The 128,105-nt window shown below is 32.4% G+C and overlaps 6 protein-coding genes and 2 pseudogenes across 19 annotated transcripts; 2 read left to right on the forward strand and 6 right to left on the reverse strand.

Annotated features, from left to right (window-relative positions):
• Positions 1-5,252: 5,252 nt before the first annotated feature.
• LOC110644163 (pumilio homolog 12) lies at positions 5,253-12,581 on the reverse strand. 8 transcript variants are annotated; one of them, XM_021796821.2, is made up of 7 exons: positions 12,130-12,581; positions 9,615-11,334; positions 9,270-9,432; positions 8,092-8,255; positions 6,567-6,825; positions 5,870-5,984; positions 5,253-5,682 (listed from the first exon to the last, which is right to left on the reverse strand). In XM_021796821.2, the coding sequence occupies exons 2-6, from the start codon at positions 11,204-11,206 to the stop codon at positions 5,877-5,879; spliced, it is 2,286 nt and encodes a 761-aa protein (XP_021652513.2). In that variant the 5' UTR covers positions 11,207-11,334; positions 12,130-12,581; the 3' UTR covers positions 5,253-5,682; positions 5,870-5,876. The 8 variants fall into 8 exon arrangements, with proteins under 8 accessions (XP_021652513.2, XP_021652514.2, XP_021652509.2 ...); XM_021796822.2 differs by having other exon boundaries at positions 5,253-5,687; XM_021796817.2 differs by having other exon boundaries at positions 5,253-5,735.
• A 7,656-nt stretch (positions 12,582-20,237) lies between these two features.
• On the reverse strand, positions 20,238-23,472 carry LOC110632888 (putative RNA methyltransferase At5g10620). 3 transcript variants are annotated; one of them, XM_021781260.2, is made up of 7 exons: positions 23,266-23,472; positions 23,132-23,163; positions 22,907-23,049; positions 22,744-22,810; positions 22,287-22,364; positions 22,008-22,153; positions 20,238-20,618 (listed from the first exon to the last, which is right to left on the reverse strand). In XM_021781260.2, exons 1-7 carry the CDS (start codon positions 23,330-23,332, stop codon positions 20,579-20,581), a joined length of 573 nt encoding a protein of 190 aa, XP_021636952.2. In that variant the 5' UTR covers positions 23,333-23,472; the 3' UTR covers positions 20,238-20,578. The 3 variants fall into 3 exon arrangements, with proteins under 3 accessions (XP_021636952.2, XP_021636951.2, XP_021636950.2); XM_021781259.2 differs by having other exon boundaries at positions 20,365-20,662; positions 23,135-23,163; XM_021781258.2 differs by having other exon boundaries at positions 20,365-20,662.
• Positions 23,473-25,769: 2,297 nt separating this feature from the next.
• Positions 25,770-39,363, forward strand: LOC110632890 (protein PHOTOPERIOD-INDEPENDENT EARLY FLOWERING 1-like; annotated as a pseudogene).
• A 308-nt stretch (positions 39,364-39,671) lies between these two features.
• Positions 39,672-110,974, reverse strand: LOC110632898 (chaperonin 60 subunit beta 2, chloroplastic). The gene is made up of 16 exons (XM_058145643.1): positions 110,964-110,974; positions 43,957-44,014; positions 43,004-43,257; positions 42,781-42,906; positions 42,366-42,503; positions 42,163-42,258; positions 41,824-42,066; positions 41,512-41,746; positions 41,176-41,345; positions 40,993-41,070; positions 40,833-40,904; positions 40,649-40,753; positions 40,448-40,540; positions 40,272-40,364; positions 39,999-40,122; positions 39,672-39,896 (listed from the first exon to the last, which is right to left on the reverse strand). The coding sequence occupies exons 3-16, from the start codon at positions 43,241-43,243 to the stop codon at positions 39,883-39,885; spliced, it is 1,827 nt and encodes a 608-aa protein (XP_058001626.1). The 5' UTR covers positions 43,244-43,257; positions 43,957-44,014; positions 110,964-110,974; the 3' UTR covers positions 39,672-39,882.
• LOC110632887 (probable serine/threonine-protein kinase PBL16) lies at positions 70,743-75,298 on the reverse strand. Of its 2 annotated transcripts, none has more exons than XM_058145645.1 (6): positions 74,648-75,298; positions 73,238-73,545; positions 72,969-73,104; positions 72,023-72,159; positions 71,396-71,534; positions 70,743-71,206 (listed from the first exon to the last, which is right to left on the reverse strand). In XM_058145645.1, exons 1-6 carry the CDS (start codon positions 74,709-74,711, stop codon positions 70,818-70,820), a joined length of 1,173 nt encoding a protein of 390 aa, XP_058001628.1. In that variant the 5' UTR covers positions 74,712-75,298; the 3' UTR covers positions 70,743-70,817. The 2 variants fall into 2 exon arrangements, with proteins under 2 accessions (XP_058001628.1, XP_058001629.1); XM_058145646.1 differs by having other exon boundaries at positions 71,411-71,534; positions 74,648-75,293.
• LOC110632892 (subtilisin-like protease SBT3.18) lies at positions 80,259-84,281 on the forward strand. 2 transcript variants are annotated; one of them, XM_058145647.1, is made up of 10 exons: positions 80,259-80,390; positions 80,501-80,592; positions 80,696-80,793; positions 80,909-81,067; positions 81,163-81,836; positions 82,260-82,327; positions 82,430-82,675; positions 82,771-82,885; positions 82,983-83,199; positions 83,608-84,281. In XM_058145647.1, exons 1-10 carry the CDS (start codon positions 80,286-80,288, stop codon positions 84,210-84,212), a joined length of 2,379 nt encoding a protein of 792 aa, XP_058001630.1. In that variant the 5' UTR covers positions 80,259-80,285; the 3' UTR covers positions 84,213-84,281. The 2 variants fall into 2 exon arrangements, with proteins under 2 accessions (XP_058001630.1, XP_058001631.1); XM_058145648.1 differs by having other exon boundaries at positions 80,320-80,390; positions 80,482-80,592.
• LOC110632901 (E3 ubiquitin-protein ligase SIRP1) lies at positions 105,657-108,231 on the reverse strand. Of its 3 annotated transcripts, XM_021781276.2 has the most exons (3): positions 108,076-108,186; positions 107,341-107,422; positions 105,657-107,075 (listed from the first exon to the last, which is right to left on the reverse strand). In XM_021781276.2, exon 3 carries the CDS (start codon positions 107,027-107,029, stop codon positions 105,848-105,850), a length of 1,182 nt encoding a protein of 393 aa, XP_021636968.2. In that variant the 5' UTR covers positions 107,030-107,075; positions 107,341-107,422; positions 108,076-108,186; the 3' UTR covers positions 105,657-105,847. The 3 variants fall into 3 exon arrangements, with proteins under 3 accessions (XP_021636968.2, XP_021636967.2, XP_058001627.1); XM_021781275.2 differs by lacking the exon at positions 107,341-107,422 and having other exon boundaries at positions 108,076-108,231; XM_058145644.1 differs by lacking the exons at positions 107,341-107,422; positions 108,076-108,186 and adding an exon at positions 107,725-108,014.
• Positions 110,975-118,116: 7,142 nt separating the features above from the next.
• Positions 118,117-121,007, reverse strand: LOC131179438 (casein kinase 1-like protein HD16; annotated as a pseudogene).
• Between the last annotated feature and the right edge of the window lie 7,098 nt (positions 121,008-128,105).

Genomic DNA, 128,105 nt, shown 5'->3' on the forward strand with positions numbered 1-128,105 from the left:
CCCACTTATACTTGAAAGGGCTGAGCAAAATGTGTAAAGGCCTGGGATACCTCCTTGGAAATGCACCAAAAAAAAAAAAAAAGAAAATGTTGGATTGAGTTGTCCCACACAGGTGGAGGTAGCTTAATTTCAAATACAAGCAAGTTGAGCCAGGTGGTGATTAGATGATTCACAGTCTTTGGACTTGTGAATTTCAACATATATAATTTTCTTTTATTTCCCTTTAATTATCATTATTGCCTAATTTTCATGATATTAATAATTATTTCCTATAATAATTTATTGCTCAAAATTGAAAATGCAATAATTATGTTATCATTAAAAAGTTTATTGTATTGCTCTTTGTGTGTCTAGAAAAAAAAAAATTATTCTAGGGCAATATAGGAAGGTATTAACGATAACTTTTCGTTAATTCGATAATTTTTTATTATTATTATTATTATTTAATTTGCCGTATTTTGGAGTGATGAGATTGAAATTCGTTCATTTTTATTATTAAATGGCTTTATAAGATGAGGAATAAAAATATATATTATATATTTAATTTATTTTTATGTAAAAAAATATAATAATGAAATTTAAAGAGTCACTTTAAATAAATATAAATATTAATTTTTTAAAATAAAAATAAAATTCAATTAATTTTTCACTATAAAAATGTGTGAAAAGTGAGCTCAATATTTAAATTTTGAGAGAAATAAAATCAATTTATTAAAATGAATTTGGCAATATATATATAAATTGACTGTGTTAATACGTGTGGTTACTAATAATTTCAATATGTAAATAATTTTAATTTATATATTTTTTTAATTTTAGTATATAAAAATAAAATAATATTTTAAATTTCTTATTAACTATTTAATATTTATTTTTATTATTTTTATATAGACCAAACTTTTTATCTCTTAAACATTTTAATGAAGATTTTATATTAAAAGTATGGAATCATTTGAAGTTATTATCAATCATATTAAATAAATATAATATATTCAAATATTATCTTTATTTACTAATGTTAATATTGTTCTTAAATATAATACTAATGATCTCAAAAAAATAAATAAATAAAATGTAAAAGAAAAAAAAAATATATATATATACACTATATAAAATTATAAGTATATAAAATAAATATATATTAATAAATTTTACCTTACCTTATGGTAGTGGCTACTCATTATAGTTTTAAAAAGGTAATTATTAAATAATTTGTAACTTATATATACATAATTGAGAATTTAATAACTTAATTATAATTTAAAGAAATTGAATAACTAATTAACAAAAATTGAGAAAATTTAATAAAATTAAATAAATTATATTTTATAAATAAATTACCATATACATGTGTGAACATAAATTAAAAAAAAAAGGTTTATTATTTTTATCTTTATTAAAAAAATGTAATACAATAATTTATAAACAACAAATTTAATCACAAACTTGAGTTTTGACAATTAATTGATTAAAATAATAATAATAATAGTTTAAAAAAAATAAAAGAAAATTAAATTTAGTATAAAAAAATAATAATTAAATAATGTATATTCTTTATGGGAAATGCCATGTAATAATATTATAGAGAAATGTCATGTAATAATACTATAAAATAAAAATTATCTACTTTACATGCATAATATAAATAAATCGTGGAATATTAAAATTAAAAGAAAGAAATAAAAATGTGTTGTTATTGAAAAATGAACTTGGTAAACTAAAGTGAGAATATAAAAATTAAAATGTGTAGCCAATTTTTAAAATCATAAAAAAATTTTAATATTAAAACGGTTTTTCTTAATGAGAATTTTATAAATCGATTATTAATATTTATTTTAATTCTTGAATTTCTAAAGTTTTTAAAATGTTTCTTAAATTTTGAGAATTTTATTTAATCATAAAAAGTCAAGCATGATGTATTTTAAAATTAGAAAACAAAAACTTTAAATAATATTATAGAAATTAAAATTATAAAAAAATTTATAAGCGTTATTACTATATATGAGTATGCATGTAGAAGGGTTATGATTTCAACATTCACATAGTTTATACATACGACGGGGAGTTTAGTACTTCAATTTATATTTTTCTTGTGAATTCCCATATTTGTAGTAAAAGAATTTAATTAATTTTAATTTAAAAAAATAAATATAATTATATAAAATTTTAATTAAATTATTTTTTTCAAATAATTTATTTCAAATAAAATTATAATGAATATTATGACCTCATAAAATCTTTTAGCCTCTTTTAACTGGTTAATACTTATTATTATAAAAAGAAATAAACTTTTTTTAGGAGAAAATTATTATTTAATCTCAGAAATTAACTATTTGATCATTATATTTTAAAAAATAAATTATTTAATTCTTATATTTTACTTTTATTAAATTATTTAGTTTCTCCGTCAATTTTTTTATTAGTTAATGCCAGTCAAACTACTGTTAGTCTCTCTATTTTAGTAAAATAAATTAGTTAGTCTTTATATTTTAAAAAAATAAATTAATTAATTTATGTAATTTAGTTTCATTAATTATTTAGTTTAATAATTTTTTTAACCTAAATTACCTTAATTTTCTATCTCATATTTCTCCACACAAAAAGGTTAATCAACTTCTCTACATTTCTAAGTAATAAAAAAATTATTTTCATATAAAAAAAATATAAAAAAGTACATATATCTAAGAAATTAAATAAAAATAATTAAAAAATTATTTTAAAAATATAAATTCAGATTTACTCTCTTACAGTAAAATTTGTAATTTTATTCTATGGTTGAGATGCTAGCCTTAGCGTAGAAGATCAATCATTAAGCCTTAGGCCACTACGGAGCAATAACAGAGGATCATAAACACTTGAATTCCCATTCCTTTTCGGTGCACTCGCGTCATATCTCCGACACACAAGGAAGGACACGATGAGAAGGAAGCAACCCTAGGCTTGTCTGGCCGATCATTTTGCTGGCATCTTGCATTCACGCCTCCGCACGCGAGCAAGAGAATAGAGACCGGTCTGTCTTGTCTTAGACTAGCCCTACTCCATCCATCTTGGCTATCTTGAGCTTATGAATACGTTTGGAATGACTTTTCATTTTTTGCTTACTATTACAGCTTCCAGCACTAATTCCTATGCTTAATCGAGTCTCATAGCTCCCGTGACCTTCACTTCATAGCCTGATTAATGTGCTTTAAAAGGGCTCTTCTATGGCCTTTGGTCGAGCATTTTATTTAAATTATGGTATTTGATTTGTTCGAGAATGTTATATTTCTAAAAAATATCCACTTTTAAATTTGTGTTTCACCTAATGTGTTTGATAAAGATTTAAAAAATTAAAAATTATAAGTTTTAGTCATTAAAAAGGATAATTATTAATTTAGACTCTCTCAGTTAATCTTAAGAAATGCATAAATATTAATAAAGTGAAAAGTTAATTTAATTTTTTTAAAACAAATGAAACTTTAATATCTAAATAATATTAATAATAATTAAAAATTATAAAAATAATAATTATTATTTATTAATCTCATACCAAACACCTTCTAAAAGTAAAGGTGAGTGAGAGAAATTATATATATATATATATATAATAAATGAGATGAATTATATATATAATATATGAACATTAATATCTTCATTTATAATAATATTTAAAAAAAAAATTATATTTTAGTCCCTTAGTTGATTAACAGTTTGATTCAATCATTTGAACTTTTTTATTTTAATTTTAGTTTTTAATTATATCTTCCAAATAAAATATATTATATTTTTAATTATTTTTTAATAATAATTATATGTGATGTTAGTGCGGCTACTATGATAAATTAACTTCATTACATAAAATATAGACTAAAAATATTGTAGTAATTTATTTCACTTTATTTTATTTTTTTATAATTTATTTAAATATAAGAATATTAAGGAAATTGATATTGTAATCATGATGATATTAAATTTCTAATATTACTTTATCAGTTTATTTAAAAAATTAAGTTTTTGCTCAAATTCAATTTAATTTTTTTAATTTGAAAACCTAATAGTGAAAAAATTAAAATTTTTAATTTAAAAAAATTATTTTAAATTGCATTTGGATTCATAAATTTGAAAGTATAAATTTAAATTTGGATCAAATACCTTCTTTTGGAGATTTAAAAAATATAAATTTGGATTTGATTTAAATCCAAGGTGAATAGTAAGGATTTGAAATAACAATATTAGTTAAGTTATTTAAAATTCAAAATCAACCTAAAAAATATATATATTTTTTATATTCACTTCCATTTTAAATTTTAAATTTAAAATTTTGTTGTTATCTAAATAAAGTAATTTTAAATTCAAAATTTCAAATCCAAATATACAAATCCTAATGCAACATTCGAAAAAAAAAAATTATGTCAAAAGTAATATGATTTATAAACTGACAGAGATGATAGGGAGTAATTGGAAGAATGTGGATAGGTAGGAACAAAGTTTGTTGCTTCTGAATTTTTGCAATGTGCATTTAAGGGATTTTGGGGGAGAGAATAGCTGAGTTGCAGAAAGAGCTTTTTAATTGTTAGGGTTTGGGATGATTTGGGGATTAAGGCAATTGATGTGGCTCTTCCATTAGTAATAAATGGCGGCACATTGTGATTGCATTATTATCAATGGTAGAGTAGAATTGTTAAAAATTTTTAGTTTGTGGCGCAATTGCATTTCAATTGAATTTTAGTTCTAAAGCAATAACCATTCCAAGAGATTGAATTGGCAAGATGATCCTATAACTGGAGATGTTGGGTCTATAGGAGGGCGAATTCAGTATGGTAAAAGACAAGGTGGTTGTGGTTAGAATTCATGAGCATATTTTCCGATATAACTGATTTATTTTGTACACATAACGTTCATTATCATTCCAGATTCCTGTGGAAATTGGGTTGGAAGCTTCTGTCAGAATATTTGAATAGCAAGATAGGTGAACTTTGGAGGCATCATGTCTAATTTTGTCAAAGAACATACCTACCTCCCAGAAGGATTGCCATTGGCATCAAGAAGCGCCCTGGATTCAGACTGGAAAATGAAAATGGGTGAACCTCTTACTTACCAATTCTGACAGCATCGAAAAAACAAGCCCTCTGGTCCCTGGACAGTATCAGCAGGGCAGTCACTGAAACTTTGTTGGTATGGTGCACCAGGAAGATTTGCAATTCCTACTGTGTGTGTGTGTGTGTGTATATATATAATTAAAAAGATAAAACTCACAAGGATGGAAAGCAAACTTAAGAGAGAACCATTAATATGCATACGATAAATAAAGATCCGAATCTTGGCAATCTATGAACATGAAATGTACAGAACAAAAGTGAATGCCAAATATGCAAAACCAGATAGCTCGTAAAAGCCTTACAACCTGCAGTTGCCCACCAAGCGTTGAGCCTGGATCAAAAAACCCGTAGTACAAATACCCCCATAAGCCTCAAGGAACTCTACATCTTCACATCTCTTTTATTTCTATGCAAAAGCGAGAAGAAACAAAAAATGTTGATCTACAATCATATGGATCCCCTGTTAAGCAGCATTTGCTCTTAAAATGCCTAAGAAGAGAGTTGAATAAAACAGAAGCAAAAAAATAACCTCCGAAATTTCCCCTTTCATCGCTTCAGATAAGCTGTTAAAAGGAGGCATCTTTTCGCCATATTCTTTCCAGGTCTAAGCTTCAAAAATACCAAAGCCATAAAGCCAAGTTCAGAGCTTTTCTTTCCCTGCTTATTACATAATTTAAAGAATTTCTTGAGGAACTTAAGGCAAAGCCTATATTGGTCCCTTAAGAAGGAAAATTATAAATGGTCAAACAGAATATATGAGATGTCAAGGAAAAAGAGTTGTGTGAGCATACCGACAGGTTACTTCTTCAAACTATTACTAGACAGGACTTTCTTCCCATATGGACTAGTTCGAAGCACAGGTACATGGGGTCTTATGGCCTCTACCAATGCAGCATGAAGAGCTCCCTGCTCAACATATTAACAAAAGATCAGAAGAAATGAAAATAAAAAAGGCTCTTTTTCCTCTTTTATATATATATCTTGTGTTTGTACAATTATAATGCACTTTCTAATTTAAATATAAAAAAAATGCTAAACAGAAAGAAAATGCCGAAAGAACAGTATAGATTTCTTTTCTTTTTGAATAATTTCAAAAGCAGCTCCACAAAAATCTTTATTAACTGTTAAATATGAATTCTACCAATGAATTTTAGCTTAGTGATAATGGATTCGTCTCCGGAGTAGTGAGATCTCAAGTTCGACTCCTAATCGGAGCCAAATGGACAAAAAAAAGAGCTAATTTTGCATTTTTTTTTTCAAATGTGAAGAGAAAATTATTACAGCAAAGAAGGCATTGTCAGCTGGGTATACGAAGACAAACAATAGGAAAATCATCTGATCCAAAAGCAGATTGTAATTCCAATTATTTCGAAATATTTATCTAACAGATCTCATATTATGGTTGCAAAGCTCAAGCATGTTCAGACAAAAAAAAATGTTCTTGGAAAAAGAATAAAGAAGTTGAATGATGAATTTCAAAATATTAACCTTTGATCGATGAAGTGCTGCTTGAATGACATAATTTCCATAAGGATCTTGCATGACTTGATCCAAGCGAGCATTATTTATCAGCTCTTGGATGATACGAGTGCGGCGATCCTCACTTGCAGATTTTAGGCATTTCTCTACCACATTGCTGCTATATTTCTGCATAGATAAGTCCCCATAGTTACCTTCCAGCTGATCAAGAATATCAGCTGTTGCCCAAGGAAGCCGAAGCTCAAAGACAAATTGGATAACATAGTTCCTGCAAGATTGAAATTAAGATTTCAAAGCTCAAATGTTATTGTTAAAAATAAATAGCAAACCAGAGATTTTCAGCGAGTCTATAAGAGATTCTCATATGGGAAAAGGAAGGCACAACACTGATTTGCATAAAATTGATTTCTTTCAGTAGTTTATTTACATTTCTGTCCTTAATTTATTTGGATTTCTGTCTTTTCCTCATTTAGTTTTTCCTAATTCAAGTAGTATTTAGTTTTCCCAACTATAGTAGTATTAGTTGCGCAGCAAATAAAACTTGTTTAAGTCATATACTCCTAATTAATGAGTATATTCCTGTCTAGAGTCCAGTTAGGAGTCAGAGTGTATTTAAGCACTTTATTTAGAAATAAAATTATTCAAGCCTAGTTTTGTTCAAGGTTGAATTCCTAAATGCTCAGAGATCAGAAGATTCTCTCTAACGAGCCGTTTCACATTCTCAATAGGTGGCAAAGGGAAAGGCCATGAAACTAACAAGAATTAGATTTTTCTGTGAATTGCCCCTGTACTCGATCTCAGACTCGGGACCATAACAGTTATGAGGAAATTACACTATTCAAACCATCTTCAATATAAAATGTAACAAATCCTGTTTGGTCTAGCATTTCCCAATTCACCATAACCATTTCAGAACATTTTACAAGCACAGCTGGTGAGCTGCTCAAACCTAATCTTCTTATCCAAAACGCTAATTCTCATAGCACAGTAACAACATTCCAAAAACATACAGGTGTGAAAACCAAATAAAAGTTGGAAATATCTCAGAAGGTTCTGAGCAATCTTATTGGTAGCAACGATCAAGAGAGATGGTACAGGAACCTTTTCTTTCCACCAATGAATGTTTACAGAATGGGTCCTTTTATCAACCAAGGATTTCTCAGTGATGTTCCATAATAGTTTGTCACATACAACGTGCTCGTCCTCAAAATTAACATGATGTGTAAGAAAAGGATAAACACAATTTTATCAAGATATCTCAGTATTTTTATTGTAAGCCATCTTTAACAAAAGTTTCCAGTCATTGGTATGGGGCTGGCAACATAACAATGTTTTTGTTCTTTTCATTTACAAGCTTTTATCTGTACTTCAAAATCACGTTTGACCATGTCATTGTGAACACCACATCTAAACATCTTCCAAAAATCATGCAGCTTTTCTTGTATTGGTGGGATCACAGGAAAGAACATTGTATAAATTAAAAAATTAAAAAAAAAAAAAAAAAAAAAAAAAGAAGGAAAGAGAGGTTTAATACCCAAATGGATCTTGGGAAAGAATTAGAGCATTTGATGTTATCTCACATATTAAACGGCGTCTTTGCTCACCCTCAGAATGGCTAAGGCATTTTTGAAGTACACAACAACCATGGCGATCAGTAGCCAGTTCAATAGAGTTAGCAGTTGCAGCTTCAAAAAGGAACTGCACAACAATTCATTAACAGTGTTTCATCAGGTGCCATATACTTTCTTTACACTACATGCAGTAAGATTTATTTCTAAAAGAAATATCATTGGCAAAACCTGCATGGGGAAGAGCTTAGTGATTAGCAGAGAAAGATTTTCGTCGGGCAATGACTCAAAGCTACTAAATCAGAAAATATTCCACTTTCTATTTCATGGCACTTGAGGGAGAAACAAGATAAATAAATAAGATTTCATCATGCTAAATTATATTTGGGCAGTTTGATTTTTTTTCTCCTTTCTTTAAAGGATCAAAATAGGGCTTCGCTATCAAAAGTGAATCATGACTTCTAGTGGATAAATGAGAGAATTCCCGGTGTAATATAAACATATGTAGTCTCATTCTGTTGGTAAATCATACTCTGATAGACTATAATATTATTTTCTGGTTTGGCATAATGCAGGATATAGAAGGGGCGATCAATCTTGACTCCTCTTTGATCTCTTCAAAATGGAAAAGATAATCAAATAAGAATTAGTCTGTGAAGTTCAAAGAAAGTATTTCAGTAGAATAGATGACATAATAGGCCTGTGTAATAGTTCAGCCATTCCTTTTTGTGAAATAAAGCAAGAAAAATAAGAAAACCTATGAGCATAAACCAAAAGCAAAAACAAAAAGTTCTGTTAGGGGCATAAAAAATTATGAGATGTAAATATGTAATCTAATGGAATGTTTCCCTTTCATTGAAGGAACATGAACCAGTGATACTTCTACTGCCTACAACCACCTCCCCACCCCCCACCCCCAAACCCCCGCCCACCCCCAAACCCCCGCCTGCCCCCTCCCCCAGCGGCGGGAACTTACCCACCCCCAATGTTAACCAAAATTCAAATGACCTAATCCAACCTTGCTCCTTTATTTCAATAGTTTTGAGGATTTAAGAGAAAATGATTGAGAATAAATTATCTGAGAAATATTAGAAAAGGATACAAATGCAAAAGTAATTGTAATGTGCAGATGAATATATCTTACCTCACTGTATTCTGGTGTTAAATACTGCAAGCAGCGCTGTGCAACATGGTTACCATTCATATTTTTTATCAAGGTCACTATACCAGGCTTCAACGAGGATACAACCATGCAAAACTGCTCTGGAGTCTTGAGGTTTTCAATTACCTTCTGAACAGCCCGAGTCCTGTGTTGAGAAGTGCAGTTCCTTAGATAATTAAGATAAGAACCTTAGAAATTTGAGTCTTAATGGCAAAAGAACATGCACATATATCCACAGACACACACACACACACACACACACACACACACACACACACACAGAGAAAGAGAGAGAGAGAGAGAGAGAGAGAGAGAGAGAGATCAAACCCATGCATGTCACATGAAATCCTAACAAGTTCCCCAGCTTTTCTAGTGATGGCACAAAGTATTTGCATTCGCTGATCCTCATTGCACACTTCAATCAACTTCTGGACAAGGTAATTCCCAAAGGGGTCTGTCATGAGCTCAACAATATGATCAATGACCTCAAGAAAAATCTTTTCAACATCTTGTGGAGTGCCCTCAGAAAACTTTCTTTGCAAGAAGCGGCAACCATGTTGGTCTTTGGCCATGAGATATACTCTCCCAGTGACTTCATCCACAGAGTTATATTTCTGAGGCTGGGGCCTAAGATTAGCACTTTTAAGATCAGCAATATCAGCAGACAAATTCCATGAGCTCAAATGATCTAACTGAAAGCATCCAGCACTTGGATTAGATAAGTTATAGCGGATGTGACCATTTGATAGAGCTTTCCCATTCTGATCTAGATTGGCAAGTGATTCATTTCCTCCCACTGAGCCAAATTTCACAGCTTTAAGTGTGTTCAGTCCTTGTGATCTTGTTAGAATCTTTTCAGGAGAACTCTGTTTTCCTAATTTATCCAAAACACTTGTACCATTGTGCGACTGATTCAGACCCCTGGTTACTGCATAATTGTTCCAAAATGGTTCTTGATTAGATTGTTGAAGTTGATGAGAGATTGGAACCTCAAAATATGGTTGTCTGACATTCCTATTCACCAGTTTTGTTGCAACATTTCCAATTCCTTGAACAGGATGCTGAGCTTCCAACCGTTGATTACGCAGTTGCTGCAGATACAGGTACTGTTGATGCATCCTATAAAATTGCTCCTCTTCAATATTCTTCCAACTGATGTGAGGCTGGTTCAACTGTTGTGAATGTATGCAAGGAAGCACAGATTGCATATCCGCAAAGTATTGTCTCTGTTCAGGCATTAAAGGAAACTCTACACCAGGCACAGCCACATTGGAAAGGAACTGATAACCTTGCACCCTATGAGCAAGTGGTAAGGCAGTGGAGAAATTTTCAATTGTTTGAGGCTGGCAATAACCAATTGGCATCTGTTTTGGTTCTTGAGAATTAAGTTTCAACAAATTTGAACTTTCTTGGACAATTTTTGTTACATTGAGCCCATCAAAATCACAAGGCATGGAATTTGGCAATTGGAAAGATGGAGCACCTGTCACTGATGAATTTATGCTAGGGACCAAATTCTTCATGCTACTTGTGAGTTTGCAATCTAATGAAACAGCATGATTTGGTGAGGATTTAAAATTTGCTGAGACACTACTGCTATTGAAGCTCAAATCTGCAAATGCAGATGTCAAGGATTGAACATCAGGCAGATTTGCTTCCTCCGATTGGACTCTCTTAATAGGAGATCCTTGAGTTTTATTAATTAACCGTGTTCTTTCATCAAAACCTGCATTGCTTTGGAGTTTTTCAGTCAAAGGCCCTTTATAGGAATTCACACAAATGGGTGCCAAGCAATCAATTAGAGACACACTTTTAGGTGCAGCTTCCTCAGAATGTGGATTCCCAGAAGTAGCATTTGGTATCTCTCCAAGAAGCTTCTCAAACTCATCAAAGTCTACCTCAGTTCTTCCAACTTCCATTTTCTAAATTGTTAAGTTATTGAGAAATCCTTTTCTACCAAACAAAGTGATGTCTACAAGGCAATGTAGATCCACAGACAAGCCCTTCAATGCAGAGAAATTTTAAATAACAAGAAACCATCCATAAGCTGCAGAGAAATTCTAGATCATAAGAAACCATCCATAAGCAATTAATATTAGGAAAAAACAAGGAATGGATTATATTTATTAAAACTGGCCTTCAAAAAATTTTCAACTTCAATTCCTAGCTAAGAGTACATGATTTCAACAAAAACAAAATCTCCCATTGTCATATTGTCAAAGTGCATCACACGTTAACCAAATCCATCACAATATGCAGCTAGTGCCCAACTTTCCGTAAATTCTGGCAACAATTTTTTTCTTCAGCCAAAGCAGTTATCACAACAAACTCCACCCCATAAATTTACATTTAAAAAACCAAAATATAATAAATGAAATAGAGGAAGAATATCCACCAAAGAATCAGTCCATAACAACAGATTCTAAACTAAAAAAATCAATCAATACCAAAACCCCAGTTCAGAAAAAGTGTTCACCGATCACTCTAAAGCCATGATCATCAATGTTAACATGATGATCAGACCATTTCAAACACCTTTCCTCGATTTCTACGTCCAAAGAAGAAAAACACAGAAATCCCATTGCCCCTAAACAATTGCACTAAAAGAAAGACCCCAAATTCAATCAAGTTCCTCCAAAGAGCCAAAACCAAGAAAATCAAAATCTTGATAATCAAAAACCAAAATTCGAAAAATCACACACAAAAATAAAATCTTCACAACACATACAAATCAAACAGACCAAAACAAGAGAAACCCAATTCAGTTAAAGGGATTAGAGAACAATGCAGGAGGAAGAAAAGACTGAACTAGTGATTAAAAAAGGAAAAAATACATACATACCAGCAACAGAGGAGTCAGCATTACAAAGGCAATGAAGCCACGGCTAAAGTGAAGAAAGACCCATAAAAGAAAAAAAAAATTCTTAAAAAGGATGATCGGGGTTTTTTCCCTTAGACATATAAATACATATTTTCTATTTCTGATAATTTAGAGAATGCAAAGAGAGTGTAAGTGCCGTTGGTAATAAGGTCAGGGAGAGAGGCGGCGTGAAGAAGAAGGAGAGCTCTCAAAATGACCCAGGAGAATTAAAAGAAAGAGAGAGTAAAGAGATGGAAATTGAGATAGAAAAAATTACAAAAGCACCAAACAAACACCACCAACTACACAAATACTACCATAACACCATCCCATGAATCATCCATGCATGGGCTCTGAATGTAAATATATGGAATGCAATGCTTATGCTTTTCTTTCCCTTCTTTTTTTTAGTGCTTTTCTTGTGTTTTGGTACGTTTTCGCTTTTGGTCATCACCTTTTTTCTAAATGCTTAAAATAATTACATTTCTTATACTATATTGTTTTTACTATCCCAGTATTATATATTAATTATGTTATTGTCTTTCCTATTCAATTACTTCTATTCTTTTATTTTATTTTATTTTATTTTATTTTTCCACCTTCCACTCAACTTCTTTTGCTGCTTCCAAGTAAACTGAACTAACTTGACTCTTGTTTGCCTCAGAAATGCCAGAGAAAATGTCTTTCATGGGTTTACTGTTTAATTTAACTAAACTAAACTGCAGTTTGTTTTTTTCTTTTTAATATTCTTGTATGTATACTGCATCACTCATTAATGTTTTATACATTTTATCTTTCTAACTAATATATATATATATATATATATATATATAACCTATTATCTATCTATAATACATGTAAAAATTCAAGCAAGGGAGGGGTTGATTCATCCAAATCTCACATAGACGTAGCATTTAGACTACAATGCACTATTTAGACTTAAATATATTATTACCTTTCAATTTAGTTGAATCAATAAAAAATAATTCTTTAGATTATTAAAATATTAACCCATTAAATTTTTTATTTAATTTGGTTAATAAAAAAATATCAACCGATAATAATCGTAACATTTAAGTAGCAACATTTAAAATAAGTATTTTGTATATTTCACTTATAATCTTGATTCTTTTAAAATTAGTCATTCACCCTGGCATTGTATAGTAATAATATTAAATTTTATTTTTAATTTTTATTTAACCTAAATAGAGTGAACTTCAATGGATTGAATTATTTATTTTTATTATATATTAATAAAAAAAAATTATATTGTATTAATTTTTATCCCAATATATATTAATTTAGTTGTATTTAATTTAAATTGAAATCACATATCAAAGTAAAATAGATGCATGAAAAATTTTGTAAAATATATTTTTAAGAGATGGAATTATAACATTTTATATTTTTAAATAAAATTATTAATTTTTTAATTCTACCAAATGTTAATTAATGGTGACTAGAAGTGTTAAATTTTGTTTGTTATCTAATATAATACAAATAATTAAATTTATAATTAAAAGATATAAATTAAAATAAAAATTTGAATGATAAAATTATTAAGTTAAGTATTATCTAATACCAATAATTAAATATTTAATTAATAAAGATAAATTAAAATCAAACTTCAAACTTACTAACATCTTACCTAATTAATTTTACTTTTAAAATGAAACTATAAATATTTTATATTTTTAAATAAAATTATTTTTTAATTATGTCATGTATTAATTAATAATATATATATATAATTGTTTTAAGTAAAAATTATTAGTTTTTTAATTATGTTAAGTATTAATTAATAGTGGATAAAAATTTTAAAATTTATTTAATAGTTTTTAAGCTTTTAGCATTAAATCTAAAATATTTCTGAGAGGTTATAAAGATTTTTTTTTCATTGATAATCATTTTTAAATGATATCAACCCAAAAAATTATAATCTGGATAAAATTATTAAATTTAACATTATCTAATATCAATAATTAAATTTATAATTAAAAAAATTTAAAAATAAAATTTTAAAACCAATTAAGATAATATTATTAAGTTAAGTATCATTTAATAGCAATAACTAAATTTTCAATTAAAAAATTTAAATTAAAATAAATTTCAAACTCAATTCACCTTATCTAAATTAATTTCACTTTTAAATTATTTGTTAAAATGAAATTTTAAATATTTTATATTTGTAAATTATAAATATTTTATATCTTATTAATAAAATTAATGTATTTTTTTATTATGTCAATTTTTTATTAATCATTTTTAATTTTCAGCTTTCATATATAAATACACAATTCTTGTTTTGTACGTATTTATACATATTAAAAAAATATCAAAATTTAAACTTTAGAAATATAAAATAAATATATTTTTTATATAATATAAATAAACATATAATTCTTAAATTTTAATTTATATATATATATATATATATTTAAAATAAACTGAAATTATATGTTTTAAAATAAATTATTCAGTTAAATATTATCTACAACTAATAATTAAATTTATAATTAGAAAAAGATAGATTAAAGTGAAATTTTTTAATAAAATTATTATTTTTAATTTTGCCAAGTGTTTAAATAATGAGAATGAGGAATCGAAATATATATATATATATATATATATATATATATATATATATATATATATATATATATTAGATTATTTAGTTAAAAATTATATAAAATATTAAAGGAAACAATTATTAATATAAATTTACACTAATATCTCAAATAATTAAATATTATATAAATAAAAAGCAAATAAAACATAAAAAATATACTTCCATTTAAAAAATTATAATCAATTCATTTTAAATATAATATTACCAATTAATACATTTTATTATTTTTTAATTTGTATATTTAGGTTGATTGTAAAATTTTGACAGCTTAATAAGCAATTAAATAATATTTTTTGAATGCAATAATATGAGATTAGTTAAATAATATTATGTAAATTATACATTAAGTATATGTAAATAGGTTTAGTGTAGGAGATATTTAAATAAATAATATTGTAATAATGATGTAAAATTGTCACTAAAAACGAAGGCAAATTTGAAATGGCAAAATGATATTAAGTTCATATTTATTATTTAATTAATATACAATAAATTACAGTAATTTATATTTTTGTCAAAAAGAAAAAAAATTTTCATTAATTAAAAATAAACTACAAAAGTGACGTGTAAAATAATACATAATGTTTTTGCATAAATGAAAAAACAATATAAAAAATTTTTAAATTATGTGGATAATTTAATTATTTTATATTTTTTAAAATTTGTATAATTATTTTTTAATTATTTATTATGTTTTATTTTTTAAACCCATTATGTTTACTTTTACAATAATAAATTGTTTTTCAAATTTTTTTTGTTGTGTGCATAATTATAGACTATATTTCAAAAAATAAATATTCTTATAAAAGATATAGATTTTAAAAATCAAATAATTAGAATAAAAATATTAACATTAACAGTATAATTATTATTATTATTATTATTATTATTATTATTATTATTATTATTATTATTATTATTATTATTTCTTGAATATTACCATAATATTTAAGATTCTTTTATAGCATATTTGTTATTATAGTTATTATAGATAAACTATTTTTGATAATATATGGTATTTTTTAAATGCAATTATACTCAAAAAATATTATATTGTTACATTTTTATAAAAGAATATTTAGAGAAAGATAATTGATAAGCATTTTAGAAATAAAAATTTAATTTAATTTTAATAGGATAAAATTATTCAAAATTGTAATAAAAATTTTAAATTTAATTAATATAACGAATTAATAATTTTATCTCGAGTAGTCATACATCTTCACCAAAACGAAATTTTAATTTAGCAACTCTTTTTAAAAGGTATGAATGTAAATAAAAAACATCTTTTAAATAAGTTTCATGATGAAGCGATCTTCATAATAGAAGAGATATTTTGTGATTATTAACAAAAATTTATAGTCTAGTTTGAAAAAATAAAAATTTATAGAAATAAATATTAAATTATATATTAAAATAAAAAATAAATAAATCACGAAATACAGAGATAAAAATATTAATTAAAATTATTGATTAATTAAATCAAACTGTTTAAATACATTTTTTTATTTAATTTTTTCAAATTTAATTCAATTTTTTAATATGATTTGATTGACTCATGATTGTGATGCCCCTGTTACTTCTTTCTACCAATTCTCAAATTCACAAGTTATTTATACAGTGTCACCTCACCATAGATTTTGTCTGAGTCCTTTCTTTGGTCTTCTCTATAATGTATTAATATATTTAATAAATTAAAAAAAAAAAAACACTCAACTCTACAATTAAGCAAATAAGTACTCCAAATTTTAATATCTTATTGCCTTTTGATATTTTGCAACTTTATTTTGTTAATTTTCTAAGTTTGTTAATGGGTATGATTTATATATTTTCCCTAATCAATTGGTATAGAGTTTTATTTTTTTAAAACTAAGAAAAAAATGGAGGTTATCAATTAAAACAATTAAATGGCTCATATTTTATATTCATTCATAAACATTCTATATATAATTAATATATTATTTTTACACCATTGGACATATAGTAATAAAAAAATAAATACATAAAAAACTCACACAATATTTGGTAATTTTTTAAATATCATTATTAAAATTTTTAAATTTTAAATATAATAGGAAATAATTTTAAAAAATAAATGCTTAAATTTTATAAATAATTTTTAGTGAATAAATTATTTTTTAACTGTATTTTTAATAACTTTAGAAAAAGAGTGAATTATTTTTTAATATATGTATATATTGTCACACATTACCCCTCTGTAAGGCATAACATGATCCCGTAGAATACTTAATGAACTACCGTACTTCACATGCCGATAACTCATTAAGCACCCTACAAGGGATTTTAAAACAAATTTCTTATTTTTGATAAGTGGTGAGCATTTCTAATAAGTATTTAAAACATGTAATTAAGTGGAAAGCTAGTTGGAAATTTTGGGCCATTTTATTTTTTAGCAAATTTTATAAAAATTTTGACAAAATTCTGTCTGTATTTTGAGAAACCAGTTCTTCAAATACCTGTAAAAAGCACTTCTAAAAATTTTTCTCAACAACTGCTTCAATTTCATACTCAATCTCAATCAATTTCTCAACACATTTATCAACTTTCAAATTTCAAATCCACTATCCAATGATCATCAAAATACTAGTAATCCATTTCATTCAAATTAAATAAAATAGTTCCATTCATATTTCATTAGAAACAAAATAATTTAGATACATCATTATAAAATTTACATTAAGAGAATTTCAAACTACAATATATATTACAACTTTATACGTTTAAGCTGATAGCTCATCACACCTCAAGAAATACCATCGCTTCCTCTAGTCTCTCAGATTCATAAAGAATAAGCTATCGTTGAGTACTAGGACTCAGTGGTGCACAACATACTAAAATAATTTTTATGCAAAACTTAAATCATCTAATGATATTTTTTTATTAAAGTGTATTGATTAATTTTTTTATTGAATACTATGTAAATTAAAGGTGAGCATTTGGTTAACCAAACTGAATCAAACCGAATTTGAGAAAAAACTGAAATTAACCGAAATTGAAAATATTTGATCGATTATTAATTATAATCAAACTAACAGAAAAAATATATATTTTATATTATTAATTATTTAATAAAATATTGATAAAAATATATTTATATTCTTTTTTATTTATAAAAAAATAATAAATATAATTTAATAGTAATAAGATAATAATTATAAATTAAATATTTTTATAAAATCATAAAAATATTAATTATAAATAATATAATATTAATAAAATTATAATTAATATATTATTAAAATTTGGTTGTTTTGATTGGTTCTGTTACTAAATCAAAGATAAGCGAACTAATAATAAAAAATCAAAATAACCAAATTTTTTCAATTTAATTCGATTATTCGATTATAAGTGAATAATGCACATCCCTAATACAAACCATTCATAAAAGAAATCATGCCAAGATTTATAATCTTATGAAAATATCTTTAATCATAATTGATTTTTCATTTTCTTTCATAAATAGAATGATACATCTCTCAATATTATCATAGGAGACGACTAATGTAGAAATCTATTTATATTTAAAATTTTAATTTAAATTCATAAATACATGTCTCAATATTTTTATAAGCTAGATGACAGTGACGCTTTGAGGCTGCAAAATTATTTGCAAGTCAACAAATTAAGCGTCTATTTGTTTAACTATTGAATATAGCAGATAAAGGTTAGGTGATAATTGTTACTGTTACCTGATAGTTGATAGTTAATTTATATTAAGTGTTTGATAAAATTATGTTTAGCTATTATTATTAATATGTAAAATGATTAATAAAGGTATATATCATATAATTTATTTTATTATTAAAATAAATATAAAATTATAAATTTATTATATTTTGTTATTTATTTTATTATTAAATTAAATATATAATTATTAAATTAATATATTATATCATTTATTATATTATTAAAATAAATATATAATTATTAATCTATTATATTATATTATTTTATTATTTAAATAAGAAAATAATTAAAAAAATTATTAAATAATAAAATAACTTTAAAAATATAGATAAAATAATAAAGTAATTATTATTGTTGATAAAAAAAACTTATAATTAATTTTAAGTTTTTAGATGTAAATAAATATTTTATATTTTATGTTATTAATAAAAAATATTTTAACAAAGTTGAAATGTGTTAATTAAGATGTTAAAATTATAAATGAAAAAGATAAAAGTATTAATAATATTAATTTTTAAGTTAAATAAAAAAAGATAATATAGTCAAAATAAAAAAATAAAATTACAACTAATGGTATCATATCAATTATCAGTTTTATTTTTTTAAACGTACTAAACACTCTAGTTTATTTATTTAGATATTTATCAGCTATCAGTTGCACCAAATAAGTGAACTAAACAATCTTTAAAGTCCCATTATATATATATATATATATATATATATATATATATATATATATATATATATATATATAAAGTGATAATGTGATGTCAAAAATTTAATATATATAATTAAAAAAATAATATCTTAAATAATAATTAATATATTTGATTTAGGTTGAGTTGAAAATAGGGCGGATGATCATATGTAATTTAAGATGAATTTTAATTGAATTTGAGATAAATTTAAAAAATTAAATTATTAAATGAATTTAAATAAAAGTATGATTTTTGTAAATATTTTATCTATTATAATTCTTAATAGACGTATACTAAATTCCGAACGAGGAACTAAATTCCAAATGAGGAATTAATACCATGTACATTTAAAAGTATGTTAACAATAAAATAGTAAAATCCAATTCTAATCATGGGACACAATGGCATTTACTTTGCTTAAATAAAAAAATATATAAAAAATTCAATTTTAAACACTTCATTATACAAAAATAGTAAATTTATATAGAAAAAAGAGAAAAGGCTTATATTATTGAAATTAGAAAATTATTAAGTACACTCAGAGTACTAAATTTTAGTGTTTTTTCCGTTCATTTTGTATTTGAATTCATGAATTTAGATTTTGATAAGATCTGTTGTTTGGGAGATTTTAGAAAATGTGAATTTGAATTTATATCAAATCTAAACAAATATAGAAATAAAAAAAAAGTAAGGATTTGAAATAACAAAATTAATTATGTTATTTGAAATTCACATTCAATCTAATAAAAAACTTTTTGTTTGATACTCACCTCTATTTTAAATTCAAAATTTGAAATTCTTTTTATTAGCAAAATATAATATTTTTTAATTAATGAATTTAAAATTCTAAATTACAATTTCCATTATTTAAAATCTAAATTTCAAATTTAAATTCATGAATCCAAACACAAAATTATTCAAAATACTCTATTTATTGAAAAGTATAATTCCCATATAGTACACTTGTAAAGAACTTATTTCCTGAAAAGTATGATATAAATGTGTTTGATATATAAATTAATTTTTTGAAAATAAAAGACAATAATATACATAAATTAATTTAAAATGTAACAAATTAAAGCAAAAATTAGTAAGCTCATTACATTTAACTGGGGAGTGCAACTTATCAAGTTCTACTTAGATAAGAACTTGATAAGCTGCTTCCCTTGATCGGAAAGTTGGTTTAGTAACAAACCCAACCAAACAAGGCCACGGGCTTTTCCATAAATAAAGTAGAATGGGTATTACAGAGAAGAAAACAACAAAATACTGCCCATGGCAAGAGCTTGAGAACCAGCTAACTAGTTTCTGCTCGCACCCTCTCTTTCTCTCTCTCCAAAATAGCATTAATTCCTGTCACCCTTCTGGCATGATTCAAAAGCAAAGTGCCCAGTAACTAATGATGATAATTTTTTCCTTTCAGAATAGTCCATGACCTGAGAAGCGAACAATAATGCACCCTATCACTCTGTTCATGTGACTGAAAGAACATGATAATAAATATCAAATGTTTAGCTTCTAAATTGTTGTAAAAAAATCCTGAGAGGAGAACTAGTTAACTTTCACACGTCCTAACAAGTGGAATGACCGCCATTAATAAACTATACTTTTTACACCACCACAAATCAACCACAGTTGACAATATCATAAACTGTTAGTCATCTAGCAATCTGCAGTGCGCACAGCAGCATACAAAATTGATTTCATTCTTTCTGGGGCAGACGTAAGGAAACAAGAAACTGAAACCTGATAGGGTCAAGAACACCTTAAGCAGGAAACTAGACCATTTAAGGAAGATAACATGAACAAGAAATACTACTCCTCTTGATTCACAATTAATAAGATCTGAAACTACTACACGCATGTGACAGATAACTAATTTGATAACTAAGCTCTAAAATTCTAATTTGATAACTAAGCTCTAAAATTCTTTTTTGAAATAAATTGCAAATTCAGACCTTGGATTTAACTTCAACAAACTTAAATGTTAGATATGGAAGATAAATCAAGTCAACACTGGATATGATGGAAATGGAACCTATTATGTTGAGACTTAAGACACAGCAAAATAATAAGCTTATTATTAATTCATCATATCACTTCAAAATTTATACTCCTAAGAAAAAAAGAAGGCAGAATTTCCACTTCTAAAATTTAAGTTGAATTATTTCTTCGTCTAGCCTATGATAACTCAGATCCAGTCTCCTTGAGGAGGAGGCATTCTGATGTATAACCAATAGAACAATCAAAGGGGAAATTAATAAAATTCTCAAAATTCTTATTAATTTTCAATCATCAATAATAATCATAATAAATTCTACTAAAATACCTAGATGACATAGGCGTTTATAGTATAATAACTAGTAGTACTAGGATTAGGAATCCCAAAATAATAAAATATTAAACCAACACTAACTGGGAATACTAAACCAACTCAAACTTCCTAAATAAAATTTCCAAAATAATAAAAACATAAACTTCCTAATTGCAATATAACATCTGAGTGAAAAGATCCTAATTTTACTATTAAAAATTAAATAAAAATAATTCCTACATCTAGTTTTCCTAAACTGCATCAACTTCAAATGGCCACAAACTGACTTTAAATGCTGACCACAAATACAAAAGATTGCTTCTTAGCGTCAAGTCAGCTTTCTCCAAGTAAGCATTTTGTTGATACAGACACATAATTGAAAAGCTTAAACTTTGACAAGGTATATTTATTTATCTTTTAGAAACATGAAGCTTCACCACCGGGAGGGACATAAGCAATCAGTAAAATGTGGTAGAGAATCGAATATGCTTGCGCATTAACAAATGCTTACCTATAAAGCTGCTCAACAAGCACAACCAATGCAATCTGATGATTCAAAACCATGGAGGATAATCTTATTGATATATTAGCACGTTTTCTCATTCGCTGTCCATGACCATAAGGTCCACCGATACAAAATGATAACCTTGAAGCTCCCTGCAGAAAAGCAAAAACTATAGTTTTTTCTTCTTAAAATAAACTATAAATTGTTGCTCAAATTAGACAAACGAACAAAATGGAGATCAAGATTATTCTTGAAGAGAATTAGCGAGACAAAGTAGGTGCATACAGTAGTTCCTGCATCTGCAACCACCTCAGCCATCTGCTCAGACCCAATATCTAGTCCACGCTCATCCAACATCACAACCTATGGGTAAATGATCATAGAAGATAGATAAACAAATAATAAGCAAACTATCAAGGGTGAGAAAAGCGATAGTTTCAATTATTTTTGGTGACAACATATCCCTAAATTAAACTTTTCTATTACCCCGTGACCAAAGTGTTTTCCAGGGTACCCAATTTTATCAATAACAAGAGGCAATTACTTCAATGAAAAAAGGGTTACAAAAATACAGCCCAAACATTAGCATTTTCTAAAAAACATAATCAATCATTGAGTCTCAAAGTTACTCTTTGAGACAATTTAACAAATACAGAATGCGTTTTTCCAACAAAATCTGAGAGTAAAAACATCTCAACTTCAACAAATAAATTGACATGGAAATGTTGTTAAGAGGCAATACCCAATCATCAGACCTTATAAGGTTCATGGTTGCCATGTCTTCATCATCAACCTGAACCCTCATGTCACTGAAATGCAAGATACAGAGATAACCAAATATACAAAACAACATTTAGAAATTATAATACCCATAAAAGCAAAAGCCAAAAAAGAAACAAAGGTACCGAGCATTTTTAGGATTGGAGCGAATTTGAATATCTTCGACAGAGCAATAGTGTCTGAGCTTGCTGATATATTCATCTACTAATAATTGTACCCCATGTGATCTCTTCTTTCCAACTGTAATTATCCTTGTGGGCAATGCTCTCTATCCAAAATGAAATGAAATGGATTGGATTAGAATTTAGAATTTGATTTTGAGACTGAGTGGAGGAATGGGTTTTGTTTACCACTGATTGAACAGAGAATTTACATTGTGTACCTGAAAATTTTCAAGTGAAGATGCATTAAATCAAAGTGAAATTATTCTGAATATAATGAAATGGATACTTAGCAAGCAATTTTGAAGAGCATATGTGGGAACCTGGAGATGGAGGAGCAGAAGGAAAGTAGTTGTTTATGTGAAAACTGGTCCAAACCGAGATTGCCATCTCTGAAAATTTTCAGGGTGAATCACAGAGAAGGAAAGCTTGAAGTATCCATGGATGATGGATACAATCAGAAAATGTTAACGCTATGTTTGGGTACCCATGTGAGGGAGGAAAGAAAATGGAAGAGAAAATAAGATAACAATCCTTAGGGGTGTGCAGTTTTCGGGTTAAACCGAAAAATCGAACCGAACCGATTAATTCGGTTCAATCGATTCGGTTTTAAAATTTAATCGGTTCGATTTGATTTATAATTTTGATAATTTCGGATTAATCGGTTCGGTTCGATTATTTTCATAAAAAAATCAAAAAAAGGAACCAAACCGAAATTATTAATATATATAGGAAATAAAAAAATCGAACCAAATTGAATCGAACAGAATCGAATCGAACCGAAATCAAAGAAAATCGAACCGAACCTTAAGATTTTTTGAGTTTTGATTTCTAATTTTTTTTTGTTTTTATGTTTTTATTATTTAGATTTAATATTAAAAATATGAAATTTTATAAATTTCGGTTTGATCGGTTTAAAACCGAACTAAACCGATATTTATCGATTCGATTCGGTTCGATTTTCTCTTATCAATTGGTTTGGTTCGATTTTTAAAATTTTTTATTTTCGAATTTTAGTTTTATCGATTCGGTTCGATTTGAAACTGAACCGACTGTTTGCACACCCCTAATAATCCTAATGTTATTTTCCCTTATCGGGGAGAAAAATAAAGAGAGGAGGATGTGAATAAAGTAAAATAATTTTTTTCTTTTGTCATTTAAAAAGAGAGGAAAAAAAACATATAATTTAACAATTTTACCTTTTATATGTTCAAAAGCATATTATAAGATGAATATTTGTTATCTTTCTTGCAATAATAAATTAAAATTATAATAACTAAATAATAAAAATTTTAATTGAATTTTTTTTTATCATTTTATTAATTTAATAAATTAATTCTATTTATTTTATGAAAAATATCACGTTAATATATATATATATATATATGTCTTCTAAATTAATAAAGATATTTAAAATTATTTTTTTTATTTTTATATATAAAAAATTTTATTATATTAAAAATTAAATTCTTTTATTTAAATATTTTCAAATTCTAACTATTAAAATCTTATTTCATAAAAAAATCTAAAATTCTTTTTTATAATTACAATATCTTTTAAAAATTTTAAAATTTTAAAATTTATAATTTCAACCATTAATTTATTATATTATATATATTTAAAATAATTATTTTTTAAATAAATTTTTTGTTAAATTAAAAAGCGGTGATTTAGTTTTTTTTTTTAAATTGTATTAATATATATTTAAATAATTATTCACTAAAACTTTATTTATAAAATTTAAAATATAAAATCTAATAATAGATAATTTTATATTTTTTTATTAATATAAAATTATATTAGATGCTATTAAAAATTTATTATTAAAATATAAAATAAAAATATAATTAATTAAAAATTTTATCATTAATAAAATTTTATAATAAAATTTTAAAAATATAAAATATAAAAAATAAATATAACATTATTTTATTAAAATAAAATTATAAATAATTTATGCAACACACTGATAATACGACTAGTTATTTTTTTAATTTAGAGTTCTCAAGACTTTTTTTTTGAGAATGAACTCTAAAAAATTAATTAAATAAAATTGTTGTAAGTCGAAAAACGAATTAAAGTTTTTTTTTAAAAAAAAAAAGAAAAAAAAAAGAAGTAAAGTTAAGCCCAGGCTTGGACCCAATTGAGTAAGCTAATTAATATGTCACAAGCCCAGGCCCATGTATTAAAATGACACAGAAAAAAAAAAATCACCCTTTCACAAACCCTAGCTCTTCCAGCAAATCAAACCTGAAACAATTATGGTTGTTGGTTTCAATTTAGTTTAAAATTTACCTTAAAATCAAAATCGAATTAAAATTTTAGTATGATTTTAATTTAATTTTTTATTATTTCAATTTTAATTTAATATTATTCTTAATTTTTTAATTTTCAATTTTATTTGATATGATTTTGATTCAATTATCAATTCTTAAAATAATTTTATATAATTATTTCTTTAAAATATTATGCTTAATTAATATTTAAAGTTTTAGTTAAATTATTAATATATAATATATTATATCATATATATTTTAATTATTTTTAAATTATATAATTTTTAATATATAATTTAAAATTAAATATATAATATATAATATAATAATATATTATATAATATATATTTTAATTATATAATATTTAGTTATAAAATATAAATATAATTCAAAAAATATATATATATAAAATAATATTTTTATAATTAAAAATCATAAAATAATTTAAAAAATAAAATATAATATTAAATTATATTTAATTATAATTATATTTACATATATAAATATATATAATTATATTAAAAGTGTATCATAAATTTGGGAAACCATATGTATAAATTTTTTCAGTCCAATTTTTTAGCGAAGAGTTAAAGCCAAAGTGTAACTCCAATTTTCTATGATCCTATTGATTTGGCAGGTTTTTTCAGTTCGATTTGATTTCCCAACAGCCGTGCGAAACAACCAAAACTTCACCACTCTTCTTTCATCTCCTTCATCAACACCATACGTCTATCGATTTCGCGGCATCAACCAAATCACCGATGCTCTCCGCCACATCTACAACGAAGGCTAAATATGACCCAGAAAGGTTCCATTTTTTTTTTTTAATTTTTTGATTTTGTATATTGATTTTATATACTTGCCTTCATTATTCTCCAACAAATAAATAATAATTTTAATTCAATTTCTTATTTGGGTTCCATTTTCGAAAACGCGCAGAGCAAATTCAGAGGAAGTTGCACAATTAACAGAAATGTGAGCACGGAATTATGCTTACAATTAATTATCTTTTTTTATTTTTTAAAAAAAAGAACTTTTTTTTGCATCTGAATTTCACTTTAGGTAGAGGTGATAATCTTTTTAGCAGGTGCAATATGCTTCATAATTTTTTTATTTAAATTTTAAAAACAGGATGGAATTCAGCTCCAAGGAAAGCATGCAGAGCAAAAGGAAAAGGGTAAGCCTAAATAACATAACTCTTTTTTTTTTTTTTTTGGTCATTCTGAATGTGCAATTTAATTTTTTTTTTTAAATTTTTATCATCATTACATCATTGGCTAAATTAGTGAATTCCCAAACCCAAATGCTGAATCTCTTCTTGAAATACATTAAACCTTAGCTACTCTAAAAGACATGATTATTGACAGACACACAATTGATATTATTAAAACAAACAAATCCTAGCTGCAATTAAAATCCCTTGCACGCAAGTTGTTTGTTAAATTACTTATATATACCTTGCACAGAAATTCCTCCATGAAATTGATTGTGCCCCCTAAAATTTAACCCCTCACTTATAAGTCTAGGCTAGCAGTTTTCTAACTCCACAATTTAAAAAGAAATAATATGTATACTGATGCAATGCTGATGTATTATTTATTTATTTAACTTTATGCTTTTGAAATAAATTCACCTTATTTTATCAGTAAATACGAACTTGATTTTAATTTATCAGTAGATTATTAATTAAAATCCAGTTAAAAAAGCTTCTGTAATCTATAACATTTCATGCCCTTGACATCATTGGACTTATGTTTTAGCTTAGCATCTCGTGCCTTTTTATTGTTTCTTGTCCAATTGGAAACTTTCTTGCTACATTCTTTCATGTGGTCTCCACAAAATTAAGAATTGGCTGCTAGTTTTGGCCAAAATTTGGTCACCATGCATAAGTTAGGCTGCAAGAAAATGCTGTATTTAGTTGTGATTGTTAATTATAGCAAATACCCTCATTTCATACTTTGTATTTTACACTATGCCATTTTAAGCATTATGATGATGATTGGTGATTCACATTTTAATCTTTGTCTTTTAAGCAAATCTGAGTTTATGTAGCTATTATTATTATTATTATTATTATTATTATTATTATTATTATTATTAACATAAACAATGTAAGGGTGGTTCTGAGTTTTAACTAAATGCGACAGGTGATAATTGGAACATGACAACATGTAATACAATTTTGGGAATTTTCATTGCCAGATTTTATTATTATTTTTTTTCATTAGCATTAACTATCAAAGGCTTCCAGTAATTTTAAATAAACAAAGCTTAAGTAACAACCCAATTCAATTAGTTCTGAAATATATAAGGCCTGTTCACTTGCGGAAAACTGGAGTAGTTTTCTAGAGGGTTTTTCTAAAAAAATTGGATAATAGAGTTTTGTGTTCACATGTGCCATTATTTCTAATGGAGAACTGGAAAGCTAGTTCTTTAGTTTTCTAAAATTTAATTAAGATTTAGAAAACAACTTTGTTTTTACTTATAAAAGAAGTTTTGTTTCCAACTTTTTTCGAAATGGAAAACAATAACTTTTCTTATAGCTAAAATTATGCTATAACTTTTCCATAACTAAAATTCAATAATTATTTAGAAAAAAATATTTATTTTCAATGATAAAAAATTAATCAAATTATTGTAAAATAAATGAAAAACACATATTAAAAAGTTTTATAAGTAAAATAAGTTTCTAAATATATTGTATAATATTTTTTTTAAATTATGAAAGATATGCTAATTTTTTTTAAGTTTTAAATTAGAAAACTATTTTCTATTATTGATAGGTGAATGCCTTTCCTGCGTTTTCTATGGAAAATGAAAACTGGAGTGTTTTTTCTTTTGAAAGGAAAAAACTGTAATTTTCTTAGAAAATAGTAAATGAAAAACAGAGTAACTGTTTTCCATAAGTAAAGATGCTCATAAGTTTTTGTTGTGTTTGAATCCAATTCATTGTGCAACTGTAGTTTTGGTGTTTGAATGTGTTGTGAGTTATTGACCTTTTTGTTGATATGTGTGTAGGCACTTGAAGCTTGTAGAGAGCCTCGCCTTCCTAAAACTCACTGGGATCATGTTTTGGAAGAGATGGTTTGGTTGTCAAAGGTATTCTACTGGTTGATTCTCAAAGATCTGATTATATTTCATTCTTTTGACTTCAAAGACAAAAAGAATGGGGTATGAGGTGCATGCGTTTCTGTAATTCTCCCACGCTAATTAATCTGGTTTTCTGCAGGACTTTGAGTCTGAGAGGAAATGGAAATTGGCTCAGGCAAAGAAGGTTGCTTTGAGAGCCAGCAAGAGGATGTTGGATCAGGCTACCCGGGAAGAAAAGAACTTCAAGGTTCTGCCTTTAAATTTTGTTAAGACGGACCTGTAAAATTTCTTTATTTTGTGAGGAATGGATTGTGTCATACACATGTTGAAGAAAGACAGTGTTACAAATTATTGTTAAAGTTTTCATTAGATCTCTGTTCTAGATTCTAATGTTAGTGTTTAATAATCATCAGGAAGAGGAACAGCGGTTGCGAAAAGTTGCACTCAATATTTCTAAGGATGTGAAGAAGTTCTGGATTAAAATAGAGAAGCTGGCAAGTTTATGTATATTGATTTAATCTTCATTTTCCATGAAATTCTGTAATTCCTTGTGTATGTTAACTTTACAAAATGTTTGTTACAGGTGCTTTACAAGCATCAGATGGAACTTAATGAAAAAAAGAAGAAGGCACTTGATAAACAACTTGAGTTTCTTCTAGGGCGAACAGAAAGGTGGATTTGTCATAGTTTAGTCCATTTTCTTGTCTTTAACTTGGAGCTTGGTTTGTATTTTTATGTTGGTGGATATGTAACTCACTGTTCGTGTGTTTTTAGGTACTCTACAATGTTAGCAGAAAATCTGGTGGATAAACCATTGCAGAAATATTCTGTACTAGATCAACAGAATATTCCACACGAGGAAAGGCAGCAAAATGATACCAAGGAACCAGGAAGTGCTGGTAAGCATAAGCTTTTAGTGCCATTATTAAATGGTTACTTGGAGTAATTGGTATGTGTTCTCATCACACTATATATAACATAATTGTTCCAGAGCCTCAGTCGGATACTGGATACGATGATGGTGACTATGATGTGCAATCAGATGAATCTGTGAGTTCCTTTTTTTCTTGGTGCTTATAATTTAATTAGATGTAATAATCTGGAAGCAGCCAAACTAAGGCGTGCATTTGCAATGCATTTTTTGTCATGTTAAGATTTTATTACTTCCAAAAATGTGGATTTTAGAATATGATTTGGTACCTGTTGAATCCTTGTCCTTTACTTTGACTTTTTTTTTTTTTAATTGAAAGAGGAATACACAGTTGTCAATGAAAATGGAAGAAAGATGGTTATGGTATTATATAATATTGTTTTTTTTCCCCCCAATTGTTAAAGATTAAAGGCATTTGGATCATCTTTTATCCCCCTTATGCAAATATTTCAGCTGAAATAATGGATAATTTTGATGCCATTGACTAGAGCTAAGGTGGAGAAAGTTCTGATGTTATTTAAATAAAATGATATATGAATAGATTCAAATGGGAACTGTGAGAAATGACATTTGGCGTACATGCTGTCTATTAGGTATGTCAACTAAACTGTAAGATTTTGTTAGCATGGGAATACCTATTCATTTATTATCATTCTTAAATTCTTTCTTGTGTCCTTAGGCTATATTGATGTTGGCCTTTTTATTCTAAAAGTTCACTTGTATTGTAGTAGTGATCTTTATTTGTGCTTTTTCAATCAGAGTGCAATTGCAAAGATTCTCATGTGATGATGTTTTTCTAGGAAGATGATGAGCATACTATTGAGGAAGATGAAGCTCTAATAACTGCAGAGGAAAGGCAAGAAGAATGGGCAGCTCTGCGCAATGAAATTGATATTCCAATTGAGGAGCTACTTAAACGTTATGCTTTGGAGAAAGGTAAATTGTTAGCACAATTATCTTTCATTTTAATATTTCAAGGTGCAATTTGCCTTTCACTTTCTGCACCATATGCTGAGTCATGTTTGTATTGTCTTGTGATAATCATGCAAACAATGCCATATGTTTGTTCATGTATCAATGACTTTTTTGTTAGGTTAAAGCTTCTTTCTTTATGCCTGTCCCTTTCTCTCACATTAAGCATGCTGGCATACATGTGCCCATCTTGGCTAGAGGGACTGGTTGGACTAAAAGTTTTCCCTGTTTTTGCTTTCATTATCATTCTATTGATAAATTTTGTCAATGTGTGCTTTTGCAGTTAGTGGAGAAAATACTCCAGAAAAGGGTGAAAATGGAGCTAACCTGACAGTTGAGGGGGGAAAACACGCAGAGAGTGAGAGATAGTTAATGAATCATGTTACCTGTTGCATGTTGACTGTGACTGATATGAGCATGGTTATATGTTTATAGGCAAAGGAAAAGATTACTTTGCTATCAGTGACACTGAAATGAGCAGCTTGCCTTTTAATGGTGGTCAACATTGTGTAAGTTGTATGTGTTTGTTGTTGTCATTGATGAATTACAAAGTCAGTTAATGGGCTCAACATAATATCCATTTTCTAAGTACAGGTGAAGTTAATGGTGCCTTGGTCATGCCAGAGAATCATTTATTAGAAATTGAGACTGGCGAAACCAGAAATCAATCAAATGTTACTGATAATCTGACCAAAGATCATATACTGTATGATTTTGATGAGGAACAGGTAAGAATATGCATACATGTATTTATATGTTAATTTTTGGATTATTGCCTTCATGGTCTACTTATGGGGAATTACTATAGGTTCTCTGACAACACCACATAAACATGCACATAATCACATTGGTAAATTTTCTTCTATTTTATTATGTTTAGTTCTTTAGAATTATGGTATTTATGTGGAGACAGTGTCCGGCCTACAGACCTTAGAGTACAAATATTCTTGACAGACCAGCATGAAGCTTCCTTCTTAGTCAACAAAAGCAATTTTTAAAATTTTATTTTAATTTTAGTAACATGCAACATTAAGTCCCTGTTGTGCTCTCTTGTTCTTTGATAAAGTGAATCAACATAATTGGAAAAATAGCTCTTTAGAATCGAACCAGAAGACACATGCTTGTGTGTGCAGACGCACACTCACATTATAAAACTGAAGTCAAGGAGCCATGGTATTGCGGTCATTGTTGTGTCTAAAGAAAATACTTCTATCTGTTTTGCTGTGCTGCTTGTAAACTCAATTGTTGAAGTTATTGCTTCTGTCTATTTCCTGAATGTGTTCTGCTGTGTAGTTTGCTTTTGTGTGTGTGTGCATGTTTTTTTTTTTTCTGGTGTAATGTAAATATAAATATGAATTTCAATTGCTACCACACATATTAGTGTTATGAAAAGTTATTTATTCTTATTTGGTGCTGTGCTTCATTGTGTCTCCTGTAATGTAGGAGGATGGCGATTTTGTTCTTGCTAATGGAGAAGAAAAGGTATGTAATATGGTAGCATGCTTTGTCATTTTTCATCTTTCCTATTCTATATTTTTAACAAGGTAGCTTATCTAGATTGCTAGTTTACATACAACAGTATTGATTTAATGATCAGATACATAAAACTGTGGCAAATTAGTTAATTTGAATTGCTGGTCAAGATAGCATTCATTTGTAAATTGGGATTTGTTATGGGAGGTTTTTTGGCTGAGGAAGTGAGAAGTTGTTTGAGAAATCTCATTGATGTTTATGGGAGGCTAAAACTATTGGAAACATTATTTATTTATTTATTTTTTAAATATACTTATGTATTTATATGGTCAACAATTTTTGTGTATGAATACAGATAGATGGACATTTTTCTTGAGTTGATGTGTCAAAGGGTTTTATTACTTTGGCTTCGACACACATTCACCACCCTGCATTGTTTCAATTATTTCTAGGTCTTCTTTCTGGTTGAGATGTTGGATGGTTCACCCATGTAGTCATCCATTTGGGTTGTAAGTTTGAGTAACTGTTCTTTAAATTCCAAGCAATTGAATGATACTCTCTGTGATTTTTGCTTCTGTAGTTCTATTATCACTTGACATGTTATTTTGAAGAGAAAGTCACTTGATTTAGATTTTGGCAGTAAAGAATGGCATGCTGCATGCCATTTGAACCACATCCCTTTTGCTTTATAATGGGGAATTTGTTGATATATTTTGGTGTTGTTTTTGAAAATATCTGTTGAATTTTAGTGATCAGTTATGTAAATTAATTGAAATAGTTGTTCAATCATGGTTTTGGGATGGCACATCTTTGTTTTAGCTATGGGACTTTTCTGGTCTTGAATGGTTGGATGTTACAGGGTATGTAATTCCTTTCTAGAGTGTTTCATTATGAAAATATATATTGTTTATTGTGATGAGATTTGTAACATGGTTTCAAGTTTTTCAATGATATCATTATGATCCCTAAGATACTGGCTTTTTTTTAGAGAATATTTTATTGAAAACAATGGGAAGGTGAAGAATTAAGCAGTGTTACAACAGTATTGGAACTGAGCTGTATCTGATATGTGTATCTTTAGCCCAGTCCTACACCACACAGTAACCCATGTGTTCATCAATTAGGGCTGTAACTTTTTGTAATTCTTTATCTTGCCTTATTTTGGAAAACCTAGCTCTCTTGTTGTCTAAGAGGAGTTAGTATAATCTTCTGGTTTTGCTCAGGATGATGAGACAACCTTGTCAGAGGAGGAAGGACTTGCAAAAGCTGATCCAAACAATCCCACAGATGAGGTACATACTACATAGAATGTTTAATATATCACGATTCTGTGCATATATTCACCTTGCATTTTGGTAAAGAGCATGGTTCTTGTTCAACAAATGTACTCCTGGATGTCTCACTGAGTCACTGGTCTGGTTGCTTACTTGGAGTTCAATATTTATGAATCTATATCCGCTGATTACAGATTCTATTGCTGCAAAAGGAGAGTGAAATTCCTTTGGAAGAATTGCTTGCAAGCTATAAAAAGGTAGGTGTAGGAATGCTTCTTCTTTTAGCTCAAATTGATAATGTTGTCAACTTGTCACTTTATTTTCGTTGTCATCCATGTAGACCTATTAGGAGTTCAACAATGATGAAGTTTTAGAGGATGAATCTGAATATACCTCTGCTTTGTTAGACAACTTGTTGGATTTGCCAGACCATAAAGATGTCGAATGAAGCAGCAAGATGTGTCCATGGAGGAAAATGTTGAACCTGATGAATTATTACCAGTTAAACATCATCTTGTAAATGAACAAGAAGTAGGAAATGAGAATATTGCTGAAGAAGGAAATGATAGTGAGAATAGGATTGCTGATGCTGCTGCTGATGCAAGATCTGCACAGCCAACAGGAAATACATTCTCAACAACTAAAATGCGCACGCAGTTCCCTTTTTCTCTTAAATACCCCTTTGTATCAGCATATTGGCCTACTATGTATGAGAAAAGGTTAAACGGGATTCTAGCTGATGAAATGGGACTTGGAAAGACAATAATGATTATTGCTTTACGTGCACACCTGGCATGTGAAAGGGCAATATGGGGTCCCCATCTAATTGTGCTTCCAACAAGTGTCATGTTTAATTGGGAAACTGAATTTCTTAAGTGGCGTCCTGCCTTTAAGATTTACTTACTTTGGCAGTGCAAAACAATGTAAATTGAAGAGACAAGGTTGGCTGAAACCAAACTCCTTCCATGTGTGCATTACAACTTACAGACTGGTTATACAGGATTCAAAAATCTTCAAAGGAAGAAGTGGAAGTACCTGATTTTGGATGAAGCTCATCTGATTAAAAATTGGAAGTCCTAGAGATGGCAAACTCTTCTAAACTACAATTCAAAACGACAAATATTATTAACTGGTACTCCCCTGCGGGATGATCTCATGGAACTCTGTTCTCTAATGCATTTCTTGGTGCCTCAAATTTTTCAGTCTTATCAAGAGTTCAAGGATTGGTTCAGTAATTCAATATCAGGGATGGTAGAGGGACAAGAAAGAGTAAACAAAGAAGTAGTTGATCGTCTGCATAATGTTCTTCGTCCATTTATACTTCGTCGACTGAAAAGGGATGTTGAGAAGCAGCTGCTAATGAAACATGATGATGTCATCTATTGTAGGCTTTCAAAGAGGCAGCGTAACTTGTATGAGGACTTCATTGCTAGTTCAGAGACACAAGCTACTCTTGCCATTGCTAACTTTTTTGGGATGATTAGCATTATAATGCTACTTCGAAAAGTTTGCAATCATCCAGACTTATTTGAGGGTCGTCCAATTGTTAGTTCTTTTGATATGGCTGGTGTAGACATCCAGTTGAGTTCTTCTGTATGTTCGATGCTTTCACCTGGCCCATTTTCAAGTGTGGACCTTTATGGTTTGGGGCTTTTATCTACTCATCTTGATTTTAACATGATTTCTTGGGAGTGTGATGAAGTAAATGCTATTGCTGCTCCTTCAAGATTAATCAAAGAGCATTCCAACTTAGATAACTTAAAAGAAATTGGGCCTCAATCTAAACATTGGAAGAAGTTATCTGGAATAAATGTTTTTGAACAGATCAGAAAGGCAGTGCTTGAGGAGAGACTAAGAGAAGTGAAGGAACGGGCAGCATCTATTGCATGGTGGAATTCCTTGAGGTGCCGGGAAAAACCTATATGCTCAACAACCTTACAAGAACTTGTCACCATTAAGAATCCAGTTGATGATATTCATCGCTAAAGGGGTGATTCACTTTCGTACTCTTCCAAGTTCGCTGATCTTATTCTTTCACCAGTTGAACACTTCCAGAAGATGATTGATCTTGTTGAGTCTTTTATGTTCGCCATACCTGCAGCACGTGCCCCAGTACCAATTTGTTGGTGCCGTAAAACAGGAACTTCTGTGTTTCTTGATCCAACTTATAAGGAGAAATGCTCTGAAATGTTGTTGCCTTTTCTTCACCTATTAGATGTGCAATTGTCGGGAGGCAAGTGTATTTTCCTGATAGGCGATTGATACAATTTGACTGTGGCAAGCTGCAGGAACTTCCAGTTTTGCTCTGGAAGTTGAAATCAGGTGGTCACCGAGCATTGATATTCACCCAGATGACCAAAATGCTTGATATATTGGAGGCTTTCATAAATTTGTATGGTTACACATGCATGCGTTTAGATGGATCCACTCAACCAGAGGAGAGGCAAACATTAATGCAGCGATTCAACACAAATCCCAAGATTTTTATCTTCATTTTGTCAATGCATAGTGGGGGCGTTGGCATCAATCTTTTTGGAACTGATACAGTTATCTTTTATGATAGTTACTGGAATCCTGCAATGGATCTACCAGCTCAAGATCGCTGCCGTTGAATTGGACAGACATGTGAAGTACATATCTACAGATTTATCAGTGAGAGCACTATTGAAGAAAACATCTTAAAGAAAGCCAATCTGAAGCAAGCTCTTGATGATCTAGTCATACAGAGTGGAGGCTACAACACTGAATTTTTCAAGAAGCTTGATCCTATGGAATTATTATCCAGTCATAATGCACTTCCAATGAATAATATACAAAAAGAGAAGAATCATGGCCATGCAAATGAGGCTTCTTTGCCTAATGCAGATGTGGAGGCTGCTTTAAAATATGCAGAAGATGAAGCAGATTATATGGCAATGAAGAAAGTTGAACAGGAAGAAGCTGTGGATAACCAGGAGTTTACAGAAGCCATTGGGAGATTGGAAGATGATGACCTTGTCAACGATGATGATATGAAGGCTGATGAGCCCACTGATCAGGGGATCACAACTCAATTTAAAGACAGTGGGGTGAATTTAAATATGAAAGAGCCCATTGAAGAAAGAGCCATAACTTTTGCAGGCAATGAAGACAACGTTGACAGGCTGATGTCAGACAGATGGCTGCAGCAGCAGCAGCAGCAGCTGCTGGGCAAGCTATCCCAACGTTAGAGAATCAGCTACGTTCTATTGACAGGTGTGCAATATGTTTTCTGGAACTGTCGGATCCAATTAAGGTCAAAGCAGCCATGGAATCTGAAGTTCGGTTTGAGGAGGCAGAATGGGAACTGGATCATATTGAGATATACAAAGAGGAAATGGAAGCTGAGATTGATGATGATGAGGAACCATTGTTATATAACATTAAGTAATTTTTATGTATCTTTTTTTCTTTATATTATTAAAAAATTGGGAATTTGTAATGTCATTACTTCTTTGTGAGAAATATCATCCAATCATGTGAAAGTGTTAGAATTTATTTATTATTCCTAATTGCAGAACATAGATGGTACATAAAAGATATTTTTTTTTTCCCTTGATTTATTCACCCTTAATAGTCCAAGTAGTCATCTTCTAATACCTGATAAGTTTGGTTTTCACCATCTTTGTGTATATGTTTTTATAATTAATGATATGTGATTCTACTGCAGTTATTTACATTATATAACAATAACACGCATAAATCATGTCCAAGGAACTGCTTGTTAAGGTGCAGTTTGTTTGCCTAGGTGTGATATATTTGAACTCATTGATGAGCAATTTTCTGTGTTATGCACAGTGCCCATCCTTGTCAATTGGTGTTGTGTTAGGCTGGAATGCTGATTTTGCAACTGAGGCATACCGACAGCAAGTTGAGGCCTTAGCGTGACATCAGGTTAGTGAATTTTATTATATGTTGGAAATTTATGTATTTTAGCAGTAAAAGTTGGAGCTAGCATTTTCCTTTATTGGATTTGAATAAGGACTCTCTGTTTGTCATTTGACCAAAATTTGTAACTTTTACTCTGTTTTCTGTAGCAGGAATGAAATGCCAAGCAATGCTAAACCTAAGTCCAAAAAGAAACCGAAGAAAGCCAAGTTCAAATCTCTGAAGAAAGGGTCTCTCACTACTGAACTGGAACACGTGAAAGAGGAACCGTCAATGGAAACAATGTTCGTGGATGATGATGTAGTACATCATGAGGAAGTTGCTTATTCAGACATGATGTCACAATATCCAGGTGTGCAGAAAAAACGTAAGAAAGTTGAAACACTTGATGTTGAATCTGAAAAGAGCTTGAAGAAGAAATTTAAGAAATTGAAGAAGACTCCTGAAGCATGCGCATCAGATCTAGATTCAAGCTTGTCTGGTAAGCAGCAAGATGATTCTGTGGAATTAAAACCATGTGAGAACATGGTTGCTGATCATGAGCAGAAGTCAGCTGTCAGAAGCAAAATGGGAGGAAGGATCTCCATCACTGCCATGCCAGTCAAGCGGGTCTTGATGATTAAGCCAGAGAAGTTAAAAAAGGGGAATATTTGGTCAAGAGACTCTATTCCATCCCCTGATTCTTGGTTGTCACAGGAAGATGCAATATTGTGTGCTGTTGTGCATGAATATGGTCCACATTGGAGCTTGGTCAGTGAAACATTATATGGGTGACTGCCGGTGGGTTTTATAAGGGAAGATATCGCCATCCAGTTCATTGTTGCAAGAGATTTAGGGAACTAATTCTAATTTATGTCTTGTCTTCAGCAGAAAATCCTACGAGTGAGAAGACAAGCAATGCAGGCTCTGGAAAGGCCCTTCTCAAATTAACTGAGGTAAATCTCTAAGCAGTTAAGGCTCTTTAAAGCCCTTCTCAAAGATTACATAATCTTTGTTCCTTTTCTAATGACCTTCTCTCTCTCTTTTTCCTTTGAGTGGTCAAGGTCTGCAGCTTGTTAAAGCTCCTAAATGCGTATGGATGAAAACTATGAATAATCAATGATCAATGTAGTAAGTGTATGGAATTTGATAATTCTGACAGGGAAACACTTTTTAATGCTTGATGATTTATTTTCCATTGTGGCAGGATAATATTCAGATGATGTTAAATGTTGTTACTGAGCAGCCTGATCTTGAATTACTTCTCCGGAGGCACTTCACTGCCCTTCTTTCTTCAGTATGGAGGACAGCATTATGTGTTGACCGCCAACAAAACCTTTGATCATCTAGAAATGGCCTCAATTTTAGTGGAAAGTTTTTCAGTTCATTCAATCAGATTTCTTGGAATTCTATGAAAGAACCGGCACAGAGAATGAAACTCACTAATTCAGCAGAGAGTTGCAAGTTGTTGTCAGCTGCACTCCATGAATCCAACAGCAGACCCTTGGATGACACACTATCCATTTCTAACCGGATTGAAGATACTCTTTCCATTTATGAACAGTTGGAAATGTCACTGGAATTTCATAAGGGGGAAGATACTCTTTCCATATATGTTTTTTTCCTTTTCCGAGTATTTTCAATTCATGTAATTCAATTTATTAACTTCTTGAGAGATGTACTGGTACATGATGAGTTTAGTTTGCTGAGACAATGTTTAGAATGTCCGCAATATTGCTTCAAACGAAAATTTCTTTGAATAAAAAATGCATGAAAAAAAATATAGAGATCATTGTGCAATACTGCATAGTGATACTCATAAATTGATGCCATTACCATATGAAATGAAATACTCGGATTGTATTCTTGGAAGTTGCTAATAAAGCAACATATTTTCTCAGGAATGCAGCAAGAGCTTGCTTTGAAGGCAGTCTGGGTTGGGCATCATCTGCATTTCCAGCAAATGATGTCAAGTTGCAGCCAGCTTCGAAACCAGAGTCCTTGGGAAAGCATAGCCTCTCCTTCTCGGACTTGAAGCCTCCTTAGACCATAAGTGAAGAAAATTTCTGAGCACAATGAGGTGCATAACTTGTTTGCAGAGTCAGTATCACAACCGCCGATGACTGTCACCCAGGGACACTAATTTAGGGTTTGACCTTACTCCAGATGTCATTCAGGATGGGCGGATGAATGATATAGACGGTTCTGTTTCTTGTTTGGATAAACGAACTTTCAGGGGAAGCAGGGAGTTCTGAAGCCATTCCTGGTGATTTTGTTCCTGATTTTATCTCAGGCCTACATGATTTTTCATTTTTGCCTGAGTATACTGATGGGATTAACCAACCTAAACTTAAAATTTTGATTGTCGCTTGTGACATCCAGAGAGCAGGGATTCTAGCTGCAATCGTGTAGAGACTGCACTGAATGACGAAGAAAGAGCATTCAACACGTCAGAAATCAAGTTTTTGTGAGAATCTGAAATGGTTCTCTAGGAAGCTCGAAGGATGGGGAAAATGGGAATTGTAACATAATTTTTTTTTTTAAATTTTAATTTAGTTCTTATTTAGGGACGTGCAAATTTTGCTGGGGCTTGGATTAACAGACCGAACTTTGGCTTGTTTCCCACACAAAGGAATTAGGATACAGAGAGGTCGATTAATGAAATGGAAAATGAGGTTATTCCTCTTCCTCTGCTGCTTAAATGCATTTGCATGGATGCACAGCAAGTTCGGATATGAAGTGCTTCTGTCTATCCTCCCCAAACATCTTAGGGTAATAATACTGCAACTTGGTTAGTAATTCACTAGTACATTATTCCATGAGCACAATTAGAACTTAAAAATCAATGCAATTGTGCTATTAATTGTCAGATACATGCCGCACTCCAGTATGCTATCCCCACAGAATCTAGAATTCCTATCCAATTGAGGTTTGATTAAATTTACAAAAAATCCACTCATTCCCAACCAATTAACTCTGTTACTACAATTGGCTAGTCTGGTCTTTATTTTGCTCTACTCCCCACGCTGCTCAATGACCTCATAGACCATATCCTGTTTCAACAGAAGTGAACAGCACAAAAATTCAGTAACCAGTTAGATGATGCATGGAAGGGCACAAGTACAATGGCTAGAATAAGTTAATTCAGAGGAAACCTGAATTGTCCATGGGATTGCCAACAGGCACTGGCTCAGGCTCCTTGATCTCCGCAACTACACAGTCAGACATCAAGAAAGTCTTTGCTACTGATGATGCATGCTCTAAGCAACATCTAACCACCTGAAAGAAAATTTATGAACATTGGTGGTTTTATTAATGCGGAGAACTAATGCTGTTTCCTATAAATATAGAAAAAGGGAAAAAAAGAAGATAAATGTCATTGGAAAGCACTACTAGCTGGTTATCCAAAACCAGCAGATTTAACTTACCTTGGTTGGATCAATTATCCCAGCAGCAATTAGATCTTCGTAGTTTCCGGTTGCAGCATTGTATCCAAATTTTGGATTGTCATTGGAGAGAACCTGTAAAAAGAAATATTGATTTCAGTTGAAACCAATATGAAACCAAACAAATTGTTGTAAATTACTAATTGCAAATTAAATACCTTCTCACTGACCACACTTCCATTAACACCAGCATTCTTGGCAATTAATTTGAGTGGGTAGCTCAGAGCCCTCTTCACAATATCTGCTCCAACCTGCAACCAAGTATAAATAATTAAGCCAGAAGCATCCTTTCAAACAGCTATAAGGGCAACTTTGTAAGTCGCATGTAAGCACCATTATGTTTGTCACGCCCAAATTACCTTCTCTTCATCATTTTCAAGGCTGTTTTTGATGGCATCCACCTTTGATGCGAGTCTCAGCAGGGTGCATCCACCACCAACCACAATACCTTCCTCCACCGCTGCCTGAAAACCATTAACAATAATAAGAACAGTATGACCTAATTTAGATATAAAAAGACAGCAGTGGTAATTTGATAAATACCTTTGTTGCATTAAGAGCATCTTCAACTCTCAATTTCTTTTCTTTAAGCTCCGTCTCAGTTTGTGCTCCAACCTTTAAATTTTGGTTAAAACAAAAATTATATAAGATATACTTCAAATGGTTTCATGCATTACTTCTTGAAAGGCAATTGAAAGTTTACCTGGATCACAGCAACACCCCCTGACAATTTTGCGATTCTCTCATTAAGTTTTTCCCTCTCATAATCTTGCTCAGCAGCCTGCATAAATGCAATCATTTATTAACAATTAATTCAGAATAGCAAAGGCAGGGTGTGTATACTGTCCCAGGGAGAGCCTCGAAAGGGGGCTGGGGAATTTAATACCTCAATGAGATTTCTTATTTGCACGACTCTCTTGTTTACTGCTTCTTGGGTACTTCCATCACCCACAATGGTAGTAGTATCCTTGGTAAGTACCACCTTGGAAGCATGACCCAGGACCTCCTTACCAACTTTGTCCAAGGCAAGGCCCACCTCATCTCTTATAACAGTTCCTGTAATTCGACGAAGATGTAGTGAGAAAAGAAGACAGATGGGGATGCAGAGGAATAAAAAGGTTAAATTTGGAATGTTATTTACAATAGTAGTAAAGGAGCAAAGTACATGGAAAAAAATGAACAAAAATGTAGAGTGCAAAAGATGTACATCATTTGCACTAACCTCCAGTTAAAATAGCAATGTCATCAAGGTACTGACTCTTTCGCTCTCCAAAACCAGGAGCTTTGAGAGCAGCAATCTTCAAAGCACCCCTAAGTTTATTCACAACAAGAGTTGCCAGAGCTTCCTGCTCAATGTCTTCAGCAATAATCAGAATTGGGAATCCAGCCCTGATTGCATCTTCCAGAATGTTAATGAGATCCCTTGCATTTGTTATTTTCTTATCAACAAGAAGCAACTGCAGGCAAAATAAAAACAATTAATTTAAATTTAACCAAAAGAAAAAACCCAAAAAAGACTTTATGTATAGCAAACCTTGCAGTTCTCATATTCAACGGCCATTTTTTCACTGTCAGTAACAAAATAAGGTGATATATAACCACGATCAAACTGCATTCCCTCAACAACATACAGGCTGTTCTCAGCACTTTTGCCCTCTTCAAGAGTTACCACACCCTTACGACCCACTTTACTCAAGGCTTCAGCAATCATGTTCCCTACTTCATAGTTGTTCCCAGCACTAACAGCTGCTACATCTGCAAGCTCACTGTCTTCAACCTGCAATAGCAACTTCAACATAAATTTAAAACACAAGAGGAGATCACAAAGGCAATGCAAAATTAATAATGAAGACTTGTTCACAGTCTATACTACCTCTTTTGACATCGACTTAAGTTCATTCACTAGAGCCTTTGAGGTCTTCTCAATACCCCTAGTAATCAGAACAGGGTTTGCACCAGCAGCTACAACCTGAATGTTTGAAGCAAGCCATCAATAAGAACATCATGCAACAACAGCTATGATTACCATGTCTTTCAAGTCTTCATACAGCGGAAAACGCTAGTCATCCTACAAACCTTGACACCTTCAGCAATAAGACCCTGAGCAAGAACAACAGATGTTGTAGTCCCATCACCAGCCAAGTCATTTGTCTTCGCAGCTGCCTGTCTCACCAACTTGGCACCAATATTCTCAACCGGATCCTCCAATTCAACCTAGAAAATTCAAGTGTAGCATTTGGTCAATAACATAGAATGTTCACCTACAAATAGTGAGAAGGGGGAAAAAACCTAACATAGAATAGAAAATAACCACAGTTGTCACGATGGGAATATATGGAAAAGTTGAAATGTCATGACCATCACACAAGATGCAAAGCACCTACTCCTGTATTTAAATTAACATCCACATAAAAAATAAAATTTAGATAACTACCATCTGCTTCAAGTTGTATAGACAACAAAACACTACAAGAATTGAGAAATATCATACCTCTTTAGCAACAGTCACACCATCATTAACGATTTTTGGGGAGCCATACTTGCTCTCAAGAACAACATTTCGGCCTTTAGGTCCAAGAGTAACCCCAACTAGATCTGCAAGTTTGTTCACACCAGTCTGCAGCACAGGAACAAAAGCTTTTATGACGCAACCAAAAACAAGAGCATGAATCATAAGCCAGAAACTCAGCAGTATCACAATCCAAAAAACTCACTTGTAATTTCTTGATTGTTGATCCATCCTTATTGAAATGCAACTCCTTGGCCATGGCGCAAATCTGGGGGGAACGTGATCTACGTAGAACAACATTCTTTCTCCGACCAAATGAGCTTCCAGAAATGGAGGCAAAAGATGACAACCTGTTTGAAGAAGATGCAAGTTTCTTATCCATCACACAGCCATTAGCTGCAGCCAAGGATCCAACTGAGGACATCGCAGTAAAGGTGGACGCCATTCACTATTTGATATCTGATGACAGCCAATTAAAAACTTCAGCTATGTCAGAAGAGGACAAAGTTCTCAAATACCAATAATAAGAAAATGCGATTACACAAGATATAATGAGAAAGTGACAATCAAGGAACATTAAGAAGCTAGTTTATATCAAGCAAAAGTCAAAATTTTCTTAAAGAAATGGCTGCAAGTTTGATTGTGAGTATAAAGAAGTAATAGAGGCACTATTAAAGAAGATTCAATTGACTGATTGCCAACAAGTTCAAGCACAATAAACTAGTTTTTCAGATTGGTCTAATACCCAATTGACTCATTCTCAACTTTCAAAATTAAATTTATGCTATTCAGATAGCAATTCCCTTCCAATATTATAAAGCTCAATTCACATAATTAAACAGGGATAAGATTCCGTTGATAGAGGGAGAAAAGAACCCTACATCAACAACTCATTTCAATCATCCGTAAACAAGACCAGAAAACAAATACAGAAATAAAGAACCCATTTCCACATATATAGACAACAAGAAGAAGAGCTGTAAAAAAAATAACAAGCTTCAATCAAATTCACTTCACATGAATTAACAAATGAAATTGCATGCTAAACAAACAATTAATTTGTACCCCAGCAACCATAAATCCAAAACATATGCAACATACACCCACAAAGCACACTGGAGTAAACAAAAGTTGGGATATAGGGTTGAAGGAGCCAACCGGTAAATGAGACGGTAGAGGTGGCGGGGGAAGGAGATTAGGGTTTTAGAATGGAGGGGCAGGTTTATCCTTGGCGTGGAAGAGCAGTCTTTCACTCAGTGTCCGTGGAATGAGGTTAGGTTAATAATATGGATGGAGCTGGTCTTGAAAGTTCCAGTGCATCTGGACCGTTAATCAAATCTTATAGCCGTTTTGTTTGTCTTATGCTGGAACACTCTAGAACCTTTTATATATAGCGTTTTAAATTTTAACATTTTTATAATAAATAATTAATGATAGTATTTATAAATTTTAATTAATAATATATAAATTATTTTAATTTATAAAATTTTAAATTTAAATTTAATTGTAATTAAATAAAAAACTAATTATTGATGGTCTAAATTAAATGCCTGTTTTGTATTAAATATTATTAAAAAAACAGTTTAAAAAATTATTTTATTATTTTAGTATTATTATAATTAAAATTTATTAAATTTAATTTTAAATTATTTTTTAATATTTTTTAATTAATATTTTTAAAAATATTATTTTTTTAATAACAATGTCGACATAATACTAAAGGCGTTAATCCTTAAGTGATTAAAAACTAAATAAAATTACCTCTTTAAATTCTCATCCCTCTTCCTACTCCCTCATGCCTTGCTCTCTGCCCTACCCTCATGCAAAACAATTCACCCACTTGTATTTTCACTGTCTCTATCTCTCCCTATCCCGTAAAATTATGCCAACAACTCTTGTAAATTCACGCAAAAGGAACACTTCCTGCTGGGCAAAACAGTTCTTGAGCACCCATCAAATTTTAGGTCCTCCACATAAATTAAACACATGACTCCACATTCTGTTACTCTTCTTCAATGAAGAGAGTGAGCATGATAGAGAGAGAAAAGCTTTAGGTTTTTGATTCTTTTGAAATCTAAATTTGTAAATGGTGCATATAGCGATGATCATAATTTTGAGAGTATCCTTATCTTCGACTTCCTCTTTCTTATTGTCCAATTGAATGCAACACTAGACTTTGGAGGGATTCCAATCATCTCAATACATTAGTGTCCAAGTTGAATAGAACTTGTGCAAGTAATAAAAGGGTGGCTCCCATAGTCCTCCCCACAATCGTGGAGCTTTGGGGACAAGAGGGGGCCATTCCTCCATAAAATTCTAGGATGGCTCCTCTAGCTCCATATTAATTTATTATGATTTTTTAAATTATTTGACATACCTTCAATATATATATATAACTAATTGAAAGAAAACATTTATCTATAGCCAAAGCTGTGGGTGACCATACTTCAATTCTGCTCTTAAGTGTGTTCTTACAAAATATTATTGTTTTGTTATGCTTAGCTAAAGGTGAAACCTTCATGTTACATCTTAAAGGTTGATGAGAGTAGGCAAGGGGTAAGTATTCAATTAAAATCGAATCAAAATGTTAAAATTGAATTAACTGAATATTTAATTTTACAGATTAAACCGAATAGAAGTATATTGAAAACAAAATTGAACCAAATAGAAAATTTTTAATTCAATTCAGTTTGATTTATCAGTTTAAAACAAAATGGCCAACATATAAACAAAACAACGCTGTATTGCCCAAATCCCAACAGTACCTACCTTCAACCTATGCAAAATCCCCAGCATTTTGTACCTCAAATCTTCAATCATTCAATTCCATACCAACAATCAAAATTAATAGAATCAATCACTCCTATAGGAGCAACCCAACATCAAATTAACAAAAAAATTCAATAGATCTCTACAAATTTTAACAAAAACAAACCTCAGCAAAATAACAAATATTCAATAAATCTCAACAAATAAAATCTCAAAGAATTAATAACATTTCAAGAAAAAAAAATTACGTACTCGAGAACAAATTATAGAAAAATCAAGTATGCGGAGCAACCCATTACAACCATTGATGTTCAACATGCGACGAATTCCATCTAATAGAGGTGTCAATAAAAAATTACAAGTCAAGATTGTCACGACTCAACCTATGAGCTGGACCGACATTAGGACCTGATCCGGTATAAAGCCCCCAAGGCCCGTAGTAAGCCTTATTGTTCCTAAACTCATGACCAGACCCATAATTTAGGCCCAACATGAATATAAAAATAATTTAAATTAAAATATTATAATTTTATTTCAGGCCAACTTAACCCAATAATTATCAGAAACTAAAATTAGGGGAGCCCAGCTCAACCCAGTTACATTATTTATAAATTGTTTAAGTATTATATAAATCTTTATTTATTAATATCAAGAATTTAAATTAACACGATTTCTAACAAGGTCCATACTATTACTAACACATGCGGAGTTCTAAATTTCAAATTTAGAAAAATAATTAAATAATTAAATAACCGACGTTAAACCTGCAAGGAAGGAAGCTGGTTGCTTTGTAAAAGAACTCCTTCTGTAGCCTGGAAAAATAGGTGAACAGGAGTGAGCGTTCAACTCAGAGAGTAAAATACTAATTTTAACCACAATTTTTATAGCTATCTAAAACTAATGCATAATAAGGAATAGAATGTAACATCATCATAAATTTTATACAAATCACATCATAACAGTAAAAATGCAATTTGGAGCACTCACACATCTAATACTATTCAAACAGTACATATATGGGAGCTGATCCCCTATACAGCTCTCTTAATCCAACTTCTGCCAGCGAGTGTCTCTCAAGCTGGACTTTCACTTCATAAACCAAATGCGGGGTCCCAACAAGTGTCTCTCAAGCCGTGTCTACCCCGACTTCTCCATAAAGAACCAGGTCCCAGCGAGTGTCTCTCAAGCCGTGTCTACCCGTCCTGTCCATATCCAATACCATACCACACGCACGTTAACACACACACACTGCTCCAAATTACCACAAACAACATCCATGACACTTCATCAATTATGAATGCAATATAAAACATGCCTAGTGTTTAACTACATAGATACATACTTATAAGTGATGCATGGGCATGCTTGAACATATAATAATATCGAAATTATATTTAAAATTAATATTTTACTCACAGTACACCGAGGACTATGGTGGCTACTGGATGGAGAAAATTAGCTGACCTCGATCACCTAAATAATTATATTATAAATTTATTAGTACTAAGTCAAAATAAAACTCTAAAGAGACAACAGACAGCCTAATTTATGCCAGAAATCCGGCAGAGTTTTCCCTATACCTGGGACCTACCCAACCTGCAAAAATGGTTCAAACAACACTTCTAAACTCAACCCATATCTCATTATCATTATATGGCTCCTCTTGGGCCCTCTAAACCAGGCAATACTCATAATCTTAAAAATTACGTTTTAGTCTCTATAATTGACATTTTGTAAAAATCCACTCAAACAAGCTCTAAAAATTTTAAAATTTTGCTTCACGATCCTTAGCAATATTATAAGGCTATTGCAAAAGGAATTGAAATTTTCTGATCATCCACGAATATTTTATGAATTTTATTCTAACCCAGTACAAGACAAAATTTGAGCAATATAGAATTCGGGTTTACCTATGCTAGATCTGACACCTGAAACGCGTCCAGAACGTCTGAAAATGCTAGGATTGACTATAATATCGATCACATTCTGAGATAGGCCGCCGGGCAGTCGGATCTGGCTGAAAATGCGGTCCCGATGCCGGTAAGCTATTCTTGATCCGATTGCACCTAAATTAAGTCCAAATTGTGTTAATAATTATCATAAAATTATTTTTAAATTTTGGGAATCGAAAAAGTTTAAAAATCTCACCTAGTGATATGGACCGTCCAATTATCGCCTATTTCAAATAGTGTCCAATCGGAGCGGAACTGGTCCTATCTTGAAGATCTTGTCATCCCGAGTCCATCGGTGGTCTTGGATTTCCAATCCGATGGTCGAATCGACTGAAAATTTGCCGGAAAGCTCACTGCCCAAAACTTTCTCTCTCTTCTTTCTCTCTCCTTGGAACTATAGCTGCCGGCGACTGTTTGAAGCACCACCGGTTGGGAAAAGTGCACCAAGTCATGAGGAGGTGAACGCCGATGGGACTACAGCCATCCAGTGTCGGAAACGCCAGGAATCGAGGCCCAAAGCTCTGACGGCGCGACTTCTCTCTCTCATCGTTCCTCGCATTTTTACGGCTGGAACTCGCCATCGGGGCATCACCGGAGGTCACTGGTGTAGGGAGTGGTGGTTGGAAACGCTGGCCGGTGATGGGTGGTGGGGGTGGTGGCCGGAAGCAAAGGAGAAGGGAGGGAGAACGATGGAATCTGTAACACCCCAAATTTTATTATTTATGAGTATTTTTGGTATTTTAATTTTATTTGAATTTTAGGAATTTTTTTGAGATTTTTCGGATTTTAAAAATCGGGTTCGATTTTCCGAAAATATAAACTTTGATGATTTTTAAAAATTAATTTAAAGACCACGTGGCAAAACTAAAAATATATTTGGAGTCTACGTATTTTTCTGAGTTTTCTGGAATTTTTTTCAGAATTTTTGGACCTCGTTTTCGGTCCCGAGGCAGAGTAAAAATTCAAAATTTTGTATTTCGAATCGAACCGGCCGAATCGAACCGGACCGGATCGGATCGGTCGAATCGAACCGGCTCCCTTTCCTTTTTCTTCTCCCGCGCGCGTCGTCCCTCTCTTTTCTCTTTCTTTTCTCTCTCCTCCTCCTCGCGCGTTGCTGCTTTCTCTGGCCACAACCGGCCGATCCGGCCACCGATTGGACCGGGTCTTGTGTCTAAAAGCATCTACTCGGCGAGAGCTTTCCATAGACACCAAGAACGCCGAAATCCATCGAGCGGTTTGTCCGATTTTTGCTCGGGAAGATTTTAGCCCATTTCGACTTTTGGGCTACATTTCTCGAAAACCGTGAATCCCACGAGGAAACCGAGGCCACCAAAGACGCTCCATTCGCCGAGAGCTTCGCAACGACATAGATTTCGAATTTTTCGACACCGTTTTCGGTGGATCCTACGAACTTCGCAGTGTAATTTCGAGCATTAAATGAGCTTAGAAAATTCGAAAAATTTATGTGCTAACCCCGTGTTATGGGCTTCGTGTAGGTATCCTCAATTCGCGGAATTCGATTGGCTGAGTGCGCAAATTTCGGGCCGCATGGACCGTGACCGGAAAAGTCTCCGAATTGGGCCGAGGTTTTGGCTAGCCCCCCATTGTCAGACGTCCCGAGCGCGTCCCCGAAGTCAGAATCGGCAAAGGTAAACCCGAACCTAGTTTTTACGTAATTTTCTAGTGCTTAAATAGGATTAAAAATCCATAAAATATTCGTGGTAGCTTAGAAAATTACGATTCTTTTTGCAATAGCTTAGTAATATTGCTAAGGACCGCGGGGCAAAGTTTTATAATTTTTAGAGCTTGTTTGGGCAGTTTTTGCAAAAATGATCAATAATAAGGACTAAATTGAAATTTTGCGTATTGTGATGGATGATTGATTTGATGGGCCCAGGAGGGGCTGTGTGATATGATTGAACTGTTGATGTATGGATTGTGAGTATAGAAGTGCGTTTTTAGCCCTTTTGCAGGTTGGGTAGGTCCTAGGTATAGGGGAGACTCTGCCGGATTTTCGGCACGACTTAGGACGTAATTGGTCTTTTTCTTTATTTGTATTGAGTCAGATTGTATTAAATAAATGTAATATGATTGTCAGGTGAGCCCCGCCCAGCCACCACAGTAATTTGTCGTCAAGTCTGTGAGTAAAATATTAATTTTAATTGTAATTTCGATATTATTATATGTTCAGCATGCCCATGCATCACTTATATACATATATTTATGTAGTTAAACTCTAGGCACGATTTATGTTGCATTCATAACTGTTGATGTACCATGGATGTTGTTGTGGTAATTTGGAGCAGTGTGCGTGCGTTGGCGTGCGTGTGATGTGGTGTGGACTATGGATAGGACGGGGTAGTCACGGCTTGAGTAATTCGCTGGGACCCGTTCCTTCGAGGGGTAGTCACGGCTTGAGTAATTCACTGGGACCCTCGATTTGGTTATTAAGTGGAAGTCCGAGCTTGAGTAATTCCGGCACCAGTTGGATTTAAGAGAGTCGTATAGGGATCACCCATATGTTATGATTGATACTACAGGTGTGTGTGAGTGCTCCAAATTACCTTTTTGATGTTATGATGTGAAAATGTTGTGTATGTTGCATTTCACTCTACAAAGTTGCATTAGTTTGAGATAGTTATAGAGATTATAGTTAAGATTGATATTTTACTCTTCGAGTCGAACGCTCACTCTGCTCAAAAATTTTTACAGCCACAGGAGGATATTTTGTTCAGGTTAACTCCGCTTTTTACCTCGCAGTTGTTTATCAATATTGTGTAATTTTAATTACTCCTAGAATTTCCGCATGTGTTAGCAAGAATTATTTGAAATTGGTCCGTAATATTATATTCATGTTGGACTGTAAAACTTAATATTTTAAGTCTGCTTGATGGATTGGATGAGGAGCCGAGCTCCCATTTATTATTATGTTGATGAGTATGTGGAGGGTGAGCCGAGCTCCCAATGGATTGTTTATTGTGTTTACAGGTCGGGTGAGTCGAAAACTCCGTTGGAAAGTCCATTTTATGGCGGACTCGTCCGCTTGTTTTCTTGATATTGGGCCCAAATGGGCCTTAGAGTTGGGTTAATGAATAGTTAAGGCTTACTATGGGCCTCGGGGGCTTTAGGCTGGCCCAGGTCCTAGTGCCGGTCCGGCCCATAGGTTGGGTCGTGACAAATGTGGTATCAGAGCTTAGGCTCCAGATTCTTAGGGAATGTTGTTTAAAGTGTTGGGAAAAGTCTAATAGGAGTCACATGCGGAAAAATAGGGTCCATATTCGTCTTGCATTGTCGTCTTTGCTTCTAGTTTCTGCTTCATCTATAGAGCTGTGTAATGCGCAGTTTTGAATTTTTGTGGGCTAATGCTGCTGAATTTCAGGAAAATGCGTAGAAGGTGAGAGCCGCCATCGCACGAGAACTGCATGTGCCCGACGAGGTGTCCAGACAGATGAGGCGCCGCCCGAGGAGGCGGGGTAGGAGGCCTAGAGCTGCTCAAGTAGAGGAGCAGCCACCCCCAGTACAGGATCAGTCCTTTATGGCACAGGGTCCCATGGACCCAATGGCAGCTACTCTAGCTGGTCTGCAGAGAACCATCGACATGATGGCGCAATATATGGTCCATCCTCCACAGCAGCAGCAGTCCACCGCACCAAGAGAGGAATCTTACAAACAGATCATCAACTTCAAGAAGTTGGTGCCTGGTACCTATGATGTGTCAGACGATGCATATCGGTTTTTGGATTCTCGCAGACAGCAGAACAGTAATTACAGATTGACCGATAGAAGACGATAGAGTGTATGCAAAGACGCCATGGGGCCGATGCCTTGACAATGGATTAATGACTAAGTGTTACCCCGTATGGAGGGTTTGACATTGGCTCAGTTTGTGGAACTTTTTATCAATCGGTTTGTGCCATAAAGCTTCAGAGATCGAAGTGGGCCTTTGAGGCCTTAAGACAGAATGGCGTGTCAGATGAATATGCTACACTCTGAATTGATCAGATATGCCCCGACAGAAGGATCTACAGAGACTATGAAGGTGAAAAGATTCCTAAAGGGGCTTGACAGGAGGTATGCGAACCTGGCCATGATGTCGGATCAGTCGTTTGATGTGGTGGTTGATCGAGCCAGACAGATTGAGATTAGCTATGCTGTGGATGACAGCTGAAGAGCAAAGAAAAACAGAGCAGAGGGTTCCTCAGGTGTCCCTTCCATGGGTACTCCGGACAGTGGTGGCCAGGGTAATTACAGAGGAAAGGGTAGGAGCAAGAGAAGTGGTTTCAGACACCGACCACGAGGATTCTGCACTGGTACGGATCCAAAGAAAGGGTAACAGTCGCATGAGTTCCGGGTCCAGTTCAGATCCTCCTTGGCACCTTGTGCACAGTGTGGAAGAGGACATTCAGACCTTGTTTGATGGGATCAAGAGTATGCTTGTGTGGCCAACCGGTCACTTTGCTAGAGAATGCCCCATGTTCATGAGCCACGATGGGGTCACAGTGGTTCTCATGCGAATGTTCCTCGGCGATTGTATCCGGTGCTTCCAACATGGCAGTCGATCGGCCAACAGGCCGAGGACAAGGGGGACGTGGATTTGGAGGCGGATCAGAGGTAGAAGTCGACGTGGTTACGCCACTCAGTAGGGGTCAAGCTCGGGTTTTCACCCCGACCCACCGTGATGCTCAAGCTTCAAATGCGCCAGGCGTATTCTTCTGGTCTGTTCTTATGAGGCTCGTGTTTTGATAGATCCGGGTGCTACACACTCATTTGTCTCCCCTGTGTTTGCCATGAGGTTGGGTAGAAACCCCACAACTTTAGAGTGCCCTTTGTCAGTAGCTACCCCACTTAGTGACAACATAGATGTAGATATGGTTTTTCCGGGTAGCCCAGTGGTAGTGGATGGAAAGATCCTCCCAGCAGACTTGGTTCCTCTACCAGTAATGGATTTCGATGTAATCCTGGGGATGGATTGGTTGGCAACTCATTATGCCACCTTAGACTGCAGGAACAAAAAGGTGTATTTCCACATACCTGGTGTGGAAGAGTTTAGCTTTGATGGTGACAGGAGCGTAGCTCCATATAATTTGGTGTCAGCAATTAGTGCCAGAAAAATGTTGAGGCGTGGATGCCAAGGGTATTTGGCATTGGTGAGAGATACATCTGCAGAAGGTGTCAGCATGGAAAATGTTCCTGTTGTCAGAGAATTTATGGATGTCTTCCCTGAAGAGCTCTGTGGTTGCCACCGTAAAGGGGAATAGAGTTCGCATTGATGTTATTCCGGTACAAACCCCATATCCATGCCACCTTGCAGGATGGCACCACAGAATTGAAAGAGTCAAGGAGCAACTATAGGAGCTTTTGGACAAGGGTTTCATACGTCCGAGCACTTCACCCCGGGTGCTCTGCTCTATTTGTGAGAAAGAAGGATGGGTCATTGAGGTTGTGTATCGACTACGCATACCGAACAAGGTGATTGTGAAGAACAAGTATCCACTTCCTGATCGATGATTTGTTTGATCACCCAAGGGGCTAGATTCTTTTCCAAGATAGACTGCGATCGGGCTACCATCGCTTGAGAATCGGGAATGAGGACGTGTCCAAAACGGCTTTCAGACAAGATATGGTCATTATGAGTTCTTGGTGATGTCTTTTGACTCACTAATGCACCAAAGAAATTTTCATGGACACGATGAACAGTGGTGTTCAAGCCATTTTGGACCGCTTTGTCATCGTATTCATAGATGACATTTTGGTATACTCTCGGACCGAGGAAGAACACGTGTGGCACTTGAGGATGGTGTTGCAAACTTTGAGGAGCACCTTATATGCCAAATTTTCAAAATGTGAATTTTGGCTAGAAAGCATCTCATTCTTGGGACACGTGGTTTCTAGTGATGGCATTCAAGTGGATCCCAAGAAAATTGAAGTCAGAATCGATTGGCTTAGGCCTACAACATCCACCGAGGTGCGAAGTTTTCTGGGTTTAGTGGCTACTACAGTGCTTTGTACAAGATTTCTCCAGATAGCGCTCCCTAACTAAGTTGACCAGAAGAATGTTCCATTCATTTGGACAGATGATCGCGAGGTGAGTTTCCAAAAGCTTAAGGAGTGTCTAACCACCGCTCGTGTTGACACTACCTGTGAGTGGTGAAGGATACACCGTGTATTGTGACGCCTCCAGAGTTGGCCTAGGGTGTGTTTTGATGCAGAATGGAAAGGTAGTGGCTTATGCTTCAAGGCAACTGAAGAGGCATGAGCAGAACTACCCCACCCATGATTTGGAAATGGCGGCTGTAGTCTTTGCACTAAAAATCTGGAGACACTACCTGTATGGGGAAGTGTGCGAGATATACACCGACCATAAGAGTTTGAAATACATTCCCGATCCTTCTCATGTACTGCAGCCGGATGTGATAGAGCTAAAGGAGAATTTGACATTTGAGGAGCAACCTGTAGCCATAGTGGACTACCAAGTAAGACAGCTAAGATCCAAACAGATCCCTATGGTTAAGGTTTTGTGGAGGAGTCAGTCAGTGGAAGAGTGCACCTGGGAGTCAGAGCGGGACATGCGTAGCAAGTACCCTTACTTGTTCAATGTATAATCATGTACTTTATTCTGCCTTGTGTAAAAAAATTCGAGGACGAATTTTCTGTAAGGGGGGAAGAATGTAACACCCCAAATTTTATTATTTATGAGTATTTTTGGTATTTTAATTTTATTTGAATTTTAGGAATTTTTTTGAGATTTTTCGGATTTTAAAAATCGGGTTCGATTTTCCGAAAATATAAACTTTGATGATTTTTAAAAATTAATTTAAAGACCACGTGGCAAAACTAAAAATATATTTGAAGTTTACGAATTTTTTTGAGTTTTCTAGAATTTTTTCGGAATTTTTGGACCTCATTTTCGGTCCCGAGGCAGAGTAAAAATTTAAAATTTTGTATTTTGAATCGAACCGGATCGGACTGGTCGAATCGAACCGGCTCCCTTTCCTTTTTCTTCTCCCGCGCGCGTCGTCCCTCTCTTTTCTCTTTCTTTTCTCTCCTCCTCCCCGCTGCCGCTGCCGCTCCATTTCTCCGCCAACCGCCGATCCGGCCACCGATTGGACCGGGTCTTGTGTCTAAAATCATCTACTCGAGAGCTTTCCATAGACACCAAGAACGCCAAATCCATCGAGCGGTTTGTCCGATTTTTGCTCGGGAAGATTTTAGCCCATTTCGACTTTTGGGCTAGATTTCTAAAACCGTGAATCCCACGAGGAAACCGAGGCCACCAAAGACGCTCCATTCCGAGAGCTTCGCAACGACATAGATTTCGAATTTTTCCGACACCGTTTTTGGTGGGTCCCACTAACCGCAGTTGTAATTTCGAGCATTAAATGAGCTTAGAAAATTCTGAAAAATTTATGTGCTAACCCCCGTGTTATGGGCTTCGTGTAGGTATCCTCGATTCGCGGAAATTCGACAGTTGACCGGGTCTGCAAATTTCGGGCCAGACAGACCCGTGACCGGAAAAGTCTCCGAATTGTGCCGAGGTTTTGGCTAGCCCCCCATTGTCAGACGTCCCGAGAGCGTCCCTGAAGTCGGAATCGGCAAAGGTAAACCCGAACCTAGTTTTTACGTAATTTTCTAGTGCTTAAATAGGATTAAAAATCCATAAAATATTCGTGGTAGCTTAGAAAATTACGATTCTTTTTGCAATAGCTTAGTAATATTGCTAAGGACCGCGGGGCAAAGTTTTATAATTTTTAGAGCTTGTTTGGCGGTTTGCAAAAATGATCAATAATAAGGACTAAATTGAAATTTTGCGTATTGTGATGGATGATTGATTTGATGGGCCCAGGAGGGGCTGTGTGATATGATTGAACTGTTGATGTATGGATTATGAGTATAGAAGTGCGTTTTTAGCCCTTTTGCAGGTTGGGTAGGTCCTAGGTATAGGGGAGACTCTGCCGGATTTTCGGCACGACTTAGGACGTAATTGGTTTTTTTCTCTGTTTGTATTGAGTCAGATTGTATTAAATAAATGTAATATGATTGTCAGGTGAGCCGGGACAGCCTTCTTCCTCCGCCCAGCCGCCACAGTAATTTGTCGTCAAGTCTGTGAGTAAAATATTAATTTTAATTGTAATTTCGATATTATTATATGTTCAGTATGCCCATGCATCACTTATATGCATATATTTATGTAGTTAAACTCTAGGCACGATTTATGTTGCATTCATAACTGTTGATGTACCATGGATGTTGTTGTGGTAATTTGGAGCAGTGTGCGTGCGTTGGCGTGCGTGTGATGTGGTGTGGACTATGGATAGGACGGGGTAGTCACGGCTTGAGTAATTCGCTGGGACCCGTTCCTTCGAGGGGTAGTCACGGCTTGAGTAATTCGCTGGGACCCTCGCTGTGGTTATGAAGAGGAAGTCCGAGCTTGAGTAATTACGGCACTGAGTTGGATTTAAGAGAGTCAGTATAGGATCACTCCCATATGTTATGATTGATACTACAGGTGTGTGAGTGCTCCAAATTACCTTTTGATGTTATGATGTGAAAATGTTGTTTATGTTGCATTTCACTCTACTGGTTTCATTAGGTTCAGATATTTATAGAGACTATAGTTAAGATTGATATTTTACTCTCTGAGTCGAACGCTCACTCCTGTTCAAAAATTTTTACAGCCACAGAGGATATTTTGTTCAGGTTAACTCGCCTTTTTACCTCGCAGGTTGTTTATCAATATTGTGTAATTTTAATTACTCCTAGAATTTCCGCATGTGTTAGCAGTAATTATTTGAAATTGGTCTGTAATATTATATTCATGTTGGACCTGTAAACTTAATATTTTAAGTCTGTTTGATGGATTGGATGAGGGAGCTGAGCTCCCATTTATTATTATGTTGATGAGTATGTGGAGGGTGAGCTAAGCTCCCCAATGGATTGTTTATTGTGTTTACAGGTCGGGTGAGTCGAAAACTCCCCGTTGGAAAGTCCATTTTATGGCCGGACTCTGTCCGTTTGTTTTCTTGATATTGGGCCCAAATGGGCCTTAGAGTTGGGTTAATGAATAGTTAAGGCTTACTACGGGCCTCGGGGGCTTTAGGCTGGCCCAGGTCCTAGTGCCGGTCCGGCCCATAGGTTGGGTCGTGACAGAATCGGGAAGAGAGAAAGAAAGGTGGGGAGGGGGGGGGCCTGTGCACTGCGTTTTGGGTTTCTGTTTTTTTTTTTTTTTTACTTCTAATTATACTATTAGTCCCTCAACTTCTTAAAGATTTACAATTAGGTCCAAAATTATTTTATTATGTTAAAATTTAATAAAACTCTAGTAATGATAAAAATAAATATAATCTAGGAAAATTTAATTATTTTATTCTCATTCAATAAATTAACTTTAATTAATTTATTTATTATCAATTTATTTATTATTATTATCTTCCTCATTTTTTTATATATATTTTTAAAATCAATTCAAATAAATCCTATAATATTAATAACATAATATTTCCTTTTTATTTTAATTATAATTTTAAAAATTTTGAGTTGTTACATTCTTCCCCCCTTAAGAAAAATTCGTCCTCGAATTTTTCGAATAAACAAGGAATAAGGAAAGAGGGCTATTGAGATAGGTGCGAACATTTACTCCTCCGGCTAAGCAAAGATGGTTAAAAAGCTTTATTCTTCAAACTCTTTATGCAGTATAGATCGCATTCCTCTGCTCTCTGATTTTTACCGTAGTGCCATAACTGTCATCATCTTTTACTAGAGATGCTCTTATCTCTTAACTATTCATTGATCATTTTTCTGACATCTCAAGTATTTACTACACCTCACTATACTTGACTTGATGTCTCATAACTGTAATCAATTTGGTGCTTACCTCTCTTTCACTACATCCTAACATGTCTCTTAGTAATTTCGGTCCTCATTTTTCTATTCTAACAACCTTTGTTCCCCAATGACATAACTTATGTTTATTATTCCATGGTATCTTATGAGATGTTTTCCTGTAGCACCCATCATAGGCATTCTGTTCAAAATCTTTACTTGCCCTATGACCTTAATAGTCAACACCTATGCATCTTTTTATTTTCATGATACTTCAAATTTCTAATCTATTTGTGTCATTACTAAGGTACTTAGACCAACCTTTGCCCATCTTAGGTAACTAGTCAAGTAGAATTCCATCCAAGTGTCAAGTGTACCCTACACCATTTATCAATATTAGAAAGTGAACTGGGTCTCTTCTCTTATAGGACAAATGTATTTGTATTCCCTGACAACCCATTTAATGCAACATTATCGTTTTGCACTCCTTCTCCGGAATGGAAATATCTAGACTTCTTCCTAAAGCTTCATAGTATGTGGCCTACTTCTGACACATTGGCACTTAGATCGAGGCTCCACTACTTCTTAATCTATCATCTCATAATAACTTGTTTTAAACATCTCTTAGTGTGTTCCTAGCATACCTATTCCTTCTTATCCTCATCATTATAATTAGCTCTACTGAGCTTTCTTCCTGTCCTTTGGATCTTATCCACTTCCTTTTCCTATTTCTGCTATTGTTGATATCTTTTCAACCTGCTGTACTTATTCCTTACTCTTATTTCTGTCCCACCCTTACACCTTTTCCGTCAAGGATGTCCATCCCATCCTCAACTTTAACTTTCTTTTTTTTTTTTTTTTTTAAATTTCTTAGTCTTATCTTGATTACTAGTTCCATTACTTTGAGAATTCTAAACTTAGGATTGACTCATACCAGCACATTCTTCACATTATGTAACACTTGTAATTAACCATAGAAAATTCTTTTTGTATTCCCTTTCCCAACTTAACTATCAGAACATTATCATTTCCTATCAGCCTTAATAGGAAATTGCTCATCCTAGATGGATAGGAGCTCCAGAAATTATAAGTTTCATCTGAACTAACACGGTTGTGGGAAATATGTGCCATGCCTTAATTCTGAACAAGATACTTCACATGTTCATTCTTCTTAATATAATCACATATACTGCCCATAGCTTTCCAAACTTCAGCCTCAACTTTTCCCATTAGCAACAATTTCATTCACTGTAACTCATTAGCAAATAGCACTTCCTCCAGCTTATAATTCAAAAGGGTTGTAAGCCCTGGTAACTAGCTCGATTTAACTCCTGTCACCTCTCTGATCATTCTTTCATACTTAACATTAGGTACACCATTATCATCATTTTCACCTCAAAAGATTGGATATGTACTAACACTCATCAAATGTTCAATTAATTGGGTCACTTTGACACGACCTCTCTTCTTAACATAATCTCCTAGAATCAAAACACAAGCTAATTTGGAAAGAAGGATAAATATTCTCCCACCATTTATGGTATACCATTGTTTGATAAACAAGATTTAGCTCATACCCCTTAGTCTCCCTTTTTAGTTTCATTATTTCTCTGTAATTATTATGCTTTATTATAAGATATCAGTTGTATCTACCATTTGTTATACTGTTGTCCTGCCTGACATATCATCTTAGAATTTACTATTTCCTTTTTACTCTCTATTTATCTTCCATACTTATAATTATTTGTCCAATGCTCCTTATACTTTGTTATATTATAGAAGATAAAAGCACTCACAGATTCTTTCAGATCTACTCTAATCTTATCAATAATCACTCATCTAATCCATGTACTTCTCAATATCTTATAATTACACCCATACCTATCTTGTCCTATTCTGACCTTTACTAGCGTTCTGCTACACATTATCATACTATTATTTATTTGTTTATTATTACTCCTCTTTTTTTTTTTTTTTTACATAATTATCCTGTCGATCACACTGAAAATATCTGTCTAACTCTAATTTTAGACTCTAGGTCTCACCATTCTAAATTTTAACATCAAGGCTCTGTGACATTATCCCTCATTCTTTTCCCTCATCTTGCATATTTAAATCCCTTATGTTGACTTTTATTCAGCTTACTCCTACTGACTTTGCTTCTTTTTCTTATAAGACAATTCGAGTTACCACAACACACTCTATAGCTACTACCTATTTTGGTTGCACACCTCACCTAACTTCCCTCATATTGTCAACAACCAAAAGGATTCTTATGTTATTGCCTCCTTATTCTATCTTGGGGACAGAAAATAGATAAGATCTAATCCAGATCCTACAACTCTAAGCTCTAGGTTCAAGCTCCTAACACTGCATCAATTATAACCTGCTCTGAGTTCTGCACTTCTGAGTCCTATACCATGACAAACATTCCCTCTAATGTCATCCTTTTCTAAGCTCTCTTATCCTTACTTACTTTTTTTTTTTTTAATCTCGTTTACCCTTCCTAGAACCACATTCACCTCCTCAATATCTTGGCTCTATTCTTCCTAATCTTATCCTAATATGTTTTTCCAGTTTATTCTTTAGCCAACTCTTTTTATCTTACCCAAATCTGAACTTTCACTCTTCTATTCTTTAGCTCTATTTTCTTTTTAAACTTGATTGTCATGTCAGAAACTTATACCATTACACTATCCCTACCACGTCATCTATACCTCAATGTTACTCAGAATTGATCCTCTAACTACCCTAGCTAAACTTCTACTGGCATTCAGGCTATCTCTCCTACTGCATTTGAACCACACTCCATCTATATATATATATACATATTCTATGATTTATCGATGCTAACTTTTGTCCTTTTTTTTTACTTTATTTGGAGTATACTTTTGTCTTAAGCATTAAGAAGCTAAGGATGAATAGCAGTCATACTTCTCCTTCGTGATCTCTGTTCTTACCCTTTTGGACTACATACTACCCCCTACTACCTTAGGGAGGGGATCTGTAGCAACTCTAATTTTTCATATCCATTTAATTAGCTGAAACTTAAAATACTAGGTATCCAAACCTGTCATTCAATTTAAAGGCTTACATACATCTTGATCTTACATCTTATGATTCCTACATGGAACTTGTACCCTCTCCAAAACATCTGAGCTAACAACTCTCTATCTCACGCAACAGTCTTATCTGGGACACTATTCCATAAGTTATCATTATCAGTAATAACCTTCGATCCCTTCTGAAAAAATAGGACTATACCCTAACTTATTGCAACAAAGGTACTACATTTACCACCTTGCCAAAACCATGTCAAATTAATGACTCTCTTATCATATCATAGCTCTATAAATCATCAATTCATAGTTTCGACCTTCTCTAAGTAGTAGGGTTGTACTTTACACCTTGCTGATACACACAAGGTATACTATTCTCACTAAGCTCTAAGTAAAGCGTCTGTCATATTGCAAAAACTATCCAAAATTCCATACCGAAGACCAGATGGTCTCACTTTATAGAGGTCACCTTTACTTTGTAACTAATCTGTAACCTTTGGTCTGATGGCAACTCTTGATTTAACTCTAGCTCATGCTAGGGTAACTGAGTCACTAACTCTAGTTATCACCCAACTGTGACCTTTCAATATTCTAACTCTAGACCCCTAACTAGGAGTTCCCAACTCCTCTGCAAATATAGAAATCTGTTCTGGCATAACTATACCAAAACAGAGGCCATCCGCAAACACCCTCATTATGAAGCACCACGGGGATGCACGTAGCTCTACACAATAATCTCATGTCAGTACTGTAATCTGCAGCTTATAGAGCAGACATCGAGAATATTGTATAGTTACTATGATACGTCCTGACAGACTAGGTCTCCCAATCTTTTATCTATCTTGAATCTACTGATATCATAAACTTACTCTGACTGGGTCATCCACTGACGACTGCCAGCAGTGGTATCCTCACCCATATCTAGGGCAACTGTACCATCAAAACTCACCTTTATGTACTCGTGCCTAGCACCAGCTAGGCACAACACTTAGATCCATACTGATAGGAACATAACATTTCTTGGAGTACGTATTTCCATGACAGACCTAAACACATCGGCTAAATCTATTTCACGTCTCTATGTACTCCACAAAAATCAAGATACTAACTAAAGCACTCTTATATTACCCGGGGTATAACGCATATGCTAGAAATAAAGAGTTACAGAAAAAGATAAAATAGGATCCTATACTCCTCATATGACAACTTTGGATGCAAATGTTCCCATGAATCTAAAGCCTAAGCTCTGATACCACATTTGTCACGACCCAACCTATGGGCCAGACCGACACTAGGACCTGGGCCAGCATAAAGCCCCCAAGGCCCGTAAGCCTTACTGTTCCTAAACCCATGACCAGACCCATAATTTAGGCCCAACATGCATATAAAAATAATTTAAATTAAAATATTATAATTTTATTTTGGGCCAACTTAACTCAATAATTATCAGAAACTCAAATTAGGAGAGCCCAGCTCAATCCAGTTATATTATTTACAAATTATTTAAGTATCATACAAATCTTTATTTATTAATCTCAAGAATTTAAATTAACACGATTTCTAACAAGGTCCATACTATTACTAGCACATGCGGAGTTCTTTATTTCAAATTTAGAAAAATAATAAAATAATTAAATAACCGACATTAAACCTGTAAGGAAGGAAGCAGGTTGCTTTATAAAAGAACTCTCCCTATAGCCTGGAAAAATAGGTGAACAGGAGTGAGCGTTCGACTCAGAGAGTAAAATACTAATTTTAACCACAATTTCTATAGCTATCTAAAACTAATGCATCATAAGGAATGGAATGCAACATCATCATAAATTTCATATAAATCACATCATAACAGTAAAAAGGCAATTTGGAGCACTCACACACCAAATACTGTTCAAACAGTACATATATGAGAGCTGATCCCCTATACAGCTCTCTTAATCTAACCTCTGCTAGCGAGTGCCTCTCAAGCCGGACTTTTGCTTAATAAACCAAATGCAGGGTCCCAGCGAGTGTCTCTCAAGCTGTGTTTACCTCGACTTCTCCATAAAGGACCGAGTCCCAGTGAGTGTCCCTCAAGCTGTTCTACCCGTCCTGTCTATATTTAATACCATACCACACGCACGCCAACGCACGCACACTGCTCCAAATTATCATAAACAATATCCATGGCACTTCATCAATTATGAATGTAATACAAAACGTGTCTAGTGTTTAACTACATAGATACATATTTATAAGTGATGCATGGGCATGCTTGAACATATAATAATATCGAAATTATAATTAAAATTAATATTTTACTCACAGTACACCGAGGACTATGGTGGCTGCTGGATGGAGGAAATTAGCTGACCTCAATTACCAAAATAATTATATTATAAATTTATTAGTACTAAGTCAAAATAAAACTCTAAAGAGACAACAGACAGCATAATTCATGTCGAAAATCCGGCAGAGTTTTCCCTATACCTAGGACCTACCCAACCTGCAAAAATGGTTCAAATAACACTTCTAAACTCAACCCATATCTCATCATCATTATATGGCCCCTCCTGGGCCCTCCAAACCAGGCAATACTCACAATCTTAAAAATTATGTTTTAGTCCCTATAATTGACATTTTGTAAAAATCCACTCAAACAAGCTCTAAAAATTCTAAAATTTTGTTCTGCGGTCCTTAGCAATATTATAAGGCTATTGCAAAAGGAATCGAAATTTCTGATCATCCACGAATATTTTATAAATTTTATTCTAACCCAGTACAAGATAAAAATTGAGCAATTTAGAATTCGGGTTTACCTATGCCAGATCTGACACCTGGAATGCGTCCAGAATGTCTGAAAATGCTAGGATTGACTATAATATCGACTACGTTCTAAGACCGGCCGCCGAGTAGCCGGATCTGGCTGAAAATGCGGTCCCGATGCCAGTGAGCTATCCTCGATCTGATTGCACCTAAATTAAGTCCAAATTGTGTTAGTAATTATTATAAAATTATTTTTAAATTTTGGAAAGTGAAAAAGTTCAAAAATCTCATCAAGCGATATAGACTGTCTAATTATCACCTTTTTCAAACAGTGTCTGATCGGAGCAGAACTAGTTCTATCTCGAAGATCTCATGGTCCAGTTTCCATCGGTCGTCTCGAATTTCCGATCCGATGGTCGGATCGACCGAAAACTTGCCGAAAAGCCCACTGCCCAAAACTTTCTCTCTCTTCTTTCTCTCCCCTTGGAACTACGGCTGTCGGCGATGGTTTGAAGCACCATCGGTTAGGAAAAGTGCACCAAGTCATGAGGAGGTGAACACCGGTGGGACTACAGCCATCCAGTGTCAAAAACGCCGATAATCGAGGCCCAAAACTCCGATGGCAGGTGGCTTCTCTCTTTCATCCTTCCTCGCGCTTTTACGGCCGAAGCTCGCCATCGAGGCATCACAGGAGGTCACTGGTGTCGGGGGTGGTGGTTGGAAACGCTGGCCAGCGATGGGTGGCGGGGGTGGTGGCCGGAAGCAAAGGAGAAGGGTGGGAGAATGATGGAATCGGGAAGAGAGAAAGAAAGGTGGGGAGGGGGGGCCTGTGCACTGCGTTTTGGGTTTCTGTTTTTTTTTTTCTCTTTTTTAACTTCTAATTATACTATTAGTCCCTCAACTTCTTAGAGATTTACAATTAGGTCCAAAATTATTTTATTATGTTAAAGTTTAATAAAACTCTAGTAATGATAAAAATAAATATAATCTAGGAAAATTTAATTATTTTATTCTCATTTAATAAATTAATTCATTATCAATTTATTTATTATTATTATCTTCCTTATTTTTTATATATATTTTTTTAAAATTAATTCAAATAAATCCTATAATATTAATAACATAATATTTTCTTTTTATTTTATTTATAATTTTGAAAATTTTGGGTTGTTACAAAGATTGTCATTTTTGGGCATCGACACCACCATAAATAGGAAACCCATGAGTGACTGTGAGTCCAAAAGAAGAGATGAAGAGAGGTAGAGCCACCGATGGGTTGTATATATATAAGCGAATTGTTTAAAGGCTTCTAATTCTTGGAATTGTGCCAATTCCAATTTTAAGGACTGACGAGGGTTGGACGTAAGAGTAAGGCTCTGTTGGTAGGCCTTTAGGCAAAAATGATAGGAATGAACCGTCTCATATCTAAAAGAGAGGGAAAGGTAAAGATATAGACAAGGATGTAACTTACCTTATTGTATAGAATACTTATCTTTGAGGCAGTGAAGCCCAATGGACAAATTTGTGAGGGCTAAGTGGGTTAAAGCAGATAATACTATACAATTGAGCTGAGGCCTTACACTTCATATGCATTGGGCAGCTCAATTTCTTCATAACCCAATCAACTTAATGTTAATTTTACTCTCTTACCACCCATTCCTCTCCCCTACATAAGGTGCTTCAATCCATTCAATTCTTTAAGCATTTCATTTCTAATAGAATTTACTGTCAGGTTTCTTTAAATTTCTTGGTATATTTTATTGTTGAAATTCATTATGGGCTTTTGAAGAATTTCCTAGCAAGTACAGCCCCCAAATTTCTATAAGTTAGATCAAATATAAGTAGCCATGTTGTGGGCAATCTTTGAAATTTTAGTGAAGAACAAAGCAAGTAAATTTATGTTTTCCAACCAAAATTTGGAGTTCTATCGGAGATTCTTGTGGTGATGTTAATTTGGGAGTTGAATAGTGTTTGAGAGAATTTTCTCAAGAAAAAAAGAAAAAAAATTCAAAAAGAGTATTTCAAACACAACTCAGAGCCCTTACATCTTTGAAAATATTATGCTTTTGCTGGAGATACAGATACAAGAAGTATTTACAAGAACTTCACTTAAAGATTGTGTGTGTGAGAGAGAGAGGGGAGAAAGAGGAAGAAAGAAAGAAAGAAAGAAAGAAAGAAAAGAGGAGGAACACAAGTATTATGGGAGATCATGATAAAATAAGAATGACTAATTTTTACTTCTCTTTAGACTAACTTTTGTATGTGATTAATGATAAAAACATAAAATTTTGAATAAAGGAATTATTTATTATAGGAAATAATAAACTTAAATATATATTTTTTTAATATAATTATCAAAATACAAATTTGAAGTAATGAATAATGACAAGATCTCAAGCTAAATTCACCCTATAAAAACAATAGTGACATTTATTTGGCTGACTCAAAAATTGATTAGGAGGAGCAGTTTTCATGTGTAGACAAGTGGCTTTGTTTTCCTAGAGAGAGAATGTTTTAGAGTGAGAAAGACAAGCAAATAATTAATGATGATCAACGTATAAAAAAATAAATAATGAAATATTATTAAAAAAATTAATTAAAACTTATTTAATAATTTAATACATGTATAATTATACTATTTTGTCTTGATAAAATTTATTATTGAAAAGTTATAATAGAATTTTAAAAAAATATATAACTTTGAATGCACAACATGTTTTCCTGTTTCAATTAATTTTAAATTTTATCAGAATTCAATAATTAAACTTATAATATGTACAAACAAACAAGTGTAGATACAAAGAATATTTTTTTTTTCAGAAAAAAGGGTTAATTGACCTCATTTTGTACACTAAATCCACCACTTAAAGTGCAAAATTATGACAACACTAACAAAATGGATAAATTTTGACAACTGTTCCTAAATTTATGTAGTTGTAACATTACAGTATCTTAACTTAAAAATATAACATAAAACCCCATCAACTTTCAAATTTTACACAGTAAAATCCCTCTAACCTCCAATTACCGATTTTTCAGTTAAACGCTGACTTGGGCAGTTTCAGCATGGAGCTTAGTAAGTATTTCTCTTTTCTTTCTCAAGCCATGTGTAAATTGAATCTTTTTCTCTCTATAGACAGAATAAATTTTTACATATAGAGAGAATAATTTTATACTTTGCAGAAGAGAGGAGAAAGAAATGTTGACTAAGTGCCATGTAAGAGCTGTTCACGTCAATTTCTAACTAAAAAAATAAGTAATTGAAAGTCAGAGGGATTTTACTGTGCAAAATTTAAAAGTTTAAAGGGTTTTATGTTACATTTTAAAGTTGAAGAACTGTAATGTTACAACTATATAAGTTCAGAGATAGTTGTTAAAATTTATCCCTAACAAAGCTAATTGGAGGTGAAGAAGCAAAATGAAACAAAGAGTGGCTTGGAAATTGTGTGAAGGAAAATTCTAACTTCTCCATGATATTGCAGAACCAACATTTGTGATAATAGTTTGATGTTTGGATATTCTATCCATTGTCATTTACCAAATCCAAGAAGTAGTAAAGGTTGCTTTAGGTGCCTCCTTCTTCTTCTGTTTCACTCCAAGAGTAAAATGAGCTTTTGGGTTGAGAATAATTTGGAGTATTTAGGAAAATAACAACTAAGTCTCAATCTCAAATTAGTTGAGATCGATTATATGGATTCATTTTTTGCTATTTAGTTCTGTTAGACATTAGATCTACATTAATACCCAAAACTTGTAAATCTTTTAATACTACTTCTCTCTACGTCATTTTAGGGCTTCCCCTTCTCTAGAGATGGAGGCAACGCTGGCTAAGGGGGGCACTGGCCCCCCTGGAATTTTAAAAAAGTTTGAGGATATTTTAATAATTTAACTCTCTAACCCTAAAAGTTTTTTTAAACAGCTACATCACTCATATGCTCACAGCTCTGCCAATAAAAGAAACCTATTTTCTTTGCAATTTCTCTCTTTCACTTCACCTCACCCTTTCCTTTTTTCTACTTTACAATTTCTTAGATCATTTGTCTAGTTCTATATGTGAGCCCTAACTCCTAAATCTACTTTATAACTCCTAAATCTACTTTAACTCTATAATTTTTATTTGTTTAATTTTTGTCTTTTTTTTTCATAAAATCTTTTTTTTTCTTTCCTACTTTGTATATTTTTTTTTTGTGTATAATCAATCAAAGAAAAAGGCCATAGAATAATAGATAACAAATCTGAAAATAGATTTGATTTTTTTATTATTATAACTATTAATTTTTCTTTCTATTGATCAATTATTGTTTGACAATTCTAGTTGGGCAATTAAATCCATCTAATGAAATTCAGTGGGGCAATTTCCTTTTTTTCCAAGCAATTTGCAATAAAAAAAATGATAATAATGCATTAGAAAATCTATCATTTAATTTATTATTTTGTTGTGAGTTGATACTTAAAAATATACATGTATAGATAAATAGATACATTAACATTATCTGCTATTGTTTTATAGAAAATATTAGATGGAGTATGAATTTGAAGTTTTGAACGGTAATCAAAATTTAATTAACAAAAAAAAGTATACATTTAAAATGAATATATCAAAGAAATTATAAGACTTAACTAGATATTTCATTAATTATTTATAATGTATGTCCAATTTTGAAATCTTTACTATTAAAGAAAGGTAAAAATTGTAAAATATCCTTGTCCTTTAGTTTAATAATAAAAATTACTCATTGTATTTATTGATATTATTATTTCTTTTATATATAAATCTTTTATATATTTTATTTAATAAAAATTTATTTCATAGTTGCATTGGTATTATTATCTTAATTTTATATAAAAATTTTGACTGTCTTTTATTTTATAGATATGGAGCAATTTTTTAAAAGAAATTCAAATCCTGCAGAATCATCATCATTCATCAATCAATCAATCTGTTCAACCAGCACCACCTAAGCAGATGATTATTGAGAAAGTTGAGGTCGTTATAGAAAATATTCCTTCTGATTTAGGATTGCAACCTAACATAATGAGCCATCCTCCTGATATTAGGAATCAGGTACGTAAAACTTACTTACTTGAAGGTCCATGTCAACCACGCCATCATAAATTTTCTCAAAAGGTAGATGGAACTTGAAAACGAAGATTTATTGCATCTTGGTTTAATGAATTCAGTAGTTGGTTGGAATATAATATTGAAAAAAATGTTGCATATTGTTTATATTGTTATATTTTTGCAACTGGGCATAGTGAAAGAGGTCATGATACTTTTGTATTTAAAGGTTTTACTAATTGATGAAAGAAAGAAAGATTGAGAGAACATATAGGAGACTATAATAGTGTTCATAATAAATGTTGGTTAGCTTGTGAAGATTTTATGAACCAAGCTCAACACATTGAAGTTTCTTTTTTAAAACAATTAGAACAGTAAAAAATTGGGTATCGTTGTAGGTTAAATGCATCAATTAAATATCTTCATTATCTCTTTATACAAGGATTGGCTTTTTAGGGGAGTGATGAGTCTAAAAATTCATTAAATCAAGGAAATTTTCTTGAATTATTAAAAGTTCTGGCTTCATGTAATGAAGAAAATAATAATGTTGTGTTAAAGAATGCTGTTGACAATCTCAGACTCACATCTCCTGATATTCAAAAAGATATCATTAATGCATTTTCAACTAAGACAATAAAGGCTATCATTGCAAATTTGGGAGATGATTTGTTCTCTATTTTAATTGATGAATGTCAAGATGTATCAGTTAAAGAGCAAATGAGAGTTATCATACGATATGTCAATGGATTTAGATGTGTCATTGAAAGATTTATTGTTCTTGTGCATGTCCATAATACAAGTGCGACATCTCTTAAAGAAGGTATTGAGTCTTTGCTCTCTACGTATGGCTTGAGTATATCTAGTTTGAGAGGTCAAGGCTATGATGGAGCTAGTAATATGCGGGGTGAATTTAATGGCCTTAAAAGTTTGATTTTGAAGAAGAATTCTAATGCTTATTATATCCATTATTTTGCTCATCAACTCTAACTCACACTTGTTGCTGTTGCTGTTGCTAAAAAACATTCAAGTATAAGTTCTTTTTCCAATACTGTTACTCGTTTGGTCAATGTTATTGGAGGTTCTTGTAAATGTGGGGATATACTTCGAGAAAAGCAAATAGAGAAAGTGTTCGAAGGGATTGCAAAAGGTAAAATAAAAACCAGACATGGTCTAAATCAAGAAATGGCATTAAAGAGATTGAGAGATACTCGTTGGAGTTCTCATTATGGTACGCTTATTAATTTAATGCATTTATTTCCTTCTATCATTAATGTTCTTGAGTATATTGGAGAAAATGATAGTAGTGATCCACAAAGGGCCGAAGCAATTGATTTGCTAGATATTATGAATCAATTTGAATTTGTCTTCGTGTTGCATCTTATGAAAAAGATTTTGGGAATCACATATAAGCTATCATAAGTTTTACAAAGGAGGGATCAAGATATTATAAATGCTATGAATCTATTTAAAGTCTCAAAATGTCGTTTGCAAGTGATAAGAGAAAATGGTTGGGAATCTTTGTTACTTGAGGTATTCAAATTTTGTGGTAAATATGATATAGCCGTATTAGATATGGAGGATGTCTATGTAGCTAGAGGGAGATCAAGGTATATAAGTGAAGAAATGACAAATCTTCATCACTGTCATGTTAAGTTGTTTTATTCTATGATTGATATGCAGTTTCAACAACTTAATAATCGATTTGATGAAGTGAATATAAATTTGCTTTTATGTATGATATGTCTTGATCCTAATGACTTATTTTCTGCATTCGATATGGGCAAATTGATTCAACTCGTAAAATTTTATTAATGTGAATTTTCTCCAGTTACTCTAATTGAACTTGAATCTCAACTTGAGAACTTTGTCTTTGATATGCATATGGATAAGAAATTTTCTGAAGCGAGTGGAATTGGAGGTCTTGTTGAGAATATGGTTGCTACAAGAAAGCATATTATTTTTCCATTGATGTATTTGTTAGTCAAATTATCATTAATCTTGCCAGTTGCTACAGCCACAGTGGAAAGAGCTTTTTATTCAATGAATATTATTACAAGTTCACTCTGTAATAGAATAGGAGACGAGCTACTAAATGATTATTTGGTGACTTATATTGAAAGAGATATATTTGTAAATATTAATAATGAAATTATTATGAATAGATTTCAGTTAATGAAAAATGGACAAAGATTATTATAATTTAATTGTAACAGTTTATTAATATTTTCTTGTCAATTTATATTTATTTATATATATTATTTTTATAAATTACGTATTTTAATTGGACCTTCCTCAGTTGAATTCTTGGCTCTATCACTGCCCTTCTCTCTCCTTCCTCAGCTAATTTATTACACTTTTACACTGGAGTATTTGATCTCTGTGTTGTACATGACCAAACCATTTTAAATGTCTCTCTCTTAGAGTATTTAGGAATAGATTTAAATACTGATAACTCTCGATGGCAAAAGAAGTGAAAGAAATATTTAAAAAAAAAAAAAGGAAAGGAAAGAAGAAAAGGTTTAAGGCATCAGACACACACAAGGAAAGCTATTTGATGCAAAAACTCTACTTTTGCATGGAAGAAGAAGCTTAACAAAAACAAAATCAGACCCATGTCAGTTACAGTGAATCTTCTTTTCTTTTTAACTCGCCATCTGCTACACTAATCACAGTAAACACAGACTTCCCATTTGAGCCTTCTTCAGGAACTTGCAGAGGCTCCAATGAATCAACTATATCGCGCATTAGAGGCCTTGCTTTTGGATTTCTGTTCAGGCAATGATAAGCTAGCATAGCTGCCTTGTGGATTCCTTTAATAGGGTAATCTCCCTCTAATCTTGCGTCTATAATGTTGAGCAATTTCTTTTTCTCTTTTAGCAAAGGGAGAGCCCAATCAGGAAGGTTCTGCTCTCGGGCTGGTCTTGATTTATCTAAAGATTTTCTGCCTGTGAGAAGCTCAAGAAGAACAACACCAAAGCTGTATACATCGCTTCTAGGAGTAAGATGCCCTGCACAAAAGTTGAAGGATTCATATCAGTTTTAAGTTTGCTCAGGGAAGAATGATTCCTTTGCCCACTATGAAATCCGTCAACTTCATTTCAAATGTTATGCATAGCATTAGCATTTCAAAAATAAAGAGCAAATTTCAATAACTTCAAGGCCACCTGACCCTGAACAACAAAGAAGCTTGAACTTACTTCGTGGAAAGTTACCTGTCATTATATATTCAGGTGCCGCATACCCATAAGTTCCCATTATGCGTGTGGAAACATGAGTTTTGTCTCCCATAGGTCCATCTTTTGCAAGACCAAAGTCAGAAAGCTTTGCATTATATTCCTGTTAGTACATTGAACCACAAATGTAAGCAAAAGTTTGATGTTAAAAGGGAATTAGCAACAAGTACCACATGATTCATAAAACCCCCATAATCAAGTCTTAGCAGCACTATCATAAGCATTTGGCAACATGCAGATGTTGCTGATCATCATGTTTAAATATGAAATATCTAATGATGTTAAAACTAATGCTGTTAAATCCTTGTAGTGAAATGACATTCACGCATTGAATGTTGATTCAGCTTGTGCAATTAACTTTCGTAAATCGTAAAATGACAGGTGCCATATATATCTTCTTATTTATTCTCTATGAGTGCTTCCTATAACACATTATTATAGCTTCCCCAACTATGAAATTTTGGTTTTTGGTGGAAATCAAAATTTGTCCTTTCAATAGTTTCAATTCAAGCATTAAAAAAAAAAAATGGAACCTATCATTTAATTTTCTTTTCTTAGGTCACAGTAATGTAGCATTTTTAACAAACGAACCAGGTCAAGCAGAATATTAGATGTTTTAAAATCACGATAGATAACAGGTTTTTCAGCTTCATGGAGAAAGGCAAGTCCTTTTGCTGCAGCAAATGCAATCTTCATTCTAATATGCCATGGAAGAGGAAGCAATACTCCTGTAACATGAAAGGGATACATTGTTATATATTCCAAAAGATGGAAAAATAATTAAAATGTCACAAAATTAAGGGGCTGCGATTAAACTGAGAAAAGTACATTAATTATGCTACAGTAACTTTAGATATGCTCCAGACTCCAAAGACAGTTAAAGGGAACAAAAAATCTTTTAATATTATTAAGTCATTATTAAGGTTAACTGTAGGGTATGCATCCTCAATATTTGCATATATCATCTATTAGCACCTTTCCAGGGGCTTTTGGTAATTACCTTCCATAGGAGTAACTTCCAGGTAAAAGAACTACCTCTATCAGACTGCATAACTTTTTAATTCTATAACCCACATCTACAGTACTCTACCTTTCATTTTCACCTTCTTTGAAAGTAACATCAAATGTCAGATGTAGGCTGCTAGAAACCATTGTGGCTTTTGATAAATTACTTTCAAACACAAAAATGAAGCCTATCGCATTCAGAAGCAATGTCCTTAGATGGCAATCCTAGCACTTACAGTGTCATCACACCAACAATCATTACACTAGAGCTTGGCTCTATAGAAATTGAGCTTGCAAAAAGAAGGCATCAAGAGGTAAGAGATAAAAGGTAGGCAAGGGCAGCTAAATAAAAGAAAAAGAAAAATTAAACTATTTTGAATCATTTTCCTGGCAAATAATTGCCTTATTTGCTAGATCAGGCATATTTTCCTTATTAAAATCTGCATTATTTATTTTATTTAAGCATCCAAGATGAGCAAGGAAAATTCTTTTCAGGATTTTAATATTTTTAGAGAATTTATGAGATACTTACTTGAAAATAGATGATTCTCCACGCTACCCCGAGCCATATACTCATATATTAATACCCGGTGTTTGTCTTCACAGCAGTATCCAATCAATTTCACCAAATTTGGATGAGAAAGCTGCCCCAGAAATATGACTTCTGCCTGAAAATTATCAAAACTCTTAATCAATCTTATCAAGAGTATAAATGATACAACAGAAAGAAAATGTACAGCAATGTCTCTCAAAATGGATAACATTATATTTAGTAAGGGCAAGAAAAGAACAAAAGATTACCAGCCATTCTCTGTGGCCTTGATAACTATTATCACCATCATGAACCTTTACAGCAACTGGAAGGGGCTGAAGCCCCTCCCTTAGATCCTCAGTAATAAATCCTTCATAAACACTTCCAAATCCTCCTCCACCCAAAACGCGATCCTGCCTAAAGTTTCCAGTGATTACCTTTAGCTCATCATATGTAAAGGCAATCAATGGATTTGCAGCTGAATCGCGACGCAAGTCTTCTACTTCCTCAGGATTTGATGGAAGCTTCCTAATATCATTCATTGGTTTCCCTGAAGGGCTTTCGTCTTTTGGAGACTCTAAAATGGAAAGATGATAAAACATAAAATCAAATATACCATCATTTCATATCACAAGAAGGAAGAAGCAAACTTTATTTATATGCTCCTTTAAGACTGATCAAATAAATAAGTTCAGCACAATTTTGCTATTGAAAATTAAAATTTTGAATTCTATCAAATTAATAGTATGCTTTCAGAACTACTTTTAGGCAGAAGAATCATGTTCTGCACTCTGAATTATAATTTAAATCTAAATGTTCATAAAAGGCAGCAAAATTGAGTCAAATAATTTATTCCTCATATTTTCCTTTCTTCACCAGTTGACAGAAAATTATCAATAATAAAAGAACTCGGGATGGAACCTTGAAAGATAATGAGGAAACACAAATACAATAGCTAACTTCTAAAGCAAGAAAAGGAAAGAAAACAAAAAGGTAAAGAATAGTTAAAAAATAACAATTAAAACATTTTCTTTTTTACTTAATTTTGAAAACTTACTACAAGTGATATAATAGTGTTGAGATAAGTACCAGCCCACCATGATAATTTTCCACTCTCCACATAAGAAGGAAAATAGAAAGTGTATCACCTTCATAGGTGGTAGGAATAAACTAAAGTCAAGGAAGAAAAAAAAAGGTACATTCCCTTTTATTCTTTTCTTAACAAACTTCAGAAGGATGGAACATCATACAAATAAATCATCTTCCAGGATGCCAAATTCTTTTTTAGATAATCTTGGAAAAAGCCCCAAAAAAATGACTAGACAACATAAGAAACACAAGACAAACAGAATGTCAAGAGAATGTGAATATCCAATCTCATATGATTTTGGAGAAAGAAAAAGTCATCAGAATCAAGCCCTTAACTTATCACAGAATCAAAATAATTATACAAAGAGAAAAAGGAAGTAAGAAAAATGAAACATATAATTCACTAAGGAAATAGAGAATAGAAGCAGAAAATCACAGAACACGATAATTTCAATCAAACTATAGTCCTGCTTTTAGCTGACAGTCATAGAAAAAAATCACAATAAGAGAAACCCATTTCTTAAATCAAACGAGAAACAAAACACAACTATATTGATTAGATTAAACAAGTAAAGAGACTGGTAACCAACCTGATTTTGCATTTGATGAAACTCTGTAAACTGAAGGCTCCCATCTACACCAACAATTTCCCATTATAAATAAATATGTACAGTATATTAAAAAAAATAATCCAACAAAAATTCAGCTTTCTTCACCACCAATAACTGCTCATCAACCCAAGATGGAACTTAATATCCATCTTATGGAAATAATTACAAAAGGGAAAAAAAACACATGAATATATGAGAAAAGAACGAAAACACTTCCAAAAACGAGGTTATGTTTAAGTGGAATGAGAGAAATGTTTTGTGGGTGCAAATGTTGATGAGAGATAGAGGAAGAGAGAGAGAGAGAGAGAGAGAGAGAGAGATAGAGAAAGAGTTCTTGATGGAAATGATGAGGGGAGTATCAAGTGTGGAGGTGGGGGCTAGTTCTTGGCCATGGCTGAGATGGGCCCACAAAGAGCATGGTTTTCTTATTTTGTTGAATTTTTTTTTGGCTTTCAGAAACAAAAATGTGTCTGATTTTGTGCGATTTCATTTAGTGCGCACTTTGATTCCCACCACCACCAATCTTTTTCTACCATTGTCTTTTCTTTTGCTCAACCATAACCCATAGCCTATCTTTGTAATTCCCAGTTTCCCACTTCTCTTCCATACTGTACTCTGCATAGTACATACCAGATTTACAAGAAACTTTGCAACCACTTTACCTACTATCATTTCTTGCTATTATTGCTATTATTTATATATTCACCACTACCTAAGTGGGTTTCAATTTCTTTTATTTTTTATTTAATATATATATACTTTCCCAAATGATTTTCATTTAATCAACTTGAAGCCATTAGCTGCACTAAATGATCAAGGTTCTATTTTTAAAAATATAACCAATAAGAGTACCTTTTTCTCATACACGAATCTCCTACTGAGATATATATATGAATTTAGTATGGCATAAAACAAACTTATTTTAATATACTACTCAAATTCAATATCAAAACAAATATTCTTTTATGTACCTTTTTTTTAATTTTTTTAATACAATATTGAACTACAGAGTTTCGTACAAGAAAATAAAAAGATTATTAAATTAAAAATAATAATAATAAAAAAAGGGATTTTGTGGGCTGCGCATTGTATGATGGGTAAGAACACGTCAACATCGAGGAGTGCCTAATTAGTTGTGGATATGGTGCGCTCAGTGGTGAGTCCGATGATGAGTTTCAAATCCATCATATCGTTTGGTGACTAAAGCTATATATCTCTAATGCTAACCTCATCTTCTTCATCTTCTATCAAGAACTTCAGTCTTCTGTTTTCTGCTCTTTAATTTGGTCTACAATTCAAATACATCTTGGCTTTGTACAAGTTACATTAGTGCTCAACTTTTAACACATTCAAAAGGAGGAAGCTCGCTACTTATTAAAATGCGTCCACACTGAAGAAATTAAGAAAAGAAATTGAAAAATATACTACTAAGAAAAGAAAAAGAAAAGAAAAAAGCAGGGTTGAGATGCTATATATATAATTGCAATTTCTTTTTAAGAAAAATCTCCACTAAATGTATAGCCTTTTCTTGTTAGTGTGTTTCTGTGGAAAGGTGATAAAGTGCAAGGCAGTGCGTTTCAACTTGACAAAAAGATTTTATCTTCGAGATGGTTCTTTCTGATCCTTATAACATGCCTGCAGGTGAAAGTGTATAAATGATAGTTAGCGATACACATGCCAAATGACAATGTAGAGTTCCTGCATAACAGCGGACAAACCATTCTATAAATTCTTTCTTTTACACGGTTTATGGAAGATAATGACCAGATAGCTTTGCTTTGGTTGTCACCACTACTAGCAGTCGGCATGCAAGACATAATTTTAAAAATAGTAATTAATGATACTTAGGTTTACCACAAGCTGTTTTACACAATACATTCTTTGTTTACTTTTGCCTTTGAAAGTTAATTAAGTGGCAGGAAAATCAAAGTCTCTATCTCTTTCACTATCAACTATATATATGACTATATAAAGTTGTAGATTCTTATATATATAGAGACTGCAAGAAACTAGAAATTTTCTGCTATATGGCACACGATATCCCACATTGTCACTTCATGAGCTTGATGTATGTATATATTTCTCTTATATATCTGCTTTTGGAAGATCTTTAGCTAAGTGAAAACAATGTTAGTGAATGGTGGGTCTAATAATATTATAGAAAAGTTTCAATCTCCTCTTATTATTATTTTTCTTTTTATAAGCAATATAATTTTATTAAAAATTATCTAGGAAAAAACTTAACTTACACCATGCAACTAAAATCTGATTGGCAAACCTCCTCGATACACCAAATCTAGAAAGAATAATGCAAGCTAAATAAAAAAGAAAAACCTGGAGAAAACACGATGCAAAACTTGGTACAAAGGTAGAGTTAAATAGACTAAGATGACCAAAGTACAGCCAAAACACAGTAACATATTTCTCCTTGGCTAGAAAACCATGGATGGATGGAAGAGAGGGTCTTCCTTTCTCCCTCTCGTCCACCTCTCTCTTTCTAACACGCATGCAATAATCAGATGCCTTGTGTTGATAATTAATAATGGCTAACCAACTTATCATAATATTTATGCAGGTATATATGATTAATGACAATTCTATGTAGGAAAATTGAAGGTCGAGTAATGAACAAGTTTTATTTATCATAATCATAATCATATATAATCAACAAATGCACTACTATATCCAATATTAAAACTATTTTAATCTTATAATTATAATTAATTACATTTGATATATATCATTGTTACAATTAATGGCAATCAATGGTAGATTATGCATTCAAACAAATTAATTAGAGGAGATTAAAGTGCAGTCAAAGTCAATAACTTCTCTATAGCTATAATAATTAAATGGGCTTCCCATATACAATGAACAATGAGAAAGTATGCAGATAATTAATTGGAGAGTACTAATACAAGTATATCCATAATAATCATATAATCATATTAATCTAAAACTATAGCTAAATAATTATCAACTATATTATTGGGATTAGTATATACTTGAGATTAATTTGCATAGACATATATAGTCGCATAGAGTAGAATATTTTTAAAGCACTTTTGTACTGATCAGTATCTTCTACTGACAATTATGGGTTACATATAATGAGAACTTAAATGCATAATTGGAGAGTAATTTAGAAGTATTATTAATCATAACTATAATTTAATATATTCAGAACAAAGATTAATCTTCCCTTACATGCATGATTATCAACATGGAATCAATTAGTACATTCCAGATAATTAAATTAATACAAGAATGCAATTATAAGACACTTTTTTCACTATTACATTGACTAATCGTACTAAAATGCATTTTTGGAAGTTAAATAATTACATTTAGAGATTCATTAACTGCATCCAATGACTAAAGTTTCTTAATTAGTCAGGTTTGTTGAAAAAGATTTTTCAACTCTGTCCCACCTTTTCTACTAACAAGACAAAACACACTAATTTGCTTTTGAACTGCTAGGGCTAAAAGGGCATTTTTTTTTTATACACCTTGAATAATATTTTCATGAGCTAGCTAGCTGTTGAACAACTAAAATGCATGCAACTTAGGGAAGAACACACACATATTCTTGCTATATATATTAAACGTTAATTAATTAATTATACTAACAGTTAAACACTTTTTAATCATCTGATAACGACCTATCTGCATTTATTATTCTGAGAAAATATATTCAATAGTCACTATATTCAAGAAGGCAATTCACAGTCAACCCTGACATTATATAAAAGCTGTTTAAACTTTTTAATCATCCTTCTTCATCAGCTATCCGTAAATATCAGTAATTTGCATATGTATGTGCGTGTGCAGTGAGCTATATTCAAATTATACTAAATGATAGTTTTCAGTAATTGTATATTCATCAAGTCTATTGAAAATCAAATGCTTGACCCTCATTTCACTGCAAAAACAACAGTAATTAAGGAATAAATTGCTTGGCTTTCAAACCAGCCAAAAGTAAACCCTTTATACATGTATACTTTTCGCTATCAAATTTTATTAATGTATTAGAAGCCATGAAACTATCATATGCAAAATTCTTCAATTGGCTGTGTTTCCACTTGAGGTTTGTAATCAATCACATTGTATAAATATTCAGCATGGTGAATTGGATTTGACCATATCATCTATCTAACTATTATAATGTCCCTAGAAAGATAAATTCCTTATGTTGCACTTAAATTTCCTGCTTATCAAAGCAAACTGTATGCTTTACTTCAATAACATTATGATCATTTATTAAGATGCCATTATGGATTTATGTGACAGAAATCTAATTCCAATGGTCAAAGAAAGTTCCTAGTATTCATCTTGAAGAGGTTTAATGATGTGAAGTTTATGTTGGAAGGTAAAATTCGAATCGTAATCGTAAGCTCTAAGACCTTTGATTATAAGCTTGTGATTACACAAACAAGACGCAAATAGGTTTGATCATTGGAATGTGTTAGTGAAAGTTTAGCTAAGATGAATGAAGTAGGTTTGATCATTGCTTCAATCTTAGTTCTACACTTTAAATTAGTATTTTAGTAGATAGTAGAGCTTCTCCGAGCTACTTGAGTAAGCTTTGAGGATAATTACATGACATACATAGGTTTATATCTTAATTGTAGACTTCCATCCTTTGTTTATAGGTGCAACATTTTAATTAAGAAAATAACCAAAGTTAAATTGAGTACTAATGTGTAGTAGTGATTTAATTATTTATTTGCAAAGAGTTCATTATTTTAGGGATAGCTAGCTTAGATTTTCTCTTCTAATAGAAGCATTTGTAGCTTGGTGCATCATTAGGATTCTATTGCTTATTAGAAGTGCTATGCTATTTTGCAAAGTATGATTCCTAATTTTAAAGTCTATACCTTAAAACAATTCTCAGCCATCATCAGAATTGTATGTAGCTTAACCTTTTTCCATTAAGCATATGTATAGCTTAAACCTATAATTAACCCATAGGTTAATTATCGATTAGGATCGAAAACTAGGTTGTTAGCAAGAAATTAAATACATAGAAGGCAATAATTAATTAAACCAACTTGTGCATATACCTTATTTTTAAGTTTGCATAGTTCATTATATATGTTACGACACTCACTATATATCATAAATTGATATTTTGGATATATTGTTGTATTCATGGTCAAAGTTCCCTTAAATTTTTCCTTCAAAGATTAAATTTTACGAGCCTTAAAAGTTATAGAAAGCAAAGGGACAATTTAATTTATATAAAATGATAAAGGTCATATGCTATTTCTGTTCATGGTATTTATGGTATATGATGGAGTTTTATAGGTGTCTTCACCTGTAATTCTACCTCTATGTACAAGTATAGTAAGTACACTACACATGTGATGTACAAGAAAAAGGTGGTAAGATCTAGAGAGAGAGAAAAGAGCTGAAGGGGTGGTGAAGGGTAGGGTTTTCCTTTTCCTCAACTAGCTTTGAAGGTAAAATATCATCATGGATTGAAGAAGGTATGTCAGTACAATTACAATCTTGAAAGCCTTGGAATGCACGCATTATAACCAAAATTTTCCATTGCCACCATCTTTGAAATGATAAGTCAGCTCTCACACACAATAGTATTTAATCCCAACCAGACATGTTGTTCTTCCATATAGGAGACATGGCAACTTATGTGCAATATTTCTGGGGCCTATCCTTCTCATTTTCACTTTATTTCATTCACTCAATATCCATATCTAATGTAAATTTAATCACTCAAAAATCCTTCACCCTTTTTGTTCCCCTTCCCATATATAATAATGATCCCATCCATTGGTTAATATATAAATTCAATCTTCTTGTTTCTTGCAGGTGTACATTGTTTATCTAGGGCTCAACCAATTTCATGATCCTATTGTTACTTCAAACTTTCATATTCAACTCCTGTCTAATGTCTTTGCAAGGTAAATATAAACTTCTGAATGTGATTCATAATCATCAAATCTTATATAATTATTCTTGAACTTAATTAACTATATTAATTCTCTTTCCACCATTCCTTTCTAGTGAAGAAGAAGCTAAACAGTCCTTGCTCTATAGCTACAAGCACAGCTTCTCAGGCTTTTCAGCGATGCTCAATTCAACCCAAGCAATCACCATCGCTAGTAACGAACTTGTTACCCAATTCAATGATTCTTTTAATATATATTAGTGACGGCTTAAGTTAATTGATCTCCTTAATCAAGAAAAACTGTGATTAAGAAAAGCAATTGCATGCAGACATGAAAGGAGTAATATCAGTGTTTAGGAGCAAGACACTAGAGTTGCACACCACCAGAAGCTGGGACTTCTTGGGCCTTACCTTGGACTGCACTACTGAAGCAACTCCACTGCAATTGAGCTATGGCGATAATGTTGTTGTTGGAGTCTTTGATTCCGGTATAGTAGCAAACTTATCTGTCTTATCACAACGAATCATCATATATTTAACCTTTTATGTGCATAAATTTATTAATCTCTTTGTTGATGATAAGGCATATGGCCAGAATCTGACAGCTTCAAGGAAGAGCCATGTCTGTGGCCAATTCCACCATCTTGGAAGGGACAATGTGTTAAAGGAGAAGGTTTTGAACCCAGAAAAGCATGCAACAGGAAGTTAATTGGTGCGCGTTACTACCTCAAAGGGTTTGAACAGCAATTTGGACCTCTAAATAAAAGTTGTGGCAACTCAGAATATCGATCTGCTCGAGACTTCCTTGGTCATGGAACACATACAGCTTCAACAGCAGTTGGATCCATTGTTAAAAATGGAAGCTTCTTTGGTTTTGGGCAAGGCACTGCTAGAGGTGGAGCTCCTAGGGCTAGATTAGCCGTGTATAAGATATGCTGGGGCAAGAATTTGGAAGGGAAATGCGCAGAAGCTGATATACTCGCTGCTTTTGAAGATGCATTGAGAGATGGTGTTCATATAATCTCAGCGTCATTCGGGTCACCACCTCCATTGGCTCCTTTCTTTTTTTCAAGTGCTGATATAGGTTCCTTTCATGCAATGCAATTTGGTGTTAGTGTGGTGTTCTCAGCTGGAAATGATGGTCCTGCTCCATCTCTAGTGGGAAATGTCTCACCTTGGAGTATATGTGTTGCTGCTTCTACTATTGATCGAACATTTCCTACACAGATTGTTCTTGGCAGCGACTTCTCTGTTACGGTAATTTAAATGGTTTTTGTTTTCTTGGCAGTTATATATATACATACATATATATATATATATATTGTTGGAGGTGTTGGGAAAGCGACTCCAACCTAGTACCTGCTAAGATAAGTAATATGCCTTTGATGACTGGACTAAACTAGACTAGGCTTGCAGAGTTAGGTGTATGAGTGCTTGAATATGGTTAAAGACCTAATGAATTAGGGTTAAGATAGACACTTTTAGTTTTCAATCGATTACCTGAATTATGAATATCCTGTGCATATTAATAAAATCTTGAAAGTTTCATCATGCCATTTCCTTTTTCTTGGAAAAGGGTATCTGAAAACCTCAATGGAAAAAAGAAAGAATATTTATATCATGTTGCCTAGCATTATATGGCATATAAGTTTGACTAATTGGGAAGTGATGATTATTTAGGGAGAAAGCTTCATAACCAAAGAGATCAAAGGAAAATTGGCAAACGCAGAGATGTATTTTACTGCTGGGTATATATCTCTCTATCTCTCTCTGATAATAAGTTGTGTTTTTACATGAGTTATTTTCATGTTAATTAAATTAAGTTCATCTAAAAATTTTGCCATTTTCAGAATTTGTATGTTGGAGAATTGGACCAAGAAATCAGCGACAGGAAAGATTATTCTGTGCTTCTCCAATATAGGGCCAATACCATCAAGTGAAATTGCACAGAAAGCAGTGAAGACAGCCAATGGATTAGCTTTGATCTTTGTTGAACCTCCTACCAACCAGATTGCTGATGTAGATATCATCCCCACCGTTCGGGTTGACATTAGCCAAGGCACTCAAATTCAATACTATCTTGCACAGTTTCCTAAGTAAGAGCAAGATTTGGTTAATTTTCTGAATCATAATTGTAATTACAATGGTAAAAACAAATGTATTAATTAATATTAATTGTGGACTGTAAAAGGCTCCCTGTGGTGAGGATATTACCAAGTAGAACTGTAATTGGCAAGTCACCAGCTCCTGTAGTAGCACCCTTCTCTTCCAGAGGTCCAAGCTCCATTTCACCTGACTTTCTCAAGGTAATTAATTGAGCAAATTGTAGTCTAATGACCATGGAATGGGACTTAATCAACTTAATAACGTTGATTAATTCAGATTTTTTTAAAAATGTTACAGCCAGACTTAACAGCTCCTGGAATTAATATACTGGCAGCATGGCCTCCAAAGACTCCTCCAACTCTGATGCCAAGTGATGACGACCGCTCCGTGAACTGGAATTTCCAGTCAGGAACATCAATGTCTTGCCCTCATGTGTCAGGAGTAGCTGCACTCATTAAATCTGCCCATCCCCACTGGTCTCCAGCTGCCATTAGATCTGCTCTAATGACTACCGGTAACTAATTAAGAAAACAATTTTTCTAACAGTGCAACATTGCATTTATCAAGATTAATTAAATATGCTTATTCGTTACTAATTCTGCATTGGAAATTATATATTAATATTACATAGAAATGTATAATATTACATAAAAATGGCGCAATATCATATAAAAAAATATAATTCCTTAGGTTATCCATACAAAATTAACAAATAAACATATTTAATGAATCTTAACAATTGCAATGTTTTACTCATTAAAAAATTGTTAAGATGAACCTTATTATGTTGGTTGAGATTTAAATTCATAACTTAAAAATATTACAAATAATTTCAATATTACCGAGTTAAAATTTATTAATTTTGCACTTATTTACTTGTTTGCTGCATGTACCTAAAAGACTAATTTTCTGTAATCATCAGCGTCCACAAGAGATACGACCCTTGATAGTATTCTGGCTGGTGGATCAATGGAAGTTTCAGATCCTTTTGACATTGGTTCTGGCCACATAAACCCATTAAAAGCAATGGATCCAGGTCTAGTTTACGACATGAAAACCAGAGACTACATTATCTTTCTCTGCAATATCGGCTACACCCAAGAACAAATAAAGAAGATGATTCTTCCTTCTCCTGGAACTGACATAACATGCTGCTCTTACCTACCTAAAACCAACATGAACATGAACATAAACTACCCATCAATCACTGTCTCTAATCTGCAATCCTCTACTACGATCAAGAGGACTGTTAGAAATGTGGGTACAAAGAAGAATGCTATATACTTTGTTAGGATTGTTAAGCCGAATGGAGTGGAGGTAGTGGTCTGGCCTAGGGTTCTTATTTTCTCATGCTTCAAGGAGGAATTCTCATACTATGTGACACTCAAGCCATTGAAGAAATCTCAAGGGAGATATGATTTTGGAGAGATAGTGTGGTCAGACGGATTCCATTACGTAAGGAGTCCATTGGTTGTGGTAGTGAACACTATTGGCGGTGATGATTCTGCTATTGTCTCAAGCATTTAAAGGTCTTCTTAATGCTTATTGATCAACTTAATTTGAGTGTTATATATGTAAGCCCTAATAAATAATTATCATGATCTTGCTTCTGTTATCTTTGATATTGTATTTCAATAAAATCTTTTTTCTACAACTTTATTTGGATTTTTAATGATAACTTTTGCATTTGAATGGAGCTCTCAGATGTTATATGCATGTACTGTAACACACTCACCGTAGCAATTCCGGGTGTCGGTCCAGACAGCTAGAACGTCTGGAAAAAATATTTAAACTAAAGTGAGTAACCATAATTAACTCAAATATTAATAAGAAAAATTTAGGAAAAATTTTATAAATAAAATACAACCAAGTTAAATAAGCCGGTGCTCTAGCGATAGATAACCCAGTGGGAAGTTGCAATCCTCGCAACTAGGAGCCCTAAACAAGAGAGAAAATTTATAAAATAATTTTTGAGACTCTAGAGAAAAGTCATTGAGGTTTCTATGGCATTAGAATGCCAAGAAAAGGCTTAGAAAATTTTTTCGATCGGTACAGAAAGCCAAACGGATAGCAAATTGGTCATTTCGTCTTCAGAGATGATTTTTGACCGACTTGTCCAGTTAAGTAAATAATTACTGTGACATAAAATATGAAAAAATATTGAAGAAAAATTAATTGAAAATGAATAGAAAAGAAAAGAAAAGAAAAGATAAGAAAAGAAAATGAAATAAAAGTCATATTTATGACATAAGCATGATGCAATTAAAATATTTTCACCCAACCAAATTTTGATACATCATTATAAACTACTTAAAAATTAATAAAAGGATATAAAAATTAAAGAACTAAACAGCTATCTTCAACCTTTGGGTAGCCAAAAACGTAGAAAGAGAGAGAGAGAGAGAGAGAGAGAGAGAGAGAGAGGAAAAAAACTCCATGAAAGCTCCACTAAGCTCCAAACTCCACTAAATTCCACCAAAAATCTCATCATTCCTTCATTAAAATTTACCCTTATCACTAGATCAAGCTTGGGGCAGCCATTAGAAGGAAAAATATTGAAGAATTACAAGCTCAAGTTGGGACTCAAGTAAGGTTAGTGTCCAATTCCTTAACTCTTTCCTTTAAATTCTTGTTAGAATGAAAATTTGAGCTAGGATATGTGTAATTTCTTTAAAAATAAACATGTTATAGTGTCACCCTATTCTTTGGCAGCCATGGACTTGTTATGGTGTTGATGATTTCTTTGGATTAAATGAGTGAATAGGCTGCCCTTGATATGATTGTATCACTCAAAATATTAGTTTATGAGTTTAGTGCAAGAAAATGAAACTTTGGAATTCTAGGGTTAGGGTTTTGAAACTCAATTTTGGAGGTTGATGTAACTGAACTTAAATTAATGTTGTAATGGTCAATTAGTGACCACTTGGCTGTGTATAATGAGCAATTGAAGTGAATGGTAGCTTTGGATTTAATTGAGGTTTGGTGTGCTGCCATGAGTGCCCTGCAGGTCTGGATGTGAGTCCAGCATGTTTGGGCAGCTCTAACTTGGGTTGTGTAGGTTCAATTGGTAGGCCAATTGGACATGAAATTAGACATATAATGGCACAATTTTGGTGGAGAAACTCTGTCCAGAAACTAAACATAGGATGCCCTAAAAATTGACCATATCCGGGTGACTTACATTCTGCCTGGGCAAAATGACCAAATGAACAGTATTTATTCATTTAGTCATAACTTAATGTAGAAAGGTCCAATTGACCTGAATTTTTACCAGTAGAAAGCTGAGACATAGCCCTACAACTTTCATGAAGAAAATAAACCAAAATTTTGACCATAACATATCCAAAAACTAACCTGCAGTCAGTGTACAAAAACTGCAGAATTGATTTTGCCCAGAAATTTTGGAAAAAATTGCAATCCGGCCAGTTATGGTGTTTAGGATATAACTTGAGCTACAAAACTCCAAATGGAGTGATTCAAATAAAGAAATGTAACTAGACACAATAAGGAACAACTTTGATGAAGAACATTTGGCCAAATTCTCACTGTAGAATGGCCTAATGGAACAGTGAACTCTAGCACCCAAAACTGAAATTTCTGATTTATTCACCATTGGTTAGAAGTATGGATTGGCAACTAATGCCAACACTTTTGGGAACCAAAATGTGATAAATTTATGTGATTAGGACTTATGTAGCTATTATGCATTCGAAAGTCAATAATTTGCCCTAAATAGTAAAATAAATAGTAACCTTACATGTAAAGGATGAAAATTCAATCAATAACTTGGTAATGTGCCCTAGTACACCTAGTAAGATTGGTTTGGATAGGTTAGCATGCTAATAGGGTTCAGTTTAGCAGTATTGCATATGACATTATGCCATTCTGTGATTTTATGGCTTTTAGCCATTCTGATATTATGATGATACATGGCCTTATGCCTAATGTTATTACAGCTTATCAGCTATTCTGTTGTACACCGGGAGACACTATGTGATCGATGGTGTGACGGCTTGAGGTGCTTGGTACCCAGTGCCAGTTTACCCGTTTATCCAGTCCAGTTATCCAGTATAGGTTACTTGGGAAACCAAAAAATGAAAGTTGATAAATTTAATGAAATAATGGATATAACAAGTACCAAATAAATAAGACTACAAATAATTACCAAAAATTTATCTGCATAAGACATCAATATACACATTGCATATTTATTTTCTGTAACGATCGGGAACCAGCCACTAGAGGAATTGTCCGCTTTGGCCATAAGCCTCACGGTTTTGTCCCATAGGTGGAATGGAAAACTTCCCAGGAGGTCACCCATCCTAGGATTTCTCTCAAGTGAGCACGTTTAACCCTGGAGTTCTTCCAACTCTCCAGGCCATTCCACCAAAAGGCGCCTCTAGTGATTAGTTCCCCCATCTTATATATCATTACTTTTGAGCCCAAGACCATCTCCGTGCTTTGCCGATGTGGGATTTGCCTAAGGGACCTTTCTCCCCCCCTTTCAGGACTCAGCGTCCTCGCTGAGGTTTGCCCCACCATCGCCCAAGAGGACACGCGAGCGGCTCTGATACCAATTGTAACGATCGGGAACCAGCCACTAGAGGAATTGTCCGCTTTGGCCATAAGCCTCACGGTTTTGTCCCATAGGTGGAATGGAAAACTTCCTAGGAGATCACCCATCCTAGGATTTCTCTCAAACGAGCACGTTTAACCCTGGAGTTCTTCCAACTCTCCAGGCCATTCCACCAAAAGGCGCCTCTAGTGATTAGTTCCCCCATCTTATATATCATTACTTTTGAGTCCAAGACCATCTCCGTGCTTTGCCGATATGGGATTTGCCTAAGGGACCTTTCTAAAACATGTCACACCCTACCCCTCTGTAAGGCATAACATGATCCCGTAGTATACCTAATGAATTACCAACTCCGTCTATTGATAACCCATTAAATACACTACAAGGGATTTTCAAAACTTTTCTTACTTCTTTTACAGTAGTGAGCACTATTTACAGGTGTTAAAACCTTTTTGAACTGAAGTGATAGAATTGACACATTTGAATTATTTGGAATTTCTGTAAAAATTTTAGCAGAGTGCCCTCTGTATTTTGGATAAAACAGTTCTTCAGAAAACCTGTAAAAAGCACTTCAATATGTATTTGCAAATCTCAACTCCAACATATTTCTCAACACAACATTTTTCTCAACTCAAATCCGCAGTGATTTTTCAAAGACTGAGATACAAGAAATATAATACAAAACTATTCAAGTAAATGAAATCTCAAATTTACATTTACAATAATTTACATTTAATTACAAACCAAAATATTTTACAAGAGTTTCTATACAACTGCTCAAATAATTTACATACATATTATTACATGCATACATCAAAACCTATGTACATGGGTATACCTATGATATACCTGGAGCTGATCTGAATATATCTTCAAGGAAATTTACTTACTGCTCTATGCTCTTCTTACCTGCGACAGCATACAAAGCTATCGCTGAGTGGTGAACTCAGTGGTGCATAACTATAATTTAAAACATAGTACAATATACATTGACAAAATTTACAGTAAATAAATTAGGAATCTGAATACTCATCAAATTTCAAAACTCAAAATATTCGTTGCCAATAATGTAAATCATTTGTATAAATGACTTTGATCACAAAATTCAATTTATCAAACCATGACTAACCATTTAAGTAATTCAACAAAATCAATTATACATAAACCATAATTGAAATCGCAATTTCTTACCATTCAAAAGCCATTCTGTATCTCAAAAATCATTATGTATTTCAAAAATCATATTGTATCTCAAAAATCATACTGTATCTCAAAACTCATTCTTTATCTCAAAAATCATTCTTTATCTCACTAACCATGCAAGACTAATCCGAAAGGGCCATATTCGATGTGATTCTAACTCCCTATGGTCGGGGAGGTCAAATCAGATTCTAACTCCCTATGGTCGGGGAGGTCGAATCATCGTGCACAGTACCATCACAATAATGAATCTTCCGCAAGGGCCATAACGATAAAATAAACTTATATCTAACCTCAAATCAGAGGAAAATCTAAGCCTGTGCACGTACCATGGTAATCAAAACACAACTAACTCCATTGTCTTCTCAACAAATGAGAGAGACGGGTAATAACCTAGTCAAGCATCTATAGTGAGATATAAAACAATATCACAATCCATTTAGTGAGCATAAATCACAATACAATTCGATTCAAAGTCAATTTCAATATCCAATAAAGTTTTATGCTCATCACAATTCAAATCATACAATTGCATTTTTCCATGAAAATTACCTTCACAATTCAAAATATGTTCTATCACAATTTTCCAAAACATAATTTGTTCAATCCATAACAATGCTTAATACTTGTGGAAATACCATTTCACAAAGCTGAATTCATACATACTATAACAATTTTCAATAATCATTGAATTAAATCCAATGCTTGTTAAACATAATACATAAGAAAAATATGTCATTTAATCATATGAAATATTCAAAGTAAAATCAGTTAAAAACTAGTTGTGCACAAACCTCTGATAATTGTCTCCTGGTCTTGACTCAGTATTTCTGTCCCTTTTGCTGAGTCCTTGTTAACTGAGAAACACAATTTGAAGTGTTTCAGTGCTAAATTAATTTGCCTCTAACGATAATGTTCGATAAACAATTCACTGAATACCTTTATTTGCTTAATTACCTAATATACCGACCCTCGATGCGTTTTCTAGGTAAATTAGGTTTTAGTGTCCTTTATATGTCACATTCGATAGGATTTTAGGGTTGGTACGTGTTACCAAACTCAATTCTATGTATATTGCGTTTTCTTGCATTTCATTGTAAATTGCTGGATTTCGGGATACTAGTTTGACCTAGCCGGACGGCCTAGTTCCCTCGATTTTCGGGTTTCGGTCAAAACTACAAACTTGTAGATCTATGTCTTATTGCACGTGGGGCAAAATTTCAGGTCAATCCGAGTTAAGTAGACTAAGTTATGGTCATTATACTATTACTGGTCAAATGGCATCAAATTAGGTCAATTTTAGGTCAATTTGGTCAACTTTGGTTCGGCCAGTTTTTGGACCCGAACTTGTGCAAGCTTTTTGACTTGCTTCTGGTCATTTCTGGGTTTTGGTGTCTTCATAAGACTTGTAGGTATGGGTCTTAACTATTCATGGTTAAAATTTCAGGTCAATTGGACCTGTTTTGAGTGAGTTATGGCCTAAACACTCACTGCTGCCCAATTGGTCATTTTTCAGGTCCTAATTGTACCTAATCCGAATTGGTCATTTTCTTAGGTCACCTTGCAAGTAGAATTTTGGTATGTTTTCTCAATGAAAGTTGGCACATTTTGTGCCTAGTTCCACCTCCAATTGGTCTCATACCAATTGAGGTTACACATTTAAACTTATTGGCTAAAATATACACTGCCCTTGGTTACTTTGCTCAACACACATCAATCACACACATTTACCCTGCAATATGTTTACTTCCCTACCAATCTGTTTTGGTACATTACCAAAAGCATATTCTACTTTACATTAACATTACTTTGGGCAGATTACAATTACCCTCAACACACCAAATATAATTCACATTTACAAATTCTAAGTACCATTACATACACACCTAACCATTACAAATCTTACATACACTTTACAATATCAATCTCCATACATATCCATCAATCCTTCTAGGTCAATATTCTGCCTACACTTCCATGAATACATACATTTACTCAAGTGTTCCCAAGCTGCCAAAAATTGTCCTTCAACATCAAAGTGCCATACAATTTACCAATTCCCATCCAAGTGCATAAATCACCATATATATGTGAAATAATTCACTAGGATATTAAATCACCATGATCAACATTATTTCTCATCAATTATATGCATAATAAATCATTAAATGCGTGACCCCATGGCTGTCCAAAAATGGCTATCTCAATAACTATTTAAACTTTAAAATTTCCTTCACAAAACTAACACCCATAACATGAACATAAAGTTTAACAAAGGAATTCTCAAAAATGTAAACTTACCTTTAATTGTAACTTGCTAAACCTTCACCAAAATTCTCAAATTTGGTATCAATATCTTCCTTGTGATGGGTAGACAAACTTTCATGAAGAACCCTAGGTGATTGGAGTTGAAATGAGGGGATGGATCAAGCTTTACACAAAACGGCCATGGAGGTTTCTAGGTTCTTCAATTCGGCAATGTTGAGAGGATTTGAGGAAGATGAAGTTTCAGCTGGTTAGTGGACTTACATCAGCCATATTTATGTTTAATTAAATCCTTAGTGGTCCACTAACTAAGTTTAAATCATTTTATAAGTTAAACTTTCACTTAATCCCACATTAACCCATAATTTTAGTTATTTACTTTAGGTACCACCAAATTAATTTTTCATTTTATTTTCTAAGTGTAATATCATTTATTTTTAATGGACATTTATGTCAAAAGACAATTCGGGATGTCAAATGACCATAATGCCCCTGTTCGGGTGGCATTCCCGATTTTTCGGTATTACCGGGTTTTGTCTGTTTTTCGATTTCTCACTTTTCTTTATACTAATTATTTAATTTTTCTTTGATCTTTCTAATGATATTCCTAAAAATGTTTTCCAAGGTTCCCCGCAGTCCAGGGCTAGTCAACGGTCCACGCCGTGACTTCCCGGTGCGGTCACCCATCGCTAGGTTTCCCGGCTCGCTTAACTTGATCACATTTCTTTGCTATTATTTTTCCTTTGTTTTTCTTTTATTTTCTTTTCTTGTATTTCATTATTTTATATCTCCTCACTCATATTGAAGTGTAGTTCTAGGCATCCTAGCTGTCCGGACAGCACTGGTCACCGGAGCAGTAGAACGCACTACCGAACTTTGGGGTGTTACATTTTCTTTTAGTTCTTTTTATTTTATTATTGGCACCACTAAGCATTATTGCTTAGCGCATTGCTTTTTGCTACGCGTAGGTACTAGAGATACGGAGCGTGATCCCAGTAGACCCCAGTCAGGGTGAGAGTCAGATCTGCTAGTGTCCTGTGTTACCTCTCAGCTACAGTGCATTGGTAGGATGCTAGGCTATATTTTGTATTTTGTGTTTTGTATCTTTGTAAATTTTGTAATTAAACTTTTATTTTGTCATGTATATTGAAAATTATGTGATTATGTATTAATGAAAGTATCTATAAATAGTGTTCATAAATGAAAATTGAGTAGTTATTTATGATTTGAGTATAAATATGATGTGAATTGAATGATTGGAAAGTTTGAGAAATTGATGAGAAATTGTTGAAAATTGTTGAGACCATGTTGATGGTTATTGGAGTTTGAGAATATGGATGAATATTTGGGAGTGTTTTTCACAGGTTCCGAAGAACTGTTTTCTCCATTTTTAGCCGGTACTCTGCCAGATTTTCTATAAAATTTTCGAAACTTTAAATGAATTTATAATTTCTATAAATGACTTAAATGAGTTATATTTCACAAATTGCACTTCATAACTATGAAGAAATAAATTAAGAAAGGATAAAAATAATTGAGATAAAATATGGTGTTCCGGTACACTGTGTGACATATCTTGCTCGGCTACACTGTAGACGGGTCAGGGGTGTCACATGTACTTATTATACTTTATCTATATTCATATAAATGAAGTGAAAATTAAATTAAAATATAATGATTCTTTAAAAAAAATGTGACACCCCCTACCCATCTACAGTGTAACGGAGCAAGATATGCCACACAGTGTATCGGAACATCATATTTCATCTCATTTATTTTTATCCGTTCTTAATTTATTTATTGATGGTTATGAAGTGCAATTTATGAAATTGGTTTCATTTAAGTCATTTATTGAAATTATAAATTCATTTGAGGTTCCGAAAAATTTATAGAAAATCTGGTAAAGTACCGGCTAAAAATGGAGAAAATAGTTTTTCGGAACCTGTGAAAAACACTTCCAATAATCATTCTATTCCACAACTCCCAATTTCTTTTTTCATCAATTCTCAAAAATTCTTCCATTTGTCATCATTCATTTAACATCATAATCATGTACATTTCATTTATAAACACAAATTTACAAATACTGACATTCATACAAAATTATATTACATAAGTTTCAATTCATACATGAGAAAATAAAAGTTTAATTACAAACAGTACAAACAGTATAAAATACCAAAATGGGACCTAGTGTCCTACCAATGCACTGTAGCCTGTGAGGTGACACGTGAAGGAACGGAAGCGTGAAAAACACAAGTTTATACCATTGAATTTAAAAATTTTCACCTAGGGTCACATGCATCATGCAAAATTTATTTTTATCTATTTGATTTCAATGATAAACAACATATTAAAACTCTTTTAATATGTTTTTGGATCTGTATTTGCCATTTAAGATTTTAAAATTAATCAGATTAATTTTAGAACCCTAGATTAAATCAAGAACGATTACACTAACCTCTTGATATGCAGCAGCGTGTCTGCGCCTTTGAGATTCGTCTTCAGGACACCAGATGTTGTCCCTCTAGCTTGTTCACACCAAGAATACCTATGGCAGCCCTTGAACAGCTTCTAAAGCCTTTTCTATTAATTAGAAATTCAAGTTCTGCCTTTTAAGAGATTAGAGATGTAAACAGGACACTAGAAACAATTTCTAGTGTTCTTAATTCAAGAGATTGATGGCTAATCTCTTTGAATTGATGAGAGATGAAGAAGAATAGCTGGAGAGGCTCAAAGTGGCGTGACAAATGAGAGGAGAGGCTGCTGGTTATTTTTTTTTTCTCATAACCACACTTAAATAGCTAGGTTAACACATTAAACCCTTGCCACATGTCACCCTTTGATTAGCTCAGGTTTAAGTGACCCAATCAAATTGTGCCAAGTGTCAAACCTATATTTAATCTTGATTTTAATCATCTTACATGATTAAAAAACATTTGGCAAGCTTATGTGTTATGCCATGTGTCACCATCTCATGATGCCACGTGTCACACTGCAAAATGACCAAAATGCCCCTGTGTCTTAATTTTGAGTTCTCAACCCAAAATAATTATTTTTCTTCTTCTAATTAATTTATATCAAATATAAATTAATTAATTAATCTCTATTAATTAATTTCTCATTAATTAAATTCATATTTAAACACTTTAAATATAAATTTAACTTATATTATACATCCAATAATCTAGATTTGGTTTCAAGTCATGCTAGGGACTTTGCAATCTAATTGCAAACCAAACCTATTTAATTAATCAATTAAACTCTTTAATTAATTAATTAAATCATATTTAATTAGGTGATAACTTGTGTATGTGTGTGACTTACTAGGCTCATCACTAATTGGCAATGAGAAATGATATCAACTCTTAATATCATCAGAACTCTTTCTTACCATAAATGATTTCTCTAAATTATTTTATGCACCTCATAGACCATGGTTAACACCTAGCGTAGCATGCCATGGCCACCCAATTAGTAATAAGGTTTACCTTAAATGAACCTATAATCATATGAGAATCTCTCTGTTACAAAATCCCAACTCAAGCTGGAGTCATGGTTTATGTCAAACTCCATTTGCTATGAATATTATGTTCTCTTTTAATTCCAGTTCTTGATTAAAAAGATTTTCTCATCAGAAACTCTTTTCTGAATAAATCTATCTGTCCTGGTCAGGAACTCGAAACATCAAGAACAATTAAATGAACATAGGATTTTATCTCTATTTACTTAGAGGAACAGATTCCATCTTGATCAACACCGACCTCCATATATAACTAGCAGGAGCCAACACATGCCCATATACCCATACATAGTACAAGTATGAAAGCAGTATCAAACTCAAACTACCTATATACAAGATAACTGTGTTATCTCAGGTCTAAAGATTATATGCACTGATATGATTTATGACAAAACATTGACAAGAGTAAACTCCATGTGCTTGTCATAAGCGTCACTGGTTCGGCCTACTTATCATTTATAAATGCCTATCATGTTTGTTATATGGCATGAGACTCACCATTCCATCTTATTTATATCTCATATAAATAACTTGGGAACAAACATGAATACAATCTTTCTGGATAAGTCATGTCCTTATTATGAAGTATCCTCGATTGTGAACCTATTTATGATACTTTGTGCTAGAAATATTGTCACTCATATTCTTAACAACTTAAAAATAATATTTCTAACAAAATATCAATGGACCTTTTCTATTACACATAAATATATTATGTAAACGGAAAAGTGGAAATGCCTTTATTAATAAAAATATGTACAAGATACATACTAAATGATATGCTCTAGGGCATACTACTAACAACACGGACACTATGCAGATATGTAAACAGGCCTCACCTAGTCTGTGGTCTGTTGGACTTTCTGTCAGTCTCTCCAGAACCTACGCGTGGCAAAAAACAACGTGCTAAACAATACTACTTAGTGATGCCAATAATAAAATAAAAAGAGCTTAAAAGAAATAAACATGTAGTGTACATGTTAATTTCTTATATAGACAAATTTTTTTGATAATTATTTATAACATTATTTATTTGGTCAATAATTGATTAAAATTTTTCAATATTTATTTTTGGTTGCCCAAGTAACCTATACTAATTGATTGGACTGGATAACTGGTAAACTAGCACTGTTTACCAAGTACCTCAGGCCGTCACACCATCTGTCACAAAGTGTCTCCCGGTGTGCAACAGAACAGCTAATAAGCTGTAATAAATATTAGGCACAAGGCCAAGTATCATAACGATGTCAGAATGGCTAAAAGCCATAAAATCACAGAATGGCCATTTAAGCCATGAATCACATAATGGCATAATGCCATGTGCAGTACTGCTAACAAAACCCTATTGGCATGCCAACCTATCCAAACCAATCACACTAGGCTTACTAGGGAATTACACTTTTTAATTATGTAATTCTTTGAAATTGAAATTTTATGGCTACTATTCATTTTATTAGTCAACTAAAATGTTGACTTTTTCATAGACAATAGGTATATTGGTTCTAATATCATCAATATACCACATTTTGCATTTTAAAATTGTTGGCATTGGTTGCCAATTTTATTTCAAAGCTTAGGGTTGGTTATTTAAAATTTTCAGATTTCAAGTACTTGATTTACTATTCCATTGGTTAGTTGTACAGTAGGAATTTGGCAATATTGTCTTCATGAAAGTTGTTCCTTTATATGTGTTCTTTAATTCCTTTTTTGAATCACTCCATTTGGAGTTTTCTAGTTCAAGATATGTCACTTTGAGCAAGGTTGGACGGATTGGTATTTGCCCAGAATTTCTGGGCAGAATCCCATTCTACCAGATTTGGTAGCTCAGCTTTGGGTAACAATTTCATTTGGTTAAGTGCAGAATTAGAGTTTATGTTCAACATAAAAGTTGTTCTAAATTTTCTAAGCTTTTCATTGATATAAATTTCAGGTCAATTGGACCTTTCTACAGTGAGTTATGACCAAATGAATGAATACTGTTCATTTGATCATTTTGCCCAAGCAGAATGTGTATTACCCGGATTTGGTAAATTTTTAGGACATCCTAAGTTTGTTTTCTGAACAGGGTTCCTTCACCAAAGTTGTGCCATTATGTGTCTAATTTCATATCCAATTAGCCTTACACCAATTGAACCTACACAACTCCAGTTATAGCTGTCCAAATCTGCTAGACTTACACCCAGTCCTGCAGGTACACTAGGCAGGATACCTATCTTCAATTCCCATGGCACAAATCACTTCACTTCCTAATCACACATAGCCAAATGGTCACTAATTGACCATTAGAACTTCCTTTCACCAATACATGAGCAAATCTCAAATTTGTGCCCCAAACCCTAACTCCAACCATTTCAATTCTTTAAACAACATACAATCAAGTGTTCTAACCATCAAAGTCATGTTCAATGGCATCAATTCACAACTATAAGTCACTTGAATTAATGAAACCCTATGGTATCTCAAGGCTACAGAAATTTGAAGGATTTTAAACATGCACAATTTGTTTAATTTCTCTCAAATTCATACTCAATTTACACTCCTAATGATGCCTATACAAACTTTAAAAGGTTTAATTGACACTAACCTTGCTGTGTGCCAACCCAAGCTTGACAAACTCCTCTATTTTTACTTCTTTTTGCTGCCCAATTGCTCTAATGGTGAAGACCAATTTTTGTGAAGGGATGATAGGGTTTTATGGTGGGATGAAGGGGGAAATCAAGCTCACAAGGGAGCTTTAATGGAGGTTGAGAGTGGTGAGGGAGAGGACGCCGAAACTTGGAGAAGAAAGTGAGCAGAATTTGTGTTTCATTTTTTACTCATTTTCCCCTTTTTTACTGAATTTAATGGTGCTGTTGAATGGTGATTGGTGGAAAGCACACTAATGACATCATGTGATGTCATAATTACAAATTTTCTTTCATTTTCTTTTCTTCTTTTTTCTACTCATTTTTAATTAAATTTGTAGCAATATTTATTTATATTTTATGTTATAATAATTATTTATTTAACTAGACAAGTTGGCCAAAAATCATCTCTGAAGACGAAATGACAAAAATGCCCTCTGTTTGGCTTAACAGACTAAAATTGTCTGTACCGATCTAAAAATTTTTCTTATCATTTTTTTGGCATTCTAATGTCATCGAAACCTCAATGACTCTTCTCTAGAGTCCCAAAAATTATTTCATGAATTTTTTTCCCTGGTTTAGGGCTTCTAGCTGTGAAAACAGCAACTTCTCGTTAGGTTACCCATTACTAGGGCACCGGCTCATTTAACTTGGTTGTATTTTATTTCTAAAATTTTTCTTAGATTTTTCTTACTATTATTTGAGTTATTTATGACTCCTTACTCTAGTCTAGATATAGTTTCAGCCGACACCGGTCACCGAAACAGTAGAATGTATAGAATGGCTACAGTGAGGGTGTTACAAAAAATCTATAAATTATAATTTATTTCAAAATAATAAGGTTAGTTTATTTTTACTATTAAAAAAATTAAATATATTTTTTGAATAAAAATATATATTAGGTTGAATCAATTTGATAAGAATGAAATTGCTTAAAAAAAGAAACAATTAGGTTGAATCAACACACTCTTAAGTAAAGGTAGAACAAAGAGTGATAATATTTGATCAATAATTCGCCACTAAACGGAAACTTATTTAGATAAGAGTTGCAAAATAAGCTTCATCACTTGATTATCAATCAACTAACCTCTTAAAATCGATGTTCTTCCCTTTATATAATGTTTACATGAACACAGAATAGGAATTAAGAAGTATTATTAAACAAGAAATAACGAATAAAACTAATTAGAAAGTAAACATGGGCACTAAGTAGAAAATTAGTCAAAGATAGTCAATTTAACTCCTAATCTATTTAGGAAAAGAAAAATCAACAAAAATACTTCCTAAATAACCCTTGCTGCGATTGGATAACTAAAGAGCCGCTGTTAACAACACAACTAGGTTGTGTGCGTTGGGTGAATTACGCAGCATGGGTTATATGAACTTCTAGACTGAGATGAATCTTTTCACACGAAAGGAGACATGGTTGTGGAATTATGCTTGAGTGAGCCTTGTAATCCTTTGGAAACATTGACCTTCTCACACAGTTAGGCCGTGTGCCTTCTCTCCTTTACACGACTTTAGTGTGCAAACCTTCTACCAAAAATTCTTCATTACTTCCTTTTAAGTCCAAATACAAAAGCAAAGTAATAAATTTGTCCCTGGCCCTTGTTAAGGTTCATCTACACATAGCAACCTTTGTCTCTATCATGATGCACATCAATCTATTTCTTATTCTATAGTTTTAATATGTATAATTGAGAATATTTAGCCACAAATGATGAATGCAGAAATAGCCATCCATGAATTTCTATTTATAATATTGTTATTATAAACAATTGAAATTAAAATAAATAAATAGTAAGATAAATTAGTTACAAATTGATAATTATTTGGTTCCAAATCAAGATATAGCGTTACCAAAAGTTACCTACAAAATAGAACTTTATAACGAACGCTTAGCTTTAGCAAGGGATCCACACTTTAATGGTTTAGTGATGTGCCACATCATGGGTTATGCATGACATGTGAATGTGTGGGCTGAAATGATGCAATGAAAATGGGTCTATTTGAGGTGAGGAAGATTAAGGCCCAGGGAAGGTGTCCATATGGGCATGTGTGCATGGACCAAGAGGTGCATAGGGTTTGCGGCAAGTGTGGAAAAGTCAATCCTAATGGGACAAGGAAACCTGGGCCATGCATGAATATGATTCTTGTTGAAAAGTCAAAACCTATGTTGCCAGGAAAAGGAAAGGAAGAGTGGTGTCCGTGGCTCCAAGCAAGTCCAAATCCTAAAGCAACCATGTTTGACCAAGTCCAATTCCATGGGCTACGAGGATGTTGACTATTCTTTTCCCACTTAAAAGAGGGATTTTTGGCCAACATATTCTTTAGGAATATTTGACTTTTCAAAGCTTCTAAATTCCCGTTTTGATTACAACTAAATCCAGATTTGTAGTAGCTTTGGATTCTATCTAGTTTTAGCATATTTGCCTATTTAGTTTATATTTATTTCCTCTTATCTAATTGCTAGACTCTTGCCTATAATTAGGGGTCATTATTTTGTAATAAAAAGGGGTTTTTTATAACATCAATATAATTTTAGCAAAGTTGCTATTAAATTTTAATTCTTATCAATCTTATGATTGCGGCAAATTATCTAAACTTATCTCTTTCTATAGTGGTGTCTACCTTGGTGATATCAAAAGACCCCAATTTCCATCCTTGCTTGGAGAGTTTGTAGCATTTTGACTTATCAAAGCTTTCTTGCAAGTTTATCTATCTTTTGTATTTCTTTGTTATGTCTTTTATTTTTTTTTTTGGATAAACTGTAGATTTTATTAATGGAAAATAGGAAAAGGCAGAAGTTGGACTCTATTCTAACCATTGCCAATAGGCGATCCCCTATACACCCTACCTAAAGAGAACCAACTTCTCCATCGTACAACCAAAGAAATACCAAAAACTAGAACGAAGCTACAAAATCAGATTGGCAACACAAATCTTGCTTCGCTAAAGTATTTGTAATAATATTTGATTCTCTAAAGATATGCAAAATGGAAAGAGATGCAAAAATGGAGACAATTAAATTCATAACATCCAAGAGACGCCAAGGAGTGGATTCTGGGTTGTGAGCCCACAGAACGACAACCTTTGAATATGATTCAATGAAAATTTCAGAAATAGAAGAAAGGAGAAAGGTCTTGGACATTAACAATTCCAAAGCCTTAAGAATAGCTAGCCTTCCGTTCTGCCCTATTGGAATCATCCAAGCCTGCAAGACATGAGAAGATGCAACTAAAAGAACCCACCCCTCCTATTGCACAAGATTTGGGCTTTCCTAATGAAGAACCATCCACATCCATTTGAGAACATTCTGGTTAAGGGGTACCAAGGGGATATGGGACACTAAGGTGAAGGATTCATCCAAGATTGGATAGCAATAGAGTTTTGGAGAAGGTCCATCCCGAAAAATGGGAATTCAGCATCTAACATTTTAGATCAAATAGAAACCTGAAAGAGTATGATAGCACAGTGAGAAGGAGTAGAAAAATCTTTATCACTTAAGACCTCATTTCTAGCAAGCCAAATTGACCGAATGGTGGCAAAGAAGAGTGAATTTTGAAATTTTTCTTAAAATTTACCCGAGACAAGGGATCTCCACTAAGTGGAAAAAGTTGATACATAATTGGGAATACACGACTTAATGCCCCACCAATTTAATAACCACCCCTAAACTTGTCAAGAAAAATTATAAAGAAAATACGATTTATCGTTTCAACCTTTGATTGACACTTAGGGTAGAACCTTTGATCAAAATCAATAATTTGTAAATAACTTAATCATTTCCTTGAACACAACTTCTCATGACAAGTTGGTCAAACCAAAATCTCCACCTTCAATGGACTTAGAACAAGCCATATAAAAGGAAACTCTGAGGTTGCATTTGAGGAAGAATCCAATAGGCATTTATAGATAGAGTTGACAGTAAAAGAACCTCGAGTAATGAGCTGTCAAATTAAAAAATCATTTCGTAATCGACAAAGCTTGACTGAAAGTAGATCATTGCTGCAATGTCATTTCAACGTCCTTTGAAAGTAAATCATTGCTGCAAGGAAAATCGATGTCCAAGAAAGGCGAATTGTTGCTATAAGGAAGACTGATCATTGCTACAAGTTTGAATTAGACTTGGATTTTTGTGTTTTTGATTAAATATAGCCTAGAATTTGCTTTCCATGTGTGTTTTTAGTTGAATCTAGACCTGGGTTTTCTATTATGATGTTCTTAATGTCATGGTTTCTTTCCATGGATTGTTGGATTAAAGTTCTTGGTGTTCTTAGTTCCAAACTCAAAATAGATAAGTTAGAGTTTTTTATTTTCTTGAGTTGCTGGGTTTATTGCTATTATATTCTTCATGTTCTTTAATTTCTATTTTTTATTTTATTTTAATTAAAAATAATAAATAATTTTAATTTTTAAAATTAAAAATATAATACTTTATTATTAAAAATATAACATTTTATTAGAACATGACTAATTTGATCTCAAATAAAAAGTCTAGGGATGAATTGGGCCAAAAAGTTAAAAATTGACTTATTTGAGCCTATGAATTAGCATTGGGGCATATTTGACCTTTTTGCTATTAAAAAATAATAAAATATATTCAAAAACTTATTTTGCTTTTAAAATTTTGCTAATATGTGTTGCTCAATTTTTTTCACCTTTTTTTTAAATTGAAGAGAAGCCATATGTAGTATGTTAACAAATACTTCTAATCCCCAAATGCATGACCCTAAAAAAACCTTCATATTTTCTCCCCCCTTGTTGTCTCATATGTAAAACTCCTCTCTATTACATCAAACCCCTTCACCACCAAACATTCAATTCTCCATACCCCATATTAAAAATCTCATCAGAGACACCATCCAAATCATTAAAGCTGAAATATCATGGTAATAATCTCTAGGAACCTATCTTGCCGAGGCAAAAACTCAGATTTCAGAGATTTTACATTTTGTGTTTGATTAAATTCATGAACTAAAATTATGTACAGAGTTATTTGAATGGTCCTTAAAGTAATTAGATTGTAGCAATTCCTTAGATGGGTTTGCATATTCTTCACTTTTAAAGCTCTTAGTGAGATGCAGACCATATAGAATTTGTTTAAGATAATGAAAGCTAAGGGTATATGCAAATTGTGGGTTGATTGATAGGACTTTTGATTTATACCATACATTTGTTATTATCCATAATGAAGTGCCCAAGAGTAAAGAGAAGGAGAACGCACTAAAGGGAGAATGGAGTAAGAAGGAGAGGGGAAGTCGCTGGAGACTAGAAAGAATGTTATAAGTGATCGAATTTTAACTGAGTAAATTATCTTTTAGTCCTTGAACTATGTTATAATTAATAATTTTATCCTTGTATTTTTTAAAAATCAATGGTTTAGTGCCTGAATTTTGATTTCGTCAAAAAATAGGTCCTTCTATGCATGTATCTGTGGCCTCCCCACCACAATCATCATCAAATTTGCATCACCCAATTTGTCACCACCGCCATCATCTTCCGATTCTCTTCCTCCTTACCTACATTCTTCAAGTCCACATTCCTTTTCAAATTCTCAATCTCATTACCAGGTAACTTTGAATCCTCTATAGCTGAAACCAATGGAGCAAGCTGTGGGTTTTGCCAATCAAATACACATTGGGGGAAGCCTCTCAGCATCACTGGCAGTGGACAATTCAACCCTATGCTTCTTACAAAGAAACCTAGAAAAAATGGAGAACTTGATGGTGTCCATGATTTATAAACCCCTAGTACAAATTGTGAACACATAAGAAGCTCTATTAAAATTCTCATCGAAAAATCACATTTTCAATTTCCTTCTGCAGAAAGCCACACCCAAGAATCAACATTCTCTCTGCATAATTTGCGAACCCATTATCACACAACTTATTCACTATAAATGTAAGAGACTCCCTATCTCTATTGAACCCATAATTTCATATGTGAAAATAAATAGTCATCTCATTCCTACAAACCTTGTAACCGTCGTATTCCTCCATACCCATCGAAGGGAAAGATGGAGCATCTGCAAGACCAATGACGGGGTTATGAGTTAGTGATATGAGAAAAATTGAGATCCCAACTTCTCTTCCAAACTCTGAATCCAATCCCTAATCATCGACTTTTGAGAACTGTTGCCCTCCCATTCCGAAAAGAATGTGTCAAGTGGATCTCCACTTGATGTTTGAACAAGAGTCTACGTCTGAGAAGCGAAGTCATTATTAGGCATCCCAAAATTTATTAACATTCAAATTGGGAAAGTTAATGGAAAAGCTGTTATGCTTGGTTTTGCAGCATTTTGAAAATCTCTAAATGCATAATCTCTTGCGCTAGTCTTGCCAATTTTACTTTCCAAATTAAAGAACCAAATGGGTCCCTGTTTCCACCCACACCACCTTCAACTTATGATAGTTTTTATTTGTGATTTATGTTGCTGGATTGTCAATATCGGTTCTTCCCTTCAAGTGCATTTTATATTTTAACAGGTTGTTGTGTAATGTTTAAAGATTTTTATTATTATTATTTTTTTATTTAGGCCTCTTTATTTGGATGAATAATTTAAAATCATAATCAACTAAATTAAATATTACTTTATATAAATATTTTAAAAAAAATTCAATTCCGTCACTGAAAAGAAATTGATATGTTAAAATAATAGCAAATTAGAAATTTCATATTTATTATTTTTTATACAACAATTAATAAAAATCTCCATTCACATTTGAATGAAATTATTCAGGTATTTTTTAATTGATTTTCTTTCTTAACTAATAAATTAATTTTTATTTATTTTAATAAGAAATTTCTCAATTAATTCTTATCCAATTTCTTTTCCTTTCTTAATCAATTAATTCTTATCCAATTTCTTTTCCTTTCTTAATTAATAAATTAGCTTTCACCGATTTTAATAGGAAGTTTCTTAATCATCCTTAGCTGATTTCCTTTTTTTTTTGTTAATTAATTAATTTTCGTCTATATAGAAAGTACTTTATTTAATTGTTTTTATATGCAAATGTAATTATATAAAAAATATCTTATTTAATTTTTTTTAATTATGTTTTTCTTACATGTATTAATAGAAAAAAAATTGATTTCTCATATTAATCACTATTTTATTAATTTTTACATAATAATTGTTAATATCATTTTCTTTTTTCTTTTATAAATTTAGAATATGCTATTTTTAGTTAATATAATTCATATACAGATAAAATAAATTATAAAAATAAGGTACAGAATTATTAATTAAAGATATTTTTCAAATATGATAATATACATTTAAATAATAGAATACTTAAAATTAAATATATAAAATAATTTATTAATTATTTTACGAAGCATAAAAATTTAAATCTACAAAAAATATACTTTGAGAAAATAAATTTCTTAAATATTATTAATTTTACAATTTATGAATACCATTTTTCTTTATTTCTTTCACTCAATTTAAAGTTTATTTTTTAACATTATTTAAAGAATAAATTTAATTAATATTAGTAAATTGAATTTGTAATATATTTTAGTTGAAATATTAAAAAAAATATAAAATATAATGAAAAATTAATATAAAATAAAACATTAATAATAATAATAATAATAATAATAATAATAATAATAATAATAATAATAATAATAATCTTGTGCAAAGCGCAGAATTCGCAAGTTTTAAGTTTTATATATGGCTCTTCTTTTTATCATATTACATTAACCTTCTCCCAATTATATAATTATTTTATTTCGACCATTTAAATTTAATTTATTAAAATAAAATATTTTAACTTTAATTTTATTCAAAAAAAAATCCTCTTAATATGCAATAACATATTTTAATTAAAGAAATAAAATTACCCTTTTACCCTTTTTTAATCTTTATAATTAAATTAATTAATAATTATTATCAATAAAATTATTAATTATATATATTATTTATTATTAATTAAAATTTAATTTATAATGACTGTAAAATTAATAATATAATAATAAATTTTTTATTTTAAAATAATATTCTATTACTATATGATATTTTATAAATATTTTAATCTTTATACAAAAAATAAAATAATAAATAATAATTTATAACTTTATTTTAATTAAATTAATTTAATATTAATTAAAAATAATTAAGAAATATGTTGTTGCAAATTAAAGAACTTTTTTTAAAATAAAATTAGAATTAAGAGATTTTTATTTTAATAAATTAAAGTTGAATAACAATCTAAATTAAGATAAGAGATGATCGAAGTAATTTACCCTGCTACTCTGCTTCATCCGATTTGGACTATAGATCTTCAAACGTTTGATTGCTTCAAATTTTGACCTTAAAGGAAGGCCATGGACTTGGACAATTCCCTTTATCACATGGGAAACTCAATAGTCATAACATTCAACAAGAAACATGGAAATAAATATAAAAAGCACACCCTTCTTGTTTTATTCTATTCTCTGCATAATCTCTTCGGTAAGCAAAGTTGGACATATTATATATTAAACCGACACTAAGTGACACCTAACTAATTAAAAGGAAAAATCACTTTCTGCTTTGGTCAAGCCCTGAAAAGTTTACATAATTGATAAAACTAACACACCTTGTAGCTTGTAATTGCTTGTTGAGACAGGTCATGACATGGGGCAAACTCTTAAAGGTCTTCTCTAGGGAAAAGATTGGCCCCATATCAGCTGTCTCCACCTCTTCCCTTACCACCACCAATTCAAACAAACACCAAGTCCATCCACCATTTTACGTTACCGTTCAAATAGATACACATGTATAACTATACAAATTAAGAGAAGGTGAAATAGGAGTTGATATTTCTTGAAATATATATATAAAAAAGTGGGCAGCTCAAAATAACAATCTTTTTTGTTTCAAAGACAAGGGTTTCAGTAACATACTATGTACACAAACAAGGCAACACACATTCAAGTAACTTGGAGAAAGAGAAGCTAATATGGCAACTAAAGAAAATCACACTCAATTCTCATCTGTTTGAGCAGCACTTCCAGGAGCATTTGCCAAAGAGGACGATGAGGTTGCGGTTGAATTGCTTCCACTGGATTGAGATCCTGAGGAAGATGAGAACAAACTATTGAAAGGCCAGGGAAATGAAAACCTTCTCCCATTTCCATTTCGTCCTTCCCCTTCTCTCTCTTCAATGTTACTTCCATGATGATGATGACGGTGACGGTGATGATGATTACTACTATTACTACTACTGTCACTGCTACTACTATTGTTATCATCAGTATCATTGCTCTCCCTCTGCTGAATGCTAATCTGAGACCTCTCAGAATCGGACTTGGACTCATCAGCAGGTAACTGAAACCTGCAAACTGGACAAGAACTATGAAGTTCCAGCCATGGTAATATACAAGAGATATGAAACTTATGCTTGCATGGCATTTCCTTTGCCTCGGTGCCAACCTCAAAATCATCCAAACAAACTGAACATTGGAAAGTTTCCTTGATTTCTACAGTAGGCAATGCCTCAATTGCCTCCTTTTGTGCTGGTGGAGTACCATATCTATTTGGATCATTCTCTGCCAAATGCTGCAACAACAAATCCAAGCCAGGTCCTATGAAATAATCACCTAATGACCCAATGGTAGTGTGATTCTGGTTTTGACCATTGCTTGAATCATATGAACCCTGAACAATGATAGTACGATTCAAAGGATTGATCAAAATGACTCGTTCTCTTTCCCTATCTCCTGGTCCATCTCTATTCCTATCTCCTTCAGAATTCTCTGATTCAGATGCCATTCCAGCTCGAATTCCTTGAAGCAATTGTAACATTGCAGATGAACTTCTTCTCCTTCTCCTCATGAATGATTCAAATTCACGGTCTAATTCGCTTTCTCCTCCATGGTGTACCTCACCATCATCACTGTCCTCTTCTTCTTCAAAACCCATTCTTCTATATCTTCTACGTCGACGAGGATTTCCCATCATGCCAAGCAAGATTGGTGCCCAAAGGGAGAGTGCACGATCGGAACTGAAATCAGAATCAGGCTCCTGATTTTCTCTTGTACTACTACTCATTTCTTCTATAAATCCACTTTGACAAAATGGGCATTTAATCTCAGCTTCCATTATGGGACTCACCATCTGAGAGCACATGTGACACCAATACCGGGCTGCCATTGTTTCCTCCATTCTTTCTCTCTCCCCTCCTCCAGCAACCACCCTTTTCTTGTAATCTCTGTCAACAGCCCAAGGTAAACGCATTAATAAGAAAAAGCAAAAACCATTCCAATCTTGAATTCACACAGAAAGAAGTAGCATGAAAATTTTGCAACACAGAAAGAAGTAACATGAAAATTTTACAACTATCTTCAGATCTAACAACTGATAAGCACTAAAAATACAAAATTCTACCATCAAAGAGAACCTTAAACCACCAGCAGAAAATGTCACAAATAATTAAGGGAGTGGAAAGAAACTGTGCGTCTCTCGAAAAAACAAACCTACTTATGCCCGGTTGAAAAAGTAATATATTTCAAGATCTATCAATCAGAAAATCACAGATCACCTGGAAATAATCTCCAGCTGAAAATTTGAAAGAAGACACATTAAAAGAAATAGAGAAAAAAATGAAAAAAAAAATCATCTTTAAAAAGAAAATACAATTCCCACAAAACAGAAGAAAAAATTGTAGCATATTGCCAGATACCCACAAGAGAAAATTTTAATTTCAAGACGAAAATCAGTGTAGAGACTGCAACTAGAGAAAAGAAACAAACGAAGACTTTAGTTCTTACCAAATGAATATAAGAGATAATTAACTCAGAATAACCGAGTACCAGAGCACCCCAAAATATAAATATAAATACAAATTCGACAAGAGAGACCTTTTTGTGAGGAAACCAAAGGTAGGTAAATTAAGCCCACAAATTTAAACCCCAGGAAGATCCGGAAAAATCCCCAGAAGCAGAACATGTAATTTGTTGACACAAACAAGCATCTCCTCTTAGAAATTATCAGCTGATTGTTTAAATACTAAGAAAAACCCATCAACCCATGAACAAACAAGATGATAATGCTGGAATTTGACACGCAAACAGAAAAAATAAATAAATAAATAAAATTCTCAAATAAAAAGTAAAGAAAAATAGCAGGAATCATCAAGAAACCAAGGCAATAAAAAAAATAAAAATAAATAAAAGATAAATTGAAACAAAGAGGATTAAAGAAAAAATTACCCAAAAGTGGATTTGAATGGCAGATTTGGTGGAGAAAAATACGTCTAGATTTTGTGTCGAGGAGAGAAGAAAAAGCAAGAGAACAGAATGAATAGACACAGTTAGGTTCGCATTATACAACACAACCAAAACGCGTCCTTTTCAATATTTCTTGCTTTTGTCAACTTTTTTTTTTAAATTATTATTAGATTAAATTGCAGTCTAACCTTTAAAATTTAATAAAATTTATAATTTAATCCTAATACTTTAAAATTTTATTTATTTAATCTTTAACATTTTCGTAAATACATATTAATCCCTCTGCTAGAATTTCCGTTAAAATCATCGTTAGTCAACTTGATTTTAAATGGGTCGATATAACTATTAATTTCAATATAATTTATTAGAGAAATTTAATTTAATTAATTTTTTATTTAATTTAATTTAAAATTTTTAATTTAAATTTAATTTAATCTAAAAATTAAAAATAATAATAAATTCAGTTTCTTAATTTTAGATTTAAATCAAGAAATTATCCCAATATCAAAAAATTAAAGTTTTTATTTTTTTATTTGAATTAAAAAAATAAAAAATTTAGCTCATAAATTTTTAATATTTAAATTAAATTAAATTTAAATTGAAATTTTTATATTAAATTTGATAAAAAATTAAAAATATTATAATTCTTTAATAAATATTAGAGGTAAATTGAACATTTTATCAATTTTTAATACTTAAAATGCCCCTTCACGTATGGCTTTCTCTCCTCTTCTCCACTTTTCTCTTGTCCTAAATGATCAACACACATTTAAGCAAGTTCATCCAAACGCAACAAAATCCCATATAACAATTACCAGTTAACAAGCATCTTAAAATCAAAACTACCTATTCTCCCCACAACCCACCACCAAAGTCTGCAATTATGAAGCTTAAAATCCAATACCCATTCGTCTCATGTTGTAGGGCCAGTGGCAATAACAACTCCGAAATGATACTCTGGAGCCGATCGGGTGACGTTCGGAGGCGAAGGCTCTGATGGCGCAGTGGACACTGCAAATGTTGACGAGAAGAAGTAGGAGGAAAAGCAGCAGAGTTGGGGTTGGTCTACGTCGTCCACAGCTGCGATGGCTGATTGAAGCCGACGCTTTGCTCGATATATGAGGATAACGTGGTCGTGGTGGTCCTGGTGGAGGAGGGAACGGAAAGAGGTGTAGCTGGTGACCACGTCCTTGAGGTCAACGTGGAGGGTGTAGCATGTAGGCATCAGGTGCTGGTAGTTGACGAGCACTGCCAATTCTTGTAAACCATTGAGGCTTCATTTGTTTCTGTTCTGTTGGGTATATGTTTGTGCATCAATTTGTTTCTCTGTTGAATGTTAATTAAGAAATTGATTGCTGAGTGCCACGATTAGAGAATTGAAACTGGGATTTGAGATTGTGTTTAGAGTTGAGGATTGGGATTATGAATTTATGAATTTCTGGTTCTAGATTTTTAGTTTATTTTTTGAGAAGAATATCAATGGTTACTAATTGAGATTATTAAGGCTATTTTGTTCAGTTGTTTATTCTTTCTTATTCTTCATATTTTTCTGTAAATCGGCCATTTGGGACTTTATGCATGCTCTATTCTTTGTAAATGGGAGGGACAGAGGGGCATTGTTGGTGCCGTGGAGAGAGTATATAATAGAGGGTATTTTTGTCTTTTTATTCATATTAATGGTGATTTAATTGAGGTTCCAATGAAATTGATTAATTTGTAAATTTATTAAAATATGAAAGATTAAATAAATGAGTTTTAAAATTATAATGATTAAGTTATGAATTTCATTAAATCTCATAGATTAAATTTGCAAATGGAATGAGTTTTATCATAAAATTAAATTAAAAAGGGTCTTATTGTCCTTTTAAATATTTTTATTGTATTTCATATGCATTAATAATAGCTCTTTTTTTGGAGGCAAAATGTCTATTTTAACGCGCCAATAGTCATATAAATTTTTAAAGTGTTTTGAATCTAAATAAATTCTTTAAATTTAAAAAAAAAAATCAAATAAATCCTTCAAATTTTAAAATGGATCAAATAAACATTTTTTACTATTTTGAGAATAATAAGCCCTTTAACTTTTAAAAATAGATAAAAAAAAATTAAATTGTAATTTGCCTCTAATATAAAACCATTCAAAGCTGTGCATGAAAATCTTCTAGTGCATGAGGTCCTCATCAGCAATCCTATGTATCGAATATCCAACATTCCAATAAGTCTCTACTGCATCTTGGAGCAAGTTAATAACTTGTTCTTTACCAAATGATTCAAAAAGCTTTTCTATGGTTTCATTACTTCGTTTCTTGAATCATTAAACAAAGAACAATTTATCAATTTGCTCTAAGATGCAACAGATATCCATAGCAATTCAGATACACAGGTTGTTGATGAGGATCCCGTACACTAGAAGATCTTCATGTATAGACTTGGCTTGATTTATATTAGAAATAAATTATAATTAAATCTTTTTTGTCTAGGCCAAAGGCTCATTTTAACCCCTAAAGTATACTCTAATAGTCAATTGAGCCTTTAAACAAAGTTTGGGATCAATTGAACCCTTAATGATTTAATTTTAGTTCAATTAAGACCTAATTTAATAGTATTAAACATTTACCATTAAAAATTAGCAAAGTTAATAATTAATGAATAAAATTACATTTTTTTCACATTAAGTAAAAATATTATTAACATAACCAACAACAGCACCCCTAAATGAGAACTTCTTACCCTAACCCTTCTTAACCACGGCACACATGCAGCTCACTCATTTTAGCACCCCCATTTGCAACGCCATATAGAGCTCTTCTGTCTCACCTTCTTCCCATAGACAACTCCTTTTCTTTTTTTTCTAAGATCATGAAACTCATTTGTATAAGAGCTCAAATTACAAATTCAATGAAATGAGGTTATCATACATTACTACTATAACGTCCTGAACTTCTGAGCTCTGAACAGTACTATTTTCAGTCCATGAAGAATACTATTCAAAGCCAATTTGAGGACCAAAAATGAAATGAAAATAAATTGAAATAAGCAGTATAAAAATCAAAGTGACCATCTGGTTATGGACTAAATGGTCATTATCGAAAAAGATATACTATAATCAAATGAGGGGCATTTTGGTCATTTGACACCCAGAGTGGGATTTTGACCTAAATGTCCATTAAAATGAGTAACATCAAAATGTTGAAAATTAATTAAAAATATGAAGTGTTTATGGAAAATAAATTGGGACACAAAGGGGATTATGGAAATTGTTAAAAATTAGAATTAAATATAATTAAAATTAAAATTAAATTATGGATAATTATAAAAGGATGAGACAAAATTTAATAAATGGAAAAAGCTCATCTTCTTCCTTGGTACCCCCTTGGCCGAAACTCAAGTCCCTCTCTCTCCTCCATTTTTTTTTCAACTTCAAGCTTGATTTCTCTTGAATTCTCACCATAAAACTCATAATTCCCAACACTAAACCTTATTATTTGATCTTGGTGAAGAGTTTGGAAGCAAAAAGAAGTAGAGAATTGGAGTTTTGGCAAGCTTGAAATCCACATAAGTGAGGTTAGTGCTAATCCTTGTCTTCCATCTTGTTCTAATCTTGGATTTAAGTTGAGCCATAATGAAATTGAATGAAAAATGAAGAAAATATGCATGAATGAACAACATGAAATTTCAGTTAGCCTTTGAGGAATGGGGTTTTGATGAATTGACGTAATTAATTTTACCTACTAATGTTATTGGATGTGTATACATGAATTATAGTTGAAGTTGTATGAGTTTGCATGAGATGTGAATTGTGGAGGTTAGGGTTTGAGGCAAATTTGGGGGTTTTGTGATATGATACATAATTGAAGTGTTTGAGGTCAAATATTGACCAATTGATGTGTGTTGGTTGAGAATTGAAGTTGGTTGTTGAGTTGAATTAAAGAATTAGAAGTGTGATTTTTGTGCAAGAATTATGGACCTTTGAGTCCAGTGTGTTTATGTGGTTATAAGTTGAGCTACACCACTCCAATTGGTGTGAGGCCAATTGGAGATGAAACCTAAGACATAATGCTAGAAATTTTATGAAGGAAAGTTGCACAGAAAATGACAACAGGCTACCATAAGTTAGGCTTGAATCTAAAATTGATGTTCTGGACCTGGGCAAAAATGACCATATGAACAATGTTTAGTAATTTAGGCATAACTTACTCTAAGAAGCCCCAATTGACCTAATTCTTGAATCCATGGAAACCTGAGACATAGGAGAACATTTCATGTGAAGAACTTAGAGTCAAATTATGACCCTAATTCAACTAAATTGCTAGACAAAATTAGTCCAGCAAACTTACCTTGGACCAAACCTGACCTGGAAATCCTGAACTTCAGGGTACCCAACTAGTTGTGGCAAAAATATCATAACTCAATCTACAAAACTGTAAATGCAGTGATTTAAAAGCTAAAATTTCTATAAGACCTAAAACTACAACTTTAATGTTTTGACCAGAACCTGGATATCAATGCAACTTAGGAAAATTGTTAGGACAATTCAGGAACTCCAATCCTGGCATTCCTGTACTTGGAGCAAATTGCCAATTAACACCCAAATACTAATTAGATTATAACTTCCATTAGAAAACCCCAATTGGAGTGAATCAAGATGATCTAGAAACCTAAGAATGAGGGCTACAACTTTTGTTTAGGAACCTTACTCAAATTCTAGATGTAAAATCCTTAAATGTTAAATGCAAAAGCTGACCTGAATTTGAAATTCTGAATGTACAGGGTTTATGAGTCCAGGTTGGTTAAATTGCCATAACTCACCCTATACAGCTTCAAGTTTAGAAATTCTTGAAATCGTGTAACCATGAGACACAGGAGAACAACTCATGAAGAACACCAAGCCAAATTATGGTTGTAACTTGATCAAATGGCTTGACAAATTTGAGTTCCAGAATCTACCCCTGTTCTAGAACAGCATTAGTCACTAGACCAGTACTTGGTAAAATGACCATAACTAGAGCTGCACAACTTCAAATTTGATGATTTGAAAAGAAAATTAAAGCTAAGATAATAAGAAACAACTTTTATGAAGAAAGTGTGACCAAATTACTACTGTGGCTTGGCCTAATATAAGAGTAAAATCAAGATTAAAATTCTAGAATTTATAATGTACTTCTAAAAGGACTTGAAATATGATTGGTAATTAATACCAATGACTCATTAAACGTGGTTGTGTTGTAAATGTGTATTTGGAACTTATATTTCTCAACATGATTGGAACAATAATATTATGAAGTATAAATACTAATTGCCCATGTATGCCTAAACATGTGTGTATGGGTTGGATAAATTGGCATGCCAAGTAGGGTTGTTGCAGTATTGCTTAAGCTTTGTGTCATTATGTGATTATGACTTTTGAGCCATTCTGTTGATCATGGCTACCAGCCATTCTGTTGCATTTCATCGTATGTGGCTTTATGCTTGATTTCTATTATGGCTTTTTAGCCATTCTGTTACATACCTGGTCAACATTATGTATCCGATGGTATGACGGCGTGAGATATAGATGTGTCTAGTACTAGTGATACCGGCTTATCCAGTCCAGTCAGTCTATTATAGGTTACTTGAGCATCAATATGAGTCATGTAAATTAAATGATGAACAAATAAATTAAAAGATAAACAAAATAAATATCATTCAAATATTATTACAAAATGCATCTCTTATGATCATATGACCTTGAATTAATTATTTCTATTTGTTTATTTTATTTTTGTATTATTATTGCACCACTAAGCGTTATGCTTAGTGCGTTGGTTTTTCCACGCGTAGGTACTTGAGATAAAGTCCAATAGATAGTGGACTGAGATTGGAGGTCAGCTCTGCAGGAGTATTGTGTCACCTCATCATCACATTTTGGTAAGGCCCATAAAAGCCATATGAGTGTACTTTTGCACTTTGTAATTATTCATTACTTGTAATGTAAATATTAAGTTGTATAAAAGTTTGTATACGATGTAAATTAATAAATTTGATCATTTCATGTATAATATGGGTTTGAAATTTGATATGGGATAAGATGAATATGGTATGAATGACAATGATTGATTGAAAATTTCATTAAAATGAGATGTCATATGAGATTATTTTTAAACAGGTGACTGATAAAATAGGACAATTATAAATAAACAAGAGAAACTCCGCCTATTTCTCTATTTAAATAAATTGATTTTTATTATATAATGGCATTAAAATTAATAATGAATAAAGTAAGACAAGATAAAGTATTCTGGCACAGAATGTAGCGTTCCTTACTCGGCTACACTATAAATAGGGTAAGGGGTGTTACAACTACACTTCAAAATGAAAAAGTGTTATGTAGGATTTGCTTCGAAGGAGATATTAGTGTAGTCCTATGTACTTCCCTTTAGACACCATATCCTTTACTTGTGAGAAGCAACGATGCACGAAAATGGGAAGAGCCCCATTCCAAAAATGTTTCCTCTCCGAAAATGCTAGGACACGACTAGGAAATGTCTCCACGCCATTTCTACAATTCCTTGAAATCGAAAATGTGTTTCCCTTCCTAGACATGTGTTTCTTTAAAAAAAAAAAAGAAAACATAAAATCAAAACATAAAAGAATCATGCAACAGCCAAAAAACATATTAGATTTAAATCAATTAGCGTCACAAGAAGAAGAAGAAGAAGGAGTACCTAGGGCAGCGATTAGATCTGACTAGCAGCGACGACTCTAGCAGCAACGACTCTAGGCTTAGGCCAGGCATGTTGTCATCTTGCCCATGCTTTGCCTCCCTCTCCCTTCCCCCATCGATGCTCTGCCTCCCTTCCCATGCCATGCTCCATTTACTATACCAACAATCTAATGTGCGTGAGATCGATACCTTGCTATTTAAACAGTTATTTTTTTTTAAATAGTTATTAATTTTATTTATTCCATTTTACATTAAATTTTTAGAATATGTTTTACTTTAGCCTTTTGGTATCAAACAAGTTAGTGATAAAATGAGTTTGATTATTTTTAATTTATTCTATATATTTAATTAATTTATTATTCTATATATTTATTGTTTCAATTATTTATACTTATAAATATATAAATAGTCTAATTAATTAATCAAGTAATTAATTTAGACATGTATTAATTATTTTATATTGAAATAGATTGAAGAGCAATTTATTATTTTGTATTAATTAATTTAGGCATGTATTAATTATTAATTAATTTGTTTGAGAAATTGAATTGATCGTATGCAGTTGCTTTTTTCTTTCTTTTGATAGGATAATATGTGAATGGATTCTTCAAATTCTAATTTTACTCAAGCAAATAGCACTAGTAGTGCCACTTTTTCAAGAACTAGAGAGGAAGAATTTAATCCTTTGTGGAGATATGTGGCTAAACTTGAGAAAACGGGAGAAGGAGGGGGTAATTGTAAATGGATATGTAATTTTTATAGACAATAAAAGTAAGGGACTTACACTCGAGCTAGGACTCATTTATTGAAAATCACTAAGAAAGGGATTGGTCTGTAAAAAAGTGAGGAATGATAATATTTCTGAAATGAGAAAAGAGGAGGATGAAGAAGCAAATAGAATTATTAATTCACAATCTAGACGAGTTCCTTTGCGTAGTATAACTTTTGCTTCTTCATTGAATACAACTAAGCCATGTGTTTCAGCAGCTTTAAAGAGAAAAAGAGTTAATAATTCTCCTCTTAGCAGAGCTTTTGACTTATAAACCAGAGCTCAATTAGATGTAGAGATTGCTAGAATGTTCTACACTAGGGGGTTTACCTTTTAATTTTGCTAGAAACCCTTATTATGTGAGTTCTTATTCCTTTACTACTAATCATGCTTTGGGTAGCTATGTGCCACCTGGTTATAACAAATTATGAACCATATTACTTCAGCAAGAAAAGACAAATGTAGAGAGGTTGCTTGAACCTATTAAAAGCACTAAGTTAGAAAAGGGTATTAGTATTGTGAGTGATGGATGGAGTGACCCCCAAAGGAGGCCTTTGATTAATTTTATGGTTGTTTTTTAGTCTAGCCCTATGTTTATCAAATCTGTAGATTGTTCTGGTAAAGTGAAAGATAAGCAATTCATTGCTAATTTGCTAAAGGAAGTAATTAATGAGGTTGGTCATTTGAAAGTGGTACAAGTCATTACTGATAATGCTTCAAATCTGTAAGGGTGCTGGAGAAATCATTAAGGGAATGTTTCCACATATTTATTGGACTCCTTGTGTTCTGCATACTCTTAATCTTGGTTTGAAGAATATATGTGCAAAAAATGTGAAAACTAATTAAGAAACTTATGATGTGTGTCATTGGATCACTAAAAGCAATGGAGATGCTTTGCAAATCAAGAATTTTATAATAAATCAGTCCACGAGGATTGCAATTTACAATCGGTTTAGCTCTTTGAAGTTGCTTTCAATTGTTGATACTTGTTTTACTTCTATTGTTGTGATGCTTAAAAGATTTAAACTCATTAGGCATGCTTTAAAAGCAATGGTTATGAGTGATTAATGGGCACAATACTGAAAAGATGACCAAGGTAAAGTTAGATTTGTTTGTGATAAAGTGGTGGATGAGGATTGGTGGGAAAAGGTTGATTACATCCTTACTTTTACTAGACCCATTTATTACATGATTAGATTTTGTGACACAGATAAGCCATACCTTCATTTAGTTTATGAGTTGTGAGATTTTATGATTGAAAAAGGTGAAGAAGGTTATTTTTTTATCATAAAGGAAAGCAAGCAGTTGAGTTTTCTCCTTTCTATTGTGTGGTTCATTGAATTCTTATTGATCATTGGGCAAAGAGCAACACTTCCCTTCATTGTTTGGCTCATTTATTAAATCTATGACAAATTTCTAAATTATATACTCATCTTCTTCCCGTAAATTTTTTACTTTTTTTTGGTTTCATGAATTTATTTTCTTGTTTTTAAAGATTTTACAGTGAAAAATAGCTTCAAGGTAAAGTACCTCCTCATATGGATGGAGAAGTATCCACTGAAAGAATTAAGTGCTTTAGGAGGAATTTTTTTTTCCTAATGATGACAAGTGAATTAGAGCAAATGATGAACTTGCAAAATTTTCCATTAAAAGTGGGCCATTTGCATATCCGAATTCTATTGGAAGTAGGTATACTACAGATCCTAGGAAGTGGTGGTATGTTTTGATTCTAATGCACCTTTACTTCAAAAGTTAGCTTTTAAAGTACTTAGACAACTTACTTCCTCCTCTTGTGTTGAAAGGAACTGGAGTACTTATTCCTTCATTCATTCATGTAGAAGGAATAAATTAACTTTAAAATGGGTAGAGCACTTTGTTTTTATCCATAATTATCTTTGTCTTTTATCAAGAAACTCCTCCTAATATTATGATGAGAAGATAAATTTGTGGAATGTTGGTGGCAATGAATTTTGGAGTATGAAAAATGTGGGAGTTCTTGAGTTTGCCAATCTTTCATTAGATGAACCAAAGTTGGATTTTTTTTTTTTTAATGAAAACGCAACTACAAACATGGAGAAGGAGAATGACAAATGAAATAGAGAAAATGCCACAAATTTCATTATCTATTCCTTTTTTAATATTTGAATGTGTTGTAGTTTATATTTTTTTTTAGTATGAAACTTCTAAACATTTATTTTTTTTATATGATTGAATTTGAATGTTGATTTGAACTTTATTTATTATTAAACTTCTTTCATGATTTGGATATATATATATATATAGTTTCCAATTTGCCGTATCTCTATTGAGGAGCGCTTGCCTGGGTATGATGTTTAGGTTCTAACTTGTCTAGGCCTTCTGTATTATGGATAAGAAAGCATAGAGAAGGTAAAATAACATTTAACTAGGAAGTTCCCTTTTTTTATGCTTCACTAGAACTTCTACGATAATGTTTGTTCAAATTGACATGAGAAAGCACTAGGATATACGGAGAACACAGTAGTGGTGCTTGTACATCAACACCTCTCTTTGCATTGCAAAAATAAATTTCCTACTCCATTTTGTTAATATGTGTGCTTGGAAATCGAGATGTACATAGAATTTCCTATGTTTCATTGCTAGATTTGCGCTTGGGGACACTCAATATAAGAGCAGCTTGATTAAAAGTTGCAATTGTAGATGTAATCCGAAAGCCATTATCCCAGAACTTGAGTAATAAAAATTAAGCTCAACAACACAATCATTGAAGCATTGTAAGACATATCGACTTCCAGCAGTGGCCATTGAGGTTGCATGAAATCATTATCTCCATTTCTTGTTTATCCATTTAAAGGAGATTAGTCACTTTGCAAGACTATTGTATGTATTGGGTGCTTTTTTACATCACCACAAGGGAGCTTTTTTTGTTTGAGCTGGCAATAAAACTAACGTAATAGTTTTTCTCCCATTCCTTGTGTAAGAAAAGCGGGGATAATTAATAAACTTGGTTTGTGAAACTAGTTCTTGCATCCATAATTAATGCCCAAAGATTAAAACAAGATGTTACACTACTTTTTTATAATAATAATAATAACAATTGTTATTTTTTGTGACTTAAATTTTGGATATATTTTTTCATGGACCCGAATTGTGATCCTACCCGAAAGTTTCACGCTGCGACCCTTTGTGATAGAGTTGTGAGATATTCGAGAAATACACTGGGGTTAGGGTTTGAGAGTTCTGATTGATTGTATCTTGCTCTTTTCATCATAGTGGAACTTTTTTTTCTCGTGTCTTGCCCGTGGATGTAGACCTTACAGTTGAACCACGTTAAATCCTATATTATTCTTTTTCCCTTTTCAATATTGTGTGATTGTGCGATTTGTATGTGTGCCTTAGATTTGCGTGCTTGTTATAACAAACTGGTATCAGAGCTTTGAGCGCAAAACCTAGGGTTTATAGATGGCGTCGTCTTCAACGAAGTATGAGATGGAGAAGTTTGATGGTGGATCGAGTTTCAGTCTATGGAAGATTAAAATTAAATCTTCCTTGATCCTATAAGATCTATGGAAGGCAATCGATGATAACTTTCTAGAAGGTATGAAAGAGGCAGAGAAGGCTGATATAAAGGAGAGAGCCTTGAGTGCGATTTTCATAAGCGTAACTGATAATGTCCTACTCGAGATTGCTGGTGAAAGCTCAGCATCTGTGGCATGGAAGAAATTAGAGGAGTTATACTCTGCCAAATCGCTGACCAACTGCCTGTATTTGAAGAAAAGACTTTATAATCTGAAAATGAGCGAAGGTATGCCCATTAAAGAACATTTGGATGAATTTTATTCAATCATTATAGATCTGAAGAATATTGATATTGAGATTGATAGTGAGGATTAGGCCCTCATCGTGTTATGTTCTTTGCCACCCTCCTATGAAACTTTTGTTAGTACTCTGTTGTATGGGAAAAATAGTATTTCACTAGACGATGTTAGTAATTCTCTAAAATCGAAGGAGTTGAAAAAGAAATTTCTAAATAATAGAGAAAGATTTGAGGGGAAAGGTTTGGTGAGCAGGGGAAGAACACATTTAAGGGAGGGTTCTTCCAGCAGGAAGAAATCTAAGGCCAGATCTAAATCAAAAATGAAAAAGGCCAACTGTTTTGAGTGCAGAGAGCAAGGTCACTATGGGAGAGATTGTCCCAAGTTGAAAAATAAAAAGGGAAAGCAACCAGAAAGTTCTGCGAATGTGGTTGATAGTTTTATTGATTCTGATGGTGATGACAGTGCTGAAGAAATTTTATCCGTGAGTTTAGACCATGGACAAAATTCCTGAATTCCTGATACTGGTGCTATTTATAACATGTGTCCACACAGAAATTACTGGTGCTACTTATAACATGTGTCCACACAGAAACTAGCTTATCACTTACAAACAGATGAGTGGCAAGGTGTTTCTGGGCAATAATCGTGCATTATCTGTTGAAGGAATTGGTAACATCAGATTGAGGATGTTTGATAGTGTTGTCAAAACTATAGAGTGTTGGCATGTTCCAGGACTAAGAAGAACCTGATTTCTCTTGGGACACTTGACTCTCATGGATTTAGATACCATGTAGAGAATGGAGTTCTCAAAGTGTGCAAGGGCTTTATGGTACTCATGAAGAGCAGTTTGATTTCAGGATTGTATTTTCTTCAGGGCAGTACAGTTTCAAGGGAAGCTGCAGTAGCATCCAGAAGCAATAATCAGAATTAGACTCAATTGTGGCATATGCGTCTTGGTTGTATGAGTGAAAAAGGATTATCTGTATTAAGCAAGCGAGATTTGTTGGACGGACAGAAAACAAATTCTATGGACTTTTGTGAATACTGTGTGTTTGGCAAACAGACCAGGGTAAAGTTTGACAAATAGGCAGTGCATAAAACCAGAGGAATGGTGGATTATATCCACTCAGATCTATGGGGTTCTAAAAAAATCCCTTCCAAGAGCGGTGCTAGGTACTTTATGACTTTGATTAATGATTACTCTCGGATGGTGTGGGTGTATTTTCTGAAAACAAAAGATGAGGCATTTTCAACCTTTGTAAAGTGGAAGACGATAATTGAGAAGCAGACAGAAAAGAAGGTCAAGCGTCTTAGAACTGATAACGGGTTAGAATTTTGCAATCGTGAGTTCGATGCATGCTGCAGCAATGAAGGTATAGTGAGACATCGCACTTGTACAAGGACACCACAACAGAATGGTATTGCAGAACTCATGAATAGAACACTTTGTGACAAAGCACGAAGCATGCTCTCACATTCAAGATTGGGAAAGGATTTCTGGGCTGAAGCAATTAATACAGCCTGTTTCTTGGTTAATAGATCTCCATCTATAGCTATTAAGTGCAAAACTCCTTTTGAGATCTAGTCCGGTTTACCTGTTGATTACTCTCAGTTGAGAGTATTTGGTTGCCCTACTTATGCTCATGTGAGAGATGGTGAGCTTGAGCCAAGGGCAAGAAAATGCATATTTCTAGGGTATGCATCTGGAGTGAAAGGCTACAGGTTGTGGTGCAATGATCCAAAGTCTCCATGATTAATTATCAGCAGGGATGTGACATTTAATGGGTCTGCTTCATTAGATAGTCAGAGGGAAAAGTCAATAGCAGAATCAGATCACGGTGTCAGAGAACAAGTGGAGCTTGATATTGATACTTTAGCAGTTTAGTCCAGTGATTCAAAGGATGAGGTGCAAGATCATGATCAACAAGAGGATACACCTGAGCAACAGCAACAGGAACCATATAGCATTGCAACTGGTAGAGAGAGAAGACAGATTAGACCACCGCAGAGATATGCATATGCAGACCTAGTTGCATTTGCCTTGGCAGTTGCTGAGACAGTTGATATGCATGAACCCAGCAATTATAGAGAAGCTATTTCTTGTTCAGATGCATATCAGTGGGTCGGTGCTATGAGTGAAGAAATTGAATCTCTTCACAACAATCAGACTTGGGAGCTTGTAACATTACCTAAGGGACAAAAAGTTGTAGGTTGCAAATGGGTGTTCAAGAAAAAGGAAGGCACTCCAGGAGTTGAAGCACCTCGATATAAGGCACGGTTAGTAGCAAAAGGCTTTACTCAGAGGGAGGGGATTGACTTTAATGAAGTGTTTTCTCTAGTTGTGAAGCACAGTTTTATCAGAGTTTTACTTGCTATGGTTGCTCTTCATGATCTAGAGCTTAAGCAATTGCTCTTCATGATCTAGAGCTTAAGCAACTAGATGTGAAGACAGCATTTTTGCATGGTGAGTTGGAGGAGTAAATTTATATGAGTCAGCCTGAAGGATTTCTCATTCCAGGTAAGGAAAACCATGTTTGCTTACTTAAGAAATCTTTATATAGTCTGAAACAGTCTCCTAGACAGTAGTATAAAAGATTTGATATATTCATGGTTCCTAATGGCTTTAATCGTAGTTCATATGACAGTTGTGTGTATCATAAGAAGCTTTCAAATGATTTCTCTGTTTATTTACTATTGTATGTGAATGACATGCTTATTGCTGCTAAAAGCATGTCACAAATTAACATTTTGAAAAAGCAGTTGAGTGATGAGTTTGAGATAAAAGATTTGGGTGCTATAAAGATGATATTAGGAATGGAAATTACCAGGGATAGAAGTGTTGGGAAGCTTTTCTTGTCTCAATAGGCCTATATTAAGAAAGTGCTTAAGCGTTTCAACATGAATAATGCTAAGCCTGTGACTGTTCCGTTTGTTGCCCATTTTAAGTTATTTATAGACACATCACCCAAAACAGATGAGGAGATGGAGCACATGTCCAGCGTTCCCTATTCGAGTGCTGTTGGTAGCATTATGTATGCTATGGTATGCACTCGACCTGACATTTCACATGTAGTTAGTGTTGTGAGTATATACATGGTGTGTCCTGGAAAAGAGCATTGGCAGGCAGTAAAATGGATTTTGAGGTATTTGAAGGGTACTACAGATGTTGGTCTGACATTTGACAGGGCCAAGATGGGTGATTCAGTTATTAGCTATGCGGATTCAGATTTTGCAGGGGACTTAGACAAGAGAAGATCTTTGACAGGTTATTTGTTTACTCTTTCTGGAAGTGCTATCAGTTGGAAGGCAACATTGCAAGCTATAGTTGCTTTGTCTACCACAGTGGCTGAATATATGGCCTTAGCAGAGGCAGTAAAGGAAATTTTATGGTTACAGGGTTTGGTGGGTGATCTTGGGTTAATACAGAACAAGGCAACGGTATTTTGTGATAGCCATAATGCAATACATCTCCCAAAGAATCAAATGTACCATGAGCGAACTAAGCACATTGATGTCAGATATCACTTCATTCGGGACATTGTATCTCAGGGGACTGTAATTGTGCAAAAAGTCTCTACACATGATAATCTAGCAGATATGATGACCAAGAGAGTCCCAGTCAGCAAGTTTAGGCATTGCCTAGACTTGGTTAGTGTTTATAGTGTTCAGTAATGCCCTTGCGAGGGCATATGGCAAAACAGAGTATTTTTGTGGTTATTTTGTTGATGATAAAGGGAATTCAAGCCAAGGGGAAGAATTGTTATTTTTTGTGGCTTGAATTTTGGATATATTTTTTCATGGACACGAATTGTAACCCGACCTGAAAGTTTCGCGCTGTGACCCTATTGGGATAAAAAGTGAGTGGAGGGCACAGACCGATAGGCTTGGGCCCGAAGCCTACCACTAATCTCCTTGGAGGTGCGGAAGCAACACTCCCACAGTATGGACCAGTACAAATATTGTAATATTCTACCCTTTGTGGTAGAGTTGTGAGATATTCGGGAAATACACTGGGGTTAGGGTTTGAAAGTTTTGATTGATTATATCTTACTTTTTTCATCATAGTGGAACTTTTTTTCTCTTGTCTTACCCGTGGACGTAGACCTTATGGTTAATCACGTTAAATCCTATGTTATTCTTCTTCTCTTTTCAATATTGTATGATTATATGATTTGTGTGTGTGTCTTAGATTTGCATGCTTGTTATAACAATAATAAAGTCATGTTATGAGAAATTTTGGAAACTCTTTGACATTTGAGTGTCCAATTCACTTAACATGTAGCCTCCTCTAGAACATATGAACCACACTCTAAAATTTTTCCTAAGTATTATGTGTTTGGAAACAGGAAATGAAGAAACAAAAATATGCTGCTTGTCCCCATCTTCACTTTTGACTACTGATTTCAACCGGCTCAATCACCTCAACTTCTAATGTTTTTGGGATGTGAGGTTGAGTAGATACAGGAGTTGACCATTTCCCTGAAATGGCAATGCCCATCATCTAATGTATATTCCCACCAAGCTATGCCGAATTCTCGGCAGTAAACCCACTGGAGACTAAAGTCGCATCATAAAGAAGGTCCACTAGCTTTGAGGGCATCTTCATCATCTGGATTAATCTTATAGGCCTCATTTAAGTTCTTGGGAATAGAAGAAGCAGCAGCCAAAAAACCGAAAAAAAATAATGAACATGTGTTTTAAATCCCTGTTAATCACAAAAGAGGATGGACGTGTGTTTTAAATGCTTATTAATCACGTGCTAGCACGTGATTAAATTTGGGTTCAATTGCACTAAAATTGAAATATTAGAGATTTGATTGATTTTAATTAGAAGTTAAAGGGTTCAAACCCCCAGATTTTATTTAAGAGCTTAGTTGATTATTAGAGTATACTTCAAGAGCTAAAATGAGCCTTTGGCCTTTTATTTATTTTAAAAGTTAAAAGATTTATTTATCTCAAGGACTTATTTGATTTATCTTTAAAAATTTTAAAGACTTATTTTATGTTTTTTAAAAGTTAAAAGACTTAATTAAATTTAAAAATATTATAAAAACTTATGTGACTGTTTGACATAACTTCAAAGACTTCTTTTTTTTTTTGAAAAAAAAAAAGAAAAATTGGCCTTGAAAGGAAATTTATATATTTTAATGCTTTTAATTGTTGGAGTGAAAAGTATGTATTTATCAAACTTTGAGTTACATATGAATTTATTTCTCAACTAGTCATTCAGCCGTGTATTGCACGGTAATAATATAAATTTTTATTTTTAATTTTTATTTAATATAAACCATGTTAACTTCAATTGATTAAATTGTTCATTTTTTTATGTATTAACAAAAATTTTAATTACAATATTAATTTGTGTATCAATATATTTAATGTTACATTTATTGTCTTGACTTTTGATAATATGAAATAAATTAAGGTTTTAAGTTGTTAGTTGGTGATATTGATTTTAATTATTGGCAGTATTTGTTTATTTTTTTTATTTCTGAAATAATTTCTTCGATTCAATTTTAAGAAATGATAATTTGAATGTCAATTAAGATTGAGAATTGAAGTTTATATACATCTGGAATATTTATTTGGATATTATGTGAAGTTCACAGGTCAAATAACTCAAAATTAACAGTCAATTAATGCTATCAAAAAAATTTGATCAATTTACTATTTTTTAAATAAAATATTAATTCTATATTTAAATAATTAAAAAATATATAAAATTTTAAAAAATAATTATTTATTTCAAAAAAAATAAAAATTAATTTCAAACATTTGCAAGAAAATAATCAAAACAATGAAATCTAATCAGCCAATTCAATATCCACATACTTGAATAGAATTTTTTTTTTCTTCCATTGTTTGAAAGAAAATATTGTATGCAAAAGTTAAGCAGAGAAGAAAATGAACACAATCAGGAATGACGAAAATTGTCAATTGCTTTAATCATTAAAAGAAATGCAAATTGAGTTTGTTTCTGCAAAACAATTGCTTATTTCTACCAGTGAGTTAACATGCATTCCAAGAAAGAGAATAGGAAAAAGGATAGAGTAATGTAAACAGCTCTAAGATTAAATCTCTATAATAAAAAAACAACCCAATTTACTCTTTCTGCTTCTCTCAGACCTTCCATCAAACAGATTATGGACATCACAATGTAGAACAACCAATATTAATAGAAGGCATGAAAATACCAATTAATCATTAATTTGTCACAATCCAAATCTCTAATAAGAAACTCATGACTTTCACCATCAATTTCTATATGGCATTGGGTATGATAGATGTAAAGGTGGAGGAGGCAGAGGTGGATTCTATGGCCGTGGTTGTGGAATGATGGGTGGCCTTGGTTGTGGAAGGATGAGATCACTAATGTAGATGACTCAAAACGTCTGGTCGCTCTCTTACCTAAAACACCCAACTACCTGTCTACTTTTGTTTTTCGGCCAAACCCACTGGCAATGACACAACAAGCAAACCAGCAACCCTAAGCAACTTTGACACACTTCATGTGCTTGGGTCGACTATCAAGTAACAACAGCAGTAGCAGCAGTAGAAGAAGAAGAAAAGAATAATGTAAAAGAAGCTAAAATGAATTAATATTTCTTTTATTTTTTAATTTGAAAGGTGAAAGACTTATTTAGTCAAAAAAAAAAATAATTTATTTAACTTTTGTCTAATAGCCTAAGGGTTAAAATAGCCTTTTTACTTATAAATTTTTAACTTATTTATTTATTTATTTATCGGCTAACCCTTGTTTTTTTTTTCCTTAATTTTGAATCCACTAGATAATGAATTAAATGTTTTTCAGCAAGGTTTGCTTTAATTGGAAAGGTGGACCCTAATTTACTAATTAAATTTTGTTGTGAAAATAGGCATGTTATTCTTTATTTGTTTGTCGCATGCCTATTGGCTATTCCTCAAATATTTTTCTCATGTTAAATAAATTTTATTATATTTCTGATGTTGTGAGGAATTTTAATGTATTATTTTTGAATTTTATAAAAACATTTTATTATAGGTGTTATTTTGTCATTAAATTTATTTTTTTTTATCGTTTTTAATTTTAAATTTTTTATAGGACGTCATTATATTTGCTAATGTTATTTTTTTATAGGACATTGTTTTTAGTTTTATTTATCATTTACAATTTAAAATAAAAAATTGAATATTTTAGCTTTTTCATTTTATTTACAGGCTATTAAATTTCTTTATGAAAATAATTTTTATAGGAAAAATATTTTTATAAAAATTATATTTTAAAGAAATATTTTTTTTAAAAATATTTTTCATTATTAGATTGTAATGTTAAATTAATGGTATGTATTTATATTATCTATATAAATATTTTTATATTTTAATAAAATTATCAAAGTTCATATTTAAAAAAAAAGAGAAAATTATTTTCCTCAAAACTCTATTTGTTTTGCGAAAAGTAATTTACATATAAAAATAGATATATATTTTATAAAAATATTTTTTATTATTTGCTTGTAATGTTAAACTAGTATATGCGTTTATATCATATATATGTAAATATTTTTATAATTTAATTTAAAAATTATTTAATTTTCTCCTTAATTAAGAAAATATTTTTGGTTGACCTATTTTCTTAAATACCCTAAATATTAGAAAATATAGAACATATTTTTCATATTTTTTTAAAAAATATTTTTCGTGAAACAAATGAACTTAAAAATAACTTAATTTTTCTTGTAACTAAGAAAATATTTTTCTTTGAACTATTTTTTTTTTTTTACTCCAAATGTGAGAAAATATATATATAAAAAAATTCCAAGAAAAAAATTTCCTCAAATAAGTCTAAAATCATTATTATGCATCATTATTATTAAACATTACTTAAATTAATGAACAAATTCAAAAATATTCAAGACACAGCTAACAATCAATGACCTAGATAATATCGAACTAGTTTGGTTTGATATTACATTTGATTTTCTCTTTTTTATTGAGCTTGGTTCAAATTTATCTCTTATTTGATTCAAATTTATCTCTTATTAAATTTAATTTATATTTAATTTTAAGTAAAATGATTATTTAAGCCATATATTTTAATAAAACTAACTATTTGATCCCTATATTTTAAAAATATACTATTTAATCCCTTTATTTTATATTTTTCATTAAATTTTCTATTTGTCAATATTTATCAACTATTATTTAGTCTTTCTATTTAGTATAACTAATTAATTAATCTATGTATTTGAAAAACATATTTCTAAACAAAAATGAAAATAAAAATTTTATTATGCGGAGATTAAATATAAATTTAAAAATTATTTAACTATTTTCATTCAATTCTTTTGCATCATTTTTATATATTTTTTTATTGAAAAATAATTTTCCTAGATTAACGACTTAATTACTTGAATATTTGAGGAAATTGATTAACCATTTTACAAAAACAATTTAAACTAATTTTTATAAAAAGATGAAAAAAATAAAGAGAAAATGATGGGAAAATAAGTGTAGGTGCAGAAAGTAAGAAGCATGGGGATAGAGAAATAAGGGAGAGATGATAAGGGTAGTTCAAGTATAAAAAAAATAATAAGAGAGACTAAGGAGTTAACGGAATCAAATTACGAAGATTAATTAATGTATTTTTTAAAATATAGAAATTAACTAATTAATTTTATTAAAATAGTAGTTAAATTAAAATTAAAATCTTTAACTAACAAAAAATTTGACAAAGAGACTAAATAATTTAATATTAGTAAAATAT

This window comes from Hevea brasiliensis, chromosome 4, assembly GCF_030052815.1.
Source record: "Hevea brasiliensis isolate MT/VB/25A 57/8 chromosome 4, ASM3005281v1, whole genome shotgun sequence".
In the NCBI taxonomy this organism is placed as follows: domain Eukaryota; kingdom Viridiplantae; phylum Streptophyta; class Magnoliopsida; order Malpighiales; family Euphorbiaceae; genus Hevea; species Hevea brasiliensis.

Bases quoted from the DNA above. Each gene is read 5' to 3' on its own strand.
- LOC110644163 (XM_058145642.1), bottom strand. From the start codon at position 11,206: ATGGAAGTTGGAAGAACTGAGGTAGACTTTGATGAGTTTGAGAAGCTT. The intron at 9,433-9,614 runs GTTTGATCTCTC...TTCTCAACACAG, and splicing joins ATTTCATGTGACATGCATGG to GACTCGGGCTGTTCAGAAGG. The intron at 5,985-6,566 runs GTTAATATTTTG...TATGTTGAGCAG, and splicing joins CAGCACTTCATCGATCAAAG to GGAGCTCTTCATGCTGCATT.
- LOC110632888 (XM_021781258.2), bottom strand. From the start codon at position 23,332: ATGGCAATCTCGGTTTGGACCAGTTTTCACATAAACAACTACTTTCCT. The intron at 23,050-23,131 runs GTAAACAAAACC...CATTTTGGATAG, and splicing joins AATTCTCTGTTCAATCAGTG to AGAGCATTGCCCACAAGGAT. The intron at 22,365-22,743 runs GTATTGCCTCTT...ATTTACCCATAG, and splicing joins TTATAAGGTCTGATGATTGG to GTTGTGATGTTGGATGAGCG.
- LOC110632898 (XM_058145643.1), bottom strand. From the start codon at position 43,243: ATGGCGTCCACCTTTACTGCGATGTCCTCAGTTGGATCCTTGGCTGCA. The intron at 42,907-43,003 runs GTGAGTTTTTTG...CCTGTGCTGCAG, and splicing joins CAACAATCAAGAAATTACAA to ACTGGTGTGAACAAACTTGC. The intron at 40,123-40,271 runs GTAAGTTAAATC...ATTTTCTTTCAG, and splicing joins GGATAATTGATCCAACCAAG to GTGGTTAGATGTTGCTTAGA.
- LOC110632887 (XM_058145645.1), bottom strand. From the start codon at position 74,711: ATGGGAAATTGTTGGTGTAGATGGGAGCCTTCAGTTTACAGAGTTTCA. The intron at 73,546-74,647 runs GTTGGTTACCAG...TTTCCATTTTAG, and splicing joins TTCATCAAATGCAAAATCAG to AGTCTCCAAAAGACGAAAGC. The intron at 73,105-73,237 runs GTAATCTTTTGT...GATAATTTTCAG, and splicing joins AAGGCCACAGAGAATGGCTG to GCAGAAGTCATATTTCTGGG.
- LOC110632892 (XM_058145647.1), top strand. From the start codon at position 80,286: ATGTTGTTCTTCCATATAGGAGACATGGCAACTTATGTGCAATATTTC. The intron at 81,837-82,259 runs GTAATTTAAATG...ATGATTATTTAG, and splicing joins GCAGCGACTTCTCTGTTACG to GGAGAAAGCTTCATAACCAA. The intron at 82,328-82,429 runs GTATATATCTCT...TGCCATTTTCAG, and splicing joins GAGATGTATTTTACTGCTGG to AATTTGTATGTTGGAGAATT.
- LOC110632901 (XM_021781275.2), bottom strand. From the start codon at position 107,029: ATGGAGGAAACAATGGCAGCCCGGTATTGGTGTCACATGTGCTCTCAG.